The sequence below is a fragment of the Strix aluco genome, chromosome 4, assembly GCF_031877795.1.
Source record: "Strix aluco isolate bStrAlu1 chromosome 4, bStrAlu1.hap1, whole genome shotgun sequence".
In the NCBI taxonomy this organism is placed as follows: domain Eukaryota; kingdom Metazoa; phylum Chordata; class Aves; order Strigiformes; family Strigidae; genus Strix; species Strix aluco.
This window is the reverse complement of record NC_133934.1, coordinates 95,812,131-95,956,309: the sequence shown is the minus strand read 5'-3', so window position 1 is coordinate 95,956,309 and position 144,179 is coordinate 95,812,131.

Here is a 144,179-nt window from a genome sequence, read left to right as displayed (position 1 = left end):
CCTTCCAAGATGATGAACCTTCACAGTGACAGTTTTCTAATCCTGCAGATGATTTGATGTGCTAAGATTCACTGTCACAAAAGCTTTAGTCCACTTTCAAGACTGAAAAAAATAAGTGCCTATATTATTAAAAAGGGGAATTAAGATATGTCTGCATTACATAAAGCAGTGTCATGTTTGAGATATCCAGATTATCTCCAAGCACCCTGCACAGTGTACTGCTAGCTCCTGCCCACAAAGCATGGCAACTTTGTGATCATACAGACTCTGATTCTTGGTCTAGTGGATTCTATCTAGGCCAGGGAATCTCAGAGCAGTAGTATATTGTGTCATGATGAAATCTGCTTTTTAGTGCCCTTGTAAAACTGCTTTTTTGTTTAAAAAAATTTGTTCTCTCACCAGTAATTTAATGATGAATGAATCTGCAAAAAGGTAATGTAAGCTGATTTTGACAAGGTACTTCAGAATTTATAAAAAACAATGAGGACAGTGCAAGGCAAGGATATGCCATTTATGAAGGGGATCAGGAACTAAATGAGTGAGCTTTAAAAGCTCCTCTATGCAAGGAGAAGAATACTGCTGTATTAAAAGAGCTTAGCTTGGAGTAAGTAGAACTGCATTTCCAAAAAAGCAGTAGCTGCATCTGTGACCTAGAAGCCTAATTATTTTGGGAGTAGAATATTTTTTGATGTTTTCAGTTTATTGTCAATAGCTTTGTGATCTCAACTCTGCTGCTAAATGTTAGATATACATCTTGCACACAAAACCCCCGAGACTGGCATTCTCGTAGGCACTTTTAGTGAAGTGACTTTGTATTGAAGTCCACTTCTGAGGCTTGTGAGAGTTGCTAGTTATAATCTTTTTTGTGTAGATCTCAAAAGCTAATCTACATCCAGGGCTATACACACAATATCAGAGGCTGGCTACAGTAATTACGGTGGGAGCATACAAATAAAAAACAGAAAAAAGGGGCAGTTTCCAAAGACTAGCATCAAACAGAAATATTTCTCTTCTCTGGGAACAGGTTGCTATGCAGCAACACATCCTCTGAGTCATCAATAGAAGAAAGCACACTGTCTTCTGCCTTGTCTACTAAAAAGATTATTCCTCAATGATTTCTCTTTTTAAGTATCTAAAATTAGGATCCATCTTATTTAACATAGATAGCCCTCTTGGGAACAAGGAAAGTTTATTCATTAATGGTGTGCTTTCTGAAAAATTGATTTCATTGTCACAATCAGTGAGAGCCTGATGAAAGAACTGTTTGTACTGGAGCTAACTTTTAATCTCTGTAGAAGTCTGTAAAAGCAAAGTCCCTGAACCATCATGAACTCTTGGCAGTTGTATGTTCTTTTGAAAGAGCTGAACACGATGAACTTAGCCTCATGGTTCAGTTTGCTAATATTTGCATAAGAAATGAAAAATGAATCTACATCTGAATATAGTGAGTGCCTTTCTGAGAAATTAAGAAGAACATACTGGGAGGAAAAAGAAACTCATGGTTGAGTTTTCTGCTTTAGATTGGTGTAATGGAAAATGTTATTCCCCAGTTACCTTCTTGACTCCTATTTATTACACAATGTCCTCCTGCTTTCCAGTTCAGCTCATGCAGGCTTTCGTGTTTCTGCTGAACAATTTCTTAGATACCATAGGCCAAAAAATTAGATCTGCTTTTTTTAACATTTAGCCAAGTTTAGACCAGACACTCAGCTGGATAAAACCACAAACTCTCAGAAGAATCAGTATCCCAGAAATTGCACTTCCCCTGTCTACCTACTGATTAGTAAACCGCCACAACATCTTTAGCCATGTGCATCTCCTTTTCTTTATTTTTCTAGCAATGAAACACCAGAAATCCATATCACCAGGTTTTGTTCCTGAACAGTGGAATTCTCATAAACACTGGGTTGCTAATGTTTGCTCAACAATCTTTTCTCAAGTTACATTATTCCTTGATAAAACTAAATCACTTTTTCCAGGACAGTTGAAGGCATTCAATACTTCTGAGGACTGTATTCAGTAGGAATCATGGGGAGAAGGGCTTCAGGATCTGGCTGAACACTACACAATGCCTGTGTCACTTACATGTTTCAGATTACGAGCTGATACACATGTTCCTTTCTGAGATTTCAAAAAGACCTAAACGTTATCATTGTATGACTTAGTTTGACTTTTATTTCTTAATCTAGTTGTTGTCATAATAAATATTCTGTACACTAAAGAGAGGAAAGGTGTGAACACATGGAATTTCTTGGGGCAGAGCAGATTAAAGGGAATTTAAAAGAAACTGACGTCTTCCCCGAAGGACTGTTTGCATGCTTATTTTAAAACCTGGAATACCAGCACTGGCATTAATTAGAAATCATGCATGCCAACAACATAAATAGGATATCTATTTCTAAACAGGCTCAGGGAGACAATTACCCTGAATTTGTGACTCCTCTGTATGTGTATGTGTACATGTATGTTTGTGGGCATTCACACAGATGGGTTTTTTTTGGAATTGCTTGAATCTTATTTTGTTGTTTCTTGTGGAATATCTATCACTAGTACAGTTGACTGAATTTTTGAAGCAATGGGAAGACATATAATATCCGAAAAGGTTGCTATTAAAATAAAATTGGGAAGAATTAATGGATCTATATATTTTGACTACAGAAAGCGGGAATCATATAGTAACAGTATTGCTTAGTTCTCTTCTCACTGATGTTAACCTGGTGACTTTGGAAAGGCAGAGACGAGATAATTTTTCCTCAGGTAGGAAGAGGGTCATCCAGCTCCCTTTCGTTCCCTTTGTCTGCCTGTCTGCCTCTTGTTCATCTCTCATTGTTCTCTCTCCCTTTGAGAAAAACTTACTTTTTTGCAGTGACCAAGGAAGCTGTTATCTACAACAGTTCAAGTGTCAGATCTATCCTTTCTAGTTTTGACAAGTATTGAGAATGCAATTTCAACTGACATGAAATCAAACTAGTTGTGTACTGTACCTTGAAAATCAGAACCCTGAAGGTATTTTTTCCCTCTAGCTTCTCTGCTATGATAGTAGCAATAGTAGCAGATAGAATAAAAAGAGTAAAAATCAGTAAAAGATAGCAGCAATATTACCAAATTACTGAAAAATTACCCAGCATACAGGCATATCTACTATGCTACAGCCAACATTTAAATAAAAAAAACAAACTACAAAAGCTGCCAACAAAATTTCTGACTAAAATAGAAGTAAAATCTCTTGCATATTTTATCAAATGCATCTATTCTAAAAAACAATAATTACACAGGTTAGGGTAGGAATAGCTCTGAGAATTGTAGTAAAATATTGGCTTCTCAGAAGTCAATGGGAAAATCCTGAACTTCAGTGGGAGCAGAATTTCTGACAGAAGTTATGAGGGTTCATATAGGTGAATTACCTTACTGCTATATTTTTTCAGAGATAAATCTACATTCATTTTTCTAGTATGCTGGAGAACTCAGAAGCAGTTTCCTTGTTGACTCAGACTGTTGGATGTTGAAGTTGTCTAAGGCAAAACCACTCCTAGCTCAGGCTAAAAAAATTTTTCTTTGCAGCTCAGATTGTTATCAAAGAAATATAGGAATCTTGCTTCTTATGCAAATGTTTCTCACAGGTTTGAGACTGCCCCTACAAGAAATATTAAGGGGGCTCAGCTACAAAGGGGATGGATTTTACTCTTTGCTTCTGCATCAGTGACACAATGAGGCTAGGAAGTAGTGCAATACAAGTCATAAAAGCTAATGAGAAGACAGTAGTACAGTTGGCAAGGTGTTTGCTTGCAAAGAAATGTAATAACATCCTCCACAATTTGCAATCTCCAGTTCCTCACCTTAATGAAACACCTTCTGTATGGATGGACAATTTGCCTTTTATGGAAAAACACTTCATAATGACTTTGTTACTAGCCATAATAAAAACAGATAGCTGGCTCCATAAAGACTGGCCTCCATAAAGATGAAGATTTCCTCTGCTGTAGGAATCCAGAGAGCCAAGGCTTAATTAGAAGGGACAGGCCTGGGCACACCTTTTGAAGCTTGTTTCTTTCCTATTCCAAACAGCATCTTCCCTTATCTAATTGGCTACAGGCATATTTATGAAGAAGACATCCCCAAGTTTCAAGAGATACATGCCTTGTCAGCCACAGTGAGACAATAGATGCTTACTGCTGCACCAGAGCAACAGAGAGAAAGATTTCAGTCTAGATGGTTAGCTGCCCATCCACTCTGCATTCTGTACAAAATCAGACCCACAAAGCCTGTTCTGTCTAAGGTTTTACACTGCCAACATTTTCCATGGAAGTAGAGGCTTCACTTCTATCAATTTCAGGTTGAACAGGAAGAAAAAAATGTTTGGAAATAGAACACAGACCTTTTACTTTGTCTGTTTTCTCATTCCTTGGAAGACACTTCTAGTAGTGCAAGTTGCTAAGGACCTGTAAGAGAAAAAGCACTTTTAAGTGAGGGAAAAAAAAGATGCTGTGACCAGTATTTCTCATATAGATAAATAGTGCATGCTGAATTACCTATTAATGGAATCTGGTGCACCACCATTATATAAGCTTTGACTGTTAGGTTGAAAGAAAGGAAAAAAGAAAAAAAAAACATTTTTTTTTTTTACTTTAGAGTTGAAACCATGACATTAATATTCTATTTCAGTGTCACTGGCACAAGTTGTGGAGGACCATAGTGTGCATTTTGGAAACATGTTTTTTATTTTTAGTTTTACCATAGGTGAAAAGAACTAGGAATAGATGTTTACTGCATATATATTTTACAGCTGACATTAAACAGAGTGGTTTAAATTTCACCTGCAAAATACATTAATGCATTCAACTGCTTGTGAAAGCTCCACCTATGTCTATGCAAGCACATCATGTTTTAGGAAGCTCCTTCATAAATTAGCTCTTTAATGACCTCAGTATACCTGGAAGCTAGCAGGAAGGGGGAAGTACAGTAAATAACCTCGTCCTGATCAAATGAATCGATCAATTAACATTAAACAATGTTGAAAGTATGATACTTGTCAGTATATAGTACTGGGATGCTGTTTTCAGCAAGCAGAGACTTACTTTTTCACTGTTATTGTAGAGGACAAGTTTGAGGGCAGGATGTGGGGTCTCAGTGCCTAGCACACTCTTTCTGATATCCTAAAAGGAATAGGATTAATAGAAATACCCAAGGGCATGGTAGCAGAACCCACAAGTATTTCAGCCCTAGCTAACCTCTGTTACTCATGAAGAGTAGAAATTTTACGTGTTGTACTTCTGAAATGCATCTAGAGAACACTGATGGTCATTACTGAACTGACTGATATCAGTTCTGCAGTATACTCACCACCTTTTGTAGTCATTCCTTTTCTTGTTTATGTTTAATGCCTTCAAATTACTGGAAAAGTAATGCACTGAGCAAGCAGCAAGACACAACACATAGCACTCTGTCCCTCTGTCCTTAACATAAACACAGAGTTATATCTTTCTGATTACACAGGAAACTCGAGGGAGAGCCAGCTCTCTTCATCTCATATGAATGAAACTTTCATTAAGGCCGATAAAATGGTGAACCCACTTGAAAGAAACTAGAGCCCCTAACCTGAGAAACAAACACTTCTGTCTTTCACTGTTAGTAGACCTATGAGGATATTGGCCTATGAGCTCATGAAAGAAGAACTCTGAAAACAGGTCAACAGACTCACAGTCTTTCCTGTTTCCTGCTTCAGAGCTCTCCTACTGGGGCTAACTATTGCCCCTCACTGATTTCCTGACTTGCCATAACCGAACTCCCCTGCTCACTCTCCCTGTCATACAAGCTGATGAAGAAGGTCTCCCCCTGGAGTTCTCCTTTATTTGGCTCTCCACTTCTTTGCCAAACTAAACTTTCTTACAGGCTCCCCCAATTTCTCCTACTACTCACAGGGTTTAGTGAAGCCATGAATGCTTGGCTGAGCAACCACTAACTTGACCCAAATCACATTAATATGTTGACTTGATAAATTAATGACAAGTGTACTATTCACCATCTCTTTGCCTGTTTTTCTCTTTCAAAAGGCTGCCAAAGAGTTGTCATTAGGTAATGGCAGAGATGTTGATTTCTTCATCATCAACAATCCATGCATCTTAACTTTTCTTTTTAGTAAAGTAAAACAGTAAGATCATTAAGTTGTTAAAGGTTGTCTTCAAAATGCTTCTAGTCAACATAAGACAATTTCAAGCATGTAATGAAAATTTGGTATCCACTGTAAAAAGATTTCCTCACACAGTCTAATTTCTAGTTAAAAAAGTCCCTGCACAACTGACCCCAGGATTGCTATACACAACAGGGAAGCCAGGTAGTGTATATAGTGTGTTCTCTAGGTGGGTTTAGTTTGTCAAGAAAGTATAAGAATGTTGTGCTATAAGTCTCTCATATCTTCTGTGTTTTGAAAGAGAATTTCTGATTTCTGGTTATTACTGGAGTATCTTTGACTTACTCTATATTCATTGTGTTTCTCTATAGTGTGGCTTTCTCCTCAGGGATATTTGACTTAGATCTGTAATATGAAACAATTACACTTCATCAACTTTTAATAAGAAAATTGTCAATTTTCCTTCCTCTGGAACCTTATGCTAGAGAATAAGGTCATGTGGTTATGTGGAGAAGAGAAGAAAAAAGGGTAGGCAGTTACTGTCAGGAAGATAAAACTACCTGTCTCGCTCCACAGTTGTCTCATTGATACATATTTAGTTAAACCCTGTGCTCAGCTTGCATTTAGCTTTGACATCTGCTTCTTCTGTTTAGACCAGAAGCATGGCTTGTGTGCCTAGTCTTTCTAGCTATATCAGTTTCTCCAATAAAAAATACTAGCACTACCTACAAATCTTGTCTTGGACTATAATGGTTACACCAATAGTGCCTGCAAATACAAGAACCTGTCAGAAATTACTGTTACATCTCCTACACACAGCGTATCAAAACAAAAACATCAAAAATATACTGTTATGATGAAAAAATAACTCATGATTTCACACAATCATATGTTGCATCTCCAGTTATAATGAAAATTACGAAGTAATCTATCAACTTCATTCCAGAAAGAAGGTCACATGGATGAGTCATGTCCAAAAATGTATCACTACAACACTGACAGAAATAGGTGCACAGCTATGTCATCACCACACATCTGAGACATACTGACTTTTCTAATTCGGTGTCAATCATTGACACAAACCCACTGCTTTAAGTGTATCTCATCTATGAGACATGACAGTATATAAAAAGCAGTTTCTTAGTCAGCAGAACAGTCCTCTTCTGCATTCAGTATCTGAGCTGCTTAGTTCCCAGACAGAAATATTATCTGACTACACTTAGTTTCTATTAGTACAGCAGAGTTAATGCAGAGATAACTAAATTAAATGAAAGTTCCTTTCTTGTTGGTCCATGTCTGTGTTTAAGGCACAATTACTAAAACCAGTGGGATGACAGAGCAGTCACCTCAAGTGTTTTATATTTGTCACTATTAGCACTGGTATTGATCCACAGAAAAGAGACCTTAAGTTGGATTTTCAAGGCATAAAAGTACTCTTGGGCTAAGGTTAATTTAGCCCAACTGATCTAAAGATTCAGGAAAGAATATGAACAATGACATCTTTGAGTAGAACCACGTTACTATTAAAAATATGTTGTCTCTGAAAAAGTTCAGTGTCTTCATTTACTATTTCAAAAGATTAAAAGGCAGGGTTAAAATCCACAGAGTGCCTAAAGTGGAGTTTCTATAGAACTGAGGCACTGAACCTAAGAGTGAAATTGTCAAAAACTCTGCCCAGCCCCAAAGGCTCCATGGACTACAGACATCCAGATTTTTGCTAGTCAAGGACTGTAGGCTGCTCAGCTTTGTTGTGTGCCTGGAACATAAGACATTAGGACAAAGCTTAATACCTGTTGACAATTCTCAGATTTTTGTATGTAAATGAGGAAAATCACTTGTATGAAAATATAAATCAGTACCATCATGATTTTTAAAACACCATAGCTGATGAAGAGGTGTCAGGGAGAGGAAGAAGCTGAATCCAGTTCCGCAGACATCGCTGGAGGCCACTGTAAGTTGAGAGCACATGATCAAGGGCATATCTATATGGGTGGATGTGGATATCCACAGATGGTGAGAGATGAATCGGGTCCAGGTATGAACCCACTAAAATGGGTTAGTACTCTATTGAGATATGCCTGCAAGCATCTTAATCCAGGAGATTGTTTCAGACTGTAAGTACCATTTTGACATGAGTGTTTCCATGACATGTAGTCACTTATATATCATTAAAAGGAAGAAGGCCAACCAAGGGGGCATTGCAGAGGGTCTCTGCTACAGACCTGCCAGTGCATGGGAGGAATTGTGTAAAGTCTCTTATAAAGAACTGGAAGGACCCTTATGATGGTAGGCCCTGGTTCCCATAGGGAAACCTATCCATCATGACATATGTTGGAAAGGCAACATTAGGGAAACACAAGCAATCTGGGAGATATTTGGAGTGCATCAAGGAAAATTTTGTGGTGGAGATGTTGGACTAACTAGCTAGGGGGACCCATTGTTGACAAATAAGGAAGAGTAGATATGAAGGTTTATGGCTGCATTGGCTGCAGTGACAATTACATGGTACAGCTTAAGAAAATGAGGACAGCAAGTAGCAGAATAATGACCTTACACTCCAAGATATCTGATTTCAGATTATTTATGGTTTCCTGAAGAGCAAAAGGGCCTAGAAGAGTTGGCTGGCTTTCAAAGACAACTTCCTGAAAGCACAAGAGCAGTCCATGCCATTGTGCAAGAAACCAGGCATGTTAGGAGTGAATAAATACTCAGCTGAATGGGGAACCCTTGACTGAGATCTATTTTGGGTACGTGCAAAGTGGATGATTCTAGCAAGGCTTTATATACAGTCAGCATCCCATAGTTCCCCTTTAGAGAGGTATAGATTAGATGTGTAAACTACAAAGTGGATGGAAACCTGGTCAGACCACTGGGCATCATGGATGGCAAGCTGAAGAGGAGGCAGCAGCAGACCAACAGCATCCTGGACTATATTAGCAAGAATGTGTAATATTCAGGAAAAGTGACTATTCCCCTCTATTTGGCACTTCAGAAATTGTGTTTGGAGTGCTATGTCCAGTTGCAATCTTCCTTGTACATACTAGAGTAAATCCAGTGGAAGATCACCAAGATGATCAAGGGATCTAGCAAGTAAAGAGAGAAGGGATCAAAGGGGAATGTAAGGGGAATGTCTTCAACTTGCAGGGGAATGGAAGGGGTTATAGAGAAGATGGAAGCAATTTTTTCTCAGAGGTGTACACAGTGGAAAAATGAGATGCAATGAACACAAATTGCAGCACAGGAAATTCTGTATAGATACAAGGAAAAAAAGTCTTCACAGTGAAGGTGATAACCCACTGAAACAGGTTGCTCAGAGAGGTTGCGGAATCTCCATCCTTGGACACATTCAAAGTTTGACTGTATATGACACTGGACAATCTGCCCTAACAAGTTTTGAGTTGCTTTGATATGCAGGTTGGACTAGTGGACCTTCAGAGGGAAATTTTAATGTAAATTGCTATATGATTCAATGAGTTAAGATATATTCTTCTCTTCAGCATCTCCTATCGAGTGTTATAAGCTGCTTCCACTTAAGTTGCTGGCTCCTGTGACTCCCGTTTGGAGGATGTGATATAGCTCTTACAAAGCAATGTAGACCTCTACGTTTTATAATATCAGGTCTCTTTGGAATCAGACCTCTAAGTTTTAGAATATTGAAGGTCTCTGAGAAACTATACAGAATGTAACATAGCCCCTGGTATCCCAAACCAAAATAATTAAATCCATCCTATTGTATTATAGCCTGGGTACATGAATTCACAACACAAGGGTTGTGGAATCACACCCTGTACTATGATTTAATTGCTAGCACCAACACTGAGACTGATCTGTGTGTTTGTGGCCATACACCCTATGGTAACCAGAGCATGGAGATTTATAGCAGCCACAGTGATGAAAATGGGAAGAAAGAGAACACCTTTCAGATTAAAAACACACAACTTGAGGGTGGTTTCTGTTAATTAAGAAATTGTTGTGGTTGTATCTGTGGTTTATCTTCTGTTTTTTTGGTTACAGAATTTACTTTCTACAAAGTCTTGGCAACCAAAATCAAGCCTGCAGTTATCTTTAAATATTAAATATAACACATGAAAACAGATTCTGGAAGTTTTAGTCATCCTGAGTAGAGTCTAGATAGAGAAACTACAATCAAAGGCATGCCTTGAGGAGTAAGGTACAGCTCAGTTTGAGCCAGAGTGGCAAAATGTGCCTCATAAAGACCTACTCAGTGAAAGAAGTTAAAATCTTGGCTAATGAACTTCACAGTATGTGAGTCAATTAATTGTTGGCTATAGCAGATCATATTTTGGGGAACATAAGCAGTTTCTTTGTGTTTTGATCCAGGACTGTTATGTTTCACCAAAATACCTATGTTTTAAAGTCAGTCTCCCCCACTTCTTTTCTGCATCTTTAGATTACAAGATAGCAGGAAGTACCTAAAGAAAAACATTACCTATCAAGATTTTACAAAATCAAAAAGAAAAGAGTCTTGGATTTTTAAAAGTATTTTGTGCTTTTTAGTTATTGAGTTTCCTGGAAATATGAGTGAGTTTACCTTTTGTGAGAATGCTTAACATACAAACCAGAATACTCTAGCAAGTTACTTTTAAAAATATTTTTTTTTTGCCTGCGCACATTAACCACTACTCTGAGTAGACTGCTGGCTGGGTGCCATTCAGACATGTAAGGGCACTGAGACTGTGAAATAAATAATCCTAATAATTTTATCAGGCATTTTATGTTGCAGCATGTTTGAAAACACTGAAGGAAAGCAGATTAATGGGTCTTTTTATCTAGCTGTTTTTAAAATAATTGCAGCGTAAGCCAAGTAAAATGAAGGTTCCCTCTTAGAAATCTATGTTAGCTCAACCATTTATCCATTGCTGTTCTTAACAAGATCAACAGTGAGTCATAGCTATTTTTCCCCTTCAAAATTGGCATTGGTATCCATGTACAACACTTGTACACAACTGGAGGTATCAGGGTCAGTTTTAAATTCTTGGTTGGATTTCTCTGTGGTGCTTTATAGTCAGACCAATAAGAATAATGGTATTTGAATCCATAATAAGCAAAATTTAGCAGTATATCACACTGGTTTTGCCAACTGAATGTGAATGTAACTGCAAATTGAATGTGCATCTTCATATACAACTGGTCCATTACATATTAATACAGGACAGAAGACTTTGTCACAAGAATATTGAACATTGACTGCTGTTTAAACTACTGCACCTGCATTGCTTTGTAAACTGTTCCAAGGGGTGGACCAGAAACTGAACTGAATGTCTGTGTACAATACTTGCCTTGCTCAAGGTAGGCCATGCTTATGTTCCAGAGAGAATGTAGAAAAACCCCAAACTCACACAAAATTACAGCCCTGTCAAATCAAGGCTTCCAGTTATCCCATCAGCCTTTGCAAAGATAAGCCTAAGCAGAAGAGCTAAGGATGGCTGTGCCCTGCAGAATACTTGGAGTCCATTCTAAATTCTGGCATTACCTAAATTTTAGGCAATCCAAGCTGAGGCTAAAGGCAGAATGGTGTCCCAGACACCAGGTTATAGACATACCAAGCATCCTGAAATTTATGGTGTCACTATGGGGTAGACACAGCTTGTGAAGTTTGAATATGACCCAAAGTATAGGGGAGAAAACTACCAATTTAAATGTCAAAAATATATTGAAACATCATGGAAGATAATAAAGACAACTTGGCCCTTCATTTTTCTTTTATTTTTGCTCTCTTCATTCTTATGATTTAGAGATTTTTTTTAAGCTTTTCCTTCACTTGACAGTATAACTTTGTTTAAGCTCATACAGCTATTTACTTTGCTTAGTAAATCAGAAGTAACTTAACGGAATAAGTCTACTCTCATTTAATTTTGCTTGACGGTAATGACTTCATGACAAACTCAATAGGTACAGAGCAGAGAAAGCTATATCAAGATGATGCCTAGTCATTTGTTACTGATTTAAATTGCACAATGTATCAGAATTTGCATCCAGACAAAATAAACTTCCATTTTGTTTTGGTAGCTTGCTATATTCACTTTCACTGATGCAAAAGAATCTGTAAGCCCACAACATCACAGAATTGTTCAGGTTGGGAGGGACCTCAGAGAGGTTTCTAGGGCAGCCTCCTGCTCAAAGCAGAATCAAAACTGGATTCAAATTAGGTTGCTCAGTTCCACAGCCTTTCTAGTTTACCAGTTCAACAAAAAGTTATCCCCATGGAGACAATTTTTCTTTATATCTAGTTGGAATCTCCCTGTTTCAATTTATGATAATTATTTCTCATTCTCCCACTGTGCACCTCAGCCTTGCTCTGTCTGCACAGTAACCTCCTTGTATGTATTGGAAGGCTGCAATTAAAAGCTGTCTTATATGCAGGCTGAACCAGGCCAGTTCCCTTAGCCTCTCCTGAGTGCGTGAATGTTCCAACCTCCAGCCATCTTGGTGGCTCTCTTCTGAACTTGCTGCAGTTTATCATAGAATCATAGAATGGTTTGGGTTGGAAGGGACCTTCAAGATCATCCAGTTCCAACCCCCCCTGCCACAGGCCAGGACATCTTCTACTAAACCAGGTTGCTCAAAGCCCTGTTCAAACTGGCCTTGAACACTGCCAGGGAGGGGCCAGCCACAGCTTCTCTGGGCAACCTGTTCCAGTGCCTCACCACCCTCACGGTAAAGAATTTCTTCCTTATATCTAATCTGAATCTGCCCTCTTTCAATTTAAAACTGTTACCTCTTGTCCTATCCCTACACTCCCTGATCAAGAGCCCCTCCCCAGCTTTCCTGTAGCCCCTTTTAAGGACTGGAAGGCCGCTATAAGGTCTCCCCAGAGCCTTCTCTTCTCCAGGTTGAACAACCCCAACTCTCTCAACCTGTCCTCACAGGGGAGGTGCTCCAGCCCACCGATCATCTTCATGACCTCCTCTGGACCTGCTCGAGCATGTCCATGTCCTTCCTATGTTGTGGGCCCCAGAACTGGACACAGTACTGCAGGTGGGGTCTCATGAGAGCAGACTAGAGGGGAAGGATCACCACCCTCGACCTGCTGGCCACACTTCTCTTGATGCAGCCCAGTATACGGTTGTCTTTCTGGGCTGTGAGCACACATTGCTGGCTCATAATCAGTTTTCCACCCACTAATACCCCTAAATCCTTCTCCGCAGGGCTGCTCTCAATCCACTCTTTGCCCAGTTTGTATCTGTGCTTGGGATTGCCTTGACCCATGTGCAGGATCTTGTATTTGGCCTTGTTGAACTTCATGAGGTTTGCATGAGCCCACCTCTCAAGCCTTTCAAGGTCCCTCTGGATGGCACATCCCTTCCTTCTAATGTGTTGACTGCACCACACAGCTTGGTGTCATCAACAAACTTGCTGAGGGTGTACTCAGTCCCACTGTCCATGTCACCCACAAAGATGTTAAACAGCGACGGTCCCAACACCAACCCCCGAGGAACACCACTTGTCATTGCTCTCCACTTGGACATTGAGCCATTGACCACAGATCTTTGAGTGCCATCATCCAGCCAATTCCTTATCCACCGAGTGGTCCATGCATCAAATCCATGTTTCTCCAATTTAGAGACAAGGATGTCATGTGGGACAGTGTCAAAAACTTTGCACAAATCCAGGTAGATGACATCAGTTGCTCTTCCCTTATCCACCAATGCTGTAACTCCATTGTAGAAGGCCACCAAATTTGTCTGGCATGATTTGCCATTTATCAATGTCTTTCTTGTATTGGATGCCCATAAATGGATGCATTGTGCAGATGTGAGCTAATGAGCATTGACTAAAGGAGCATAATCAATTCCTAGGCTATGTTCCTATTGATACACGTCATTATGCAGCTAGCCTTCAGCCAATAAATAAGATAAACCTCTTGCTCACAAAGGCTAAATCTGGGTAAGATACTTATGTGCACAGTTATATCATGTACAACAAATCTTGCTTGTGCATATACCTCTTCCCTGGCTAACCAGAAGGAGTCAAAACTTTCAGCGTGATACTAAATTAACTTTTTTTTTTCCTTTGGTAAGAGTAAATTAAACCTTTTCAATATTATATTCTAAGAAGTAGCACCAATGTAACAAAATTGGCTATGTTTTAAAGCATTTTCTATTTTTTGCTAATTAAAGCCTTAGTTTTCCAGACATGCTACAATATAAGTCATTAATACAGGAGAGACATGGACTCTACTTTGCCTGGCAAGTCTCAGAGCATAAAACTCCTTAACTGTATTTTACACCTACAGTCTTCAAGCCTTGGCAGACAGTTTACAATGAGGAGATCTGAAACTAGGTAAAATTTCTGGCATTAGACTAGAGTGTAGTGTTTAAAGCTCAGATCCACCGGCAAGCTGAAACATGGTTTAAGAAGGATAACTTTGTTGTTTTTTCTCACAATGTCCCATAGAGTGCATGCCAACACATATAGAGCCAAATTCTGCTGTCAGCTATACCAAAGTAAATCCAGAAGTACTTCAATGAAGTTCATTGAATTACACTATATTCATGTTTATGTTCATGTGAAAAATGCCCCTTAATTTCTAAGACAAGCTGGTCACAAGGTGTTATAAACACACAGCCTTTCAAAGCCTAGAGATTTATCAAAAAGGTAGGTCTTGCAGACTGCTGCAAGAGTTCCTGGGTCAGGGCCTAGACTGTAGATTATCAAGTTACCATCTGTGAGGTAAGACAGAACAATTATTCCCGTTCAGAAACTTAGCCGATCTTGGCTGTAGCATGATGCATCACAGTTTAAGCCTTTCTCATGTAGGGTCTGACATGTGAAGGGTTGGCTGAGAGCATTCACAGAGACAGATACCAACAGCTAGGGAACCAAATTTAGTGTGCACTAACTTTTTATGTCACAGTGACTTTATTGTGCCTTTGAGTCCTGAATCGTCTCCTTTGGAGGTAGATTGTTTCAACTAAGAGTGCTGTATTTCTATCTCTAGATCTCCAATGAGAAGGTCTGTAACCACTGAGCTATAAAGCTTGCAGGTATATCACTGTGTAGATATACTAACTGTAAAAAGGTGAGGTAGAAGGGATGCTGTTAAATTAAGCACCCGGAGAAGGAAATAACCCCATGTTTTAGGAAGGATGAAGGGCATTTGACTCACTTGAGCATTGCTGGCTTCCCTGTGTGGATTTGTTCTTCTCCCTGACCAGATTTGGCCCAGCAGTACTCAGACAAGTTTCATGCTGTTTCACACTCGCTGCTCATGTCCCCACATGAGCCCCTGTGCTGATTTATCAGCACCCCTAGAATTACTGAGGGGTCCTTGCTCTCTTGACCTACTACTTTCCATTCCTCCCTACCCATGAGGAGGTTGTGCCACACTAATCCCCCCCACCTCAAGATGTCCCACTGTCCTTATCCCACTATTGACCATCATATGCACAGTGTACACAGAAGTCAGGCCACTTGTAACAGCGTGTCTCTTTTGAACGTGTTTTAGACAATACACTCTCATGATGATTGTCACAAAAGTCTCAGACCAGCAAAAGAGGGCAGCTAGGGAATCACAGAGAGATGAGAAGACTGTGTGGTGCCAGGAAGAAGCACATTGCCGCACCATCCTTGTCAGAGACACTTTGCACTGAATCCACTTTGTCCCAGATAATATTCACTGACTTGCAACAACCCAGGTGGCAAACACTGGAATCTTTTGCCCAAGGGCATCCAAGCCTACGCTGCCTGGATAGCGTGCTTGTTACCAGACAGTAGGCTGGCCTGGGCTGGGATAAGTGAGGACTCTCCAAAAACACTAATGAACTTGTGCTTGTAGGCAGCCAAGAATGAAGAATCCACAATCCAGCCACTGACCAGGCTGGGGAGTTTTGTGTCCTAGCCTCAGTGCCTGATACTTCATCTGCAGCTGATACTCAATATCCATTTGCATCAGCAGATCAGTGAGCAAGAACCAGAGCCCAGGGCTTTCTCGTAGGTGAGCAGCCTAACCAGTAGCCTACAGAAATACTCTCCTCTTAGTGCTTTCTTTCTCTCTATTTACACTGCTCCCTACACAATAGGAATATCTCAACAAAAGGGGCAGAGCTCACTATTTGATTCACTACCCTGTCCAGGTGACATTCTCCTGGATCTTTCAGTTCAGATGGAGTCCCAGAAATACAAGCAATATAATATACTACTTGCAGCTGTATCGCACCAAGCTGCTTTCTCAGCACATTTTATCGATAGATTTGTCAGTAACAACAAGGAAGATTTTTTAATAGACTGCTGCAGGAGGGGACGTTGTTGATAACTTCTCATTTGAACCAAGGTCTTAAACTGGCCTGGAGAATTTAACAAGAAGCAGACCTAGTGAACCTGCCTTACTTTCAAGGACAGCAGAAGCTGCACGCATGGCTGCTTGCATTAAAGGACACATGTCTCTGAACTCTGGTCCAAGACAAGTCCAGCTCAGACAATTGCCATTTATTAACCTATGTCTGCAGTTAGACAGCCAAGCTCATCTAAAGCACTCTTGCAATCAAAACACCTCCTAGATGGGTGGTGCAGCTTCTTCATCTCCCTGTTCTGGCTCCATCAGGTAAGGACCTCTTTGTAGGCACAATGTCCTGCCCTATTCCTTGTGCCAGCTCTGATTTATTAGTGAGCCAGTTCAGCTCATAAAATCAGTTGAAAAATGCTCATTCTTCTGCTGGATAAACTCATCTGTGTCACTTCAGAAGCTGAATTAGCTTTTCACTGGGGATCCAGTGAAAGGCAGAGCTGGCAGAAGCGAGAAGGTGTCCTGTGTGGCTGGGCACAGAGGAAGAAGCAGTGGAGCAAAAGGAATAGGGAATTCGGTGCTTTGGAATAACCACAGCATTTGGGGAAATGCTGCATTCAACTGGGTGTTTAAATTGAGAGTTTTTACATAAATAAAATAGTGCATTGCGATGTTTTTGAATGAAAGTTATAATGTAATGGAAAGTTATAATCAATCATCAACAAGAAAGTCAGGCCAGAATCAGCAACAAAGATGTTATGGGAAGATTTAATGCAATAACTTCAGTGATTTAGGGATTCATATAAAAGAAAGACCTAATTAAAGTGAGTTTGTACATAACCCATACCTCCAGCCTTCCTTCAGCTTACCCCCATGGGAGACAAAAATAAAGAAAACCCCCCAACTTGTTCAAGATGAAACAAAATAACCTCTTAACAACTGCACAGTTACATGCATTTGTGTTGGCTGTCTGGAAGTAACCCTATGAATTAGATAAGGGCACATTTACACTGTAAAAGCCTCTATTCAGTGCAAAAGAATGTAATAGTGAGATTCTGTCTGAAGCCAAAAAGCTAATGTGTAAAGCTTTTTGAATCTGAAGAGTCCTGTGTTACAAATAGGATCTCCAAAATGCAGCTGACAAGTGTCTTAAATTCTTGAGGTATCCAAAAGATCATACTATGCAGCAGCAGTGTTACAGCATCAATAAGAGCCTGTGCTGAACTGGAAAACCATCAGGTTGATTCAGCACTCATGTCATTATATCTTAGATGTGCTATCTCCTGGAGAAGAGAAAACCTTTTGAGGTAAATCAACTGGGGTTTGTCTCAAATAACCTTTTTCTTTTTTTTTACCTCCTTGTTAAATCTGCTAGAAACCTGAGCTCAGTGTGCTACTGAAGCTACAAAAGGTCTTGCAGAATTGAGTAAAGATTTAGGATTATACTTTAGGCATGGCTGCCACATAAAACTCTGCTGAAGATAGTCACAAACCTACAACAGTCCAATAAAATTCTTGCAAAACGAAAGGACTGCAAGTGGCTAGTGTTTCATTTTCAGGCATTTGTCCCTGAGTGACAGTTTGGGGATTTGCTAAGCAACGTTTGGCATACTTACCCATTCTCTCATTCTCTGTGTGGCCGCTGGCCATATGCAGTGCATAGCTCTGCCCGGCAGTCCTCAGGCAGGGCCCCTGTCCCACACCGCACTGCGGCTCACCCCTGCCACACTGCCACAATATTTGAGACATACATTAACTCTTCCAGCCTGTCACACCATCCCAGGTGATTGGTTATATTATAGACTAGCATTTGAAGCCAGCACCCTTTCTGTTTTCTTCTGTTCTGCTTTGAGGATTGCCCTGTACTAACCTGCAAAGCTGTGTTACTGCTGTCCTTCAGTCCTCAATTCTTGACTAACATGAAGCCTATGAAAAACTTGACAACTTTTAAGGTGCCAACACTAAGGACTACAAATCGATAAGACTGACTGTGTGAGATTTACTTACCCAATCTGTCATTTTAGGCATTGCGTGCTTTCTGTTGCTGCTCCAGAGGATGCCAGAGTCCCCCTAAGTCCTATGTCAGCCCTGTGCAGTTATCTTGGGTGGTGGAAGGCATCCTAAATGACACTGAACACCTTCATTTAGGCAACTGAATCCCTCCTATATTTTCTTGTTTCATTGTATTGCCTTCACTGCCTTTATGCAGCATTGTAATGTATTACATTTGGGAGGGCATGAAATACAGCAACAACTATCCATGAGCACTAAAAGTCCTGTACAAAAATGCACACAAAAAGGATGTGATGAAAACTGCTAATTAAAGCCAGGTGCTCCAACAAGAGCATGAGTAGTGACTAGGATATGAAAACTGTGGGCAAGTGGAATACTCACCTCTCCACAGACAAGCAAGGTGTTGCAAGAGAGCCCTGGGGTTTTGTGGCTGTAATTGACTGCCCTTCTGTTGATAGTATGTTTCTTCAATAAAATTGAGGCACAGTCTTCACAGCTGTTTCCTGCCTCTAGTATATCACTAGGAGTGTACCACAGGTCACACTAGTAGAGTATTATATGAATGTTCATTAGGAATTTATTTCCAGACTGTGCTCATTTTGTGTGCCTCCTAATCATGATCATTTTTGCCCAGTAGAATAACATACGTTTTTTATTGGCAGGTAAAACAAGCAGAGTAACTGTATTTGAACAAGTGTTTACAGAAAATAGCCTCTAAATTTTTAAATGTGTATTCAGAATTAAGACTGGATTTTTAAGAGTTAAAATAATTCCTCCACAATTTAGTCAGAAACTACACAAACTTCACCCTTCCCAGCAAAGAAATTGAAAATCCACACTAATAGCAGTGCACTTAAATTTGCAGGTTTTCCACCTATTTTATAATCAAACACTCTTTGAAGCCTAATTGTCATATGTTTGATGTAGGCATTGATTTTGTTGAAACTATGTACAGCCAGTGCAAATAGTCCAATAATCCTGAGCTTTTATTTGGCTCCATAATCATTTTAAGGGCTTTTTCCACATTTATTGCTGGCCACATCATACCTCCACAGAAGTTGATTTGTGCTTTTTTTGTGTTGGTTTTGTTCTTGATTTACAGGCAAGCTCTTTAATTGAACTCCTAAGAAAACAGTGTGCATTCAGAACCTTTGCGAATAGAAGATGTATTTGAGAAGATGATAAAATAATCTGCACTGTGGAACGCAGCCGCTCAGTGGCTGGTGTGTAGAGAACTTTAATACAAATAATGAAAGTAATCAGAATATTTGCAACTCTCTGTTACATATTTGTATAATTAGAGAATCAGGACTATTACAGGATGTCTTACAGTGTCACATAGAACAAGTCTCTTTCACTTCCTTCCTCTCTAAGTACTCAGGTTTTTGCCTCACTACTGTTTCATTCATCTCACAGATTTATTTCATCTTTCCTTACCAGAACATATTAATGGAGTTTTCCTGAAGGTCAGCCAAAGAGACAGACTGTGGCACAGGTTTCCAACGTGCTGTAGGAAAGTGAAAAAGGGACATGTGTGAAAACAGCGCAATACCTTTCCTGTATTCTCCAAGTTGCACTACAAACTAGATGACGAGCAGAATGCTTAGTGCTTTTTAATGGAAAATATAACACATTATAAAGAAAACAATTCTGAGTAATAACAATATTTTTAAAGGAATATGAATTACATCAAAAGGATGCCATAGGAAAAAAAAAAATCACTGAATTAAAACTTCACTGTTCACAATGAGCCATTTTTCTGTGAACAGTTACTTGTTTGCATATAGACCTGAATTGTGCATTGGTAGGTACAATTCATACCTTTTTACACTTTGCATTTTGCTATTTTTCACTATTAATCCCAGATGAGCCTCACCAGGCATGGAATGGTTTGTAGGATTAGGGATGTAATAGTCTGCAGGAAAATGCTGAAGGAAATTTTGGGTGACTAGCAATTTTTACATAATCAAAGTTGTTGCTTGGTTTTGAGGGTTTTTATGCTCACAGGGCAATTTTACTTATAAATGGACGCAAGCATTTAGATTCAATATTAACCGTGTAGTAAGGTTTGTGTCAGCCTTTTGTAGCTACTCTCCAAATCTCAGCCTTTTCACCAAACACAAATGCATAGAGCAAAATTTAAAAAACCACTAGTGTTTTCTATTGTCTTTTCCCCATAATCTTCCTTGACAAAGAAAATGGCATCTTGAGATAGTGTATTCTCCTGTAGCTCTTACACATCAAGACTGCCCTATGAGTTAAGACATGATCAACAAGTATCCACCCATGTGAGGACACCAAACACATGCAAAATCTCAGTGTCTTATGCATGGTGTTGTTACCATATGTACGACATCCCAAAGTCCTCAGTCACAACAGCTGATGCTCTTAATTTAAGAACACAATAAAGCTTCCATATGTAGGAATAGACGTCAATAGCCAAGCATGAATATAATAACAACACATATTAGAAATAACAATATGCATAATGGAAGTCAGGCTTTTTACTGCCTTTTTTGCAGGTGCAAACCAGAAGCCCAGGAATGTGGAAACCTGTTGCCAAGGACCAGCCAGAGGACTGGTAGCTGAGCTGGGAACAGGCTCGAGACCTGTGCTCTGCCACCAGTGTCATGATGGCTCTGTTGCATGCAGCTTTGCCTTCACGGTAGAGAAATTGGTGAGATTTAGCAGGCTCCTCAGTCCCTCCCTCCTTTGATGAATACTATTAAAACAGCAACAGAGACTGATTATCTTTTGAACAGCAACCACGAGACATAACTGGAGAGGAGTGTATGGCAAAACTGTTGAAACATTCCTGAACTTTGAAGGTCAGATGTAAATTCAAACTGTGGTCAAAGCCATATCTGCTTAGCAAAAACTCTTGAAAGGAACAGGTTTTCTGTTTGAAGAACCTATTTTTGGTTCCCTGTGACAGCTACCACTGACCTTCTCAAATAATCTTGTATCAATTTAAAGCATGTGTGGTCTCATTCCAAGGAAACTGTGGCAAATGTGGTGAGCTACCTAGGAAGAGTATGATCTAGAAAAGGTCACAAAAGACATGCAAATCTGACAACTGTTAACTGGATTATTCCTCTTTAGTGTGTATATTTCTTCACAAGATAAATGACTCTTTAAAAGTATGGAAGACCAGTTATCCATCAGTACAACTGAGGAGGTGTTAGATTTACGGTACTTTTTTTTTTAGACACATAGCTAGCAAGGCTGATAAATCACTTCTATGTAGGTGAAACACACTGACATTATAAAATTGTGACACAATCAGCATGTATTCTGTCCAAGCTACACTTACTTTTTAATTACTTCTGCTAGAATCCCAGTGATATAAAAAATTTACAAGTAAAACCAGAAAAATATGCCTATTAATCCCATCACCTCCTGTCTTCATTGGACAGCATTTTCAGCATTTTTTCAAATGAAATAAGCAAATGAAGATGCTATACTGATGGCTTTTTGAAGATCTGAGAAAAAAATGACAGGGCTATATTCTCTATGAGTGATTTTCCTCTGGTCATTTTGGTATGGAATGAATTACTTAAATCCAAATGGAATTTATTTTGGAATAAATTCCTCCAAAAGCACTTATACTATATGTTTGTTTGTCATAGAGTTTACAAATGAATGGGGAGAAAGGGAAGTAGTGGAAAGTTAGTCCAATATAAAAACCAGTGTAAATATTCACAAGCATTATACATAACACACATAAATTAGGTTAAGATAACATAATTCATGTTATGAAATTATATTTAAAAATAATTTAAAATCTGCTTATACAATTTTAACTTGATCCCATATAGTAAGATTCAGATTTTACTTACAAGATCACACAATTTTTCCCTCCCATATCTTTGGCCTGTAGAAGAATCCTGCTTTCTTTTTGCAGGAGCAGAGGTGGATCAAAGTGTCACAGGTGAAGGCATCTCATATTGCAGAGCCCACTGCATCATTTTTCATCAACAAGAAGATGCACAGGAGAAGAAGCCAGAAGTGCTGAGATTAGCAAAAGGAAGTCCCGTGACTAAGGGAGTTACGTGTTCCCCAGGAGAACAGGTTTCTACCCCTGCCTCTGCCAAAGGATTGCTGAGTAATGTTTATATACAAGCACTAAGGATCAGACGAGATTTAGATGTTACTGCTGACACTGAAAAGACTGTGAGTTAGGCATGTGGCTTCAGGAGAGAAAATCTAAGTTAGGTCCCCATTTTTCCCACAGTCCCTGTAGAATGGGGAGCCTGGGGCAGCTGGGGGCAGGTGTCACGACACCAGACATGCAGAATGGAAATAAATCATTAGGAAACACTGAGTAGAGGGGTCAGTCTGCACTCCTTTCCTTTCTGGATGAGGTGGCTCCCTGAGACCAGGATTCATAGCCCAGAACCTTATTTGAGTGCTTGACTTGTCCCACTCAGCAGTCATTTAATCTGCAGGGTGGTGTTCATATTCTCGAAAATGTTATGATGACTAGGACACTTCCCAAAAACCAGAAGCTATACTTCTGAGGCTTTTCTCAGCATAGCACATCTTGAATTTATATAATAATTTCTCAGGAGAGAAAAAAAGTGTACCATTAGATAATAAAACAAATAGAGATTTATAACCAATACATACCTGTCTTGTCAACCCCATCAATGACATTTCTTCCCCTGTGACTCAGTTCTGACCTTCATTTGATTTGTCCTCTTTTTGTCCCACTTTCTTTGCCTTACCCTGGTGTCTTTGCCAAGTCAGTTCCAGGTTCCAGGACCCATCTCAGTCCATTCCTGCATTTCATCCAATAATTCATAGGTCCAGACTTCTTGGGCAGCTACTACCCAAGCATCAGTTTCCTGCTAAAACATTAGAAGCCACTGCTTGCAATGTGTCCCTTAAGCTCCTTTATTTGTTCCCTTCCAGGTTAGCTGTCTCTTTGGCTGTTGTAACATACATCTTCTTTCTCCACGTTGTCTGTGCCTAACTGAGAGGGGACATGAGACACAAAAAAGAGATATGCTCTGAGTTCTCATGGCCAAATATTTTCTCATAAGAATTTGGAAACATTCTGGACATTTTTTTGGTAACATTTTTAAACTATTTAATTTCCAGCAGCCTGGAATTCCCTTTTCTGTGGCTTTGAAGCATTTTTTTCAGCTTCTTCATGTATATTTTGGATTTGGGGGATTTGGGAGGAGAAGGGTGTGTTAGCATCTTCCCAGAACAAGTATTTTAATCATTGCGAGCATACAAGCAAATGGGAGCCAGAAACAAATAGAAAATAAATGCTACAATTCATGCTGTAATTTTTCTGAAATAGCTATGTCACAGTGAAGAAATTCCATGCATTCTGACCCACTAAGTGTGTGTTTCTGTGCCTATGATTTTCAATAGTAGTTATTGTCAAGCAACCATACAGTCAACCTCTAAATGAAGCACATAGTGACAGATTTCAGGGAAATGAATACCTGAGAAAATCTATGTAGTCAGGCATCAGTAATTCTAGAGCATCAGTGGCCGACATTGTCTACTTCACTGTCATGAATACGGAACAAGATAATGCATGTAGAACACAAAATAATATTTATTTATCATAGTCATTTCCAAAATTAATGGATCATATGTTGTGTTGTCATGTTTTCACAACTCAATGCTCATGGCAGACAGCCCATCCTCCCACAAAATGACCAAGCTGTAAGAAAAGGAGAAGGTCAGGAAGGACAGTACATCTTTGTCTCAGAGTAGCAAACCACACTGCAGTAATTTCAAGGAACAAACACAGGCAATCCTCTGCTATCTCACTTGCCTCAACTGCTTCTAAGTTAGGCTGAGGGAAGAAGACTACAAGATGGGACCTGCCCAGTATTGAACAGTATTTCTAGTAGCATGTTTTCCTTATCCTTTCATCCTTGGTTGACCTGAAAACATACTGCAATAAAGTTTTGCTTCTGGGCGTTCATCTCAAATTGAGTTTCTACCATTACTTTATACATTGCACATTATATTACAGGAAATGTAAAATATTTCTGCAGTGTAATCTTTTAAGTGTTCTCAAAAGGAAAATAGTTCAATGGATATTTGTTTAACATCTGGCACATTTGATCTTTCTGAGAAATCATCATGTGAAACAATATAATAGACAACCTTTCTATTTTGTATCTTTCACCGATTACCTGCTACTGAGCACTCTTCGAAACAGAACATTGCAATGAGGGATCAAATGATATTTTATATGTATAGAATTGGATTATTTAGTTAATGTAATTCTGTTATTCACATACAAAAAGTGGATTGTTCTGTAATTCATAGATGGAAACAATGGTAAAGAAATCTCAGTTAACTGAGATAAAATAGATTTACAGTACAAAGCTGGTGTGAAAACCATTCAATTGTGCCAGCACTGAATAACTTTTATAAACACTGAAAATGCAGCTAACCATCTAAAGGAAGAAAATGAACTATTCAACAATATAAATAGTTCAGGAAAAAGATTTCTAACAGATCTTCAGATTGATGGCCTTCTTAAGGGAGGTATGTGCATTGGCACTGTGCCAAAGAGATGTTAGATGTATTACATAACATGAAAATAATTATCACACATACACAAAAAGAAAAATTAACTCCTGTCCTTGAAAAATGAGGTTTCTTCTTGTATAGCTATATACCTGCTCCAGAAAAGCAGTCAGATGTCAAGCTATACACAAGAATTCAAATAATTAACTTTATGGTTATGGTTATTCTAAGATCTGCTATTTTTACTACAGGGCTTAGAAAGCACAGTCATATATCTCCTACATTCTGTGGCTGGTTATACATGAGAACAATGAAAAATCCATTAAATTTCAAGATCTTGGGGCTGCAGTAGCTAGAGTGTCATCGATTAACATTTCAGGGAAATTCTCAGTTTGGAAGGCAAAACAGGAATAATAAATATGTAAGCACATATATCTATACAAAAGCTGCAGTCTGAGTCTTATATATACAGTCTTGAGTTACAGTTTGATCTTAAGGTCTGAAATTAGGTTTGCACACAGATGTGCAAATATGTATGGATGTCTGTTCTCTGCTTAAGCAATATAAATTCTTGCATAAAACTTGGCTCCTAATCACTATTTATCTGCCTTATGTTGCATCATCTCTCTGAAGAGGAAGAGAGAAAGAAATTAATAATTTAAAAAATGTATTCACACCCTCTTGGTGAACTGGTGCTGTATGTGTTCCTTAGTGCCAGTTATACTGGTAACTTCTCTAAACTGCATTGGGAAAAAAGACAACAATTAGACTTTAAGGCACACCTCTGCAAGTCATATGGTTTTAGCATAATTTCAGAGGCTTTAAAAAAAAAGATAAAAATAACAGCTCAGATATTTCTGGCAATATATTATTAGAAAAAAAAACTTTTGCATTGTGGTCCCAGTAAGAGATCTCTGTTATAATTCTTGAACTTTATTATACCATGTGGGCCTGCAGTGTCTGTCAAATGATGGCCAGGCACTCCAGCAGACTTAATGATTTAGTGGACCCTCCCCATTCAGTGTTTAATCTCCCAGTGCACACCTCCAGGACAGTAGGTCCTGATGATATTTAAACTGAGACTTTTGGTCTGAAAATAGCAGTTCTACCTGACAAAAAAGAAATCCTCCCTCCTAATTGAAACAGTAAGATCTGTGTTAAGTGACAGCTTGTCTTATGTGGCAGTTTCTCCTTGAATATCTTGCTGGTCCCTCCCAGAAAACATAGAAATATTCTGGCAAAGGAATGGGACTAAAAAGAGAATTCTTTTGCCCTGAGTTTCTGTACAGCTTGACAGGGAAGATACAGAGATAACTTTAGGACACTGAAGGTTAGTATTTCCTCTGGCATTATTGGTTTGACAAACGAAGAGAAAACAAACACCACAACCATAGGAACAGAATGGCAGGATCATTGCAAATCCAGAAGTAGACAACACTAATAAACAACAGAAGGTAAGCTTTCAGTGGTATCCAAAGCAGCATCCGACTGAGGATCTGGATCAAAACTTTCTCTGGAGATTTATGTAGGACAAAGAGCTTTTCTGTTCTTTCTCTGGGCATCTGATGCTAAATCCAGATGGCCGACTCCTGGTATTGGACACAATGTCTGCCCACTCATTTGTTGTGCAAATATTTTCCCTCAGCCAAAAGTAAGCCAATTTTGGTATTATTGAACACAGATTGAGGGAGTGAGCAGACACATTACTTGTTCACTCATTCACTTATTCATCTAAGTTAAGAAAACAAACACATCAAATTTTCCTCTGTCTAATCAATAGACAGGCAAAATAGTTTTACATAAGATAAAATCTATGCCCATATTATATAGAACACTTATTTTAAAGGCTTTCTGGTTTTGTTTCTTTGGGGTTTTGGTGATGGGTTTTTTTCCCCCAAATAATGGTTGCTGCACTGTCTGTACTCTGTATAAAATGATTATGTGGACTTATTCTTATCAGAAACCCATAAAAACAACTTTCCTTTATTTAAGAATATAATAGCTGTTTCATCAGGTTTCATTCTACTTTAACTGAATTTATTGTAAAATAATTGTAAGAATGTGTACTTTTTTAACTTGCCACAAGTTGTAATGGGAAGAACAAAGATTGTCCCTATCTCAGAGCTGCTTAGCCCATACGTGACAGCAACTATCTAATCCTACGTACCACAGATTCATGGTTAAAAACCAGAAAAGATTAAAGCTTTCACTATTCAGAGCCAGAACATGTAGGGAAGTGATCCTTATTAGGAAGAAAAGGTCTCCCATGGTTTCAGGTAGAGGTGGGGGGAATATTCCCTGCCTCATTGTCCTCCTTATTTTGCCTGACTGTGTTTTTTATGATCTCTGTTCCTTTTGCCTCCTCTTTTGCTGTAGTTTTCAAGTCCTCCTTCCATCATTTTTTTTTTCCTGCCTCCATCCCTGTTATCCACTCTCTGTCTTGAATATTTGACTCACACAATTATGGATATCTGAATAGAGTTAGATTTGAAGTACCTACCCAGAATAGAACTCCAGCACATCATTGTGTCACTTTAGCAGTCATGGTATGCATTTAAAATTTAAGATTTAAGAGCAGTGACAGTTGGTCACAATCCAGTGTTTCAGTGTGGACAGTTGGTCACATAATCTGCCAATGATATATGTGTGTGTACTCTCTCTGACTTCTCTGATGAGTTTAAATCCAGAGGATGGACCTGAAGCTTTCAAGTTAATTAATGGAAAAGTATTAAATAGTGCAGAAGTCTGTCCCCAGCTGTGGCCAAAGCAGAAGGTGTGTAGGGAAAAGATGTGACCCTGCCATTTTGAGATGCATTTCCCTTGCACTCTCCAAACAACCAGAGCAAATGAAGCAGGAGTGAACCCTCTGGCACTCCTCCTCATATTCTGGACTGGTTGTTCATGGATTTATCCAATCCCTGTTGAACCAGCAGATGGTCTCTGAATCCACAACTGTTTGTGGCAGCAGTGGCCAGCAGTTTACTACCTATGGTGTAAACAAATATTTTTGTCCATTTATCTATTTTAAACCAGTCTCCTACTGGTTCCTTTGAGAGGCCTCTGGTTCATACATAGCAGTGACCAACACTGTCACATCTTCACTGTTTTCATAATTCTGTGAAACTTTTTCAGCTGACTCTCTCAGCTATCTCCTCTCCAAACTGAAGAGTCCCAGACATTGTAGTCTCTCCTCACTTGATCTGTTATTAAACACTGGGCAATGAGAAAACCTGATGGCAAACTTGAGTGGCAAAGACATCAGTGTGCCTGAAAGGTCCTGGGAAAGGAAACGGTTTTGAAAAATCCCCAGTTATTTCCCTGAAATGAGCTTCTTTTCCAGGCCTGCTGAGCAAGGAGTACTTGGTCACTGACAGTTCAAAACCAGTCTTTCTTTCTTGCCTTTATATGACACTTTAAGAGCTTTCTGATTCTTTAGATTTTTCATTCCTCTTTCTAACATGCGATGTCAGGGTCCAGAGGACATCACTATGCCTTTCTTGCCCTGACTTGGAGCCCTGGGGCTGCCCCCACCCAGCCCACAGCCCAGGACCCCATTCCATGCCCCTGGGGCCATCAGTCTCTACTCCAGTGACACACCCAGCAGTGCTGAGCTGCCCTGCCCAGCCATGGGTCCCACCGATCTGGACTCTGACCCACCTCATCACCATGGATCCACCGGGTGATCACTGGCCCCAATTCTGACCCTGACCTCCCACTTGACTTCCTGGTTTCCAGACTTCGCTGCACACTCGCCTGATGCCCCAGGCTCAGAGCTGAAGCTGGCTGCCACCTCTGGGTCTGCCCTGCTCCCTCGTTGGGCTGGTGGCACTGGGACAGGCCCTGCCCCGCTGGGTCCCTGCCCAGCTGCCCATGGTATTGAGCTCAGATGCTGGCCCTCCAGCCTTCAGGGAGCAGCCAACCCCTGCTGCACCCTGATGTGAAAGGTAGAGAAGTCTGTAATTAGCTTCGCAAGGCATGAAAAAGCATACAAAGCACAGAAATGATCTTTAATCTGCTTTTGTGCTGCTGCACATGACAATCAATCTGGAGGCAAAAAGATACAAACAAAAGGGATGGGAAATGCCAGAGAGAAGGAGGATGGGTGAGAAATGCCATACTCCTTCTTGTCTGCTGGGCTTCAGAAATACTTTAAATTGTATGTACCAAATGGAGATAAATACTGACATTTCAAACTCGTTCCTTTACAGAATTTTTTATAGAGATGCTTTCAACTTTTTACGCTGTATATTCTAACATTTTTAATGAGGCTGGAAAAAAGAATAATTAATAGGGAACAAAAATCCCCTGTTATTGTTTAATATCTACAGGATGGATAGAAGTGTTTTTTAAAACAGACAATAACAGACACAAAGATAACTGGCAATTGAGCTAAAACTCTCTCAGAATCCTATGCCATCCTCAGCTATAGGACTAAGTCAGGATGTCCAGCACATTCAGAAAAGAATACTGTTCAAAAAAATACTAAATTTTTGTGTGCTTTACTGTCTCCAAGATGTTAGTCTTGTACGTCTGTAACTAAAGCCATCATTATAGGTTGTTACTGGGCCGTTGTAATCAAAGGAAATATGAAGACTTGAAAATTAATCCCAAATGAATGGATCCATTCATTTGAAAAAAAAATCCAAATCAAACATCCCAGATGTTTGAATCCCAAATATTTCCTGAGATACATGGTTGTTGGAAGCACTTGGAAGTTTTAATTAAATTTTGTTTACAGAATGAACCCTGATTCTTAGAACTGCTGGCTACCGTCAACAAACTACCTGCACTGATGAGGCAAAAGCAGAAAGTTAGAGAAATCATCTGGACTCAGTTTTTAATATTGCTGTGGAGAGTGTGGATTTGCCAAATAACCATATTTGGGAATGCTGTCTAAAAAGGCTAAGAATGTTGATAAAGTTATGGGAATATTAGGTCAAAGCTAAACAGAGGAAAGAATATACATTGGCACATGTACCAAGAACTGCATCGGATGACCAACTCAGGAAAGCACTGCTGTATCAGTTACAGCCACTTCATATTCTTCAATGCTTTTCTTTACAAATGTAAGGGCTTAAAATTATATGGGGGCTTTTTTGTGGGTTTGGGGTTTTTTCTGGCAGAAGGCTTTATTTCTAAAATATCCACCTGATGTCAGATAAAGTTAACAGAAGTAATCTGTGAAAAAAATACCCAATCACAACAATTCAATGGAAATTTCTTAAAGAAGTGGCTGGCATCCACTCCCATGGTTCTCTCCATTCTATCTTCCTCCTCACCAGCTCTGTTGTGGGCTGTCTGGGCAAGCACGGCAGGACCCCAGCCCCCTTTGAGGGCTGCCAGTAAGCTGGGCTTGTCGTGGTCTCCGCAGAAAGAGATATTGCAACCAAAGCCACTAGTGAGGCTCCTGAAGGGTTCACACACTTCAAATAATAGAGCTCCTTACTAAGATGATTCACATACTGCTTATATTAAAAGCACTGAGTGTTTGATTAGAAATTAAGACAGCCGTGAGTCTTGAGTGGGTCTCTAGGGTCAGTCTTATCAGTACAACCAAGCAGTTTCAGCCCTTTGTAGGGCCAGTGGGAGCCACATCTCTGCTCAGACTCCATAGCCTCCATGCTCAGACTCCACTTTGCCCATTATCAAGTCTTTTCTTGTCAAACAGCTCAACTGAAGGAGTCTCCATGGCTCTCCTACTTTGCCTCCCTCCAGAGTATGACACTCCCCTGCCCCTACACAGGCTTTTCTTCCCTCTTCTGTTCTGTGGAGGCAAGGAAGTCCTCTGCTTGCTGTGTGTCAACCCAGTGGTAACACTGACCAGTCACACTGCCAGCATATCCAACCATACTGTGAACTGGATCAATTCTGTTCACATTTTACAGGAAATTAGTGTAATAGTTAGATCCAAGAAGGAGAAAATATATTTTTTTGACCAGGGTAAAACATTCATATCTGCAGGACCAGACACCTCATCTTTACAATTTCTTCCCTTCAAAAGATTACAAATGTACAAGTTAAGATGACAAGGTTAAAAAAAAAAAAAAAAAAAAAAAAAAAATTCAGCAGGACTGAAACTAAATATTTTGGAACAATTTGCTTAACACACAGAAAATCTCAAATTCATTCCTTTATCCTTATATGGAAGGTAATAAAATATTGAAAATTTAGGATTGCCTATGGTACTGCCGTTCAATGTTTTATACAGGTCTAACTGGCTACAACACCATGCATCAAGCAGGCTGTCAGGAGGCTTGTTTACTTTTTGGTATGCCACCGGTTTGCCAAAGTACAGGAGTTTCTTCTGTGACTGATTAGGTGTATCTTTGGCTAACTTTGCTTTCCTTACCAAGTAAATGTAAGTACCAGCAACATCAAACCTACAGCATGTTTTCACTTTTCCAACTTCTTTGAAATGTTCATTTTGTGGCTAGGCCCTATCAAATACTCTGTAAGCATCAGAAGACAAAGATGGGAGTCATCACAACAAGAAAGAACAATGCAAGCAATATGCCATTGTGGGAACCAGATGACTTTTCTGGGCCCTTGACACTAAAAGCTGCAGCTGTCATCTCCATTGCTGGCCCATTTGTTTCATACCAGTCCTTGGAAAGTGAGTCATGACTTGCTTCCTCTGGTCCTGATGCTTCCACCGGTCAGAGAGATGTTGCTCACTGCCTAGTGACCATGTTTATACATGTGATAGCTAGTCATGCTTGTCACAGAGGAATTTTCTGACATGAATCCTAAGACAATGCTTGAAAATAGTATGCACTTCAGAGCCACAGTTCTCTGGCATTGCTTTCATGTCCTAGTTTTGGAGCGATGGTTAATTAGGCCACCCTATCTTACTGGAAATTTTCAATCTTCCCCATTACTTGACTCTATTTCAGTAGCAAAATCAGAAACCACATCAAGAGACTTAATTCTTCCTTTTCTAAACAAAATCAGGCTGCCAATGACTTAAAAATCTTGGAGAGGCATAGTGGTCCAATGCTGGTTCTTTCCTTCTTGAGATGCTAAACTCTGTAAACGCACAGTATTGCGAGAACACAATATGCTTCAAGTTTAAGCATGAACAGGTTTTCAGTTCAACCAATACTTCTTCAGAATACCAGGATCACTGAAATAATATTTTAACAGTTGTCTACAATCACATGCTGATTCAGACAGTGTTCCAGCTCAATTTGCTATTGACCAAGCAGATACATTTCACAGAATCATACAACAGTTTAAGTTGGAAGGGACCTATAAAGGTCATCTAGTCCAACTCCCCTGCAATGAGCTGGGACATCTTCAACTAGATCAGGTTTCTCAGAGCTCCCCCCAACCTGACCTTGAATGTTTCAAGGGATGGGGCATCTGCCACCTCTCTAGGCAACAATTATCACAAAAAATTTCTTCCTTATATCTAATCTGAATTTGCCCTCTTTTTGTTTAAAACCATTATCACTTGTCCTATTGCTACAGGTCTTACTAAAAAGCCTGTCCTCATCTTTCTTATAAAGCCCCCTTTAAGTACTGGAAGGCCGCTAGAAGGTCTCCCCAAAGCCTTCTCTCCTCCAGGCTGAACAACCCCAACTCTCTCAGCCTTTCCTTATAGGAGAGGTGCTCCATCCCTCTGATCATTTTTGTGGCCCTCCTCTGGACTTGTTCCAACAGATCCATGGGCTGAGGGCTCCAGAGCTGGACACAGTACTCCAGATGGGGTCTCATGATAAGGTTGGCTTTCTGGGATGCAAACACACATTGCTGGCTCATGTCCAGCTTTTCATCCACCAGTACCCACAAGTTCTTCTCCACAGGGTTGTTTTCATTCCCTTCATCCCCCAGCCTGTATTGATACTGGGGGTTTCCCCAACCCAGGTGAAAAACCTTCTCCTTCAGACACATCCTTGGTCACTGACCATAGATCACGCTGGCCAACTGCATAAAACAGAGAAGGAGAGAGCTGTCACACTCTGGTGTAAATAAAGTGTGTACAGTAGATAGATGAGTTTCAAGAAGAATGCAGCAGATTTGATAAGGCTGGCATTCCCACATCATCTTGGTTAAGAATTTTAGCACTTGTAATCTGAAACAGTGAAATTATTTCCTCTGCAGAAAGCTACTAGGACCTGCAGAACCAGTATCACTTTACAAATCTGCCAACAAATGGCTTATTAAACCGAAGAAGTTGACTGACCTCCTAGGAAAACATGGATTTTGTACAGCAGCATGACCTTTAGTCAGGCAGGTATTTTATATATATTATTTTCATTTATAATTACCTGAAATCATATCTTTATATGGTTGTCTGTGATTTCAGTAAGAACCCTGATATTTGAAAATATTCTGATGTGTAAGAAACAGGATGCATATACAGCACAACTGGGTTTTGGAATGGGTGCCTGTTAAAACACCATTTTATTGATGTGTTCTGCAGAAAACCTCCAGTTCCAAGGTGAACACATCCTGTGTTGGTAGCCAACATCCCTGAAATACATCATAGTTTGCAAGTAAGAACTTCTCAGAACTTCTCACATCCTCTAAGTCTGCAGAGTGGGAAAACTTTGCTCCCTAACAGAACTTATTTCCATGACTAAAATGAACAAAAAGCTCTAGAAAAGAGAAAACACAATATGTATTTGTTGAACAATGCTAAGTAATACATTTTGAGCAAAATCACAACACAGCCTTGGAGGATAATTTTGCAAAACACATACGCTCTTCTAACTCAGTGAATTTTTTTTTTCAGAATTAAGTAGTGCTGTTGACAAAAATTTTTGCTGACATCTTCCACTAAGCCACCATATGACTAGGAACAGTTAAGTATGACTAAGATTTTCCAGTGTAGCTCTCTTATCATAAGTCAGGTAATACGTCTCCTCACAATTAAACAAAAAAGGAGCAGGGAGTGTAGAAAGCTTTGTTTTTGTCATGATAGAGCAAGGACCTAACTGATACCCAGGTAGCAGGCAGCAATCACTCTGCTCCCAGTTGACAATGCTGTGTGTTACATAAGACACAGCTTCAGATACAAATTTCAAAGACTTTGAAACAAGTTCTGATCATATTTAGAAACTAGTCAATAACACATACTTTAGATAGCCAGTAAAGAGTGAATCCGGGCATTAACGCACAGAGATGTTTTTAAAACTCAGTCATCCTGATGGTTTAAAATGCTTCACTCTATTATAGATAAAGGTTTACATATTTAGTATTTAGTGTTGAAAATTATGATGTCTAAATTTATGGTATTATTATCAACCACATTTATAATGTATTGTCTCACACGCAGTACCGCAGTTAGATTGGACAATTATAGTATTTACAGAATTACAGTTTTTCCCCTGTATTTCAGCCTAAATTAAACACCAGAAACTTTTGTTTTTCCAGAAGAGGTGGTTGTCTGTTAGAAACTATTAGTTTTATGCTCTTTGAAGTTACACTGCCATTATTTCTTTTATACCACATAGCATATTTTTAATTTCTACCAGTGAAAATGAAAGAAAACTCAGATCTTCTGTTTCTCTCTATACATTCAATAAAATGTTCTGCCACTGCCTCAGATCTCTATCTGGAAGTTAATGATCTCATTACACTTTCTACAGGAATGTTGGAATAACCTCGATGTCTTGATTTTAATTACTTTTTAAAAACTCCATTGAAATTAAAACATCTCCAGGGCAGTTTGGCTGCTGCTGAGTTCAGGTTGAAGATTAGATATACTTCTCTACAGTCAGAACTACATAAAAACCCCCAAGTTTCCTGTTGCTGTTGTTTGCATCACTTTAAAAATTACACCCAGATTAAATACACATGTTCTGAAGAGTTTAACAGGTATATCTTTCATACAGTAGCTTCACAGACAGTCATATGTGGCAAGTACTGATTTTCAGGAATGCTTTGTAAGTTTTAATAGTCAGTGTGTGTGCCATTCAATACGCTTCATTTTGCAAGTATAATGCAAACTTCAAAGTCCTGTCCCTCTGACAAAGGACTAAGACATAGTTTGATAGTGAGTTCCTAACATATGTATCCAAAACAAAAAGACCTAGCTGAATATCTGGTCTGGTGGGTGGATAATTTCCATAGGCTCCTTGTGGGCTTACATTGGGTCCACAGTGAAAAGAAGGTTCTGGAATAAAAATGGCTATTCCTTCAAAATACTTTTTGCAAAGTGAAATCAACTATGTCATTTTTAGGGACTCCTTATGTGAGAATAAGAGGAATGAGAGAACAATTAACGTTAAAAAAACCCAAAACCTTTCTATCATTTACAAAGAGAATTTGGTAATAGACTCAGTAAACTGGAAACCTAGAAAACATGTTAGAAAATAGGTTTGTTTTAAGCTAAGGCTGCTTAAAGTAGATATTTAACTGTGGATCAAGGTCTTGATGCTCTACTGCTCCAGAGTATAGGTCTTCTCAGTACTATTCATTTATTTTATTGCTACTCCAGAAGTAAAGTCAGATGGCTTAAGCAGTTTTAGAAGGCACTTGGAATACATTTCAATTTATAAGAACTTTAACAATCTGCAAGTTCTAAGTAATCCTTTAAATTGTCTTCTATGAACTGCAGGAACTTGAGAGTCAGGAACATACAGAGAATACACAGAATGACAGAGGTAGTACTTCCAGGAGTTATCTGGAAAGTGAATAAAGGGAAAGAGTTTGATATACCTTACTCTTCTGGGGATGATGATATTTAACATGATAATTAAAAGTAATGCTCTTATTTACAAAATAAGAGCCATACCTGAAATGTCAGTCTATTGTTCTCTGCTGAATTTGGAATTCCACCTAACAAGTCTTGGGCAGTGAAGGAGAATAATCTCCACTCCTCATATCTGACACAAATCAAGTTGTTAAAAAAAATTTCCCTTCACATGGTCTTAGAGCAGTTCTATAGTTTGCTGAGCTTTTGAGGAATGAGTTTGCACATGACCCCAGGACTACAAGCTTAAGCAGAGTGCAATTACTTGGACAGGGAATTTGTCTATGAGCTAAGGTTACTGTTTATTGACCCCATCACCAGATGTAATAATTTCATTTTGTTGTCCAACTGAAATGGATCCCTTCTCTTAATGCACTTACTGTTTCAGAGACTTATCCTTCATATTCTTAACTTTTCACAGAAGGATTCCAATACAATTTAGAAAATAATTTTCTTCACTTTTGCTTCTTCAGCAGGCATTTTTCAGGTGAGACAACTGAAGGACAAGAGAAGTCTAAGGACACATTAGTAGATTGTTGGCAAGGAACGGAATGGAAGCCAAGAACCTAACCTGTGATTTAACAAGGAGAAGAGCATCCAATGAGGTATACTCATCTATATAGTTTTATGAATTTACTTGTTATTTTGGAGAGGCTTGTTAGTATATACATTGAAACTAATAATGAAATTATGTCAGAACTCTTGTACTCTACCCCCAATTTAATTTTTCATTCATGGGTATCATATAGTAAATTTCTTAATGACTAGGGGGTTTTATTCTCTTCTAGGAATGACTGAACACAACTTAGAAAAATGAGAAGTATCTGATGAGAACTGTATAAAAGCACAAACAGCTCCTTTCCAGGGATATGGATTCCGAACAGTTTTATAAATTCATTTGTTCACTTTTTATTTTTCAAATAGAATAATCTTCTCCCCTTCCCACTCCCATATATAGCAGAGAACAGAAATTTTTCCATTTCCATGAGAAAAGATTTTCTTGTAGGTCCCTATGTTCTCATCAAAAAGGTTAGCAAAATACCAAAATTTAACAAAAGCAAAGAAAAAGAATACCTCAGTTATCCTGAAAACAAGTCCAAACCTCCTACTCAGAAAGCACCTCTGCCAAATTACAGCACAAAATGGTCCCATGGGGAGAATCTTGAAAAGCAAAATTGGAGCTTTAGGTTACACAGAAAAAAAGAGTAAGAGAAAACTTTTACATGATAATTTGAAAAAAAAAAAAAAGTAGCTTGCAACAGAAAGTGCATAAATCATAGCAAGTTATTCTTGTTCTAAAGCTCTTTACTATCATCTGGTTTAAAAAAGCTTTGTTTAAAAATGGACTTTGATTAATAACTCAGATCTGAATGCATCCAAAATCTAATTCACATCCAGTGTGAAAATGTATAAATTTTATGTCATAATGCAAAATAAATTTTTTTAAAAAGTGAATTTATCAAAATTACTAACCTGTCCCTAAGCTACCTATATCATCACAAAAGATTCTAGGTAGAACTTAACTATATCTTTAGAGCACTTTGCATTTGTGAACTCTTCTCAGTGAATGAAACAGATGTGATTTTCTACTATAGTGTCCAGAGGAAAAAGTACTAGATCAAATTTGCAGAAAATTTGTCAAGGAAACTCCGAATACATGAAGACTGATTACAATATAAACTCTCAGATTTCCACAGGCAAGAACTTTTCTTTGTGTCCAAGCCTCAGGAGTTATCAACTTTGGTAATTCCTTATAATTAATATCTCATTCTGCCCACAGATAATACCCAGACTTTTCTAATTGATTACTACCATAATTAAACTCAGAGCAGTTATTCCCAGCTTGTACTTAATTTCAAGTCTGTTCCTTCTGTTGTGGACCAGAAGTGAGGCTTGTGCACTCTTAGTGTTTCTGGTTTCTTTACAGTATGAATGGATCTTGTAAATTACATTACCTTTCTCTGCAAACCTTGTCACACTCATATCCATATATGATGGATACAACATTCCTTTAAGGATTCTTTTCTACAGTTTTGCTATATGTAGCCCCATGGTTATCAGTTTGTGATTGTGGACTATTCCTGAAAGTCTTCAAAGATGAAGTAAAAAAAGAGGAAGTCTATTTGAGGCTTAAATTCTTTTTGCATTGTCTGTGTTTCCACTGCAAATCATCTCAGGAGGTGCAAATCATAAAAATGCTGAACACTTAGGGTTAGCTAACGCTAGGCCATTGCCAGCTGCAATGGGCTCACTGGTACACTCATGACAACTAGCCCCTACAAATGAAAGCTCCACGTCACAACAAGTTATCCCCCAGACTGCATAAGAATTTTGTGCACATTCACACACATACACAAATACAAACGGAGAAAGGCTATAGCAAGTAATAAGGAAGGTCAAAGGCACAAACACAAGAGCTGTGACTCTCTTTGGGCACCTTCAGGAATTTGTTGATGTTGGGTACAGATCTGTGAGTGAGGCACAGAAGAGACGAGGCAAGACAGGGATTCTTCAAGCAAAATCCAATGTGATAACATTGTTACCCAAAAATACAATTGAGCATGTCTCAGAGCCTGTCTTTGCATGGGTTTTGGATATACTCTTGCTATGAACTTCACTTCTTTTCAGTATTGCCAGCAGTTCAAAGAATTTCAGTTTTATTTTGGAACGTAACAAGTTCCATTCTTGCATTTACTGAAGTTGGCTAAAGCGACCCATTAATACCTAAAGCATTATTATGTTATTTTAGCAAAAGTATTACTCCGAAGCCACTGAGGAGCACAGCCTGCTGGTATGTACACCGTGTGCCCAAGCAAGGTCTGTCTGCTCCTGAGGACAGGCTAGTTTGAATTCCACAATTTTTATACATTGTAGTCTTTAATCATGGACAAATTAAAGCCAGAATTTATACTCTCTTTCCTGAAGTGGTCAGTTATGAAACAGAATTATTTTTTAAAAAAAAAAAAAAAACAAAAAATAAAGATAGTCATTATTATATTCTTTAGAAAAGTTTTAGAGGATACTATATTATCAAATTTTGTCATATTTTCATGACAGCTCTCATTTTTTCTGCTCCTTTGTGCAGAAGTGCAGCACAGAAGACTGCTGAAACTCTGTGTATGTGTCTCCTTGCTTTTGCCTAGATGAGGAAGCAGTGTTCTGGATTTGGCCTAAATTAGCTTCTTCTGCATGGTAACATGTCAGGTTTTATGCTAATTCTTTAACTGTTAAATTAAAGAGCAAAACAGTTTGTACCTGGAAGTGTCAGCAAGACTTGCAAGATGCTGGTTGCTTAAACTCAACCTGAATTCATGTTCCCTGTGGATGCTGGCTGCTTGAGACAGGTGATACAGGAGTCATTTTAACAAGGCCTCAAGGTGTTCTCTTCTGCTTCCTCTTGTCTTCACCAGAAGGCATAGCTGGAGCCTGCAGGAAGTGCTGGGCTTCATCTGTACTGCAAGAGGCAGTTCTATGGAGCATATGCACTTGGTGGACCTTCCATTTACCTGGGAAAAATCTTCCCGCTTACAACCAAGTCAGCCCCAACATCACTCTAGCAAGGAGGTACTGTACATGAACAACAATTTTGGCCTCTGAGCTACCCTGAGAGTTGCTGTCCATCACAGTGTAGATGCTTGCCTAATGATCATCAGTGAGTGATTCAGTCTTATATCTCATCTAGAAGATAGCTATGAGAGTCTGATGATCCCTATTTTTATTCATTCACACATTGCTTTTGTTGACTTTGACTCTCCCTGACATGTTAAAACATTCAGATGAACATTGACCAGACTTAGGTCCTCTAGACATTACTTTCCCAAGGGGGGACTTTGAAAGAGTTATTGATAAGATTTTATAGCTATGTTAGGCTCAATTCTCAGTAAACTTAATAAAAGGGGACTTAATACCAAAGAAAATCAGGTTAACTAGCTCTGCTGTATGACACCTCAGATGTGTAAAAATTACAGTGATGGATAATATGGATGAAAGTAGCATCTGAAAATGATAATGCAGATGCTTCAAAAGTGTCTTGCTTTCTTTTTATCATCCAACAAGGGTATAACGGACACACAACAGACATGGTATATACTCCAAAGCAAAAGGCTTTTGGCGTGAATTCTCTGTAACTGTAATGAAGTTACAGACATTTTAAGTATCACTTTAAGTACCACAGATGTGATGTAGAATACTTGAGAAGAACAAAACAAAATGGTGTTCTAATAACTAAACTAAGCACTTAAAAATAAATACAAAAGCACAAAACTACTTTCTCTGTGGTATTTGGTCCCTGAGAGGTTGCAAACAGGCTGGTTTTGTTTTTATTTTCTGGTCTGCAGATTGTACTCTAAAAAAAGAATTGGTCTCAGAGTCCAAGAGCAAGTCATCTGCAAAGTTAATTTTAATGATGGAATGCAGATTGTTGTTCAATCAGTTTTTGTATATGTTCTGCTTATCTTCACAAAGTTAAACATCTCTGGAATGTCAGGATTAAAATATTTAGAAAGTTATTTCTAGCCATCACTGCCTACTGATGTGACTGCTTTGTTTTAGTTAAACTTCCATTTGCTAATGAAATCAGAAGTTTCTAAAATGAACATCATGTACATCAAATGTGCTGGAGTAGTAATTTGAGCATTCTCATGTTTAAGGAAGTCCTGTGAAAAATATAAAGTTTTCTATTACTCAGACTACTCTTTTAGTTTTCCTGTGTTGTAAGTCTCAAATTTTATTTATCAGCTATGCTTTTATATCACGACTATAATTTTATTGTGTTGAACACTGTTTCTATTGGAAAACGGGCAGGTTTAATTATTTCACACATCTTTTATTCACTCACCACATGCTCTAGGGACATAACTATCATTATAAAGCACACCTTTCATAAATGAAAAATAGCTACACAATAACAAATTGATTCCCCATCCCTTAAAATGTACTTCTTTCCTCTTCCTCTCACCCCTCAAAACTCAGAAACTGATGAGTTTTGCAGAAGACTCCCCTCCTTTAACAAAATTGATATAATAGCTCCTTTTTGTCAATGGCAACAGTGTGCATGGCTGGATGAAAGGAGTGGTGTCTGTCAGTCTCTATTTTCCTCACCAGCTCTTCTAGGTGTACTGCAACACTTTATCAAATGAGAAAATCCTGAAATCTCTTCAACTGATGATGGATTTCTAATGTTATTGAAACAGACAGACTGTCACACACATGGTTACCAACCCTTTTCTTTCTCTTCTGAGAATGTTCACTGTTTAAGCCAGCAACGATCAGGATCAACAGAGAAGAAAGGAAACACCCTGTCCTGTTCTGTCCCCTCCTGTTTACCCACTAAATGCAGCTCTAATAGACTTGATGCTACATTTCCAACACATTTCTCTTTCATTTTCCACTCAGAATATTGACAGTTTTTCTAACTATGCTCACAGCCCATAGATGTCTCTCCAGGTATACAGGAATGTGTACACCCACATAGTTCACTGGTATTCCTCCAAGAAAACACTGGTCTGAATATCTTACACTTTGAAATCTGCACAAGTATGCTCACAAAAGTATGCATATCTCTCCAATCAATGCAGTTGTGCTCAACTGAAGGTGCCCTAAAGGTCTTTTACAAGTTATTTCTGACTGAGTGGGGCAACCACGAAGAACAAAATCAGTTCTGAGCTTTGATCTGGTAACTCAATCCCCACAGGTGGTCAGAAGGACTGATATGCAATTGTTTTTGAACTAAGTTAGATACAGGAATGCCCTATGCCTCACTGAGGATATCAGTAAACCTCAGGATAAAAATATAAAAGTTTGCCTTTACCTGCAAGCAAACAAAAAACCTATCATATACAATAAAGATATTACATATAGTGCATAGGAGAAGGTGGCAAAGGAACAGCTTTGCTGAGCCTGAGCAGAAGCACACAGAATTCACTGCCATTATTTAATACAATCTAGCCATGAAAGTAATTAAAAAGGTAGGGTCTCATAAACCACTTTATCACTGATTGAGGTAGGATTCAAATAACACAACCTTGAAAGATTTTAAGAAGGGAAACTAGGAGTATCTCAGAATTGCTTTTACTAGTTGGATTCACTCTGGGAGTTTTGAATGACAAAGAAACTTTCCCTTTAAATACTCCTCAGTTCAGGAATAATCTATCTTTGTTATCTGTTTTAGCTATTCATAGTGCCCCCATTAACATAGAATCTCATTAGTCCCATGGCACTACTATAACATAAGATTTTATTAATAACCCATTCAACAGATTTGGCATTGGGCACAGAGGCATTCTGGTCAGAATTTTCAAAGTCATTTAGATACCCATCTGAAATCAGTGATGTGTAAATACATTTGAGGATCTGAGAAAAGCACTGCCCGAGATCACTGCAGGGGTTACAGAGCGCTGGAATTAGGATTTCCCAAATGCAAGTTGGTGCCTAAGAAATGGATCTTCTTTATTATTATCACAATAATACTTGAAGGCAGCCCATTAGTTTCTGTGAAAGTAGTTTTATGTTGATTTTGGTCAAGCTCTAAATGAATAGATGACAATTGCACTTCTGAGTATATGAACCAGTTACTGTGCATCAGCAGGTTTCCAGCAATCATCCAGCTGTGTTTCTTAGCCTCAGGTAAATACCAGGCAATTACAGGTAACTCACCTCCACAGCAAAGGAAGCGTAAGCTACTTCAAATTTAACCTAGAATAAGTCTTCACAAGGAAAACCTTTTTGTTAAGTAGCTGACTACCTACAAATTCACAACCTAACTTACAGCTTTGCAACACATCCATATGGTCAGACTGTAACTGTAGGTCCCACAGACTTAGGGAGCCTGATGAGGGAAACAAACTTTGAGCTTTGGGTAATAGCTTACATTTATCAGGAACCTCTTAAGCACGTACCAGCCCTGTTTTGCAATGCTAGCATATGCATTGTCCTGCTCTGTGGAGATTCACTTTGTCCTATCAAGTTAGGAGTAAAGGCTTAAGTCCACAGAGGTGTGAGGTGCCAAACTCTCTGGGGGTATTAGTCCCTGGAGAGGAGTCAAGCAGCTAAATACTCTTTTGTCAATCTAGACCTGAGCTACCAAATGGAGTCATTGTGGTCTACCCCCTAGCTTAAATAAACACCAACTGAAACTTGTCACATATGGCACCTAATTTTGTCAAAGTCGGCCTCAAAAGTACTCAGCCTCCACTTTATCAAAAAGGCTTTTGCCAGAAACAGCAGGTTAGAAACTGGAAGAAAATGAATCAGAGTATCGGGATAGAAGTAGTGTTTTTTTCACAGTGCATTAATAATTGCCATTTTCAGAGCAGCTGGAACATTACCAAGGATAAAAGACCAACACAAAGACTGCTACAGAGAGACCTTCTTTCATAACCCTAGCAGGAGCAAGCATCTGAAGGAGAGGTTGGATGCATTTACTGGATGTACTTTAGCAAGTTTAAATACAGAAACAGTGAAAGAACTTTTATAACAATTTATATGAGCTCAACAGTGATTGCATTTTAACAGCTGCTCCTGGTCCTCTGGGCCACTGCACTCTAATGGAGTCAGTTTTTCTGCTGAAAGAAATTATTAAATTGTTCACATAGAGTCCATGAAAAAGGTGTCAGTATGAGCAGCTGGAAATTTAGGATCTAACAACTTCAGCATTGGGGAAAAAAATCATCACTGGTTTATGTTCCCCTGCGGAGATCAAAAATGAAAAGTTAAATTGTGGCAGAATCCAGGCATTTTCTACAACCAGCACATTTAACTTTAATAAATTGGAATGAATATCTAGTCTCATTGTTTTCCATGTAAACTCAACCCGATGGTACGTGATATTTGTACCATTTTTAGGGACACAGATCACTAACGATTCATAGTGACCTATATTCAGCATAGCATTATATTGCTCTCTAAAGTTTGTACATTAGTCACTAATGAAATACAGCTACTACTTTGGGAAGATGGAGAGACTATGCTACATTTTGGAGGGCTGTGTGAAGCAGGAAAGGGACCCAAATTCTTGTTTTAACTGAAATCCCTAGAGACATTTAAGTGATAATGGACTACATTGCAGTACAGCTCAGTTTTGTAGGTTAATACTTGTGCTGTAGCAAACAGTACCTTGGTGCCTTTGTTAATCACTCGGGTCTCTCTCACTTTCTTATCTTACACAAAAGGCCTGGGACAGCACACAGCCTGCCAAGAGCACACTGAGATGATGGATTTGCCCATAGAATTTGCCATGTAGGAAATTACTTTGTCACTACTTAGAGTCCTTGCACTTTCTTTAGCAAAATCTTAGACAGTAATGATCCAGGAGTGTGTCAAGTTTTGAATGCTGTTTACTTAAAAGCAGCTATGAAACACTCTGCCCATCACCTGACTTATGCCTGACACCCATAATGTTGTAATCATTGCTCTGTATGTATGATATTCCAGCCTGGATAAAATGGAAAAAGTGCAGCTCTGGAGCAGATAGTGACAAATTTTCAACAAGTAGTTCTTGCCACTCACTCTAGAAACTGCTGGATGCTGAGCAGTTTGGGAAATGTGGTCACTGCCTTAGGTGTCTGCAAGGGAATTTCTGGTGTTCTGAGAAATCTGGCCTTTATTTTGTTTTATATCCTGAAGCACTAGAAAATGATCCAGAAGATATCTCTATGCCAGGCTGCTACAAATGGTGGGTCTTCACTTCCAGATGGGTATCAGTGCTGCTTTAGTGCTGCTTTGGGGTCTTTGTAAATCAAGTGGTCTCGTAGATACCTGGTGACCCAGTCTTTTCTTTCAAAGGCTTGAAGGTCTTTGTAAAAGAAAATTTAGCATCACAGTTTCACTATCAGAGATGGCAGATCATAAGATAGAGAACCAAATTGCAAAATACTTTTTTAAAGTTTGGTGGTGTGTTCTTGTTTTGCACATACAGGTTATTTCCAGAGAATGAATACCGTATGAGTTATCCAGTCAGACCGAAGGAATCATTTCATTTGTCTTAAGACTGTTTCAAAATTACTGTTATGTTTCATAACACCTTTTATCATTTTAGGTTATCAGTAATCACAAGAAATTGCAGCTATATTTTACTTTAAAATGCTGCTGGTGACTACATTAGAAATGCAAATCTTAGTCATTCAATCATCAGCTGATTTATTAGTATAAGGAAAGAAAATTTTTCTTCTGCTAGGATGCAGAATGAAAAGCTTAATCTTTGGTTCAATATATAAATTGAAGTTCAAATACAAAAGGCAGTGGAAATTTAAGAACTTGAATTTAAACTCTAGAAATTTTCCTTCCAGAACATACTTAATCAGTTATGATCCTTAGTGACTTTGTAAGCTGTTCTGATTCATTGAAATTACAGATGAAAATGTGTATTTGCTTATCTATCTTCCTTCATTACATAATTCTTCATTGAAAGCAATTATCACAGTTTTAAATTAATCATTGATGAAGTTTCCAACACTTGCAGAATTTGAGGAAAGAGACTATCTGTAGGCAGGAGTTACTTAAAGCCACAGAATAAACACAAAGTCATTCTAAAACTTTTATGATAGGTAATCATATTTATAGAACTAGATAATACAGTGTCTGTGCTTTGTTGACAAAACTTGTATTTAGTCTCAGCCATAACCAAAGTGGCAAATTCTGAAAGATTGTATAAACATATGTGATGAAAACAAAAGATAGAATAATCTGAAATATGTGCTCATCAAAGGTAGAATAGGACAGACAATACAGAGCCTTTCTTTGAAATTTTCTTCACAAAGTAGACCATATCTCTTTAGATTTCAGTATAGTATTTGATAGAAGTACACTTATTAGTTCAGATGGAAAACTGTAATTAATTCTCTAGACTTTAGGTTCAGATTTAATACTTCAGATTTCAGTAAAGCATTTCATGCAATTACACATTTAACCATAAAGTTTCTAAGCTAAGTGAACAATGGCTGTGTTTAAAAGGGGGGGAAATGGACAGCACAAGGGAGGTTCCTAAAGCAGTTCCTTAAGGACTGTTTGAGTACAGTGTTTCATCTGTGATGTTGGCAAAAGTCTGGCACAAGGTCATGAGCCACTATAAATGCAGAGGAGGTTGGGTACAGGAAGAATGGATGACCTCTGGGACTAGAATAATAGAAATGGTATAAAATCAACAGCAAAAAATGGAAGGTCCTGTATACAATCACAAAAGGCAATTATTCTATAAAATAAGAAATCACCAGCTGTTAAAGACCTAAAGACACAGTGCGTTATTCAGTAACAGAATGAGTAAGACTGCTAGTGTAATGCAAACTGGAGAAGACAGATCAATCCTAGTGTTATCTGGGAAAATGTTTCCAGAGCAGAAAGAAATGTATCTGAGTTGGAATCGTGCACACAGTTCTGTCATCTTCCCTCAGGAAAAATATATTTTAACTACAAAAGGAAAAGAGAGAACAAATGGGATGATCGGAGGTTGAAGAGTATATCCTATGAGTACAGCTGATAAGAACAGACACTGAATGAGGAATAATTACATGGGGCTTGGTTCCACTAAGTCCTAATGAACACATACGCATGCCATGAGACGCTTCAGAAAATATTTTCTGTTTTCCTGCAAGTACAAAAATCTCTACAGAAAGGTAAAGAGCTGCAAACTCTGCTCTCATTGACACAAGGGTGATAAAATATGTGGAAACCCATAAAAAACTGTTATAGCTTTGATCTTCATATGGGTTAGTACCATGTATGAAAAGATATGAGGAGATATATTTATTCTGATATTTAAAAATGGTGTTCAGTAACCACACAAAGCTATGAAAAACATTCATTTATTAGTTCAATTTTGATCTAATTTTCTGCTGAGCAAGACATCTCCCACAAAAGGCTCTAAGACATCACACCAAATTAATTGTTTTCAGTTCTTAAGAAAAGCCTTTCCACAGAACATTACTTTTAGCAGCACTAGAACTTGCATGTCTATTGACAACTAACTAGTGAGAAACCATCACCATGCTGGAATCATGTTTTCTCTAAATTACTAGTTGCTTTTCTCCATGACTAGGTATTGTGCAGCTAAATGCCAAGCCAGTGTCTGTGTGAAGACTGGAAGAAGGTACTAGTGACTTCAGTGACCAATAGAGCAGACTTCTATGACGCTGTGGGAAAAAGAATGCTGTTCCAATATGTGCTTAAAAAAAAGGAAAAAAAAAAAAAAAAAGAAAATAAAGTAGAAAGCTTGTTAACTCATTAAAAAGTGAGAGTTATTCATTGATTTACGATGGCTAATTAAAGACTAGGTCATACTAACTGATATCATGATTTATTAGCTTTTGAACAGGCAGGCTGTTAAGAAAGTCTTTGAAATAAGAGGGTTGGGCCTTTTAGAAGTGGGAAAGAGCTGATTCAAGGGCTCCATGAGGAAAGGTGGGCTGTTGACTTTATTTATCTTTCTGATATCTTTTTACTCTGTGTGTATTTATTCTGCCTTTTTTCCTATGCTTTGCAAGACTATGGAAAGTATGCTTAACCAACTCATAACATGTAAGTTTAATAAAGAAATCACAAAGTAAACACACAAAAGTATTTCAGAGTCTGCACTTGTAAGAAACTAAATTGCATACTTTGGAGACTGCCATTTTAGTACTAATTTCATTGGCAAATGTAGCCTGATGAGACACAACAAAAAGACAAGAGCCAGAAGAAGGCTTGAAATACTCACAATGATAGTTTCCTGCTGTTGCAGAACACACAAACAGCTGTTTTTATGTAAGTATTGCACTGTTTACTTTTCTCTCTATAAATTTTTTGGTTGCAGAAAGGATATATAATCTGAAGAGAAAACAAACATGAAATCTGCATCAAAAAGATGCTAAAATCTCCTTCTGCTCCCTGTGTCCATCTGTGGTTCTGGTTCTTCTTTTCTGATGCATATTATCAAAGACTTGATGGTTGCCTGTTTCTGTCCAACCATAGAACATTTAAAAGATTTGCTAGCAATTTTTTTCCTTGGGTTGAACAATTTTACAATCCAGTTTGGATTTTCTTTTATTAATGGAAAGTGACAGTAACACAGAATCATTGTGACTGTGATGTATATGGAAAGAGAAAATTTTACAATTCCTTCAACTCCTGGAATATTGCATATACTCTCTGAGTATCAAATTACCAAAGAACTTTGATTCGTCTTTGAAATCAATAGTAAAGCAAACAGCAATTGCATACAAAGATGATGAGGTTGTTAATATGTAGCATACTAGGCTGCAAGAATATTATCTTTCAAGAAGGCAGGAAGATGAGTTTCTTTAATGAAAATACAACATCTTGTAAGTCAAACATAAAATAGCAGTGTAGAGAAGCTGTTTATTTTATCTGGGAAAGGCAAAATTTTGGAAGACCATGCCTTAAGACAAATGAAATCTGTAACAACATAAGTCATACTTGGTCATGACTTCTGACAATTTTTTGTATTGTTTTAGAAAGTATTTTTATTTGAAAATTCATTCAAAACCACCAAGTAATACCAACATACTATAAAAACTACATAGTGTTCTTATCCAAAGTAGTTCTCTATTATAATTAATTTTGCAACATCGCAAATCCCAAAATAAGATTTCATTATCACTTCAAACTGAATGTTGAGTACATTCATATATAATGTATAATATACTTGCCATATCTATAAATAATATTTCATATATTAACAAATAAAAAGCATAGATTAATTATATACTGTATATTAAAATTATTTTTAACATTTTTTAAACAACAAAGAACTTCAAGAAATCATAAAATATTTTTGATTGACAAATAGCTTTCAAAATTAATGTGTAGAGGTTTTTAATTAATGTCTAAAAGAAAGGAAATCTATTTTCATGCTATTTTGAGGAATCTTCTGACTATGAAAGCAATGTAGCTTCATCAGCAAGAGAAGGATTTAAGGATTACGCAGAAGCACAGGGTAACTCTGGCATGAATCCTAGACACATGTGGATTCCTTGAATCACAGTGTACTCAGTAAAGATCTGGTGTCAGTCCTGGATCAGCCTCGAGTCTGAAGACTTCTCCCTTTTCAGGAAACTTGAAGAGGTTCAGACAATTCTAGCTAATAGATAAAAGCAGACTTCAGAAATGGTCTCTGCCGTCTGGCCCTTATCACCCCTTACATGATACCCTGTTGACTACTGCAAGAAAGATTTTTCTTATGGAAATTTTTTTGAGGATATGGTACATGTCTAAAACTGTGGTGAATGAATCAAAAAGAAAAAAAAAAAAAAGATTGTCTAGAAACATATTTCAAGACTTTATATGTAGAAGCTATAACTAGTATTAAAGTACTTCACAGCAAACACCTCTGGATATCACTGATATAAAGAAATAGGACAAGTCTCACTTCTCCCTGAAAACAAAACAAATCAAGAAAAAGACTTGAAAGAATGTTTCTTTTTTTTTTTTCTAGATAGAGACAGTGTATCCAAGTTACAAAAATTAAACATGAAAAGTCAGAAGGCCTAGAAGTGATTCCTTCTGATTCTTCAATGATCTAACAGGTGAGACATTTGTTCAAAAATCTCCGGGGAAACAAAGCTTGTCTGTAACCATATTCCAAAATTTTAAAAATTCTAGCACTATGTTTTAAACTAAAGTATTTACTGGAAGCATAGTTTAAATGAAAAATACAGCCATAGAAGTCACACAAGTCACTAATGTTTTCATATTCTATAATTTATAGATACTAAAATTATAAATAAGAATAACTACTCTTAGAAAGATTGGGCTTTTAATTTTTATTTACTGTTAGGAGTGCTTGGTGGTTTTAATCTGTCCTTTGTAAATACATAAATTAGTCAGTAATACTTTCCCTTCCATATTTGCACAAATGAGTGCATATTACCACCAAGTGTTTCTAAATTCACTGCACCTTCTGAATGAGTGAATGAACAAAGTAATTCTGATAATATTTAACATTTAGATATTCATTTATATCTCTATAATTTTTTATAAATATTGAATCTTTCATCTACATGAAGAAACAGTCTTTCATCAGCTAGCCTTCCATTAGAAAGTCACCTACATTTTTATAAGGTTTCTAGTCCCAAATTAGAACTACATAACTGTCTGCCTAACAACCTAATTACCTTATCATATCAACTTATTTGGAACTGTATCCCACAAGTGCTGAATGCTTCACTGATGTAACATCTCACACTGAAAGTCTTTAATACATGCTTGGCAACTGAAGGATTTTCTTGGCTCTTCATCTGTCATGTAAAACTGAATGAAAGGTGGTAAGCAGTGGTCTGCAGTTCCCCATAAGAGCAGATCATTGTTAGCTTAAATAGAAGTCAAAGTTGTAAAAACTGTAGACTTAATAATTTCCATAGTAGTATTTGAGTAGTATCTGTTGCTGTAGCTGTAACCGGTACCATAGCCATACCTGAGATTACCTGAGCTTTTTTCAATAATCCTCTATGGTCCAATGAATTTAACATGCATTTTTGAGTTTTCTCCATTTTTGGTCACTTCACCATAAGACATTAAATAATGGTATTCAGTAGGACTATCCATAAATAGTGTTACAATGTGAAAGAGAAATGGATATCACAAGTGGAGACTGATCGTACTGATTTTACAGATACACTATAAGACCATACTAAGAATATTATCTGATATCCAGAAAAAAAGCCAAGTATCAATTATTTAGAATTTAAAAGTTTATAATCTACTAGCTCTTGGGAAATTTTGCCAGCTAAACTCTTCTTTGAAAACTACTTTAAGAAATATGAAAACTTTTATTAATTTGAGAATTATTTGCGTATACAGATGTGGGAACATCTCTCCAGCTTCACATGTCAATCCAGCCCATGATTTCATACTACTTTTTCCAACTCAGGCAAGCCAGGAATGACCATATTAGGAAAAGGCAGCCTATGCCTGTAGACAGTCTGAATCTGTCTTTACAACTAATGGAAGCATCATTCCAGAAGACTGTTTGTGCAGAGAGACAGTGTAATACTACCTCCAATAATTGCTGTTCTACCATTTTTCTGTTCACATTCTGGGACTGATCACCAGGGCATGAGCTGTTCTTGGCTATGTGATCCCATACCGTTGCATACTGACACATGCCAGTTCAGATTTACACAAGGAAATCTTTGTGGTTAGAACCTGAACTTCTGTGGATTAACCTACCACTATATTTAAATCACTGAAAATCAAAACCCTGCTCCTCATGCCTGTGGGAAGAGAATAACATACATCTTGATTTAGTTGCCTTTGTAATAACTACAGTTCCTTGCAGACTTACAAAGACAAACAGTCACCTAATAATCTTGCAGATTAAAAGCAGAGGCCTATGCTAATGAGCAGGGAGAACCAAATTCTACTTGCATTCTTAACTATGTCTCATTTAATGATTTCAGAATACGACTCAAGGTGTGATTCATCTCACCTAATTTAACCATCTGTAAGTCAGGCATCTATTTTACAATAGTCAACTAGATTACCTCTAAAGTAAATAGAGAAAATGAAAAGGATCTTCTAAGATAGTATCTAAAATAGGTATGGTAAGTGCTGTCTAGATGTGCTTCTCTCGACTAGTGAGTGGGATTAGTTGGCTCAATGAGTCAGATACCCTTTATTCTATCTTTACTAGTCTACTTTGGGTCTAGGACTTCTCAACAGTCAGCAGAGGAAGATAAGCATCTTCAGCATATGACTTTTTCTTCAAAACTGATTTTGGAATAGGATAAATCACTTCCGAAGTTGCCTCTGTATCTCCATTGACTAAAAGAACCAGCCTGGAAAAAACTCCCATCAAAAGTAACTCAAGCTACCTAAGATAAATGTCACCTGTCGACACAGCTGTTGGAAGTGGTTAAAGCAAACAACTGCAAATTGGGTTTCAGCTAAATTTTAGTTTTCAGTCTGATCAGTATTAGGAGTACATCGAGGAGGTATTATCAATTTAGAAGCCAAATGAATATGGACTATCCCATCTGTTTAAGTAAGATCGACATAAGCAACTCTTTAAAATGACTGCTAGCATGTTATTATTAGTCCAAATTGAATGTCTGGGTAAAATATTCAGAATTTGCATTGTAATTACTTCATTGGTAGGTTTTATGCCTCCACTAGTTCTATCAGAATAATCAAACTCCTTCTGCTGTTTTGATTTATTTTTTTATGGAACTACAATTCTGTGACAACAGCAGTAAATCAGACAATACCCAGGCTGAATTGCAGCAGCGCAATGATTTTACTTTACCTTATAGTTCAGTGACTTACTAAGACACATTTTGTGTATCCAAACAACTGTTCTCCTTCAAAGACCCTCAGTCTTTGATTTTGGCATGAACACTGAAGTTTACACAGATGAGCAAGCTGAACAAACACACGGTGTGAGCAAAGCTCATTTTGCTAAGAATAGGGGTTAAGGGGGCACACACTGCCGCTACACTACATACTTGTCTTTCAAGAGAAGGGACAATTTGTTCATGAACATAATAAAATGAAGCCATTAAAACAAATGCAAATTTTATAGAGGAAAATTTCACATAGACACTGTTCCTTCCAACAACTTTGTTCATCTGATCATTCTCATTTGGCTTTTCATTTGTATGTTTTAAAGAAGTTTTTATTGTTGCATAATGACAGCTATGTGAAGAATGGTCACACATACCTAGGCAATGAAAAACTGAAAGGAAAGATGCAGATCATTTACCAAATACCTAGACTGTGAGTCAATATATTTTTGGATGCCTCAAGTTTTACCAGTGTGTGATGGAAATTATGAAAATTGAGGACAGCAAGGCTACTGCTGGTAAATTATGGCTTAGAATTAAACCAAATAATTCAAACCTTAAATCAGTAAAATAGCAAAGAAAGAGACAGTCATGTACAAAGCCTGAAGGGAAAAAAAAAAAAAAAAAAAAAGAGGATTTGAAAAGGAGGTTGTTCACATCAGTGGGATTAATAAACCCCACGATCTATAATCTTAGCTTGTCAGAAGTTGTCTGAAAGTCTATTTAGTGACCAAAAAGACCTAATTCATTCACCATTTTTATCACTTGACGTGTTATGCTGTGTTTCACAGCTGGAGAGTAAACATGCCAAAAGTTGACATTCTAGCTCTGAAAATATTTAAGTCTCAGACATATTTTTTGAGCAAATTGCAAATTTGGCTTCTCCATTTAAGAAGATACCAAAGGGCATGTGGCTCGGCCAGTCTCCAAACTGGCTGTGATACCTAGGAGGAGTTTACCTCAAACTGATTCTTTCATACGGTCAGCAGGCAATCCGAGAACAGTAGTAATATTTTTGGAAATCCTGGTTTTGATCCACCACAGAAAAAAAAAAGGTAATGAGTTTAGCAGTGGTAAATCAAATGCTGCTGGAAAGATATCCACAAACCAATTCAGTGTGGAAATATTTTCTTGTTGGCTTAAACTCTTTAACTTTTATTGAAAAGAGAAAAATATATGACCATTCTTTATACCATAAAAGGAAAAACTACAAATTCAACGAATTTTGGCCTCAAAGCATATCAGTTATTCTTTACAATGTAACATGATAAATGACTCCTTTGATTAAAGAGTGGTTTTTCTGAAATAGTTACTAATTATCACAGCTTAGGCTACACTTTACAGCAGAAAGAGGTCTAATTCCCACAACAATTCATGTGAGGGCTCAGCTGCATGGTTCTAATTGCATATCTTCTCTCCAAAATACCGACAGTTAAAAAGTAAGCAAAAGAATGTTTAACCTCTGTTTCAAAATTTTCTATGGCCTGGTAAAAATTTGTTATATATCTACTTCAACCATCGGGGAAAAAAAAAAAAAAAAAAAAAAAAAGCCTATGTAAATTTTAAAAATAATTAAAAAGAATAATGTAGCTGAAAGATGCAGAATCATTGAATCTGGTGAATGAAATCCTCTGAAATGTCTGAATTCAAATCATCTGAAGGAAGCGGTCAAGAGGAAAACAAAAGTCTCAAAGACTGGGCCAGAAATTTCTACTAAGGAATGGAAGAGGACATTGTCAACATGCAGAGTCTGTACTATCAACTTTTTGATGTGACTGATTACTTAATATTATCAGTGAATATCTATTAGCAAGTGTATATGAAGATTTTTTGCATATTTTCAGCATTTTTTAGTTTTACTCTTTCCAAATCTGAGAGGCCGCAGAAGTTCAAGCAGAGAACAACTGCTCAAATTCTCCACGACCCTTTATTTATTCAGTCCAACTGTGCCTAAGCCAATATAAGAACAAAACATCTGCCAGTTCTGGAGAACAAGAGGTGTGTTCATGGTAATGAGCCGGGACAAACAATGCCAGGACACAACTGGATTTCCAAAAGAATCTGTTCTCTGTAGCTCAGGCTACAGCAGATTGTGACAGCATCAGCAGGTTCTTAAAATGCCAGAAAGAATTAGTAAGAACAATACCAATACCTGAATATTATCCCTTGCATTCCTTGTTACCACCCACTGTAATGCAGATTTACAAACTAGTGGTGATTTTAAACCCAAAGCTATCACCCAGACTCTAGTTGTAGTGTTGGGTTTTTTCTTATTTCAGCTAGTGTTCTTTTTTGGCATTTCATACACAATTCCTTCATAGGAATTTTAAGAGCAGATGATGTGAAAATATTATCATTCAAATAAAGATTCTAAGTGAATTTGTCCAAAATACCTTCATCTGCGGTCCTGGAATGGAAGAAAGATCTTCAATTTATCACTCAAAAAAGCTATAAGAGCACTAGAGTTACTGATAAAACTAGACATTTGACAAATGTATTTTAAATACCATATGCTAAATATAGATAACCCTAATTCCAAAAGTGTTTCATATCCATTGTCTTCTTCAAGCTTTCCCCAGAAGATGGTATTCAAGGCCTGTTTTGACAATGATTTTCAGATTCAGGAACTTGCCTGACAGGAAGCATAATGAAGCTTTTAACTCATTTCAGAAAAGAAGACTTGTAAATATTATATAGTAATGATTTTCAATGCAGAGTGGTGTTTGTCAGATTCAATCTAGTAGACTTTTTCACTTGCCTTGTGATTTACACGCACTTGTAGTATTTTTTTACATTGACTCTAGTCTTTTTTCTGACCTACTAGAATAACTCAACAGAAAGTAGAAATGCCATAAACAATTATAATTTTATTATTTCCCCATTTTAATTAGTCTTATACACTGATATTTTGTGGGTTTCCTCCTCTCACCAAGTTTTAACTTCTCCCTTACACACAGTAATATAAGTGATACCAGCAAGTGACAGATACATGCACTGCAATACATTGATTACAAAGTGTTACTAACATTTTTCAAATCATTAATTTTCTAAGATTCTGCCCAGACTCATATATTTACTGGGAAAGAATAAAAAGAAGAGAATGAGTGAATGAGTGAACAAAGAAAAGAAAGAATGATAGTTGCAAATAGAAGACATCTGAGCTGAATTTTTTTAGGGTAATTAGAGAATTTGATAGCTGTGAGAAACAGGTCACATCAGTATTACCTACAGGTGGCTTACTGTAGTGTATTTACACTATCAGCACTTCTCTAATATTACTGTAGATTTTCTGGGAAGAAAAACAATAAATTAAAGAATCCTACATTAGACAAAAGAAACAGAATACAATAAACTTGTCAAATCAATCCCCTGTTCTCTTCATCTCATATCCTGAAGGTAACTATTATCTATCTCTTTTCTAAATCAGCATGCCACCTGGAGCCCCAAGCAGACCAAAAAAATGCATTCTGTGTTCTGTTGTAGAGGCACTATTCACATTCCTATAAAGTAATCTCAGCATTTTTGTTTTAAAGCCCCTTAGACCAGTTGACTGAATACGCTGATTGTTGATAAAAATAACAGTCTACAAGTTTTTGAAAAATGCCACTAATTTTTCTTTATTTTTTATGTGGTTATATAGTTATTATATGTAAATAATTTCATTTGGTTTTAGTTAATAGAGATTTTGGCAAGATCAGTGGGTTTAGGTCCATTCAAAGTTTAACAAATGGATTTTTAATTGGGTATTTCTGATTGTTCTCCCCCGTATGCTCTATTCACTTAGAGGAGATTGAGCTTTTATTAACCTTTTTTTTTTTACTTTTTTATTTTTTTACAGTAAGCTAACAACTGCTTTCCTTTGCAGTTTTTTTAGGAAATACATTCAATAGTATATTTCAACTGCAGTACTAATCCATAATTTCACATTTAGTTCAATATGAGATTAGATATCTTCTTACAGGAACTGTTCCAAACAGTCATGTAACAAAATAAGTATTTGTCAGTCATAGTGTGAATATAATCTAAAAATGCAACAAAACATTCTTAAAAGTTAATTAGTCTACTGTATCATACACTGATAACATTATTTGCTTTACTTCTTAATTAATTTTGGTCATACTATAAATTCACTAAGCATACTGCAAAATAACTTGAATGGCAATATGAAACAAAAAAGTGCAATCAGCTGTTGTTTAATATGCAAGCCCAACAGCCACTACAAATACCTGCTAGAGGCATGTTACAGTCATAGGGATTAAAAGGTGGTTTCAGCAATGGAATTTTGCAATTTAAAGTTAGGCATGGCAGCAAGTTTCTGGTCATACACGTACCTTTCAAAAATCAATTGTGAATAGAGTAGTGAGCCCAGGATCCTATGCGTCCCATCCTTATGGCAGGACAGCCTGAATAATGTCTGCGGTGGGTGTCCCTGCATTTTCCTGCAGGTACATTCTGGTCACGGCTGACCTGTTCTTGTCAGTTTCCTCTTTGCCCTCGGTATGGTCCTGAGAGCTACCTCCAGTGACCACTGTAGGTATGGCTTCAGTGCCTGAACCTGGAGTGCCAGTAGCATGTTGGGTGCCGTGCCTGCATTCTGCCCAGTGCAAAAGTCCTCCACTGACCAAAGAGTGGCTCATCATCAGTAAGGAACAGGAAAGGCAAGAAGGATTTGCCCAAACCTACAGAAAGGTGCCTTCAACTGCTTGAGATCCACATCTGCAATTCTATCCTGAGAGTATCTCCCTACAATCTTTCTTCAACATTACTCATTCATCTAATGAAAGATATCACATGGCCCCACAAACCTGTCCTTCCAATAAATACTCACTGACAAAAACACCCGAAAGAACAAAGTCAGCTCAGTGCTCCCAGGGGAGAACTCCCATTAGATTGTGGAGTCTTATTCCCCTCTCACTTGTCCTCTCTACCATCCCACATACCTCTCTGGACCTGCTCTTTGACCTTTCCTTCATGTCCTTATCTCCAACTTTATACACTTATTATTCATTAAATATTCCTCTTTCTTAATATTTATTTCTAGAAATGTAAGATATGGGTCCAGACTAATAAGTGAGCTGAAACTAGGTCTGCTATTGAAGGCTGAGTACCATAATCATCATCATAGAATGGTATGGGTTGGAAGGGACCTCAAAGATCATCTAGTTCCAACCCTCCCTTAGCTGTTAGACAGATGAGACTTTTATATCATTGCTACACTAACATCCACTAAAAGCGGTAACTACTGATGCCATTTACAAAGTATCAGATAATTTCCCTGAGTGTTAAGCATGCCCAGGGGATTTGGACACACAAGAGTTTCAGTGGGCACTCCACAGGGTCTGTTTGGACTTGGGCACCCAGTATTAGGCAGGATACAATTTTGCATTCTTAGTGGCTCAGAATAAAATGGTTGTCCAGGACAGTTATAGAAATGAGGAGTCATGTACAGAGTCACTCACAATATTGCATGGGCAGAACAATTCAGTGCTACATAACACTTCTTGCAGAATTATTTGATTTCATAGCTAGTCAAAATGACATTGGAAAGCTTTGTACCAGTCAAGTGGAACAGATACTCTAAAATGGTCCACTCACTAATCGGCTCAGCATCTATATTCTAGCCATCTATGAATGTCTATCTTCATCTCTTAATCTCTAGCCCTTTCATTTGAACATTTCAGGTTTACAGAATTGCACTAATAACACCAGGCATTTGTTATGTATGTTTGCTAGGGGGGGAAAAAAAAAAAAAAAAAAAAAGACAAAGGATTTGCTGGTAAAAGAATGTGAGGTGAATGCTATTGGGAGCTGATTCAACTGAACTTCAGAGAAGAGAAAACACTGCACCTCATTACAAAAGGCATTGCCTAGTACAAATAGACATAAGAATTTCAATGGCATGTCAAAGGAATATTAGAATCAGAAGGACCTTAAATCAGTGCTTGAATGGCAATTTTTTACTTGCATAGTTCAGATGTTTCTCCTGGCAACATTTCCTTAATGTCATTATCACTTACTAAAATTCGATACCATCTACAACCTGAGCCTGAATTCCTGACACACAGCACCAGAGAGGTAAATATTATGCCAGATTAAAGAGTAGCATGTTTTGACAATTATGAAGACAAATGTTTCTCTCTTGCAATGAGGAAGTCTCAGAAAATATGTAAATACTTAGGCAGTTAAATTGTGTGCAACTTATTCACAAGGGAAAGAACTTAAATACACAGCCCTAAGCTATTGCAATGTCTTTGATTATGTATAGCTCTGTCAAACAAAACAAAAGACATTCATCTGCTTCTAAGAAATTTCATACTCATTTCTGACCTGAAGTCATATAACTTCAGGGTCTCTGATCCTCTCTGATCTCTAGCTCAGTGCATGTGAGTAAGTAGCTGCACAGGAGACCTCACATGTTTCTTGAAGTAACAAAGAGACAATACTGAGTCAGGATTCAATCCATTGCTAGTGAAACCTGTGTTCCTGTTGGTGTAAAACTTCTGCTAGAGTTCAACTGTTGCCCTAAATTCCCATCCACAGACTATGCTAGTGGACAGAACAGCCTGGTGTTACTAACTCCAGTATAAAGGTACTTGAAATTTGCTTTCTGCTAATTACAATCTGTTAATCTAAAGTCTCATCACAATTTTAACTGGTTACGTGCATTTTTTCTTTCTTCAACTAAACTTTTTCCCTAAATTCTCCACTAAATTCTACCATATATCTGTGGTGGGTATAGTCAGTCATTTTTGCATACATGGATAAAGGAAGTGGAAGAGGTCCCTTTTAAAAACTTTAAAAAGCTTTTAAAAAACTAAAAACAAAGGGAATAATATGGTAACTCCTTAGAACATGTATATTACTGTTTTTTCATGTTCATAGGTACATGCTACTGTAACATCATTTGGTATTAAGAAGAGCAAACTGAAATGTAAATAGCTACATGTCAGCTTGCCATCTTTTTTTCTTGTGATTTTTTTTGGAAAGTAAAGAAAAACTATGAAATACTAATTCACACTTCACATCAACTTGGCTAGGGATCAAGTAAGTGTTCAGCCACAATTTGCACTAGTTTTCATTTTGTTTGTTGAATTCTTTCTTATTTTTTTCTTTCATTGTTCAGTAGAAGAACTATTAAATTTATGATGATTTTTCTTCCCTCAGGTGAATTCAAAGAATATAAAAGCAGTAAAGCTAAAATATTATACAAGAACGTGTAAAGGTAAGGCTAGTTGATACAAAGACAACAGATGACTTCATGAAGAGAGTATAAAGCAGAGAATCAGATAAGGAAAATATGAAGTAAAGGGAATTTAGAAGAAATATATTACATTATTCTTAATTATTTTTTTGCTAGGCATGGCTGTTAAAATTTTACAATGCAGCCTTAATTGTCTGTACAGGGTTGCTGTACTGGGTCAGAACAAAAGCCATCTTAGTGTGTTCTGGTAGCAACTAGTGGTAGTAAATGTTAGGTAGTGGTCAAACCTGACAGTTCAAAAGAGGCCAGACTGCCACAGCTCCATGCCCCAGGTCCAACCAATAATGAGGCTGAGCTCGTCTTCCCAATGGGCACACACATACAACAAATACACAGGTATACACACAGCTGACAGAAACACTCAGAACTCACACAAGAACAAACAGCACGGTGGCCACATCTAGCGTCCCTCCCTGGCTGATCGGGATGAAGGTCCATTAGTAGCAAATATACACATATGTACAACCTAGATCCCTCCAGCAGCTGAGCTCAGACACCAGGACTGCCCAGTATCTGGCCCCTGGATCTTTGCTTTTTCCCACTGCTGGTACCTGGACATCTGAGCCTCTGAGGCTGCAACCCCACTCCAAGTGCTGGTTTAGACCCCTCACTCACACACACACGCGAACTCTTCACACACATACACACGCACACATACAAACAGGTCTCCCTGTTGACCTCCAGACCCCGTAGTCTCTTCAGCACTTGGCTTGATCCCCTGATATTTTCAGTAGCCAATTCCTCCAGTAACTGCACTCACAGAAACATACACACGTACCCCTGACTCCCAAACCACTTCACTTACTCACTGACTAGTTCGGCTTGATATTCACTAGTGATCACAGGCTGACATAAGCCCTCACTCCAGCTTCTGGCACCCCAGATGTATGGGCACCAATGACCCACAGTCCTCACTGCAGCTGCTGCACTTAGACCTCCATACACACACGTAGAACAGAGAATAGAGCCACTCACCCACAAAAAGAGTCAGGAATGGAATTTAACAAGAAGATGGAACAGACTGCACTGATAAGGTACAGGACATGGCCAGACAAGTGTACTGACCAAATGCCAGTTTATAGATGACTTTTATCCCCTTTTTTCTCTAGTCTTCCACACTTGTTCCTTCCCAAAACACCTTGAATTCTCCCTTTCCCCACCTTTGGTATCTACCCTAAGCACCTCATAATAAGTTTCGTACAATCCCAAAATGGTCTTCCCCTGCATCCCACAATGACTCCCATACGCGTGGGCTAACCCCACCTCAGTCTGAAAGGAGACCTGGAGAGCCTCTCCCACAGACTCACAGATGGGGACCACATGGTCCTTGGGGCTGGGGCTCCCCTGCGGCAGCCTGGGGACAGGTTGGGGCAGGAGTTCCTTTCTCTGAGCAGGTTATCGGGGTTTCTGCACCTGCTGTTGTGCCTCTCTGCTCTTCCGCGTTCATGGAGAAGAGCCTGTAATCACATTACCTAACAGTAAATAGGATGAGTTTAGAGTGATCCTTCCTCATGTCCACCCTTGCAATTTAAAGAAACCACTGATATAGGCTTTACCTGAAACAAAGGTTACTTTCAAGTCATATTGTTCAACTACTATCTATACTCCTTTTCTCTGTGAAGCCACTTCTTGTTTTCCTCTGTATAATACCCTGAGCAAATGTATTCCACTATCTAATTATGTATTGTGTGGCACAGTACTTAGTTTGTTTTAAACAAGCTGTCCACACACTTCATTGGGTACCCCTTAGTCATCAGGCTCAGTGAAGAGTGAAAGGTCATTCTTTATTCTCTCTCATTCATTGACTTGTATCATACTTCTGTCTGTTTTTTTTTTTAATACTGACAGTCCTTGCCTACTCAGCATTTCCTTCTGCAAAAGCTGTTCCATTCCTTGGTAAACTCTTTCTGTTGTTTTTCTTATGTTGTTAATTCTATTATATCCTCGTGTGTCTTAAGCTGGTTGCATTTAGTATTTAAAATCTAGGTGAACCATGAATCTGCATATAAATACAATGTTTCTGTTTTCTTTTATTTCCTCTCAAAAGTCTTACGTATCTCTCTAAACACTGATGAACATGGGACTGGTGATTACAGAAAAGAGCCCATAATATCTCAGAGAATACAAGTTCTCCTGAATGATTTGTATCTCCAGAATGTAGTCGCTATTTACTAAAATCAATGTGACCAAAACAGGGAGTGAGGGAGGAGTAGATATTTTTTCAGCAATCTATATTCAACAGAATTCTATAACCTGGAAGAAAAATACAAAATGCTTGCAATTAATGTAAGTTGCATTCTTGAGCCTGTACCTATGTGTAAGTTCTGGTTTACTTACAGGTATAATTTAAGGAGCACTCTGACAGTCCAGCCATTTCAGAGTCACCCCAGATTTAAGTTTTGGTTATAACATCTGTATTTCTGTACCAGATTCTTCTTCGGTGTCATTCAGTAATGTGACTACTTTCTGGCTGGTACTGATTGCTCATAGATGCTTTGTGACTTACAAGGTTCACAAATTCAAGCTGCTACCTACCTCCATTCCAGTATCATCAATATATTCCCCAGGCCTGTCAGATCACTTAGGAAGAAAGAAATGTGTAGTGTTCCACCTAGCTCCAGGTTCTCACCATAAAATGTTTTGTACAACATGGCAATATGTCAAACGTTGTTTTGATAAACACTTCATATTTTGCATGTCTGTCAGTACTAGTTCTATCAGTTCCTGCCATCATCCTTCCACATGTATAAGGCCCAAAATGTAGTGTTGGGGGATTTTTTTGCAGGGAAAAGCCAAGACTGGCAACAGGGAGCAATGGCTTCGTTGTCAAACCTTCTTTAGAGTCTGGCTCTTCAGTTCAGTCTTCTAAGCCACTTTTTCAGTAGTTCAGACTGAACACTCATTAACTGTTTAGAACAGTTGACACAGCCTGATGGATAAAGTATTACTTCTCTCCACCATCTAACATCTTTTTTCGAATACACATTTATTCTCCTGTCCAAGCCATCAAGCTGAGTGAGAGGGGCACAGATAGTGTGAAAGGAATGTTCTAGGAAGCAATGTCTTTGGTATAGATTCTGTTCACCCATTTGGCACTTTCCCAAACAGCATCCTCAGAGGTATTTTCATATTTCCTCTGTGTACCATGCACACCTAGAGACAAAGGAAAGCTTCTTGCCACTGAAATGGCAGAGAAGACCTTTTGACATCTTCACTATCTGTGGGATCAGTCACCAGAAGAAGTTATTACTCTAATTACTGAAGTATTTATCAAGAATTTCCCCAGTGCTGAAAGTCCTGCAAGAAACTCAATGCTTACTGGTCTCCATTTAGAAGTTATCATTTCCAGTTACTATCATACATTGGTTTTAAATATCATATTAAGTCTCTTTTTATATCCATCACATATTCATTGGCTTGTTACTTATGCAATGAGCATATCATATTTCTCACAGGAAACAGGGAGAGGAAATGCTTGTCATCACCGAAAAGAAAATATAGCACGGCTTTATCCTTGCTCTCTCACTGTTGTTACCAGTACCATAATAACATTATCTTCAGTATCTCCTTATTGCTTTCATAGATTACCTGTCATTGAAAGTATGACTCGTTTGTTAATAACAGAAGCCATAACAGCAAACAAAAGTATACGAATTATACAGTATTTTTAGAGATGTGACAGAAATTAACATCAAGTTTTTCAGATTCTTTAAAGAAAAGAGTTCATGAGACACATACCTGATTTCTACATGGCTTTAGTATCATAAATGTTATCAGAAATTAGAAAATATTAAGATCTTACAAGTGGGATTTCCTCTAATATGTTTGAGGGTTAAACCCAAATCTATACTTCTCAGTTTTAGTTAAAGGTAGCATAGCATTGCTTTCTCCATTTGGTCCAGTGAAGGTCAGACTCAACACTTTGACAGTCATGTTCAACTATTAAGTGTCTGAGGGTCTAAGAAGATCACAAGCTACAAGGATAAACTAGACTATGACCTAGCTTGTAAATCACAGATGTAGGACACTGGTTAACAGACAATTAAAAATTGCCTGTCAATATAATCTCATATAACTTAACCCATGAAAGGAATAAAGGAACATTTCCTTATTTTTGGTCAGGAGTTGGCAGTCGTTGCAGAGCCACTGACACCCTGCAATTTCATACCACTCAAAGTTACACAAGCTTGGGGGTTAGAAAAGCTGTCCACGGACAAATTAGGAAGTCCCATTCCCTTCCTTCATTTATCACTGTTCCTTCTCTTTTCCTTCTTCATTTCTCAGGGAAGATCCTTATGGATCTTTTGCTCTGTTATTTATAAAAAATATTCACTGAATAGATTCAACTCATCCAGCATAAAACTACCCACCTTTTCTCTTCTCCAGGTAACCTCTGAAATTACTAAACTGAGTCAGTTCCTGAAGGGGTATCATGGACATTGACTCAGAATTGGTTCAAGTGTGAGGATTTTCCCCTACAGAATCATCAACATCATATTTTTGATGGATTTTAGAGGTTTTTATCCCAGTATTAGTGAGGTTGTATAATTAACAACATAGTATGACTCTCAATTAATTCTAATCTGCTGCTGATGGGAAAGGGTAGCTACTAAATCTTTTCCTGCCTAGCAAACTTTATCAATTTCTAACAGCTTCTGTCAAAAGGTTTGAGCTTTTGTTTTCAGCTGACTCATTTTTAGGGAGGGTCAAACACCCATTCATCATATTCGAGGGAGAGGAGTATGACTGGAATGACTACCTTGGCACAGCAGTGAGCAGACTCAAACAGAGCTCCAGAGGGACAACACACCTCTCCAGGCTGCTGACAGTGCTGGGGGTGGAGGCTGGGGCAGGCAAGAAGTCCTTGCTTGCAGGAGGCATGCCCTGGCTGAGGAAATGTGTCACCAAGTCAAGGAACTGTGCGGGTAGCTGTGCAGATTGTGCATCACCAAGGAACTTCAAAAAGAGATTGACAGGATCTTCACAAAGACCCTGCAGAAGTAAGGGGTTTACATCCTAATTAGGATGTTACAGTCTGGATAAATGGATAACTAGATAGGTTAAAAACTGGATAACTGGGCTCAATGGGTAGTAGTTACTGGCCCACGTAGAAGTGGCTTACTGCAAGAGGTCTATCCTGGGACCTGTACTGTTTAGCATCTTTATCAACAGGCTGCAGGTGAAGGAGTGTACTTTCATCAAGTTTGCAAGCGACATCAAATTGGGGAGAAAAAACCCTTGAGGGTAGGGATACCATTCAGAGAAATGTTAGCAGGTTGGAGGAATGGACTGATAGGTACTTTATGAAATTCAACAAGGATAAATGCAGGGTCCTGCACATGGGAAGGAAAACCCCTAGCACCCGTGAAGTCTGGGAATCAAGTGACTTGTAAGCAGCTCTGCTGAAAATGACCTGGGGTCCTGGTGAATGGGCAGAGGCACGGTGTACATGAGCCAGCAGTGTGGTCTGGCAGCAAAGGTGGCCAAAAGCACCCAGGGCTGTATTCACAGGGGCAGAGCCAGGGGAGTGAGGAAAGGGATTACCCCTTTTAATTAACACTTGTTAGACCACATGTAGATCCCATGTCCTGTTCTGGACTCCCACAGTACAGGAAAGAAATTTATAAAATGCAGCAAATTCAGCAGAGAGACACCAAGATGGTTGAGGGCTGGAGCACCTGACGTATGAGGGGAGCTGAGGGAACTGAACTTGTTCAGCCTGGAGAACAGATAGCTTTGGGCACCCAACAGCAGCCTTGCCAGTACCTACAGGGAGATTATTAAGAAATTGGAGCCAGGCTACTTAGTATTGCACAAGGCAGAGAACAAGAGCATGGACATTGAGTTGAAAGAAGAAGAGGTTCAGACTGGATATAAGGAGACATCATGAGAGCAGTCAAGCAGAGGAACACCTTGTCCAAAGAGGTTGTGTCATCTCCAGCTTTGGAGGTTTTCAACACCCAGTTGGATAAAGCCCTGAGTAACCTGTTTTGACCCATAGCTGACCCTGTCAGTGCAGGAGGTTGGACTAGAGATCTCCTGAGATCAGTTCCAATAGGAATTATCCTATGATCCTGAATTAGCAGTCATCTGTGTGGATCAAGCAAGAAAAGAAAGGTAGGTTGTTCATCACGAGCAATGCAATGTTCTTTCCAATAGCACAGCAAGTGTCACTTATTGTTCCAACAACAAATAAACTGCATGCCAGACTGAATTTTCAGAGGAGAGGATATTACACATATTGCCTAGGTTTTCTTAGTGTAGCTGGTTTTAGAAAGGAAATAATCTGCCTCATTTTTCTTTGTGCTCTAGTCCCATAAGCCACATACCTCTTTAAAAATTGTCTTAATTTTAAGTGCTGGAGTTATACATCTGAGGTCAAAGGGTCTGCCTTTGTGCTTAACATAAGCATGGTCCTGAGTTTTAGCTGAACTTGAAAGATTGTCTAGGCAGTCAGTTCAAGACAGGTGTGTTTTCCTTATCTCTGGTTTTGAAGTAAACCAAAGAAGAACAAGGAGATTTTTCTTGTAATTTAAGTGTGTTCCAGCAATCCATAACCTGAAAAATTAGTGTCACAGGCAGCCCCTTGTTTTGATTGATCCACGATTTCAGAAGAGTTTATGCTTTTAGGTCACATTGCTTGAATTGGTTTGCACAAGAGGGTTTTAAAGATTAGGTCATAGTAAATATAAATGAGCAACATTACAAAAAAAAAAAAAACAAATCCCACCACACTAAATCTGCTCAAATGTGGCAAATAAAATGAGTCAACCTTTGCAATCTTCAGAGCTTACATTAAGTTCTAACTCTGGCACCCCAAAGAGAAAAATACCTAACAATCAAGTTCCTAAATATTGCATATGACGTAGAGAGAGGATTTAGAAGTCTCAAACTTTAAACAACGCTGTGATAGATATGCTCAAAGACACTCCAAGATTTTAAAAAACATTGCCACATCTGTGGTCTATCTCCATTTCCCAAATGCTCCAGAAGTGACAGATACAGTTAATCAGAACTGACCATTAAATAGATCTTACTGATTACATTGGATTTAAAATATTCACTGTTAAAAACTAGACAGGTTATCTTTTCCAAAATGTATGGGAAGTAAATGTGAAAATATAAAATTTATGTGATGTTGGGTCAGAAGAGAATGCTATGGGTTACAATCACACATCTGTCAAAGGAGATGATTCTGGTTTTGGTTCAGAATTATTTTATATAAATAATATTTTTCTTGGACTGGTTTGAAAGCTTACCTCTAAGTACTGTGACTTTATTATGTTTATTACTTGCTTCACTTTCCTAGGAAGCCGAAGGGGAAAAAAACATCTATCAAAGAGAACGATTTCCAAATCAGGCTTTCTACATCCAGGCAAGCTGCATCAAAATAACAGGCCTTGCAGGCTTGGCATCCAGAGAGTGATCTGAGCTTTAAAAGTGTTTGGCAGACATGATCTTTAGTGCCTGTCAGCAGGAGATCAGTGGACAGATAACCTCAAATGAGTAGCTGATTAGCCCATCCTTCAGAAGCCATCCCATAAAATTGCCAGCCTTGCCAATTATCACATCTTTTTTTTTCTCTTTGTATGAAGAAGTTGAGGAGGTACAGCCATGAACCTAAAATCTAGATGTGTTTGTTCAGTCAGATTTCCTTCTGGCCTAATCATGGAAAGATTCTTTTGATTCACTAAGAACTTGCTCGAGCACATTTGATCCCTCTTCAGTGAGTGTATTGCATCACCTTAGATACTGCTGGACAGAACTGCATGGTTATGTCTAACTCCACAGACTTTATAAATTACTATATCCACTACATGTACATTCCTTCAATTAGCTAATTTTATTGCAGGGTGTATTGCAAAACTATTGGGAAGACAGAGAAATGACTGAGACATCACGAGCATAGTGAGAATCATCTCACTTTAGCTGATAAAGAAAAAGCCTTTGATCTTCAGACCTGCCTGAAATGAGAGTGTGAGTTGGAGAAAACTGGCTAAAGATCAATCCAAACAAAATGGAAGAGAGACTAATAGGTGGAAAGCATCTACCCTTAAATAACAATTAGAGCTGACTGAAATTTGTGAGATGTATCTAAAGGCTATGCTGGAATGATGAATTTTATTGTGATTTGCCCATCCTTGTCTAATAGCAAATTTCTTCTGTTCCTTCTGGCAAAGGTTGGTTGAAGTGTCTTTTATCATCTGTAGCTGGTAGCCATTTTCTCTATAGTTGTTCCCATTTCTTGGGCCTCTCTCTCATAGGGAAAATTATTCTTGCATACTTTTGGTTTCATTAGCAACAGCGTTGCCTTTGAGACCTGATGGTTCTGCCTCTGCAAGTGAAGGGTTTCCTTTGTAGAGCTGTCAGCTCCAGACAAACCTCCAGCACCTTTAATTACATCCTAGAAAATAGAATTTTTAAAGACATATTTTCACTTTGAATCACTGAAGCTTCATAAGCAGAATGTTGTTTTCTCCTGTTTTTTTGATATGATGTATAGTAAATGTGTTGGTTATTGAAAACTAAATAGTACATCTTTATTTTACCCCCATTATAGTTGTAACACATACATAATTATTTGTAAACTGCAGCGATGGAAAATTATCTTATTAAATGCATACTAGACTAATTGCCACTAATAAAAGCCTTGAAATTTTCCTCCAAATACATAAAATGCATACAGGAGGTTCCAATAAAACTGACTGAAAATTTGACATTTCTTATTTTATGCTACAGATGTCAGGACATACATATCTCTGGCTAAAAAAGAATTCAAATAATGATAAAAAAGCCTCCCATGACATTTAAGCATCTTCCTCCCATAAGTCCACAGGCTGCAGACCAGTCTCTAGGCCAAGTTCTGAAATTCTCAGTCATTTCTTCAGCAAAGATACAATGCATTCCTTCTGCTTTTGCATTCCCAACTGAAAAAGGAGTCAATTTCAACACATCATAACCATGGATGAATTGAAAAAGAATTTCAGAAAAAAAAAAAAAAAGACATCTGACTAGCTGTGAGCAAATGCCAAGAGGCACAGGAAACCTTAGAACATATCACATTCAAATGGATGTTCAAAGCAGCTAATTCGAATATCATTAACTGGCCAAGATTTTGACATTCTTTGCCTCAATTCAAAGTACTGCTTGTAGTGTACAACTTCTGTCAAATAGAGATTTTAATATGGAATGTCAGTAATCTCTGTTTCAGCTAGAAAAATTAAGCTCTTCACAGAAAAAAAGCTCTCATTCTGAAGATTTTAGCAGACCATTATCTATGGCAAGCTGTTGTGGAATTATGAATCTGTCCCCTATCTGAGGGACAAGTACTAGGTTACCATTTCAGCTCTGCTTAAGAGCGTAAGTGAGGCCTGAGGTCCTGTGTTATTTTTTCACATAAAGAAAATCTCCCCTTAAAGATAAAGAGAGTTTGATAGTAGAGATTTATAAGCATTACCATGTATATGGCTCTTTGTGGAAAGACTAGGATGCCCATTAACTTTGAAGCTTTCTGTCCATCACTACAGTAGAAAACATATGAATCTGGTCATGTTTCATTTATGAGAAAATGCATCTGACAATTTTAGATAAATCATCTTCTAGCCCAGATATAGCTCTTGTTTTATCTCTCAAAGTAAAAATTATTTCAGGTGCTAAATGTTAATCCCATTTTTTAACTTTGTTTTTGTTTCTAAGTAGTTTGTCACATTACCTGACTGGAAATTTTTGAGGTGGTTTAATGGCTGTTAGAATGAACCATGGGATTAATGTGAAGTCTGTACATTCTTTGATAAAGATATCACAGTGTGTTATGGTCCAACAGATTTCAAGACTCATTTACTTGGTTTTGTGTCACTTGCAAAATTTCAGACAGTTTTGCCATCAAAACAAAAGGAAAAGTTACTGATTCTTGTCATCTGTATAGAAGTAGTAAAGTTTGCAATTTTCAGTTGACAAAATTATTACAGACTGGATTTCTATACTCTGCAACACTGGCTTTTATCTGCATCTTATGAAGAATCTAACATTCACAATATAATCCTTCAAGAAGTCCTACATAATTTTAGACAACTTGTGTCTCAAATAAACTTAAGTGAGATCAAAACATTAATATAACCTTACTATGTGATGCTTACGTACTTCTTTTTCTCTAACAGAAGTGAGAAAATGAAATCCTGAGAAAATGAATATATTCTTTTTCTGTTAGTTTTTTCTTCCCAATTTTTCTCTTTTATCACAGATATACAAATGAATTAAAAGCTAACAATGGAGTCAAATAGGAAAACATTTTACTCTGTTATTCACAGTAAGGTCTAGCATTCTGAAGGCATTTTGAAATGTTCTGTATGAATAGGCATAGGAAATTTAATCTGAAAATATGTCCACTTATGTTTCCTTAAACTTCACTGTCTACAGAGTCCTTGGCACAAGAACTTATCCTGTAAAGAGCTGGAATTGTGGGTGCTGTCTTTCAACCAAATATTAATTTATACAATTATTATGGAACAAAGAATAACAAGAAAATAACCAATTCTACTGTATTTCAACTAAAGTTTGGGTGTGGCTTTGTCTACAGTTATGCACAGTTATGGAAATTTTGAGCTAGTTTTTTTCTACCTGGGTAGAATAACAGTAAAACTGATGAAAACAAGGCATAGTCTTCAGCACTCATTATACACATTTGCCTGAGCATTTACTTGGGTGACTAGAGCCTGTGCCGTCATGTTATTCATTGTTATTGTTACTTTTATCCAAGCTGACTCAAAGATCATATTGCCCTGGTCAGTGGACAAAGTCTTGGACAGGCTGACATTATGGGACATAGTAAGAGGACCCTGCTCTCCTTGCACCCTTTGGGAAGAACACAAGTGCTGAACCTATGTTATTCTGTTGAATGCCATGACTGCTTTTTATTAGCATCTACAGAGACAAAATCATCCCACCAAAAAAATGTAAAGGCTTGGTTTATGGTTAATTCATCCTCCGCTTCCTCTTCAGTATGTATACCTGCATACCACACCTTTTCACTACAAACACACTGGGCAATCTCAGAATAACGGCCTTTCTTGGTTGTAAGACTTCCAGTGATGATTATTGAACTGTATAGCAGCAGGCTGTTGCCACAATTACATCCTAATGAACTACCACATTGCAACATCCATACACACAATGGTATGTTCCTATGCTTGTATCCTTGCTTTACTGTTCCCATCCTAAATCTATTTGTAAAATGTCTCATTTAACATCTGCTAGGTATGCAGTGAGAAAAAAAATACTTTTTTTAAATCACCTTGTGTTCCACAAGATGCTGATCCTGTAGCAAACAAGATTGATAACAGCATTGAAACAGTCAATTTTAGGAATTTTTTTCAGAATACTGTTCAGATGTTGATTTCAATTTTGTAATCAGAAACATTGCTCTGGAAACCAAATTCAATGATCTAGTTTCATATTATCAGGATACAAAAGTATGTGATTAGTGTAGCTGACATAAATAAATCATATCTTCTCATGTTTCTGGAGAATATTTCCAATCAACTGTTTCACAATGGACTTAAAAGATTATCCAAATAGATTACCTGGCAGATAATTGTGGCTAGGTAATCAATTCAAGAAAACTGAAAACCATTTTCAAGTTATTTGTAAATACAAAAATAGAAGAAAAAAAAGTTCATCAACCCTTTAAATGATTGTGTAATAGTAATTCCTTTGATGAATAGGGAAAGGGAAAGAGAAAAAGATGCCACCTGAATTTCTACTTAGTTATATGTCTTCACCTATGCAGTTAATTAGATTTTGCAACACAGGATTTGATAATCCCTTAAAATCTATTTTGTTTTGAGATTAAATCACATCCTAGTTTGCCACAAACATGTCACCACACCTTCAAAACCAAAGAAAAAGCTCTAAGGAATCTCAAAAAGTCAATAGCATAATTTTACTATGAAAATACATCAAAATACATAGTAACATAACTCCAGAAGAAAAAAAATGAGTCTGCCATGGTTTCTTGCCCAGGACTATTCTGTAAAACCTCTTGTTTTCCCATCTACCACATAAACTTTTCATAAAGAAAAGATCACAACAGTTTGCTCACCTGAACTTCTCTTCCAGTCTTTGTTACCTACGGAGCAATCAGGAACAAAACAGGATAATGGAACTATGAATTTCCATCACACTTTCCAACTGGCAAGTATGTCCTAATCCTGACCTAAAGAGACCACCGACAGGGTGACAATTTAGTCACCAGTGTTAACTGAATTTTATCATCTTCTGCATACAGTATGACAGCAATCAAACAAGAGAAAGTATCTTCTTACATGAGCATGTTCCTTTAGAGAGGAGTATGAAACTTCCACTCAAGAGGATAATAACATAAAGCATGAAATGGCTTGTTGGCAAGAGACTAGATAATTGTTTTAAGGACAAAAACAAAAAAAGATAAGAAAAAATACTCTAATAATCATATCTCCTTTTAAGGATCTCATTGAATATTTGAAGGCTTTTTACAAGAGAAACACAACAGGTTTTGCAAAAACTGTTGCTTTTGAGAAAAACTTTTAAAAGCTTTGGCAGAAAAGTACATTTTGTCATATATGCTTTACACTTTCTTGTTTTACCCATGAAGAAAATGTTAAAACATAGAGATAATGTAGAAATTGCAAGATAACAGAACTAGAACAACAACAACACCACCCAAAATAAATGTGCAAAGTATTCAGTGTGCTTGAAATATTCTCACTTAAAAAAATAGCTTAACCAGCAGATTCTTCTGGATTTGATTTGTCACCTCTAGAATGAAATCTCTTTATCATATTACTAGTCAACTGAGCCATAAAATTCCTTAAACAGCTTATTAAAAAAAAAAGAAACAACAATCAAAAAACCCCTTCACAAAATCTCACATAGTGTCTGTCAGTTTCCTTCCTAAAGACAGAAGGCATATGTGAGATGGATTATAAATGGGATACACTCTGTCTAATCCTGCTATGTACTTTGATGGACAAGGATAGTTCTCCATGTGCATTTGTTTGTCATGAAGACACAGCAGTTCCTATGAGGCACCAGCAAGCGGGACATTTCCATGCTAACGCAATGATCAACTATTATTAGGACTAATTCTGTGTCTGGTGGTACTCCTCAGAGGGGTTAACTCACTGTAAGGAGAGAGATCAGAGTTAGGTGGAGGAAGGGTGAAGTTTCCAAGTCTGACCTTGAAATTGTTTTTCATGAAAAATAAAGTGACAATTAGTGTATTTTGTAAACTAAGTATCTTTCCTCTCGCTTTCCCCAAATTTGTCCTAGGAACAAAACCAGGTATCACAAATTTTCTGGACACAGAATGGTTAATTAGAGCATTGATGTAATTTCTCATTTCATGTTACATTAGGGTTTACAGATCATAGGATCAAAGGATAATTGAGATTGGAAAGGATCTCGGGAAGTTGCTGGTCCAACCTCCTGCACTAAGCAGAGTCAGCCACAGGTCGCTGGTTGGCTCAGCCTTGGCCAGCAGCTCTATCGGACACAGGGGAAGCTTCTAGCAGCTTCTCACAGAAGCCACCCCTGTAGTCTACCCACTACCAAAATCTTGACATGCAAACCCAATACAACCAGGTTACTCAGGCCTTTGTTCACTCAGGTTTCAGAAACCTCCAAGGCTGAAGACAACTCAAGAGCTCTTTTCTTAATAACTTCCTTGTAGGTACTTGCAGGCTGCTGTTAGGTCTCCCAAAAGCTGTACCTTCTCCAGGCTGAATAGGCCTAGTTCCCTCAGCTCTTGGTGACTCTCTGCTGAACTTGCTGTAGTTTATCCACCTTTTCTGCACTGGGGTGGGCGGTGGGGGCTGTCCAGAACTGGATTCAGGATCTAGATATGGTCTAACATGTGCTCTGAATAGAGGGGTTACCCACTTGCCTTACTCTCCCATCTCCCCTCCTGTGAATACAGCTGCTGATGCTGTTGGCCATTTCTGCTGTCAGGGCACGCTGTTGTCTCAAGTGCACTGGTAAGACCCTGAGGTCCTTACAGAAAAGTGAGCCTCTTTTCCTTATAGTCAGATTGCCTGTCTGCAATAGATCTGTCCTTCACTCTATCATATGAATGAACCTTTCACTTTTATTGAGCTTCCAGAGTCAAAATAGTAACAGATATGTTATCTAAATGGTAGTCCATCATCAAAGATGCTGTCATCTAAAATTTTCTGACAGAGTCTTTATCACCAGTGATGATATAGTAAAGGTGTAAAAGCTAACTTTTTTGAATAGTTCATCTGAGCTAGTTTAACTCCCACAGTGTCCTAGAGTTTAGCAGGCTGAGGTCACTGTTTAACTGAGTTAATCTCAAAGGATGAAACAATGTACCTTTGTGTCCTCTTCAGAACAGGAATTTTTTCAGAGCAAAACAGTATTTTCGAAAGCCTCAGAAGGAAAGGTGGGAATGCTAGTGTACAGGAGGTAAAGTGAGAAGTTACATCGTTATCTGGATGACTGACCCCACTACTTACAATCTTTTGCAAAATGGATGCTCTTTAAATTGTAAAACAATAATAATAAGATACACTCAGATGCATATTGAACAATATTTAACTGCAAAATAAAATAAATTATTCAAAGAAAATGTTGGGTCTTGAACTGCATCCTTCGTCTTCTATTTCCACCTAATAGTCTGTAATGGCCTTTACTACTGTTGATAGAGACACTATGTCTTTTATGCCATGAAGGCAAGATTTGCCATTAAATGGAAAGAGAACCTGATCCTTCAGAAACAAGGCGTATCTATAGTAACCCAAATATTTTATGACTTATTTATACAGCTCCAGAACTAGGATCTAGGCATTCGTAAGAAGCTTTAAGTCAGATATGGCAGATTAATTCAATGATGGTACTCACAACTATGTAGAAAATGATTGAGAAGTCCCCCTCCATAGTCTAATGGGAAATAACTTGTACAAAGAAGCACCTATTTTAAGAAGCATAATATATGTTTGTCACTATTTGAATTGTTGACTGGAACTGGGTTTTGCACACTTCATAGGACGTACTGTTCTTTCTTCCTCAAGTTGTTTTGACATGAAAATATGATCATCTCCCAAAATAAGGAAGAAGTTTGGTGCCAAGGAATGCTAAAGCAATTTTGGGGTCGGGGGGTGGGGGGGAAATGGTGATAAATATTCATTAAAGGATTTTCATTTCAAAACGATAGTTTTACCATCCTAACTTGTAGGGTAAATAAATGATCTTGCCTTTTCCTGAATTTTCCACAATTAAGATTTGGTAAAAGGTTCCAATAGGTTTAATTTACATGCACATGCAATATAAAGTCTCTGAATCCTGACATTTTAAAATTCTGTCTGGCAAGCCTCCTGCAATTTGAGATTAAATTGTCAACAGCTAACTGTGGCAGCTCTTGCTGCTTTAAGCATTGACATGAAAATCCAAGGAATGTATCTTCTGTCAGAAAAGGATCTTATCCTTTAATAATTGTTCATCATTATGGTATTTTTCTGCCACTGACTTTGGCATATTCTTTTTTATAAATACTTAGACTCCTGGTAGATAGTTTCAATGTATGACTCATTTAAAACAATGACTCTCCATTAATAAAATTACATTCAGATTCAACCTCTATTAAATGTCTGCAAACAAAGCATTAAACCTCCAGGCAATGAATAAAATTGGGGTGGTAATAGAAATTGCCTTGAACTCTGCAATTTCACAACTGGAGTCTCAGCTGAAGGAAAACAGGTTAGGATTATATCACACTACATCAGCTGTGACTAACTAGTAGGCACAGTTTTGTCTAAAGTTGAGGTGAATGGGTAACTGGTTTAGATAAAATAATGTCCAAGCTGACTTTTTGTTGAGTGTTAAACTTTAAAAGTCTTCAAGCATCTTTTCTACCTCAGTGATGTCTAACTTTTATTGAAGATACCATGAGGAAAGGACATTATTATGAAATTTTCTAAAATCATTAATCAATCTTTTAGTCAGTTCTACAAATCACACTCTCTCAAATTCAAATCTTTTATTTGGATTTATGAATACTTTCTTGAAGAAAATTTCTAATTTATTTTATGTCATATTCAGACTTACTTTAAATTAGAGATTTGTGAAAAACTCACAATGTAGTGGTTATCCTGTACTAACTCTAATTCATATTTTACTAATATTGTTTACTGAAATATGCTAATGAAAAGTTGTTTCCTAATCTGACTTCTTATTCTTCTTCTTTCCACATAGTATAAGATGCCAGTAGTTTTCCATAAAAACTGATGCATTTAGTGGAAATGTCAGGACATGCGAGCTCTTCAGCCTTTCTTAGTCTTACTCCTTTGTCAACCTTTCCTCTCTTAAAGAAAAAATGCATGTTCAACATTGTAACGCAATCTGCCTTGCTGCTGCTTATTCAATGAAACCCTCAGAACTCCTAAGAGAAAAACTGCAAGGAAGAAATTTAGCCAACCTATTATCTTTCTTGAAATTTTGGAAGGCAGACTGCCATGATTTCTGCATCTCTGTTCACAGAGCAAAACAATAGAGATGTTGCTGCTCACGTAAATTAGTGGCAAACTGGCAGCTGGACAACAAAGACAAGAGATAACATGCATTTCTAATGCACTTCAGAAAAAAATCACTTCCAGAGTGGAAAAACACTTCAATCATCTGATTTCATGTGTCTTAACTTTGTATTTTTAATACTACAATATACCAATATTGATATTAGCTAAAGGAGAAGCAAACACACTGTTTATAGAATACTGCTTATGCACTATATTACAATGGTCTAAAAAAACCTAGTATTTTAGCCTAATTTCCTGAAGAAATCAGACTTACTTCATCCCACTGCCCTAATAACTTCTCTAAGATGATTTCAACCAAAACGGACAGGAGGTAAAGACACTGTAAAGAAACTGCATTTCTACAAGCTTCACAAAGGTAGGCCAGTAGATGGAGAAAACAGATCTTATTAATGCATTATTGAAGAACTTTCCATTTATATCAAGGAATTCAGATGTCACAAATAGTTCTGCTGCTCATGTAACAACTTTCTGATGTTTTATCATCAGACTTCAGCAAAGTGACACAGGAACGTTAAATATCTCATTGTTTAAATATACAAATGTTAATTAAGTTCTCTTATATATTAAGTTTAGAAATTCAGTGTAGTATTTTATGTGTGTGGTGTGACAAGTGTCTGATGTTGAATGAGGATGTTGACTGGCATTCATAATATCTTAATATATTACATAATTTATGAATCAATCAATAAAGCTAGGGAAACAGCTACCCTTTAAATAAATCCCCTTGTAGAAATATGTATCATCTTTATCTATTGAGAAAGAGGAATTAATCAAAATAAACAATAATGAAGAGGAGTGATGTGTTACCTTCTATGAAATCATGCACTTCCAGGAATGCAGTGTTGTTTCTGTAGAACATCACGATCTGTACTTACAACGTACCGTAGAACGGCAGGGAACATACAGCTTCAGGGGCTAGCCGGTCATAACTATCATGTTAGGGTGCTGCAGAGATCCTTCTGATGCATACACATGGTAAACAATGAAATTCTATGTTCAGAGGATTTAAATTAATATTAACAGCATGGATATTGCAGTACTGAACCACACACAAGAAGAAAGTGAATTTTAGGCAGAGCAGATTCTACTCTCACCTGAGGTAGTTATCATAAGCCAGTATTCAATCACTTCATCTGTAATGGAGATCATCAATTAACTGTAATGTGTTCCTATCAGAAGAGACATTTCTAGTTAAAACCAAAACCAATTAGTGATAGACAGCCTGAGCTCAAGGGATAATTGGTATTCAGATGTTTGCAGGCCATCACCAGAGAGTAAAAGGGCAATAATAAAGATGAACTAAAAGAACTTAAATAACCTTCCTTACTCCTTTCAAAGAAACACAAAGAATCCAGTTCCCTGAAATTTCTGATAGATAAATTATGTATTAATAATTACAGGAGGAAAGTAATAACCAGAAAGAAATTCAAGGCCCCAGAATGAAAGATATTTAAGTGGCTTGTCCCAGTGTGAGCTACTCTTACAGGATGAAACTCTTCTCAAACATTTTTTCTGAGTCATACAGTAAATATTTCATCTGAGACAGAATTTACCAAAATATGGGATTATATGGAAAGTATGTGAAATATACACAAGGCAAGGCCACTAAAACATCAACCTCTTGTCTCAACAGGATTTTCCAACCTGGCCTTGATATAGTATCCTATGATTCCATAAGTGGAGTGGATCCAAAGGAGCTTCAAAAGCTGAGCTTCTGATTCAATCAAAAGAGTAATAGACCAACAAAAGAATAATGAAAAAGTAGGTCAGAATGGATCTCAAGGTGTTATTAGTCCTTTCCCCTGCCAAATGTCAAAGAAGTTTCATCCAGATTTGAAGAACTAGCTTTGGGTTTTGAAAACAGAGATTGAATGCATCTTGTGGAGACAAAAGTTCCTGAATCTACCCAGAGAAAAAACTCTGTATCCTTTTCTGTAGAATACTTGATCAACTCTAAAACACCGTTGTCGCCAACTACCAGTTTATAAAGCAAGCTGAGAACACTGCTGAATATTATATTTTAGGGTGAATGAGAATAACATGCACTATCCTAACTAATACAGAATTTAGAGAACTATCAATCATCAATCATAATCATAATTCTTATTAAAACTGCCAAAATATGGCTGGTATCCACAAGCCACTGGGAGGTTTCCTTGTTCATTGTCTCTTGGAAAATTGCACGCTCTCTGTATACACTTCTAAATGTCCTGTATGACATGAAATCCTGTGGGACCCTGTACATTGTTACTGACTAGTACTGTCATTAATATACCAGCAGTATTTATACCATGGTACTGTTTGTATTTATACTACTACATACACAGGTTTATCTATTTATACCGTTGTGCATCTTGTAAAATGCTCTGGCTGTACAAGTTTTGTTAGGTGTTATTTCATGCCCTCCTGACTTTAAGAGACAATTATCAGAATGTGAGAGAAGCTTCATGGCTACAGCACCCCTAGTGATGAAACTGCGGGATTACACTGAAATGAAAAATATGACGAATTATTGACTTATTTAATTTCAGTTCCTTTTAGCAAGAATAGGTCAGAAAAATGCCATTGTGTTCTATGTGTGCAGGAACAAAAAATATTTCTATGTATAAGCTTGAAGAGAAAAATAAGTGTTGTTCTGTGTCTGTTTCAGTGTTTAGTACAATTAGAAGTTGAATCAAAATTTGGCTCAGAGGAAAAAAAAAAGCAACCTCTTCAGTGCAGACTTTCTTTCCATTTACACTAGGTGCAACACTAATACAAACATGGGAACAATAGAAAGAATTTAGAAATTGTATTTTTCCCCCTCAGAGAAGAAAAACCAGTGCACACAAACAATGAGAATGAGGAGAAAAGAAGCATTTGGAAATTCCTCAGTGTAGTAACAGCATTGTGCTGACATAACCTATGGGAATCCACTCATGTAATAGTCATATTTTCTAAATATTTATTAACATGATAAAGCTCTTCAAACAAGTACTGCAGTCTGCTAATAAAACTGGTTTATAACCCTGTGGCACTCTGCACTGTGCTGTGATATGGTAGAAAATATGTAAAGTTTAATAATGTAATTCATTAAACCCTATACAAAATGCTAAATTTTCATACTTTGCAAGTAACAAATCATTTAAAGCCATAGCTTTCCATTCCTAATTTTTATAGATACTGTTATCCCAAGGGTAACAGTAGTGTCATACAATATATTTTACAGGAACCGATAGGTCTCCTGACATACACAGAGACCTATGCTGTTTCTAGTCATTGTGTTAATGTCTGACCTTACAGTCTACACAAAAATTAAATGAAGGATAAAACAAAAAAAAAAAAAAGGAAATTAAAAAAAAAGAGACCAGTGGTGTTCAATTGCATACAGACATGGAGACAAAAGAGCTATAAATTGAATCTGACAAAATCAACATAGAAGAGAATGACAGATCTGCACATGCTTACGTGTCAGACATGCCTCTCCTTTAGTCCGGCATTACTCCACTGCGCAAAGGCATTTCCAAGAGCATTTCACCTGGATTTGAGCCCGCTTCTGTTAGGTGCTTACAGGGGAGTCAGGAATTAGACCTAAATAGCCTAAATTTTGTTCAATACCACATATTTTCTTTTGCTCAACAGTGATTTTAACTACAGCTGTGGAACAGGGAAATAAGCTATAATTTTTGTTTGCAGTTCTACAGACTTCTGTCCTTTTTTTGTCCCTGTATTTCTTGTGTATAATTCTTGTTGTGATCTGATCTGGAAACTTTTTTTTTTTCCCCCAAGATGAGGCTTGAGATAACTTTAAGGAAACAAAATAGAAGAAAACACGGTGTGCACATCCCTTTACATCTTCCCAGATGGAGAAATCATGGCTTTTGGAGAGTAGACAGCATAAGTTCATACTGCTAGATCTAAAGGAAAAAGCATCTCTTACTGTACCCTTTCCTTGGTGACAGCTTAAGAAGGTGACTGGGCAAATAAGACAAAAACAGGTAAGTGTAAAAATGAAAAATAATTCCTCTCAAGTGACATGCTAAGCAAGCATTTACATGATCATAGTCAGTGGTTTATGTCAGCACATTTTATCTGTGCAAGTTTTCTACTATTAAAGATTTTAACTGATAGGGCGTTATCTGATCATACCTAAAACAAACGGGACTATTGATTTTTGGAAGAGGAGACCAAGCCTATACATTTTCAAACTATGAAACATCCAAAACCTTTTCTATTTTATACTCTGAGCAGTTTTACAAATAAACAGAACGCTGTTCTAGAACCTTACAAGGTTTAAATAACAGGTAGCAGGTTTAAATAGTTACATTTTATTTCCATTCTACTAAAGTAGAACTAATTAGTGCTCTAATTGATGGCTGATACTTGTTTCTGATGAAAAGCAATCTACTTTGTCTTTTAACGGAACTTTCTTATTTATTTATAGTATTACTGAGGTATCATTGCTATCATAAGTAGCTTTTATTTCACCCTTACAGTGATTTTCCAACAGTCATTTCCAGTTTATTCAAATTTTAAAAAAACACCAGCCAAGTGACCTATGGCCTGCTGTCAACTACAAATGCTTTTATTTAACTTGGCTGTAGAATCTGTGCATGAAAAAAAGCTTTCTCCACTGTTTTAACTGTGTGCATTGTAGTCTAGCAAACCAGCCCTGGGAAGTAGGGCTTGTAGGTTTGCTCCCCACAATCTAGCAAACGGCTGGTCACACAAATTTACAATAGCTTCGAAGGGCCTGGTTTTTTGGATCTGCTGTTTAATAGAATTGCCAGGAATTATGCTAGAAGTCTTGGAAAATTACAAGTCTTGCAAACTCAAGCTTGGATCCATCCTCCCTACTCATTATCCCAGGTGCCCAGAAAATGCAGAAGAGGTGTACACCTTGCCACTTTCATGTCACGATATGCACATAATGCTAGTTAGAGGTGTCTCACAACTGTGGTAGGTTACTTCTAATTAAGATGGAAACATTTTGGGAAGTTAATTATTTTGCAGTAATACGACTGAGATAAATAATATTAATAATTAATAATTAACAATTAATAATATGCAGTAAGCTCCTTTTGCTTCTGTTTATCTTATCACCTACATGAAATCCTGTTATAAAAGTGGTATCCAGAAGATACACCCATGCAATGACTGTTGCCTAGACTTTTACATTCAGATTAACTGAAAATGACATCCATAAATACCAAACGACTGTGCTTTAAAGAAATTAATTTTTGTGTGAAGAAAAATTATGTCCTGCTTCTGTTTTGTCATGATGAGACGGTATTGAATTCTCTGTCCACTAATAACTAAAATTCCTAGGGAGAGTTCATGAAGAGACAGCATCAATTCACTTTTATCGTATTCCTTTCCTTCCCTTCCCCATATGCCCCAATTTAAGCTCAAAATGTCCATGGGCAGATTGCATAATAGGATGTAGAAAGGCGAGAACTGTAACTATTCATCTAGCAAAAAAACCCACCAAACAACCCAACCCACTGAAGCTACATAAGAAAAACTGAGAAACTGTATATGTTTGATTGTTTTACAGAATCGCAGAATGGTTGAGGTTAGAAGGGACCTTTGGGTGTCATCTGGTCCAACCTTCCTCCTCAAGCAAAGCCACCTAGAGCCAGTTGTCCAGGACTGCTTTTGACTAACTCCAAGGAGGGAAAGTTGACAACCTGCCTAGGCAACCTGTGCCAGTGTTCAGTCACCTACACAGTGAAAAGGTGTTTCCTGACACCTCCTGTGTTTCAGTGTGCGCTCATTGCCTTCTGTCTTGTCACTGGGCACCACTGAGAAGAGCCTGGCTCTGTCCTCTTTGCATTGATAAGATCTCCCCTGAGCCTTCTCTTCTCCAGGCTGAACAGTCCCAGCTCTCTCAGCCTTACCTCATAGAAGAGATACTCCAGTCCTGTAATCATCTTCGTGGCCCTTTGTTGGACTCCCTCCAGTATATCCATATTTCCCTTGAATTGGAGGGCCTAGAACTGGACACAGCACTCCAGGTGTGGCCTCACCAGTGCTGAGGCCACACCTGGAGTACTAATCTCCTGGAGTACTTGATCTAAAATTGTTTTATATTTATCTACATTTCATAATACTCTGTGTCCATGAAAATTGGACAGTTATAGGATTTTGAACTAGACAAATAATTTTCATTTCCTCCTGTAATTAGTCAGCAACTTCTCTGTATTCTTTTTTCTTCTCTAGAAACTTTTTAGATTGAATTTTATATCAACAACTTGTTGAGCTCTTGACTAATGAGAAATTATATAACAGGATTTAATCCTACAAGTGAAAGAAGAAAAATCCTTCAAAGCCACAAATATAACAATCCACCACTGCCTTTTCAATAGTAGGATTTGAGCCACAGATTTTAGTTTTTTCTCCTTCAATATAGAGAAATGTTATTCACCTATAAATCCCATCTGCAAAGTGATTAAGACTGTAAAGCTTGTACAAAAGATTCAAAGTTAGTCATTCAGTGGTACACAAAAAACTTATGGAAGTTTTGAATGCAGACTACAGAGAATTGTGATTGATTTGATTTTATCTGTAAGCATATTTGCCACTCCTGAAAAAAAAGAAGCCAACTCTAAAATTTAAAACCACTTATGAATAATACAAAAGTTCTTCAGATTTTGAGGAGGTTTATATCTTTAAAATACATCCTTCATAAAGACTATTTAAAAGTCTGTGCCCTAATTTCCCCCTTACCACTCTTATTATCTCTGGAAAAACATGCTGATTGACTCACCTGGAATATGCACCATTTATTATGCACTGTATAAAGGTTTAAATGACATAACGCACTTCAAAACAGTTTAGAAAGCTTTATTTTCCGCTTTGGCAATCACACCTATAATTAAATCTTGTGGGGTCTGATTTAACCTCTCATATTCAAAGGCAAATGCATCAGAGAATAAAATACACATCACAACTGGCAAAAGTGCACATCAAGGATAATAGGATTATTTTAATTATGTTCATAATGATTCCTCATAAACCTCCCAATATTACTACTAAAAATATGTACCATAATGAAGCAACAATCTGTTTTCATCTGAAAGAAAAACTGCTGTGGTCTACGCAAAAGCAGGCTGCATTGCATATTTATTATTGGTCATTCACAAGAAAAGCAACTAGGTCTTTACCTCCAGTTGATCAGTTTGGGGGTATTTGAGGGTTTTGTTAATTTAAAATTACCCTTTCTAAAAATCTTATTTCTCTGATTAATAGATAACTGTATATTACTCCACAGAACATGTATTAGAATACACATAGTTTCTTTAATCTTCTCTAGTTTTCGGCCTGAACTTGCTCCCATTGAATTTAATATGATTTACCTAAAGAATTCTTCCTCCCAGTTACCTAAATTGTCATTTTCACAACTCCCTGAATTTAGTTCAATTGTCTTCCTGCACCATTTAAATTGCAATCTCCATTTATAAGCAGGGCTTGCAAATAAGGTGCTTTTTTCTTTTCTTTAATTTTTAGACCCCTGCAAATCTTCCAGGGCTGATAAGACTTCCGTGGACCAAATATAAACCTAGCAGCAATAGGCTTCTTTTTTTTTTTAATTGACTTCTATAGGCTGTAAGTCAAGAATAGTTCATGAGCCACAGGCTGAAAACTCCTGGTCTAAATTCCTAATGGAGTGGAAGTCTGAGCCAGTTCTCAGATACCAACTTGCCCAACGGGTAAGCGTGTTCTCACATCCGGATGCAGCCTGAACTTGTTAGAGGGGTCTCATGTGCCCAGGTTCTCACTTGCATCACTCTTGTGGGTCAGGCAAAGATTCCTGGGTATACCAAAGGCTATTACAGCCTGGTTTACCAGCAAATATAGTGAACTCAGCTCTTCCAAAGCTTAGTTGATCACAAGCAAATAGCCAACAATACAGATGTTTGAAAAGTGCAATGCAATGGACTCAGAGAGTATAAGCCCACTTGCTGGCCCCTCATTCCTCGCATGGGGTCAGGTTACATCTCTGTCTGTGCACGTGCATTCTGGATTTGTTGTGGTGAGGGATGTTTTAGCAGATTGCAAGCTCTGTGTTAAAGTGTTATCTATAACAATATCTGCAGTTAAAAGGCTTCCTCCCACAGAATGTTTGTGTTACACACTTCCTCACATGCACTCTGAATTTTTTCTTCCAAAGGATTACCTTTTATTAATCTCATTCTTTACTTCAATATTTTTAAGTCCTTCAAATCTGAGGAAAAAAATCAATTGCAGCCATTACTTTAAAAGAGCAATTAACAATTACAGTAAGAAAAAACAAGTGAGCTGGGAATATTATCTGTATACTGCCATTATAGCATAACTCTTCTTTACCTTGCTCTCTTGTTAGATAGACAGACAGATAGACAGACAAGTTCTTAAATAAGGTTAAAATAAACTGTCCATAGTCCCATCATTGTTGAAATTAGAGAAACATTGTCAAGCAACATTAGCCTCACTTTCTATTTTCCAGTTACTGATTCTTGGAGTAATCTACACTCTCCCACTTCTTAATATAGATAGTTCTTTTAAAATATGTACCACCAATTGCCACATTTCCTTTGAAGCTTTAATTAGAACCTTATTCAAAGTATTGCTAACAAATATTTACCACTTTAAAATCCCTTTCTTCATATATATTTAACATTTCTGATGCTACACTTGTACATTTACTTCTGTGCTTAAATATTTATAAAATTAGACACCAAAAGTACAGATTATTCCAAATTTAACTTAAACACAAGACAAACCAGCTTGCCAAGGGAACACCCACAGTTCAGTTTCAGTGATGGAAAGAGCCTGTTCCTGTATCTGCAGGTCTTCAATTCTCATTACCCTTTTTGCAGTTAAAAATATTGCAAACTAGGAGACAATGAACTGAATTACTTTCTGCTGTTTTTTTAATCATTTTTCTAGCAAAATGTAAGGGTGCAGGCAGAGATGCTGTGGTGGATTGGAGAACTACAAAAAATTGATATTTTAGTTGCTTCCCCCCACTCCTTGCCACCATATGACAATGACATAGGATTTACAACTGTGTCGCGGATGAAAGTATTGACACGGTAATATTTAGTAAGAAATCTAGGTTTATTAATAACTAACAGCAATTTATTATTATAAAATAATAATAGAAATACTAAAAGAAAGAAAAGCGACTTATTCAGATTCTAAAATGACAAGATTCACACTAACTTACTTAACGGTACCTATATATATATATACACATGCATGCACATAACAAAATGGACAAACATACAGAAACAAAGGTGTTTGGATTCAGTAGAATGAACACAGAACGGACATACACACACAGAAACAAGGGTACGTACCCCCCCACACACACACACAGAGTAAAGAGAAGCTAGCTCAAAGAAAATTTCCCTCTCGAGTTTAGAGCAAATACTCACAATGCCTTGGCATTCCTCAATGGGCAATAATTGAGACTCGAGCGGGGGACTTCGCCCTGGCCTTCTGTCTGGAGCAGACGACACCTTAAGGGTTTGGTACCTGAGAGGCGTCCCAGCTCAGGGGAGGTGCTGGTCACAGGCCCACTGCGATCCAGGAGAGCTCAAAGGGTCTTCCTGGTGGTCGCCATTTATAGGGTCCAAGATAATTGACTTTTGTCAAATACCTTCTGGTGCCTTCCAGCAGTTACAAAAGAATTTGATTAATGTGCGACTCTGTTATTGTTCCCATTTGACCACATCCCAGGCACAGGTGTGCCAGGCCCTTAGGAGTTGATGGGCCATTTTAACCATTTCCGAGCAATCGGGAGGGGCAGGAGCCAGGCTCGTTAACATTGTCAGTCCTTATCTCCACAGACTGGTGTATAGCTCGGGGGATGTGGGTGGAATCGCACCTAGCACCAAGCAGCTCAACAAAGAGGGGCGGGGGGTGGGGGTAAGAATTGCACCACCACAAACTGGTGGAAGAAATAAGAATCCTCTGGCCTCCCCACGTATTAGTTTCTTCCAGTGTGGCATATGAAGTGTACCCAAACACATCACACCTATAGCCAACCTGACACCAACGATGCACAAGAATTAGATTTGTCGTCCAGTCACTGACCAAGTACCACATACAGGGACAACATTAGCTTTCTCCAGCTTCTCCTTCCAACATGTTTCCATTGGGTTACACAGGTCTCACTTCCAAAAGGAACTTGAAAAAGTAATTCAGACTTCAGAACTTAACCTATCTTCAGCCTTTCTGCTGAGGCCACCAAGAACTGTAGCCATTAAAGAATGTGTTTTATCAGATGAAGACAGGGACCAAGGATAAGAGGTGAACCACCCCTTGTCTTCATTCCTAACTGAAATGGAATAATTTTTTTTTGTTGCACACATTCAGGTATTAAGCTTGAATGACACAAATTGGACCTAATGGACTATCCTTAGGTGACTCCATGACACACATCCAGGCTGAGGTCTGGGTTTTTTTGCAGCTAGAGTTCCCAGAGAGATCAGTCTTCCACAGTACACTCACATGCTGTGGGTGTGACATAACTTTGAAAGCTATAAATATTTCCTTCTGGATTGACCATTTGACCAGGTATTTTTCACCAATATAAGCCTAAATACACTCTGGTGTTCTCATGTTGCTTATCAGTAGCTAATTAAACAGTTAAACACCGGTAAAGATGCTTTTTACTGTCAAATTCTGTTGTTGAGTTCTGCAGCACTGGCAACGCCACTTAGCAACAGCAGATGTCTCCTATGGAATTTGCTCTTGTGTGCTCTTTGCCAAATCCCAGCTTTATTGACCTTCAGAATGCAACATAAATCAGCACATATTGTTTTGTTTTCATTTTTAGCTATTTGGGAGGTTTTGTATTTCATCCCAAAGCATCTGCAGCAGAGCTCCATGATGGCTATTGATGTTACTGCTATATTATTTTTAAGCTAATTTGGTGTTTCTCAGCAGGAGCTGTCAAAATAGTATCTGATATAAAAGTAGCGAAACAAATAAGTAAATCTGATTTTTGCTAGTGAGAAAACACCAAGCTCTTGACACAAGTTTAGAAGACATCCTTTGAAGGTGACACAGGTTTCTAAATGTGATCTGTGTAAAACTATTTCCTGACAAAATAGCAAAAATTTAGGGGTCAGCTGGACCACAGTACAGTGTCTAGCAGCTAACCTCTAAAACGATAATTATGAATTTTTCTACTAGAAGTTTGACCACTGTGAAGGCATGAACAAACACTTGCCAAAATTTCCCTTCCTCCCCAGAATTCACAGAAATTATGGTAAGCAGCCTTGCAACTACATATGGATAAGAAAAAATTTTGTTTATGTGTAGTTTTGCCAGTAGTCTATCATCAGCTCTTCATCCTGTACTAGTGTAGTATTTGAGTGAATCCAGCCCAGAGCTGGATTAATTTATTATAGGAAGATCTTTTGAATTAAACTTCTTTTGGCCACAGAAGAACAGAGACTTTTGTTAGAGCAGAGATACTCATTTGGTAATATAAAGTTCTTGCTTGTTCTTCTTCTGTGCTCCCTTGTAGAGACACAAAGAATATTCAAATTATCTCATTGCTATTCTCAGAAATTTAATAATCTAGCCTCACTGGTGAGCTTGCTCTGTAGTATTCAACAGCCAAGAGCTGTTGATATACAGAATAAAATAAAATGGCAAAACCACAGTGGAATCCTTTCTAATCTAAGAACCATTGCTGTGGTCAGTAACAAGCCACAGTTTCTAACACATCTCAGTGCTCTTCATCTAGACACACCAGAGAGTCAATAATATATCAGTTTAAATTCCACCACAAAATACAGTTTGGGGGTCTCACTTGAGAGCCTTATATGTCCTAATTAAAAAAAATAAAACAAACTATTGCACTCTTGTAATTCGAGACAAGCGTCCACTTGGGGTAAACACAAGATGGGTGGACGCTTCAAGCAAAAAGTGCAGTGTTCTCTTTACAACAGAAGAGGCATTTCCAACATGAGTGATCTTATCTTAAAGGCACCCTTGTATTTCTTTCATTTGGACCTTATGGTGACCAGCCCTGGTCCACATTGCAGGAAATGTCTTAATCTGGTCATTCATCACACGAACAGGGGAAGGCTGAATCACTCAACCGTGTAACACTGCAACACAGAAACACAATGGCAGATTATGCTTTGTTCTCAATGCAGAATTCAGGCTGAAGATATTCAGTCTTTCAACAAAACCCAGACACAGAGCTTAAAACAATCTCAATCTTATGTCATTGTAAGACTGCGCTGAATTGAACACATGAAGCAAAACTCATAAATGTGGCTTTTTATTTGAGACTTTGCCTGGCAACCCATAATATTATTTCATGTCTCTGATTTTGCACTGGAAACTCAGGTAAGGAAGTGGCCTTTAAGGGAAAAACTTCTATAAGGTTCATTGTTAGCTAGATATGAAGAAACTTTTTTCTATACCAGCACTAGTAGGCTGTAGTATGAAGTGAATACGGTTTGCAGGTTTTGGAAACACAGACCACACTCATTCCCTCTGCCAGGGTGCAGAATTTTTTAAGTCTTTAAGAGGTTCTCAGGAAATGTTCATCCCAGTTCCACAACCCATAAAAACAGAAGAGGACATCAGCCATAGGGAACTTGTTATATTGGGCTACTGGTATATTCTGAGCTGCAGAGCTGATCTCTAGAAGGAAGGAAAGATGAGTTCTTAGATGACTTGCCTGTGAGCTTAGAATCAGGGCTGGATAAGTTTCAGGAAAGAACTGAGGTGAAGATTTCTCATAATTTCAACCATTTTTGGTTGAGATTTTATCTGATCTGAACATGGAAAACAACTAAGAATAACTTCACTATCCCATTAATTCTCATTCCCCAAAAAGTTTTTCTTCACTAATTTTAGAAAATAAAATTATTTAAATTAATTTGTCTGCTTTATTTGAGTAATGCTGAAATTTAAGGAAATCACTAGCTCTATCAAAACAGAAAAGTTATATTGTCTGAGTAAAGCTTGCTATATAAAAAGACAGATTCCTTACACTGCAAATACACATGCTTCAGTAATCATGTAAGGAGAAACAGTATAGTGTTCTCTCTCCCTCAAAGAGACTTGAAAACTAGGTAGGGCTTATTTTGATCTATGTCAGGTACAGCAGGGCAAAATAATGTTGCCATACATACTACAGAAACCTACACCACACTGATGCTTTCAAGTTTGAGCTTCAAACTGAAGTTAATTTCAATTGTTCATTTAAGAAGCATTTCTCTATTGACTTTTAAAAAGATGCACTAATGGAACTTGAAAATAAAAATGGCACATAACATGAAAAGATTTTAAACAAACAAATTGTACTGTATATTCTATGGTAGAAGAAATGTAAACTTGAGAAGTTTACTCCTGAGAAGAGGCTCTCTATTAATTATTCAAAAAAGAAGGGTAAGCAATACTAATTATACCTCTACATTTTTGTACAAATATACTTTTTCTTCATTTTTAACTGCTAAAAAGCAAACTTGTATGCAACATTTCAGTTAGTTACAGAAATGTTTCTAGTTACTTTAGTGCAAAGTAAAAGCAAATCATAATGCCTTTAAACTGAAAACCTTATCAGAGGCTATATCACACCTGTGGGATGCTGTGTGCTCTTTACTGTATTCTGGCCTTCCAGACTTAAAATGCAAAATCAAATTCTTCATAGCCTACAGGGAGTGAGATTTTCAAATATGTGTAAGCCATTTGAAGATTTACAGTCAATAAAATTCATATGACATAACCTGTACATGCATGGCTGTAAGCAAGCATGTTTATGACCATGCAAGTTGGCCCAGACAAACAGAAGTCAGATTCAGCCCAGAAGCCAGGTAGGTACATTAGCATTACACTGCATTTGACCTAATATATCCTGTCAGCACAGGCAAAGAGCCTTGGCCCACAACAGCCCAACATGATGCATGTCTGTTCAGCCACAGCATAGGCAGAGAAAGAAACTATCTGCATACATCTGTGTCAACACATACAATCGGCACTTCTGAAAACAGCTAAGGCTTACACAGCTCCCACTTATCTTTCAAAATGCATTCTCATGTGGTGCTTAAGTGCCTTGCCAGGCTCCTGTATGCCCTTTGTCCAGCAATGAAGTTATTCTGTAGGGATGAACTTACTCTGAGCTCTCCCCAGACCTGCCATCAGTAGGGAAGGAGGTTGGTGGCAGCTATAGGGTAGACTGTGGACAATCCAGCATTAGAGTCACCCAGACTGTTCCAAGTTTGGGGTTACACAAGGTTTCCATGTATCCAAAAGAATCTTCAGTAGGTTGTTATTGTAACAACAACAATAATAATTTGCAAAAAGAATGTTGGTAATTTAGGCATTTATCATAATTCATAAAAATGAAAAAAACCCGCCACCATATGGATAATTCAGTAAAGGGATGTTTTTCTCACACAACATTTGTCAAGAGACAGATATAGGACCATGAAACATCAATTGCATTAGAGAGCAACATTCATCTCTGAATGGCTACTAAAAGGCTTATACACCACACAGCAGTAAATGAAACCTTAGTAGAGGACTTCTAACTTTTCCTGTCCTGCTTAAGAATTGCCAGCCCTATGTTTAAAAAACATTCAGCCATAAACAAATCACTCCTTTCTGTTAAGTCAATCTCCACTCAAGATCTAAGATGAAGGCACAAAATGGTTCAGTCTAAATTGTTCTAGCATAAGGTGCTAAATAGGGAAGTATGAACGTTCTCGGTTGTGATTTCGTGGCCCTGCACAGATAACATTCTATTAAGCAGACCAGTTTCTCAGTTTATGGTTATTGTTCTGAGATAATATGATATGACAAGTCCAGATGTTTGAAACTGTTGCAAGCAATTCACAGAATGTGAGCAATAAATTATGATAAAGGACATATTTAATTTAATTTATAGTGGATTTGGCACTGTCAGAAGTATGGAATTTCTAGCTGAGAATAATACAGAAACCATTACATGCTCTGGGGAACTTTGGAAGTGAACTAGTACAAGGCAGAGGACATTGTTGTAAAGCTGGAATTCTTTCTATCTGTTAATCAACAATTTCTGTATTGCATTGCTATCATGTTGTATTACTCTAGATTTGCCTAGTCTTGAAATAATTAGCAGAAAAATTCTTTATGAAAAATTCACCAGTATTGTGTAGACCCAAGCTCTTTCCAACCCACTTTGAATTTCAGAAACCCATGTAGCATGAATCTTTGAGAGCATGGCGTAGACACAAGACCAAAGACATTATATGTCTAAACCCCACTTTTCTAAATAATATCTTGTGCATCTATTTCATATTCAGCCACCTTTTATGTCAAGTTAATCCATGAAGACCATCCATCCATGTAAACATTGACCTAAGTATATTTTATATACCCGTGCACTGTGGGACCAGAAAACAACAATTTAAGTTTCTTTGTTATTAAGGCTGTAGAGCTGTAAAAGTGAGCTGCTTACATTTTCTCCTGATTAAGGGGAATTTTCAGTGCCACTGCTATGACATGTAACTATTCCTATATATACACCTATGTATATGTCTGTCCCGAGGTTTGTCAGAACTAATGGTTTATTGAAACACCTGAGCCACATGCATGCCAGGAGACATGAGAAAGGAGTTCTGTTTTTACGGTGGTGATCTTGCCAGCAATCATACTCAGGATCTGCACTATTTTAGCCTTTTCATTCCCAACAGATGAAAGGCTTAGTTCTATCATACAGCTGGGATGGTTAGCAGCACTGTTTTACAGACTTGTTTATATTATTCTTCCATCTGGAGGAATGGGTATTATAATAGAGTGAGACCAGACCTGTTCCATTACCTTCAGAACTGAAAAAAAATCTCATCAGACCACATCTCCCTGCCCTCCTCTCCTTCCTCTATGTATGAAATGGTGTTTCCTCCTATAATTTGCCCTTCTCATTCACTAGTTAAAAAATACAAGATAGACAATGAGTTGCAGAATCGCAAATCCAGTTTATTATTCTGCACAGCTTCTTAGCTGCAAACAGTCTGCTGACATTTTTAAAGGACTGCTATGTAAGGCCTTAATGCAGATCATTCAGAAGAGCCCTGAATCAACCTGGCTGAGAATCAAACTGTTCTGTTTTCTTCAGGGATGAGAAAGCCAGGCACCATCACAGGCCTCTGCCTTCCCTCAGTTCCTTCAGTACCTTGTAAAGGTTCTGGACATCAAGGACTGTTTTAGTAATAAAGTACTCTTTGGTATTTGGAGTTACCCAGAGGATGCATTCTGTATCAACACTTTCTTTGTAAACCAGCACAAATATTCAATTCATTGGTGGCATTCATTCCCTAGCCACTATCAAAAGAGCCTAGCTTGAGTTTAGTTTCTACTCCAAAATCTGAATCATTACGTTAAAATATTGCTTAAAAATGGAGACTAACTCTCTGAAATACTCTCCCAGTTTGACAGTGAATCCTTAGTATTTCTCACCGAGGCAGTTGTGCAATATAACTTGTGGGGAAAACATTATACAGACCTGATTTCTCTAGCTTAATTCTGAGAATTGATATGACAATAAAGAAGTTGTTCCAAGCTCAAGATATATCATATCTGCAGCTCCATTAGACAATTTCCCTTTTAAAGGGAATATTTCCCTCTTAAAAGGGAATATTGGAATCTATGCTTACAAATGCCTGGTGTTTCTTTTTTTAAATCATCCAGATTTTCAAAGATAATTAATTATTCATGCTTCAGAGACTAGACTTAAGTATGCTGCACTAATTTTCATTAGGTCCATGCAATGTGACCACATTGATTTTGTCTAGACATCCTTCAAGCTGTTACTTCTGTATTCAGGATTATTGTTTTGTCTCCTTTTAAAAATACCTATATCATAAATTTTTAAACAACACACAATGCCTGAAAATGGAAACAGAGAAATGATTCACCAGCTTTTCAGTATCAACTACAGTTTGCGCTCCTGCCCCGTAAATGAGCATTCCTTTTTCTTTCTCTTATAATGAATTTCTAGAACTTTGTTACATCTATTGCTGTTCCTTATCTTTACTTTCTGTTGAAATAGTTTACTATTGTACTGTTATGACAGCTGCTTTCGTTAGATGACAGACTTTCTTCACTCCCTGTCAGTTTACCTTCCCAAAGACCTTTATGTATCAGCTTGTCATGTTTTCTGAAGCATGATTTCTCAAGTATTTTTTTTCAGATAGGGGTTTTCTTATGACTTCCTTATTTTGCAATAATAAACTATTTTACTGTATAATCACTTCCACTCAGACATTCATCAGTCCATTACTAAAGGAGCAATCCCCCTAATTGGCATTAACATCACCTGCAGTCCTATGGAGCCCATGAGGTGCATCATTAAACTCTATAAGACTATTCAATAGGGAAGAATAAAGTACCTTGTATCATCCTGAAGGTGCAGAAACAGTATCAACTTAAAGTGCAATATATTTCTATGAGCAGTTCGTATATCACATTCTTCTTACCAAACTGTGAAACTTGGTATTCCTCAGAAATTCACTGTGTTAAACACAATGAACAAGATGCTCAATCTCCCCTCTGATATCCCTTGACTTATACCTCAATGCAATTTCATGAGAAGTTTTCCTTCTCTTCTCATCCTTCCTACTGTTTATGAACAGTATGGATGAAAAGGGAATTTAAAAAATAAGAACTCTACAGCCACCAAAGCACTAATTTTTACAGAAAAGTATGACTAGGAACTCAGTCTCTGCTTCAGTTCCACAGCAAGGCTGACTATTTTATCACCTTGCTATCTGTAGGGAATGGCATATACTAGTCATCAGAGAAAATCGGAAGTTATAGCCAAGTCCAAATGGCCATATTTCCACACACATGGCTTACTAGTTCTGTCATATCAAGAGCTACCATTTCCTCTTTTAGCAGGGAAAAGCCACCTTCTGACTGACAGTTCAAGGATCATAACTTCACCAGCAAGATTCTCCTACTCTTTCCTCTCTCTTAGCCGCTCTCCCCCTGCGTACCTCACATTACCTTTAGCAGCACTTCTGAGACAGTCTGAGCAAAGCTGTGAAAATAACACAACATCCCACTCACTGCCTCCATTTTGCCCTAGGCTACAGGTTTCTTCATATCTCTTTTCTGACTGGCAAGCTAATTCCAACTGCAGAGGTAACTATGCCCTTGATTAACCCTTTGTGGGCTAATTAGATGGAGTATATGCATTGATGTGGGCATGTAAATAGATACCTACCTGTCTCAATATGTGTATACATAAAGAAAGGAGACTTATGCACCTTTTGTATTGCATAACTCCCCCTTGAATGGCAAAGTATTCTGCATTCTGAAATCAGCTATACCACACAGTATTCACTGATGATAATTGTTTAGAAGAAGCTTTGTTTTACTGTCCTCTGCCGTTTGTACAGTTATGCAGGGATGAGTTTTTCATTCTGCTTTGTGAGGCTGTTCCTTTTGCAAAGCTCTGTAAAAGTGTTGTCACTCTGGCACTTTAACATCGTAATGTTGTATCTGCTACTCTATTCTACTACTTCAGCATGAAACATATCAAAATTTGATAGTTCAGACAAGAAATAGAGAATGTAATGGAAGCAAACAAAACACCACCACTCTTTAAATGTTGCTAAATTGACACTATTTGTTATGGACTGAATTGTTGCTGACAGGCTACTGTTAAATCAGTTTCTCTGTACTTCCCTGAAATCGCAGTCTCTGTGACTGTAGAAGTTTCCCTAGAGTGTAGACATGTTTCCTAGCTTCTTTGTTTGAATTCAATATTCAATATTCATAACTCTTGTGATTTTTTGATTTGTCTCGCAGCTCAGAAATGTAAGATGTAATCACCTACACTTCCAACTTTCCTCCTTTGGGATGGAAAATGGATGGAATTCACCCAGTTCAGAACATACTTTTCTTCTTCCAGACATGCATGTCATTACACAGCTTCATTAGGACTCTTTTAGACTTAAATAAACTTCTAGTTTCAAACCTTTTGACTAGTATCCTTGACAAGCACCCTTTCAGGTACCAATGACTGCCAGAGGAAACCCTGAGCAGGCTAAAGATAACTATTGAGCTTTGGAGACAAAGCTGAGGGGGACAAAGGCTCACATAGTGTTATCTTTAGTCTTTCCGGTCAAGGGTAAAAGCACAGGAAGAAGCAGATGCATTCAGCTGCCAATGAATGCACAGCTACACAGTTTATGTCACCAGCAAAGATATGTCTTCTTTTATCACAGATCTTTTCTTGATGCAGCCCAGGGCACGGTTGGTTTTCTGGGCTGTGAGAGCACATTGCTGACTCTCAGTCAGTTTTCTGACCACTAGCACCCCTAAGTCCTTCTCCGCAGGGCTGCTCTCAATCCACTCTTTGCCCAGCCTGTATCTGTGCTTGGGATTGCCTTGACCCATGTGCAGGACCTTGCACTTGGCCTGGTTGAACTTCATGAGGTTTGCATAGGCCCACCTCTCAAGCTTTTCAAGGTCCCTCTGGATGGCACATCCCTTCCTTCTAATGTGTTGGCTGCAACACACAGCTTGGTGTCATCAGCAAACTTGCTGAGGGTGCACTCAGTCCCACTGTCCATGTCACCCACAAAGATGTTAAACAGCGCTGGTCCCAACACCAACCCCTGAGGAACACCACTCGTCACTGCTCTCCACTCAGACATCGAGCCATTGACCACAACTCTTTGAGTGCAACCATCCAGCCAATTCCTTATCCACCAAGCAGTCCATCCATCAAACCCATGTCTCTCCAAATTAGAGACAAGGATGTCATGTGGGACAGTGTCAAATGCTTTGCACAAGTCCAGGTAGATGATATCAGTTGCTCTTCCCTTATCCACCAATGCTGTAACCCCATTGTAGAAAACCTCTAAATTCGTCAGGTCTGATTTGCTCTCCACAAAGCCATGTTGGCTGTCACAAATCATCTCCTGATTTTCCATGTGTCCTAGCACAGTTTCCAGGAGGATCCTCTCCATGAGAGACACAGAGGTGAGACTGACTGGCCTGTAGTTACCTGGGTCTTCTTTTTTTCCCTTTTTAAAAATGGGGCTATGTGGCTATGTTTCCCCTTTTCCAGTCAGCAGGAACTTCACTGGACTGCCATGAATTCTCAAATGTGATGAATAGTGGCTCCTTCAGGATAGTTCCCCTCAGGACCCACAGATGCATCTCATCAGGTCCCACAAACTTGTACACCTTCAGGTTCCTTAGATGGTCTTGAACATGATCTTCTACAGTGGGTAGTTCTTCATTCTCCCAGTCCCTGCCTTTGCCTTCTACTCCTTGGGTGGTGTGGTTGGAGCACTTGCCGATGAAGACTGAGGTAAAAAAGTTGTTGAGTATCTCAGTCTTCTCCATATCCTGAGTAACCAGGTCTCCTGTTTCCTTCCAGAGAGGGCAGACATTTTCCCTAGTCTTCCTTTATCATTGATGTACCTATAGAAGTGGTTTTTTTGTTGACCTTGACATTCCTGGCCAGATTTAATTCTGTCAGGGCTTTGGCCTTCCTAACCCGATCCCTGGCTGTTCGGACAGTTTCTCTGTATTCCTCCCAGGCTACCTGTCCTTGCTTCCACCCTCTGTAGGCTTCCTTTTTCTGTTTGATCTTGTCCATGAGCTCCTTGTTCATCCATGCAGGCCTCCTGGTGTTCTTACCTGACTTCTTCTTTGTTGAGATGCATCATTCCTGAGCTTGGAGGAGGTGATCCTTGAACACCAACCAGCTTTCTTGGGCCCTTCTTCCCTCCAGGGCTTTATCCCATGCTACTCTGCCCAAGCAGATCCCTGAAGATGCCAAAGTCTGCTCTTCTGAAGTCCAGGGTAGTACTGTGCACCCTCCACACTGCCCTAAGGATCTTGAACTCCACCATTTCATGGTCACTGCAGTCAAGGCTGTCATTGAGCACAGCACCTCTCCTCGTTGGCTCCTCTATCACTTGCAGAAGGAAGTTACCATCAGTGCATTCCAGGAACCTCATGTATTGTTTACGCCCTGCTGTGTTGTCCCTCCAACAGATATCATCGTCATAGATGGTTCCACCCATACAGTCATCTACTGGGAGAGCAACAGCATTTTCCTGATGACATTCATGGCAATTTCACAACATAAATACTAGAGGGAACAAGCAAGTGATACTCTAGTTGTCCTGTTGCTCAAAACAGCAAAGAACTGTTGGCAAACGCAGTGACAAAGTGGAGACTGAGAGGAATCTAAATGCAACTTATGGCTGCTTGAAGGGAGTTACAAAGCTGGTGGAGATGATCTTTTTGCTAGTCGCAGCTGGTAAATCTCAGGAAAACAGGTACAAACTGTGATTTAGGAGGTTCAGAGTGGATAGTAGAAAGAACGTTTTCACCAGGAATTTAATACATCACCAGAACAATTAACCAGAAGTGATGAAATCCTCTGTCTTAGAGGTTTTGAAGACAAGTAGATAAAGCCATAGCTGATCTGATTGCTTTGGCAATAGTCCTGCTCCAGTAGCATGCTGGAGTAGAGACCTCCAGTGGTTCTTGCTAAACAACATTTCTGTGATTCTGTAACTGTATGAATCTTGCAAAACTTCGCAGATTTCTTCTGGAATCGTTATTTTAAAGTTTTTTTTCCTTTGTCATTCAGACCAAAACAGGTCATTAACCATATCTGATCATTCAGTTTCTCAGTCAAGGGAATGAGAACTGATGAACTAATTTCTGCTAAATTAATACGTCATCATTGTTTGCTTGGGTAAGAATGGAAATTTTTGTATCCTATTATTTTTTCTAGATTTTTCAGAAAGTAGTTACATCATAACAAATTGAATTACTCTATTAACATATTTTCCATGTACCAAACCCAAACATTTTGCTACTGGGCTATACCAAGTCTAGTTACATTAATGAGCGATGCAAAGAGGGTATTTCATTTTGCTGTTCCATTATAATAGAGACTGTTTCTGCGCAGATGTGTTGGACAGTGCTTTTCCCTAGGGAAGCCGGGGTAATTTTTACACTAGGCAAAATCAGAAATGTGTTTAGAAAATAAGACAGGATAAATATATGTGGACTAGATTGTGCATAAAGGACAAGTCTGGAGCCTTTTTTCTGGCTTTACTTTACATCAAGGACATAATACTGCAGAACAATCCTCATTAATAATCTTAAGAAAGCCAAGGAGATGACATTCACAGTAACCCAGTAGTATTGCCCTGAAAAGAATGTCATCTCACAGATGCATTTCCAAAATATAATTATGTGTATATGTAACCTCATGCTACTGCTAGAGACCATGGACCTATTTTTTGAAGCAGAGACATTCATGAGGTTGAAGTGACAGCCCTTCAGGCAATTTGGCTCTGAAAGAGTATGCTAAAGTTTGCCTAGGACAAACTGTAGAAAGTATAAGTGGTGTATATTCTGTAATGGAAGCAGCAGCTTTGAGAAAGTCTCTGGTTTATCTGGTGGCTTAACTAACTGACGCTTCTGGTGTGGTATGTCCACTATGCAGGAAATTCCAGCTCACTGAGGCTGATACCAATGTTGTTATTGCATCAGATGTGTAAAAGGAGCAACTGTTTATATGTTGTTTTCCATAAAAGAAAACTGGCTACATATCGAATAGCAGCATGGACAGATTGTTCAAAAATTAAGGAAATAGAGAAGGGGTGCATTTTCTTGAAAGATGAACATAAGTACTGATTTAGAATCATCACTGAAGGGGGTCTCAAATTTACAAAGTTTGTGGAAAAATCAGGAAAGCACTGGAAAGTGGATAAATCTGGCCCTTTAAATTACTTTCAGCAGGAAACTCCAATCTTATTAATTGAATTATAAAGCACACACTTCACCTGAAAAATAAACAAGAAACACCGAAAATTAAATAACTGAAAGCTGCTTCCACATTTAAAGTTTATTATTCTCCTGCATTCCAAATATCTTCTGCATCACAACCTGGGATCAACATTTAGACAACAAAATCTTGTAAGTAATTTTCTTCCTTAACCTCCACTTCACAAGAAAATTGACAGAACTCTGTGATGTGTAGAGGATCACTATCAAACAGTGAAGCTGCAGAAATTATTCATATGGACAAATTTATTACAGAGGACTATGATTTTTCTTGCATGTATTAATTAGTCTCCACCTTCCTGACACCAAACGTGCAATTCCTATCAAAGCTGATAACGGCAGATGTTCAGGCTCTTTAAAACTCAGATTGTCTTATCTTAGATGTTTCTGTTTACCTTCACTATAGTAATTAAGGGCTAGATCCTCAAAGATATTCAGGCACCAACATGAAACTGATGGAACGTCAGTGTCTAAATATTTTTGCAGATTTTATTCTAAAAGTAAGCCCACGTGTTCCAAGAACATCTGTGCTTCCAGCAGTCATTTGAGTCCCCACTTTCAGCCTACCAGCACTAATAGGTCATTCAAACATTCCCAGGAGGGAAAAACACAAAGAATTCACTTTTTGGAGGCCAGTACATCCCAATGTTTTAATACTGCATTATTAGTAAGAGAATAGATTTCAGAACTTGGAAATTCCCTCAGGAAATCATGATATGTTCACCTTAACTTTGGATTGAAATGGGTCTTGTCATTCATTAATACTTGCTGTCATATTTAATTTGAGCTTACCCCACCAACACAACTTACTGGCTTTGAAATGAGTGGATGTGAGTACACCTAATTTATGTTGGTAAATGAGTTCCACCTAACTGATTGCTGCTTCTACATAAGGGCCTCTAGATTGGTGTGTAGAATGCTGCAGGGACATCATTGCATGAACATGTGTTGCATTGACTTGTGTTAATAAGCAGGCAAAAGTTTCCTTTGCATCTCCCAGTAAGTCTATTTGCACGATAGCCCCTCCTCAGAATTTATTGCACTCTACTTGATAGTTCCACCTTCTTAACCATGCTACTCTAGTCTCTCTCATTCATTCACTGGTTCCACCACAGCAAAGCACTTAGACAAGTAGGTTTTTCTCCTTTTCAGGTTCTCTTTGCACAATTTACATGTCTGTCCAGGACAGCTGAAGATATTGAAGTTACAAATTAAAAGGTAAGATACTGTGGTTGGTTTGACCTTGGCTGGATGTCAGGTGCCCACCAAAGCAACTCTATCACTTCCCCTCCTCAGCTAGACAGGGGAATTAAAAATACAACAAAAGGCTTGTGGGTCAAGATACGGACAGGGAGAATCACCCACCAATTACCATCATGGTCAAAACAGACTCAACTGGGAAATTAATTTAATTTATTACCAGTCAAATCAAAGTAGGGTAATAAATAAAATCAAATCTGAAAAAAGCATCCCCTCACCCCTCCCTCCTCAGATTCAATTTCACCCACAATTTTTCTACCTTCTCCCCCTGAGCAGTGCAGGGGGAAGGGGAGTGAGGGTTGCGGTCACTTCATCACATGCCACTTCTTCTTCCTCTCTTCCCCTACTCCAGCATGGGGTCCCTCCCACAGGAGACAGTCCTCCACAAACTTCTCCAATGTGAAACCTTCCCACAGGCTGTAGTTATTCACAAACTGCCCCAGCGTGGGTCCCCCACGGAGTCACAAGTCCTGCCAGCAAACCTGCTCCAGTGTGGACTCCTCTCTCCACAGGTCCTGCCAGAAGCCTGCTCCAGCGTGGGCTTCCCACAGGGTCACAGCCTCCTTCAGGCATCCACCTGCTCCGACATGGGGTCCTCCACAGGCTGCAGGTGGATATCTGCTCCACCGTTAGCCTCCATGGGCTGCAGCAGGGACACAGCCTGCCTCACCAGGGTCTTCACCATGGTCTTCACCACAGCCTGCAGGGGAACCTTTGCTCTAGCGCCTGCAGCACCTCCTCCCCCTCCTTCTTCACTGACCTTGGTGTCTGCAGAGTTGTTTCTCTCACATATTCTCACTCCTCTCTCTGGCTGAAATTGCTGTTGCACAGGTTTTCTTTCCCCTTCTTAGATATGTTATCACAGAGGCACTACCACTGTTGCTGATGGGCTTGGCCTTGGTTAGATGTGGGTACATCTTGGAGTCGGCTGACATTGGCTCTATCAGACATAGGGGAAGTTTCTAGCAGCTTCTCACAGAAGCCACCCCCGTAGCTCCACCACCACCAAAACCTTGCCACACAAACCCAATACGTGTATACCCTGTGCCAATTGTGTGACTGGGCCAAATTCTGCAATTCTGATTTGGACAGGTGTCAACAGCAAATTTGCCTCCATGGGCTGCTGAATTTTACTTACAATAAACTCAAGGTTTCTTTAATTTACAAATAAAGGTATCTACTTTTTTAAGGTGATGACATTTCGCTTGGCCCATGGAGGGCATTCTTACAGCCATAAGCCCTGTATGTTTGCCAGTCAGATGGCTCAAATAATCTCTCAGAATTGTATTCAGCTTATATTATTTTGAGGCAAGTACTTTTGGAAAAGCTGAGAAGACCTAACTGAATACAGCTTTCTTAAATACCTCTCACGCTCCATCTGCACACTTTCTCATCTCTTGAACCAGGTTAGTAAATATCACAGAGGAAATTCTTTGTTGATGACAAAGGTGCAGTAGCTTTCCCACTTCCGACACCTCCCCCATCATCCCTTATAGGCTGATTTTTACATCAGACCTAATACATTAATTTAGTCTCCCTTTAGCTCTAACCTCACAGTCTCATTTTTGGGAAAAATTTCAGCAGCTACAGCTGCCACATTTTTGTACATTTGGTTTTAAGCATCCAAGTAGATTAATATTTCCTGGAACTTCTCTTAAGTGTCAGAACTTCTTAAATATTTGTGTAGTAAAAAGCGCTATCATTCATTACTACAAAAGGTTTTGTTATCTGCCAAAGAATTCAGAACTTGGTGCAAGCTGGGAAAAATTTATGCAAAGACAGGAAATGATTAATAAAATATCACTGAGAATAATTAAAATATATTTCCAATATTCAGAAAAAATATTTGATCATTCTTATATTTTGGGGGTTTTATAAATCATAAACTTCCCCATCCAGAAGATGACCTTTAAGTAGTCTTTTTTGGATGGGTACAATCACAGACAAGAATTTCATAACAGATAAGTATATTACACTGAGTTTTCACTAATCATTGTTCTAAGTCAATGAGATAAATAGGATGATGTAACAATTTTCCTTAATTGGGCAACCACAGTAATGTATGTATTACTTTTACGATATGAAAGTATTTAATCAACAGTTAGATCCTATTAGATACAATTGTTATCACAAGAAATCTTATCTCAATACTTGGTGTCATCACATGCAATGTCAAAAAGTATCAGCCACAGAAAATATAGAAGTAGTATATATTATTGTTAACTCCAATTGCGTGACTCAGACTAAAATTTTGGGGAAAAAAAAGTTAATTTGATAGATTTTATTTATATTTTAGTATTTTTGCCCTCTCGTAAGACCACCAGGACTAGAATATCACTGAATGAAATTTGGGATTGTCCCATGTGCAGCACATTTTGATATGGCACTGCATCTAATATCTGTAACAAAGATGAGAAATTAGGTGGAGTACATTCTAGGACAAAATACTGAGTTTAAACTAAAAGAAAATCTGCAGGCCAGAACCACATTCCTAGTTGCTAGGTCATATCCTTATCAAGATGAAAACATGATTGGTTTTCAGGTGACAATTTCTTATGAAAACCAGAACCTGCTCCAAACCTAGAATTTACTAAACAAATCCAGTGATGGCAATGAAGATAATTAAACCTTAGTTCAGTTTCTTTCATAACTATCAGTAGTAAATGAAAACCTCAAAAACCTGAGGCAAGCCTTTAAAGAAGTCACTGCTTTGAGCTTAGCAGAGAAGAGACAAGGTCTTATACTTTGGGAGGAAGCCTCCAGAGCTCCTTTCAACAAGAGAGGCAGCAGGAAGTTAAGATCCCCTCAGGTCTGCTGGTGTTATCAGACCACTCAGTGGTGCACATTCTGTCACTTTTGTCCACGTTCACTGTCCACCTGTTGAATAGTATCCACATCAAAGAGGGAATGAAACAGTCACCTCTCCTTACCTCGCTATCCCACTCCCACTGCCCAGCACGCTCACCTTTTCTTCTTTCCTACAGAAGCCCATCTGCCCTTTTCTCCCCTGCTTCCACTTTACTCCTATTCACTTTTCCCCTTAAAGCATTCTGCTCCCAAGTTTACTTTTGGCCATAGAAGATTTTGGAAAAATCTACATCAAGATTTGAGACCCAGTTCCTTCCAGATGCATGGAATACTGATCTCCTATTACGCAGAACAGGGATCTGCTGAAATATGGCCCCAATTCCCTCCCAGCCCATGCATAGGATTTCATTTCCACAGGAATCAAGTGTAGGCACAGGGGGAAGGACTGGTGGACACATTGATCTGGCCTTAACATACGGCTGGAAAATGGGATAGGTCGGCACTCCTAGATCGAAGAACTGAAAAGTATTCTCATAACTATACATCTACACATTACTTAGAACACATTTATGAGGATGAACAAGCACAAAGCAAACTCAATCTACATACTACCCATCGAGCCTACTACATGCTATCTTCTACATACTTCTACCTGTAGAAGAACATTACTGGTGAAGGCACAAATAAATCTGTAATGCCTGCTTAGTTGTTCTATCTTCAGCTGAGAATGCTTTTCGGTTTTGAAGTTTTCCAAACTGTCCACTAAAAATAAGATTGCAATCAAAGTGATCCACAGTGTTCAACAACCTGTCTTTGTCCTGCCTCTTGGCTTGCATTCAAAAGTCAAGAGTCGAAAAGACTCCCTCTCATTACATTTTTCATCTATTTCATTTGCACCTAGAAATGGGAAGCAAAACAACATACACAAGACAAGTCCATGCTAAGAGAAAAGCTCACTGAGATTCCAGGTAAGTTCTGCTGTGTTCTTATTTTCTCTCTTGGTTTGTCATCACTAGCTGAAACAGATGAAAATGAGCAAGCACGAATAATAAGTTTCTGGAATATGGAAAGTACAAAAACAAAGAGCAATTTTTACTATCTTCTAGTGACTCACACTTTGCAAATAATATTGTTTTACCTCAATTGCCATATTACTTACAGAATTTATGATAGAAAAAACTCAAAACAAAACATCACACATTTGATGCCTATTTCCAGTAACACTAAGCGTTAATCATAACATTACCATGTGTCTCATGATAATGCATTTTGGCTTGGACTAGGACATAACTTCAGTTAGAGACATACAAAATGATGAAAATAAATCATGGGAACAGTAGACAAACTGCTGCCAACCTACCTCACGTGTACTCTGAAATAGATCTGTGATAAAATAACAGATACTACAGTAAACAGAAGGAGATATATCTACTACCTGCTATAAAAAAAAAAAAAAAAGGCATTCAAGCCTAAAAGTGTAAAGCAACAACGTACTTCTTAGAACTTCCCTCCCAAGGAAAATTTGGCATGAGGAATAAAAAAGCATTCCTATAAAGGGCTGGGTTTTAACACCAGACCTTGAAACACATGACACCATTTCCACAAATTCAATGTTATCACACCAGTAAAACCCCGGTTTAAAGGATGACACACACATGGCATGAGAATGTTCATAACCTAGGGGACATAGTCAGCTATATACTGACTTGCCATGCCAAGCAGGAATGCTTAAAAAGTTGCTTTATTTTTACCTTGTGTCTTGTATGACAAACTCTGATTTATATTGGCCTCCTGAAAACAAGTGCAGGGAATAAACTCAGGGGCAATTATCAAAATTTCTTTGCATCTGGATGTCCTGAAAAATGGTCTAAGAACCTACACCAAAACTCTTAATTGAAATCAAGCATTTTCAGTTAATTCTGTTTTGTGGCTAAATAAAAACACTGACAACAGAAGACAAACACAAGCAGTCTCCAACAGAGACACTGCTGACTTCTCACTGTGAAAATCTAGACTCCATAGCTGCATTAATTCTTGCAAGTATATGTGCATGTAAACACACACACAGACAGAACTCTGAAAAAGCTGGAGGACAACAACATATTAAATCTGTCATCACGAGCCATGCTAGTTCATTCCTAACCCATTCATGATTAACAGAAGAAAAACAAACAAACCAAATCCTAGCTTGATTACACAACCAGCATTTCAGCCAGAGCTCTATACTAAGGTGGCTTTAAAGGTCAGGCACATAAACTACATTTTCAGAGGATGATCCTATATAAGGATATTATTTTTGAAAAGATTAATTCACCTTACAAGTTGCTAGTTTTCCATGAAATACACAACTAGTATCTTGGAAATAAACATATGAGTTCATCTCCTTTTACATGATTACTTTTGAACCTTTCTCAAGAAGAAAAGCTCAATTTTAGAAACATTTGTTAGCTTTAACTCAGTGGTGACAGAATAAGAGCACGTTCATGTTAAGGCAGTTAAATTTTCTGGCTTTCCTAGGTCACAGACCAGAACATCTAAACTGGAAGTCCAGTCTAAAAAACATGAATCTATGAAATCTATGGGGGAAAATCAGGAGATGAGAAGTGGTCCTAATACTAGCATCTGATGCTCAAAAAAAAAAAAAAAACATGGACCACAGCTGAGGAAAACAGCTCAGTCCCATTTCACATTATGGCAGGTCTTCAGGGGAAAAAAGAAAACTGAAGGGTTATTCTGGCTGAGTTAAGAAGGAGATTCAAATAGATCATAATAGAAGCAATCTGAGATGAGGACATCTTATGAAATAATTTACTATAGCCCAATTCAAATATTAAATTCAGTCTAAAGTTACAGACTCTGGTGAATCCTGGTGTCTACAATGTCTGCATGCTGTGTTAATATTGAGACTGTACATGAAACATAAGAATTCTGAGTTCTCTAACTTAATGGATAAATTCTCAGACCTCTCAAGTAGCATCTTGTAGGGGGTTCATTTTGACAGATTGGAGTCTAAATTTTATTGTTTTATTGTTACTGTTGAGGTTTGTAATAATTTTGCTTTATACTTGCATAGCAGTGGGGAATTATGGATCCACAGAAATAACTGATAACAATTTGAGAAGGTTTACAGAGTTAGATATAAGTCCCAATGTAGATCTAAATTTAGATGTTCCTCAAAATGAGAGTTGCTACTGTTAATTCTTGCGAAACAAATGTTAACTGAGTTTCATTGTCCCCTTTATGCCTTACTAACTTCCATAATGTCTAAGTGTTGCAATACAAAAAATATTTTCAAACTTTGTCACATAGGAATTCACACTAAGGAAAAGAAGGGTCTTACGACAACTTGTCACCAAGGACTCTTCTCTCATCCTGGGAATTTTGAAGAAAAAAAATTCTCTGGAGAACTTGTGAAATTAAAACACATAGAAACAAAAATGTATTGGAAATTGCCTTACATAATGTTATTTTAAAGACTGACAAGTCCTATATTTGGTATGGTAGAATCTTCACTGGAAAACGTTAGAAATGGGTAAACAATCCCACCCACAACTTTTCCTGCTTTTCTGCTTTGTGGAGGTGCTGGTGAAGAATAGCTGCATCAGCACACAGAACTAAAAGTCAGGGTATCAAATTCTGCACGTGGTTTTATCACATATAGCTCTGTAAAACCTGCTACAAATTACAAATTCTTCTGGGATTTCTTGCCTGTAAAGAGGGGTCTATAATATCTTACTCGCAAAGAGTGATAAGTTTCACCACAATTAGATTCAAATTACAGAGTCAATGGCACCGTAAAGTAATAATGCCCTACTATTCCTTTTAATAAGTGAGTAGAAAATTGGGATCACACCACTAGAGGACAATCTGGTGATTATACATGTAACTGCTAGCCTTGCAATGTGTGAGGGATGCATGTGCATATCAACACATCTGTAAAAGTTCAGCAGGTTGGATCCTTCTTTCTTGTCAACATTTTTGAACATGATTCTTGCTGAATGCAATCTGCTCTGTCTGGAATGGAAAAGCTAACTGCTCCTGGGAAATAAATTCAAGATTAAAATCTTTGTCATCACCTCTGCCAAAAAGAGAGATGGAGCTTCTTCTGGGCAGAACTTCCTGAAGAGCACTGCAGATATTGTTCAGTGGTGCTCTGCCTCTGTCCTCTTCAGGAAGTGCCTGACAGAGTTATTTCACCAACATAAGAGAGACTCCAAACATTAAAATTCTGACTCTTTTATCAAATCACTGTTTCAGTCTGAATAACATCTGTCTGTATCCTTGTTAAGTTGAAATTAATTTATTTTACCTGGAGGTGCACAGTGCAAGATTGGGAGGAAGTGTTGATTTAACACATTTTCTCCTGCATCATCTCTGATAAAAATTCTGTATATTTAGAGGGTACCAGGACATGCAAAACTTTCTAATTTTGTATTCTCAAGAAGACTTAATTCTCTATTATTAGAATACTATAATTAGACTATAATTAGAATTATTACAATTGTAGCCCTTTATCATTGACCAGAACACCATTTCTCTTTTGATTTCTTTAAAAGACATTGTAGAGCTTTTCTGGAAGATTCCTCACTCAGGGCAGGGCTTCTATATAGTCACATCCAGCTTGGCTCTTCTCTCTTTTAAATGCAGCCTCTTCCTACTGTTATTTAAATGTTGGATGTAACTAGGCAAAGGGAAGATTCTTGCTCATTGGCCCTGTTCATTGATTTTTTTCCTCACAGTTTCTCAATGAATTGTTCAGGAAAAGAATAGAACTTCCTTTGAAATGCTGAAGAGAATTGTAGAAATAGATTCTTAACAGTACTTTTGTACTGTAACATAGAATCAGTAACATGGTAAATTGCAACATCAGTGGTTATTCAAAACTAAGTTCATCAGAATTCTTTTCCCCCATAAAAACCACTGCAATCAAAAAGCATTTTCATCACTTTCTCTCTACCATCTCCCTTCCTTAGCTTAAAATGTTGTTCCCTTTGAGCACAGTCCCTAACTTCTTCATTTTCGGGTCTGTAAAATGCAGATAAAAACAGTTGCTTACATGGTAAAATGTTCTGATACCAATGGATAAAAGACAACTATGGACTCACTATTACTATGAACTTTACTGCCTGGCTCATTGCATCCTCCCTTCTTCATCCCACGAACATTCCTCGCAAAAGTTTTAACTAACATTTAAAATAAACTTAATGGCTTTGTTAACAGACATATTCCATCTGACAGGATTTATCCTGATTGAATTTATGTACTAGCCAATGCACTTAAACCTCCTGTTCTGAGTACAGTCTGTGAGCCTACAATGCCTCATTGTTTGGCAGCTCATAGGTGATAATGAAATTGGCATTCAGTTCCTACTCCTGAATGGTTTCCATGAGACTTTGAAAAAGTTGTTTGCTACTCCTGGTATTATATAACCATCTTAGTTTCAGCATGCATAAAGGCATGTTCTTGTCAAATACCTTATCTCCAGGATTGTATTAATAACTAAACATGAGTCATGCTGGGCATCAGACATGTTTGCGTTTATACATGATATAGAATTAAGACTTATTCTAAAAACCAAGGTTAAATCTGTTAGCTAAATGCATTGTCAACACATTATCCTATGACTTGGGCAGCCTTTCATTTACTATGCAAGTGACCCCGATGCACTTCTGTCTATATAAAAGGTAACATTACAATGGATACTGAAGAGAGGATCACAAGCAGATTACATTACCTGATAAAAATCTTGTCTTGTCCAGCTAAGCTTTAAATTAAGATTTTAAAACTGCATTATCAGTGCTTAATAAGCCAGGCTGCAAAGCACTGAGCTTTCTGACCCCAGTCCAGCAAAATACTGAATCACATGCTTAACCTTAAGGACACAAGTAGTCCCATAGATTTCAGTGGAATTAATGCCTACCTCTATCAGTAGCAGCGTACAGCACTTTGCAAATTCAATCACCGAAGGAAGTTCATAAGCACTGAGCAAGGGATACAATGAGTTTGAGTGGATATCTACCATAAGAATAACAAGTAACTACAACATCGTACTCTCTATTTGAGATGGGAGTAGTTTGAAGTAACAGATATTTTTTATATGCAGCTTAGTCAGAACTGGAATATTCTATTACAGAAAAAGAAAGGAGTCTTGTCCCAGTAAGCCAAAATAAGGGAAACAAATGTTCTGACAAACAACTTAAAATATAGATGCATACTTCACTGAAAAATGTCAGAGATAATCACAAATTTATGCTGTCCCTGTCAATTTAACAGGTGGAAGCTGCGTGTGTGGTCCCAGTGCACTGAACAGCAACTTTTGCAATGTTCTAGACAATCACACATTGATATTTTATTGGGTTTTTTTAGTTACATTTATAAGCTGGAAGTATTAAGAGATGCAAAGCAGCTCCTATGAATATATTCACCCACACACAAAAATCTTTGCCAGATTTTCTACAGGTGATGAAATAAATTAAACCTTCAGCAACTTACTTTCATCTATTATGTTTGATACAATATCTTACCAGGAAAAAGGAATATAATGAGCCTCTTCTAATCAATAAATATCTGGAACAGTGAACAGTTCGTCTATCATCAGGCTTTCTCAAAATAACCTATTCTTACATAGTCTTTTGTAGTTTCTTGTTTTATTTTAATATGAAATTATTAAATGAATCCCATGTATAAAGTCATGCCCTTTGGTGCTTAAAACAGGATTTTAAGACTTTAGGACCAATAGTGCATCTCAGAATATCTCAGGCAGACATCCACCTCATGTCTGAAGTGCCTGAAAACACTAGCACATCCCTTCTTGGCTCAAAATGTAGTTACATGACTGTAGTCATGTCACTGGCATTCCTGAAATATTGTGGCCTGGGTAAGGGACATTACTCCCACCTGAGGTCTGTAGAAAACCAGTGAGTAGACCACCTGGCACCTAAATCCAATAGTTGAACTAAAGGCACGCTGAATGACAGGATTAGGCTCCTTGCAGATACACAGTCATGGAGGCGACTGACAGCACTCTTTTAACTAGCTGGATGAGAAAGAATTCACATGGGATGTGGAAGATTTGGGATCAAATCACTCACATCTGAATTCATTGTCTCGACTCTGAATTCATGTCTGAATTCAGTCTCAGACTCATGTCTGGATCAAGGACTCCTAACTGTCAGGCTTCCTTTCAGGAATCACTCAGGCCAAGTCTCTTTCAGCCTCCTCTGCTAAAGCTCTTATAATCTGTGAAGTAAAATAATTAGATTGTAGTCAGGATGGGGAGCAGAACTTGGGTCACTTCTCTTGCAGACAAGTCTCTAACTGGGCTGAGAAGCCATTGCCCTCCTACGCTCAATGAACATTTTAAGTATCGAATAAAATTAACATCTTCAACAGCCCACACTGTGTGTATGGTGTGGTGTGTGTTGGGCAGCAGGTGCCCAACTGACCACATGCCATGCCAAGACAAGGGATGCCTCTGAGGGGCTGCACTGCACAGGCAACCTACACAAGGCCAGGGTACTAAATAAAAGAGCAGCAGCAGAAAGACAGTAAGAAGCTCAGACCAAAATCTGCACACAAAATGCCAGCCTCCTGCACCACTCCTCAGCTCTGGAGGAATTTGTACAGACCAAGTGTAACCCTCAATGAAAATGAGAGGAGTTGGGACTAGGAAGTGGGAAGGATAGGTGTTTGGTTGAAGCTGAGCCTGGAGAAGGCGGGGGGGGGGGGGGGGGGGGGAGGTGTTTCCTTGTTTAATTATGTTCTTTTCTTTTTAATACATGAAAGTATTAAATATTACTTACCAGAAGTTTCTATTGATGGGCAATAAATTAAGTACAAATTCTCCAAGTCTGTTTTGTCCATAGTGTCCACCTGAGCAAAAAAACTCAATTCCTCCACAATTGTAGGTCCAGTCCCAACCTATCTTCGTGGAGCACCATCTCATGAAAAGTGACGACCAAATTAACCATCATTAACACAGAGGCAATGATGCACTCATTCCTGTCCATATTTGTGAGTTGAGAAGACCCAACACACCCCCTTAACAGAGATGTATAAGACACATAGGCTCACCGTGGTGTTCCACTCAGGGTTTCCACACCATTGTCAACAGAAGGATAAAATGTTGTGTGCTGTCAGAAACATCCGTGAAACAGGCAGGACCACAATATCTGAACTTGTTTATCTCATGGATTCATGCATCTATATCCCACCTTCTCTTCCAGAAAAAAACCCTAATGCTGAGTGACTTCAGCTTTTCTTGGACTATAAAACAGATCAAGCTTCTTGATGAGATTATTTAATTATTATGTTCTCAGCCAGTTTTAACCTTTATTGGGACCTTTATTTTTTCTATAAAACAGAAGTCTGTTACATTTATTAAGTTCGCTACTGACAATCACGGCCTGGTTTGTTTTATACTGCAGTCAGTATCTTTTTTAAAAAAACTTAGTATATCAAAATAAAAAATTAATTCAGACAAATAGCTTTTTACATTGATAGGAAACCTTAAAGTCATTGACGCCAAACAGTGCCCACCCCTGAGGTTTTGGCTCCGGAAAGTGACTAACTCCTTTTATGCAAATAAACAAACATCTATCTGTTCTTGCATCTATACCTCAATAAAATCTGCAAGCAGCACAGTTTAAAAGCTCCTGTGAAATACAGCATGAAGTTGTGAAAAGCAACATACTATTCCACTTCTTGCAGTAATTTCAACTGCAGACTTTAGAAGCCCAGCTGTATTATAATAAACAAACCAGCTGAAATCTCTAGTACCAAAACCATGCAAGTCTGATCTGACTGTGCAGACAGTAGGCAGGCACACAGCCCATCTTAACGCATATTAAAAATTTTTGGCACTCTAATGCAAACAATCTCCAATGGAAAAATATCAGTATGAGCAACCGTCTAAGTCTTGCTTGAGATTCCTTTCTTTGCCCCATGATCAGTCTTCCCTGCTTCTTGTGCTGAAATGCATAGTTATTTATGTAGGTCTGAGACAAGGAAGAAAACAAAACTCTCTCCCACTGAGACTATTTTCAAGCAGCCTTTCAGAAGTTTAATGCAAACACTGTACCAGCTCCCTTTGAACAACAATACTCATGATGTGCAGCTATACACATGTTTTTGTATATCTTTGATGACTTCTAAGGAACAATCGCATCAAACTTTGTTGGTAGCTACATGTTCAGTATTAGAATTTCAGCTGTCATTTTAATGAATGAAATGGCCAGGCAGTCAAAACTTAACTTTGCTGAGAGAAAATAGAGAGAATAACAGTCCTCAGAAGAAAATATTCTTTTGTATAGAAATTCTGTTTCATTTAGGGGATGATTTTAGCAATGTATCTTCTTAAAAATCCACAGCTCTGAGTGGCTCTGAGAACTGTAATAATGCCAGAAATGTTTTTACATTTAAAGTTGAATTATGGACCTTATTTCTATCTTCTTATGCCAGACAAAACTTTTGGTAGTCAGTGGGAGTGCTGTACATCTAAAGTCACCTCTGCAAATAACACACAACCAATTAAAGATATATTGCCAAGTAGATTTGAAAGAGCATTTAAAACATTTATCTAATTGGAAATTAAAGAAAATTTTAGCTATCTAAAATACAGTTTCTATAAATAGCAGTATGTTTCAAAAAACAGTGTTAGCATCTTCAGTGTTGAAAATTATAGCCTATCTCTTTATGGCAATAATTAGTTGGCAATTCTAGTTCACTCAAAATAGTATTTTTGCTGGTTATGTGGCAAACACTGCACAGAAGGCTCTGTTTCAGAAGTCACTATTCCAGGTTTTTCAATCACATCCATTTATCTGATGATTAAGCTGCCACCCTATCAAGACTCCTCTTTCCTTTCCTTCTCTTCAAACTCACTTAAAGCAATTTATCAAGTTATAAAACCAGTATAATTTTATTCCTTAAATTTTTTATTCTCTGATTTTACATGACTAATCCAGCTCACCCTGCTTTCCACAGGCAGGTGGATCAGATGACGTGTTGTGGCCCTGTCCAGACTAAATTATTCTATGATTCAATAATTTTGTCTTCCCTGGATGAAAATCTGGATCAGAGACAAGATTCACCAAAATATTCTGCATGTGTTCACAGTACATTTCTGTATAATTTATCATTATATCATATAACATAGTAGACATTAAGTTTTGAAAACTAAACACTCATTTATTGCTGCAGTAAATGCAGATGACAAGTGTGTTGTAGATAGCACTGGAGAGTACTCTTCTATTGATTTTGCTTGTGTATAACACTTTTCACCATTAATTAAATCACATACTCTATCAAGTATTTACTTTTTCCATGGCAATTCCTGGAAATATCATATTTACATGAGATATATATAATATATAACCTATAAATAAAGAACCTTTTATATAGTCTCAGATGTCTGAAACTGACTCTTTCCTAGAAGTTATTTGGGGACAGAACTTATCTGTAAAAGAATATAACAAACATTCCTATCTTGTAGCTTTCTGACATCAAGTCATGAGGATTTAAAACATATAACGTGTATACAGTTACAATGAAATAAACTTGGCAACTTTTAACCATGTTTGCTTTTTATCTTGACTTATGCACTTTTCTTGTCACTTCTTCAAAACTCCATCTAGTGAAATATAACCTATTTCTTCTACAATAGGCAAGTTACCATCGTCACGAAGAATATTTAAAGTGAGGAAGAGAGAATGACATAATATTGCAGGAATAGTTTCATGTTGACAGAGAGTAGTGCGGGCTCAAACACAGAACACTGACTTGACTACTTAAAGATGCTTCATAAATAAAACATTTCCCTAAGAAACATTTAATGTTGCAACACCCAGAAAGTCCCAGAACTCCCAGGAAATCTGTTGCTAACGCCACACAATGACTAAGGTTTCTAAAAATGGCCTCAAAAGAATGAAGGTCAAAAGGAACAGAAAGACACTACTATGTGGTTTGCCTTTCCTCATTAATCAGTATAGCTATAGAGATCCTTGGCAGATACATGCCCTGTTCCTTATATCTCACCATATCAGGACAAGTTATAGCTACATCACTTTCTCACGGCCTTCCAATATCCTGTCCAACTTGTAATCCTTGCACTATATGACCTCTCAGGAAATCTCCATTCTACTCACCAAATACACTCATTCTCGCTCCCTCTTCTACATTTTTCCTGGTTCTTCTGCCAGGAAACCAATGCTTTTCCATGACCCAGCAGCTGGATTTAGAGGGAGATCAGTTCAAATCTAGCACTGTTTATAAGGACAAATAATGACCTTTATACATTCAAAAACAACATCTTGTAGCCTCTTAACCTTCTCCCAAAATTCTAAATTGCATTTCTCCTCAGCGAGGCCAACTTAACAAAACATGACCAAGTCATGTCAATGATATTATAAGCCAAGAACATGACAAGAATTTTGAAAAAATTAGAACTGCAATGACATTTTCAAAATGCTTAAATGTTTATTTTAATCTGGTTACTGAACAAATTTCCCAGAGAAGTCTAAGACTAAAGTGACATGAGGTATACAAGGCATTGGAAGTTTGCTTTTTCTGATGACATTGGGGGTTGTCTGAAAATTCTTGTCATTTGACGAGCCTTGCAGTGCGAGTTTCTCAAAGAAAGGACTGAAAGCAGTCATGGGAGGAAGAATAGGCCTGAGGTTAAAGCAGTGTAAGAGGTCTAAGAAGAAATAGCATCACTGTTGCAATTTAGCAGACTTATAAGGATGACGTTTTTACAGATCATCCATCTTTCCAATCTGCAGACTGAGGAAAACAATAAATCGTACATATCACTTCAGGTTTTGACCCCTGTGATGATTTTGTATCACAGTTATGTCAAGTACAAAGAGTTTACAGTCTCAGTTGAGACCTCTAGGACTTAGTGAAAAACACACATGGAACACACACAGCACACACAAGGAAAAAGTACTATTAACTGCCCAAGTGAAAATTAAATCATCATACTGTGGTAATCATTTAATGAATGAAATTACTAAGACAAACTCCTTTATGTCCTATTAGGATTGGTCAACGTTTGAATTTGAATTTCCTGAAATTAACGTTCCCCATACTTTTTTAATTCTTCCATAATTAGGCAAATTTTAACTATTTTGGCTGAAATTTTGGATGCTTGCTTCAGGATGATTAAATTATTACCTTCTGAGAGATTGTGATGTCTGCAAAAATTCATCTGAATAAGGCCAGTCTAACCTCTGAAAACAGTAATTCTCTGATGCTGAAGAAAGGATTGTAATAATATAACAAAACCTTTGCTGAGGGTTCAGTCTGTACTGGACATGCTCAGCCCCCATGGAGCATTTAACTTTTACCTGAATTACTGCACAGGCCAGTATACTCTGTTTCAAGTTTTAATTAATTTGCTGTATTTCCCACGCTTGCAGTCAGTTATCAGTGGGAGGGGGGGCGGTGAGGACAAGCAAACCAAAGGCAACAAAATTTTCATAATACACTACTTAAATCCTGCCAATCCTAAAGCCAATTAGATTTCATATCCCTTCTTCCTCCTAGGTTTAAATGTATTTTCCTGTTCTTTAACAGTCTTCTCTAGGATGAGATGGATTGTGCCAAATTTCAGGAGTGCCAAGATTTCTCTTTCTGCAGGATACTGTGGGTGCAGGGGTGGAGATGGTGATATAGTGTCAAAATTCAAATTTATAACAGAGTTGTGGTACAACTTCAGTTACTGAGCAATTACTGTCATTCCTTAGTAACCCACTTTCCTCCTCATGCTATGCCATTAACATTCTGGAATATTAATTAGTGGCTTTGAGGACATCTCCAGCACCTCAACTATGTAAGGATTCCTCAAAATTTGGAAAGAAGAAACTTGAACCTTGTAAGATCCTGGGACCAGCTGCAGAAATAGATCTGTTTTGATTCAACCACATCTGCAAATAAAGGTATTTATTATTTGCACTCAAAACGTCTACGGTGTTACCAAAGACTTCAGCAAAATGTGTATTTATCCCTCAGGGGAAGGAAGTTAGAGAGGTGTCCTCTCTTGTAAGAGACCATAACATTCTCCACTTCACTGTGTGATCTTCAGGACAAGTCTCAGATGAAGTAAGGATAGAAAATCACAAACTCAGATACTCCACTCTAAGGATATGCTCCTAAGAATATCCCTCAGGCAGGCAGAGAGCTGCAGCACGGAAAGGGAGGGATGGAAGATCTCTGTAAATGATCCTTTGTGCCAACACTGGAAGAGCAATTCCTATGGCTGCTTACCCTTCCGGGCCTTAGTGGGCTCATGCCCTTTCAAGGGTAGCGTATTGGACATGCATTTTTCTTCCTAAATAAAAGGCTTGGTATGCTCCTGAGAACTGCACAGAGATGCCTCTTCAAGCAGTTATTGATGGTGCATGAGTTTGTGACACCTTCAGAGACCAGAATTACTCTAAGGCAGTTATTTAGTAGCTGCCGTCTCCCACAAGTTGATGAGGTCCAGATACTATATCTCCACTAGTTCTGCTATTCATCCAAAAATCTGAGTTCTGCCTTTGGTACGTCTGCCAGAGGTTCTTACCATTCAGTCCCAGACTGGGATCAGGCATTTGACTTCCTCCCCTTATTTTTGATGCATATGAAAGACTAGCATCTGATTTAAGTTTTAGGTTTTTCTTAATTTATTTCTTTTCATGTGACTGAAAGATTACCTGCTAAATGAACCAGAACAATGAAAGTATAAGAAAAAGGTCTTACCTGCTGTTGCATGGAGGTACTACTTAGCACCACAGTGACACACTTTTAGGGTAATGAATGAATGAGCTGTGATGTGATAAACAAGTCATTAAGAATGTTAGGACAAAAACATTAAGGATAAATTCTGCTTTTGGTCTCTCTGACTATGATTTTGAAAAAAAAAATTATACAAACATTGTAAATATTTTTATTTGTTTTTTACTCTGAGAAGTATCTTAAACAGTAAGGGACAAATACCTAAACTATTGCCAGTTACTTTATTAAAAGAAACTACTCTTTCGAAAAAGATATCTTAATTTTCTGAATTACAGGACTGGCTTATCACTATCTCCCAGTGTTTTCCAGTTGTATGCACAATGGTATACATGGATTCTAGAGCAGACAGAGTGGTTTACACTACACTATAATGAGCTGGAGCCAAGTCCATGTAGTCTATTTTTTTTTTCTTTTTAAATCCTTTTGGTGTCTTATCTACCATGCTTACATCTATGCTCTATGATAAACTCTACGTTGCTAATGTTACTTTTGATCTTCCATTCAGCCTAGGGGGCTTAAAATGAAATCAAAGTTGGGATACAGGAAAAGCATGTGTAATGGCACTATATAATATAGATACTATTTACCTATTTTTGAATCATTTAAGTAACAAAGATAGGACTGCTTTTTCTTTCCAATCTTTAATTAAAAATAATTTAACAGCTCATTTTCTATAACCTGGAAGAATAAATTCAACCAGGAACTAAATCTGTACACTCACTTTAAGTCTGAAGTAACCTTTTCAGATTAATAATGAACTGAATTTACAATTTACAATTTTAGCGATATTTATATGTATGATGAAGATGACTTCCACACTTTCTGGAAATTTAATTTGGTGAAATATGAAAATTATTTCACTCTAGCATAAACTCAGCTGCTGAGTTACATATTAGATAGTCTTCTGACAGGCTTAACCACTTTGATTTCATGACAGTTACATAAAGCAATCTGTTTTGCTATAGCATTGTAAATCTAAGTTCTCTTCACAGAAATTCATGGGAACACAGCATGAATATTAAAAAAGTACAGTATACAATTAAAATTCTGCAGAATTAAAACATATTAACTTGGTTTAAAAAACAGTCACAATCTAGGACAAATTATTAATTGTAGTAACCTTCAGCACCTGTATAACAAGAAAAGGCTGGACAACGTACACTGATTTTAAGTATAAAAAGGAAGAACGATTTCTCATCAGGAAGCCACAGAGGAGAGATTGGTGGCTAAGTCAATCTATAAAAAAGCACAGCTGAAATCATCTCCAGGTGAGAAGATAAGTTTGAATCTGGCTGGAAATGAAAGGAATAAGAATTTTGAGCTCTTCTACATACTACCGAACACTTCCATAGCAGTGATAAAACTGGGGTTATCTCACAGCGAACTGCTCTTGATTCAGTAAAACATGTACAGACACGCTTTATTTTTAGCATGGACTTAAACCACTCTGTTTCAGCACTTATATATACCCTTATCAGACTGAAAGACAGTGTTCTGCTGAATACCAACTCCGGTCCCTATTGAGACTGAATTTTAAATTACATGAAGAACATATACTCCTGCTACAAATTAAGTTTACCCCTCCTCACCTCCTATATCTTACGTTTTAAAAATCTGTTAAAAATGAAAGCTTTCATTGATGAGCTACCAGGGTGCATCAAGAGTTTGGAAAGAACTACTTTCTTAACCACTGATTTGACTCAAATTCTGGCAGGAGGACACACCATCATATTTTTCAACCACGCTTCCTCTTTTTTTTTTTCGCTAAAGTATTTGAAATAAAAATTTTCCTGAGCACAGAAAAAACTGAAACACAGGTTATAAAGGAAGAAGATGATCCAGCTAAAGAATCTTTTGGGTATTTCAGATTACAACTAGGTGCTAAGCATAAGAACAAGGTATACAGCTTTCTAAAATGAAGAATTGTAGGGAAGCTGCCTCAAGGGGCAAGAGCAAACATTTACCTACTTACAGAATTAGATCATACACCAGAGGTTGAAAAGAGTTAGAGGAAGATTGGGATTCTCTGTACAATGTTCTGCATCATCAACAGAATTATTTACTAAGGAACAGATCCACAAAGGGGATTTAGCATTGTTGTCACAACACTTACCTTTCCACCACCTCAGGGAATTGATAGCTGTGAACAAGGCAATTCAGTTCCTGTTTCAAGATGTCACAGAGTTAAGCAACTAAAAAGGAGTTCCACAAAAGTAGTTCATCATTTGGAAGGCTCTTAAATTAACAAGGAAATGTTTCCTTCTCCAGAATAGAGGCTTTTTTTTTTTTTTTTGAAAGGAGAATGAGATCCACAGTTTTTCAAAATTTCTCTTGGAATTCCAAGGTTTTTTTCTTGGAATTATAATGTACATTAACAGTTTCTCACAAACCACAGCTTGAAGAGGCAGCAGAGTAGCACAGGAGATTTATTTTAAATGTTTGCACTTTCGGTGTCAAAATTTGGCTTTCCTACAGAACACGATGCATAAATTGCAAAGTTACAGTGATTCTCACAGCCCTGAATGAATTGGCCTGTTTTTAAGGAGAAAGACTGTAAACTGAGCACACTCAAAACAACAGGGCAGTGGAAAAGATGGGTCCAATTATCGCCTTTTCACAGTCACTTTAAAAGCAGAACTGTACCTAAAGCCCATGAGAACTGAGAAAACCAATGCTGCAGATAACTTGTCTGAATGTTTGTAAGGGAAAGGTACTGTAAATTAAAGAGTCTTCAGTAAGCGTGCACTAGAAAAGGTTCTTTTTAATGTTTTTCTAATCAATTAATTACTGTCAATTACTTTTCACAGCAGGCTGATTCTGGATCAGGAACAAGAATGTAACTCTCAGTCACAATCAGTCTCCTTCATCAGTACATCAGACATAATTTTAAAAATACGTAACCCTCAGATACCTGATTAAAAGTGTTTTAGTTGTAACCCTCTCAAATTAAGACTTTAAGGATTATGGCTGACAGGACATGGAATTACATTGAGAAATATTCAAAGACTCTCACTTCTCCTTCTGCATAGTCTGTGCAACTTCTACTGTGTATAGTGAATCATTCCACTAGGAGTTTGGAAAGCTGCAGAAAAAAAAAATTATCACTAAACAAGCTAAAGGCTGCAACTGTGCTATCTTTAAGATGAGACACTGTGCATAACTAGCTTGAGTGGCTAGAGTAATTATGTCCTGCCACTCAACTACATATTTCCTGCAGCACTTCCTTCTATCACAGTCAATGGAATTTGGCAGAGATCAAAATCAGGTCACCTTCAGCTATGCCAAGCCTGGACAGCTTGAGGAAGGAGGGACAAATTAACAAAGGAAACTCAAAGAAATCACATATGTCTCTCCCTAATCAGAAAAACAAACATCATCTTCACTTTCATAATTTCTTCACAGACTAAGAGTACAATGATTCAGTAAATGACACATCAGGTAGAATGAAACTTTGGAATATGTGTCAGCACACTAGGGAGAAAGGAGACTGTGCGGACACCTGGACACATATGCTTTGACAGCATTTTCTCTTCAGTACTTCATCCTTATCGTCTCTGCTAATGTCAGCATATACAAGCAGCACTTTCATGGTGAGCTGTATTGGGCCAGCACTTTGTAATGGATAGATGCCTGAAAATATACAGAATCCAGCTGTAATCCTACAAAAAACGTTCTATCTTTCAATTGAAGAGGTTAATCCTTATGTCTGTGTTCCGACCCCCAACTCTTGCAACTTACTGCGTCCTCCTTGTAGCCTGGAAGCAGAATGAATAACTTTTAAACTAAACAGATTTTCATCAGACTACCCAAAAATATGAGCCAGTCTTTCTAGAAATTCTTTTGAGCATTTCATGATCCCAGTTACCCAAAATTTAAGGCCCTGTAACTAGACATTATTTACGGCAGGTATTGTCGCTACCTGGAGATTTGCATATTGCACAATGAAAGGGATACAATCGAATCGTGAAGCAAGCATGATCCAACACTGCTGTTTAAGGCATTTTATTTGAAGTTAAAAAGAAAATTGTGCTGTAATCCTTTGGCATGGAAATCAGTCATCCCACAGTCCCTATCTCCTCCCACCCTTTAAGCAGCTGTTCCTACAGCCTCTGCTATGGTCACTCATTTCATGGGGTAGGAAAGGTGAATTTAGAGTAAATAGTTCTTTTCCATGGGGAAACACTGAAAGGATAAGTAACTGGTAGCTTACAACGAGGACAAAAAAGAGTAAATGTGATAGTTTTATAAAAGATACACTTCTACACAAGATTAATAAGCATACCATGATCTTAAATTACTCCCACATATAATTTATGTATCCCACAGCATTGCCACTTGCAACATCATGTAAGGCTCTGTATACAGAAATGGTATGCTTAGCGTCATTTCAGTGAAAGATGAGAGAAATACAAAACAACGCTGAGTATTATTCAGTTTAAAAACCATCATCGTTTTCATGGATTCCCTAAAATACATGAAGTTACTGATAATTCCACTGGTTTCTGACAGCTATCTAACATAAAGAAATGACCTTAGAAATTAAGTACTACAAAATTGATGGCTTTTCCAGATATCTTTACTCTTGCCTACATATCTGATCAAATAAAGACACAAAAATAATAAGATCAGAGAATAAGAGAGATGGTAAATGTAAAGAGTTATTCATATCCAGATTCCCCCACTTAGCTGCTTACACAGAATAGAAAACTATGGCAGCATTTCAGACACCAGGCTGGTTTGGAAAGGGCTTAAATGGTGACTGAATATTTAACTTAATCTCTCATTTTTTGGATTGTATTAATATCTAAATAGATACAACATACAGACTGCAGATTTCAGCATCAGAAAGTATTACCAGCTAGAGCTTTTGTTCATGACCTAAATGATGTCAACTTCCCCCTTTTTCCTGATAATGAAGTGGAAAACAAATCGTGTTATATCTGAACACACAATGTAGATTGTTTCAGATACCAAACTGCCTTTGAACTGAGAGTCAAAACAATTGGTGCTCATTTCAGCAGGGCAACCAATGCTCCTTTTACCAAGCCAGGTCAACATTTCCTTGAAGTTTTCAAACAATAAGAAATGTTTTGCACTTCGGTGTGTAAATTTAAAAGGAGACAAGGTTTCATCCATTCATACTACACACTGGTTTATTCCTATTTTCAGTCATCCAGGTCCCTCCATCACGCAAAACATGACACAATAATAAACAACAGTGATTGAAATAAACTGTGGAGGTGGGATGAGTTTGTGCTGTTGAATTTGTTTGTTTAATGAGCTGAGGTCTAACGAAGAAGTACATTAGAAATGAGTCACTATAGAAGTGAGCAGTTCAGTTTCTGTGATTCATTCCAAAAGAAGCTGGATGCCTGTATATGCCAAGGCCTCCTTTGAGAAAATAATGTATTTTGTGATTTATGTTGCTTCTCTATGTAAGTATTGGGCAATAGTTTAATCTCAAGCAGATCAGTTTTCCAGACTTTAATTTATTAATAAAAAAACATTAATAGGCAAAAAAAAATGCAATTCAGAAAGCTGTCCACCACAGCACTTAACTTGAAACAGGAATGTAAGATTATCAAGTATTCACATGATTTGAGCAATACTGCTTCTTTTAAAGTGTATGTGAGTTATGGCAGTTAGAAGCATCTGTTTACTCAAATAATGTTTGGTAACCTTAGCAATAGTTTATTTATTGAATGCCCCACAGGTCAAACCCTCAAGCTTGTCAAACTGAGGGTAGATTCTTAAACAGGAGAGAGCTCAATAGAGAAAAATTGATCTATATTGTTGGGTCTTGAATGGTGCTATGTATGTTTGATAATAACGAACTTCAGTTTCTAAAATGCTGTTAATCTGGGAGATTTCAGCAGCACTTAACAAAAACACAAAACAAAACAAAACGCCCTTGGAAACAAAATTAATTAGTCTGGTTGCCTAACTGATTGATCTAGGAAATTCTTGCCAAACATTCATGTCTTACTGTTTCTTCCAAATTTTAAGAGTTTTTAATCTTTTAAAAATTACTCTATAAAATGACAAAGCACAGCATTAGGCTGGATACCTCATCAACAGAAGTGTGTTTTAGGAACCACTAAATTTAAAACTGTTGCATGGCACTTTGCCCTTGACCCGTATCACTCAAAGCCAAGCATGCATACATGACAGAGGCCTGGCAGTAAAAGAAACACTGAGTAACATCTCAAAGGCAGCTGTCAGGATGCATGATTGATAAAAGCAGGACACCTGAAACTGCCTTCTCTTTTGAGACACCTCTTAAAGTCCTCGCACACTGGCAATTCCTGACATTTTGGTGTCTTTTATCCACATGCTGTGGGAAATAAAAATAACAGCTTATTGATTTGGTCTGCTTTCCTGATCAGGGAATTGTTCTCCCTTTCCCTACAGTTAACTGACTTCTGATTTCTTTTAGATCTTTGAAGTTTTCTTCTCTTTATAATAACAGATTCGGAACCTTCTATGGTTTGAAAAATAGCAGTGCAAATGAGGCATTTCTATTTTATTTAAAACTCTGACATCAGATAATGACAGCTTGCAGAAAGGCTGTCATCTGCATGGGTGCCTGTGGCAGCAGCACCTGATGGCAGCAGCGCTGTTCTGCCACCAGCTCCAGGCTCTGGTGAGCAGAGGGGCAGCACAGGCTGGTGTGGGGAGGGCAGAGGAGGGGAAAGAGCAGGGGCAAGGGCCCTGGAGAATGGGTGAGCATGAGGTGCTCCAGCCCCTCCTGCCCAAACTGCCCATCTCTCCTGACAGCTGACATGATTCCTCCATTCAGGACTTGTGAGGTAAAGGAGCAGAAATGGTACTGGCGGGATGGCTGGCTTAACATACAGACAGCAAAGCAGGCTGCAGTAAATATCTCTACCATGATGGGAAAAGCCAGGCCATTAACACCACCATGCTCCTCACAGACCTGTATTCCCTGCACAAGCACTAGAAGGGCACTTCTCGGCACAGTGGAGGCTGCTACAGAGGAGACGAACTGAGGAGGTGAGACCTGCACAGAGGCATGACTTCCAGCTCCAGCTTCTCCCACAGCAGTAGTTCCTCCACTACAACCTGTTCTAGCAGCCATGAGAGACAGGAGGCGTTTCTTTCACTCTCCTTCCCTGCAAGATCCAGAAGCCCAGTTGAACTATACTGCCCAAGGGCTCATGGAAAGGCAGAGAGAAAATTGAAAGCTCTCTCATTTATCAAGGTTATTTTTAAGACCGTTTTATTGTGACGTACTTCTGCATTTCTGCTAAGAATCTACTCAAATTTGGCCAAAATAAAAATCCATATTTCATGTTTCCTGAGTGGGAACGCATAGCTCAGCAGATACACTCTCAGCTACAGTGCTCTCCTCTCAGTGCTCTGGACACCTTCACCCCTTGTGGGACCTGACATTGCAGAGGTAGACAGCTGCTGAATGCCATCTGAATGCAAACTGGCAAAAAAGTCAACATTAAAATTGAGTGAGAAACCCAGGGTAAGAATTTGGAAGCGAGATTAAACTGAGCTGGGTGGTTCAAAGGGAGGCAATACGTAACCAGAACAAATCAGATTGTAGTGGCCAGGCAAGGACTGGGACCAGAACAGAGACTTGAGGTTGCATGAGAGATCTACAAGACAACAGTGAGAACAAGACTGAAATGAAGAAACTGGAAAGCAGAGACTGGGACTGGATAAGGAGTCAGACTAGAGGAGAGACACAGCAATGTAACAAAATCAGACAGAAAGAGATGAGCAGCAGAGTTAGAGCTAGCAAAAACTGGACAGAAAAGCAAGCATCTTCCTAAGGAAGCTCCTGTACAAGATGTTGACAGGAACCCTGGCCTCTGAATACCACTGTTTCTCTGATTTCTGAACATACTCATCAGCAAAAAGCCTGTAAACAGCATAGGTATCAAGATGATAGCATGTGGCGTTTCTGTATTTCCACTCTGCTTTAGAACTAACCTGCTTTCACCCATCCCTGTCAGATGAGGACTATGTCCACCTGTAGGAGAAATGAAAGCACGTGCCATGTTCTCAAACACTGTGCCCAAAATGAGCAGAAACTTAATGCTTCTACATTTCAATTTCCTTTCTCTAATACTACCCTCCTCCCCTCTTAATGAGATATTGTGAAAAACAATGAGGCATTCATACACAAGTCCAATCATGGTTAGACTTGATGATCATAGAATCATAGAATGGTTTGGGTTGGAAGGCACCTTCAAAAATCATCCAGTCCCAACCCCCCTGCCATGGGCAGGGACACCTTCCACTAGCCCAGGTTGCTCAAAGCCCCGTCCAACCTGGCCTTGAACCCTTCCAGGGAGGGGGCAGCCACAGCTTCTCTGGGCAGCCTGTTCCAGTGCCTCACCACCCTCGCAGTGAAGAATTTCTTCCTAATATCTAATCTATCTCTTTCAGTTTAAAACCATTACCCCTCATCCTGTCACTATCTTAAAGGTCTTTTCCAACCTAAGTGATCCTACGATTCCAGAACTACAGTTGTGGACATCAGAAGTTGCATCTGAAAGCAACCACTCAGTATACAGAACAGGATTTCAATAGCGTACACTAAAATAACATCAGGCCAGCCATTCAACCGCAAAGTAATAGCAAAATTAAAAATAATCTTAAATGAAGGCCACTTCAGTTTTACTGTGAATGAGACAGAAAGCTCTGGAAAAAACAGCCTGTTTCCGCATGATTAAAAATAAGGTACATATGCCCACAAGTGTCATACGACTCCTTTAACATCAGATATCCTGCATATCTGTATGTGTTTTGACTTAGATGGATAAGTGACTGTGAGAGTCCATAATGAGCACCACAAAGCTAAAATGTTAATCTTTCAAGGCCTTGTGAATAGCAACTTATATTACTTTTACATTTTCCAGGAAAAAAAAACAAAACCAAAAACAAAACAAAACTTATAAACAAAAAGACCAAATGCTTGAAAGCATCAAGAAAATACACAATGCTGAAAAGGTTATGCTTCCAAGCAGATACTAACAATGCATTTATAATATTTGTAGGAACCAAATGACATCTATTTGCTAGAAATTAAGTAACCCTTAACCACAGGCGCTTTAAGCTGGACATTCAAACAATCTGCGCATCATAATGATCTGCGGAGAGGAAAAAGTAATCCTGAAGACAAGGATTTATTTACCAAAGAAAAATATTAACTATTACTGAATAATAAAAATATCTATAAGCCAGGAGTTATTTTTAGCTGAAAAAATTCATTCTAAGGAAGTGCAACCAGATGTGCGTCAAGAATGATAAATGGAATGGGGTTTTATGTGCACCATAAATGTGAATCAAGGATTGTAACATGATGTGATAACAAGGGAAGAACAAATGACTATGTTTAGAGGTACCAGTAAACCCAGTACTGTTAGCTGTACATTAAACTTCAAAGTATTCTAAGGTCATCAACCTTAAAAAGACAAAGTAAGTATTTCAGCATTTTCAGTAGATGAAAAAGTAATATCTATTAAAGAAATTCTTGTTCCTAATATAAACATCACTCCTGCAATGTAACGTACTTTATTAAGAATGTAGTGGTCCAGACATATCTGTATAGCATCCTATAATGTTTATATAATATATAATATTGTTTTTAAATTGACCTGCATTTTTATTCATAGTGCATTTGTTTAAACACTTCAGCTCTAAAATGTCACATTCAAACACAAAGCTTTTGACTACATCAGAATTAAATACACATTCCATAATTCTTGTAACAAAAGCATGGTATGAACTTTCATTATAGGGATAGTCCTAGGAGGACTGTTATAAATAACCATTTACAGATGAAGGAGTTGAGGCACACTCCTGCAAGACACCCATCTACTGATGTAGACCTCACTGCACCCTCAGGCTGATGTCCTGTTCCAGCCTTGGCCCATCCCTGTGCCCAGGGGAGTGCCTGATGCCCAGGGCTAGAGCTGCCCCTGCTGTCCCACTCCTGGCTGGGGCAGTGGGACGGCAGTGAGACGGCCGTGGGACGGCCGTGGCTTCTGGGCCCTGCTGCTGCCACAGGGATGCACTGGGGCTCCCACCTCCCCAGCCCATGGCAGGAGCAGCACCCTAAGACCTACCATATAACCACTAGTTCCTTTCTATTTTGTTTTTCTGGGGGACCCTGTGAACTCCCCCAATACCAAATAAATGCAAAATGACAAGCAAAGCAGATTTTTTTTTTTTCAGTGAAAGTCAATTTTGGTTCTAAACAAAAAGAAATATCCTTTTAGAGATGCTTTGTAGAAGTTGCCATTTCAGACCTCAGCCTCCCTTTCTCCTTTATGGCCCTGTTTGCTCTGCTTCCATGATGCAAGCAACATAAGAGTCTCTTTCCCATGTATGAACACCAACTCACCATGAGAAACAATGACTACAGTCCATCACGAGGGATACAGTTTCACAGGCAATTCTGGCCCAACAGAGAAAATGGGCAGATGAATCCTTAGACTTTAATGAGAATTGTCCCATCTGATGTAAATATTGTATTTCTAAATGAATAATGACCAAGTGGTGATCATGTAATCTGAATTCTGGGATGGCTTTTCAACTCCTTCAAGTATTTAAAGAATTTAAAACCCTTTTCTTCTAGTCTTGAAATAATTCAGGCTTAGTATGTAAATCCAGAGCAGGAATAACTGTTCTAGTTAGCTAGTGTGAAGATGCACCACATCTCCAAGGACAGTGAAAGCTCCAGGAGACAGAACAACAAAAACTTTTAAAAGCAAGTGAAAATAATCAACTGAAGAAAGCAAGAAGTTGTCTACAGCAACCTAAGATCACCTAAGGACTGCTGCAGCTGTTTTTCCTTCCCACGTACAGAAGTTTTAGCTAACAAACAGGTACACTGGAAAAGAGTTTTGAAAGCATGAAAGTTGCAGAGCAGTTTGTGGTAACCTAATGACTACAAAGAAGACAGTTTGCAGGGAACAGCTGAATTTCCAGGTTCCTGAAAGTCAGAAATTTGTGTAGGACCTGTTGGATGCTTTTCAGAACTTAAACCTTGGTTACCTGTAATAATTGTGTCTATGTGCTTTCTTCTAAAATCAGAGGACTCACTAGCCTTTTGTTCACCCTGAGAAGATTCCTTCAGTGACTAAAAGATTTGCACTTTTGCAACTGAAACGTAAAGCAGGGCCTTTGACTTATTACAAAAATGTAGCTGTTTTTCAAATGTTAGGTGACTGTATTTGCATGCTGAAAGGTTCAGAGCAAAAACATGTTAAAGTCATATTTACTGTTATAGCAAACATACCTACTTACTGATAATAAATAGAAAATTGTAACAATAATACCACCTCAGTTATTGATAATGATAATTAAACAATGATAATCCCCCACCCACATTTTGCATCTCACTTTTTCCAGATTCCTATGTTTTATTTTTGTGTTTTTGTCATAGGAGACAGTTTAGGGGACTTTTTCCCTTCTGTATCTCAGCGTCGAAAAATAAGAGTGAATGGAAGAGTGGAAAAATGCTGAAATTGCTGATGGCTTCTGTGGTGAAATGGTGTTTGCATTTCTAGAAATTCCAACGTCACCTTAAAGAACTGCAACTCTTCAGCCAAGCCTTCCCTCAAAAGTGCACCAAAATAGGCCATGCATTTTTAAAAATATAAAGGGATCACCATATGCCTTTCAAAATACTGAATGAATCTGATAGGAGAGATGCGAGAAAAAGGAAACTGATCTCTGCAGGTTTTTTTAATGCAAAACAATTTTTCTTTTTTCTTATTTCAGGAAACATCTGCAAGGATGGTTAGATTTTAATTTTTTTTGGTGGAAAGAGGGACTATCTAAAACAAAACATTTTTTCAGGAAAAGATACTTTGCCTTTCCTATGAAAATTAGTCTTTTTTCCTTGGAATGCTTTTTATCTTTTTTTTCTTGCCAAATATTATACAGAAACTAATTCAAAGAAGTTTGACTTGCATTTCAGGTTACAAACAATAAATACATAGAATTTCCAGATATAGACACTGAGGTACCTGCAAAGTTCTGGTAATGCAAACTTTTGGCAGATGATGATGGATGATACATTAACTTCTTTTAGTACTGCTAAATTGACTTGGTCAATCTTCAGCACCTTTGCCAATGTCTTTGTACACAATCTTGGAAGACGTGTTGTTTCAGAGGCATTATCACAGCTTTTACAGTAACCATGGTTCGTCTCTAATTATTCTACACTACTTCCCTCTATGCAAATACAGCCTCTTTCCATTAAACAATTGCTACTATTAGAATGAACTGATGACAGGAGTAATGTTACCCTCTACATTATTAGCCTCTGTTTTTTTCTTGTGAAGAGATTATTTCCATTTATTTTCATTGTCTATGAACAGCAGCTACACAGTATCAAACATTTCCTTGGCTTTTAAGAGCATCTCCCTCCTGGAGAACCAGAGTAAATTCTATTTATAGGTAGATTGATTTTTAGAGATAGCTATAATAAGCAATCCCTAATACCTTGTACCATCAGTAAAGGAATCTTGGCCCTCTGTTACTTACTAATGGATGAAGTGAGAGATGAATAAAATCTTATCAGTTTCTTGCCACTGACTTAATGTACTTTTCTTTAATTCCTTGAATTCTACTTATTATTTGTGATACTCCAATGTTGTCCTTCAATTGTTTGTGTTGTCTATTTATATTTCTGCTATGTTTAAACTTTATTCACATTTTTACTTGTTTCATATTTTATCTCTTTCATTTTAATAATAGTACTGCAGCAAATTGATTCCTACTCTATTAGTAGTAAGAATCTCCATTTGTGTGTTCATAATATATTTGGTCTTAATTTCTCAGCAATCTCTTTAGGTTTTATTGCTTTCTTTTACTAAGTTTTTTCTTTTTAATCTTGAAAATGCTCTCAAAGCTCTACTTGAAATCTGCTCTGTAGAATACATGAAAACACAGCAGCAAACTTTATAAAAGAGGTCTGTCTCTTGAGTCTGTTCCAATTGTACATCCTTTCCACTTCGGATCAAATCTAGATGGATTAAACTTCCAAGAGTTTTTTCACATTCTACTTGTCATATGTCATCTTTCAAAGAACCATAAAGCAGTTAAGTCTCTGACAACAGGTTTCACCTACAAAACGTGAATTTGCTTCTGAAGGCAGCTGTATGGGATTGCAGCAGCTTAAGCCTATTTGCTCAGTTTGTAAATTTGTTGTCCTGGGTACTGACAGGTGTCATCAGAGCAAAGATACTTTTTTTTGTAGTGATATACAAGAAAGTCTTTCACTTCTACATACAGATTCTCAAATCTGCTTTGGAGAGAAGCAGTTTAAATAACTTTAAGTTTCTACACCAGAAGTGAAAATACTTACTTTACTAAGATTCCAAAGCCTTCAAAATATAAGGAGGTCTTGATCTAAGCTGATCTTCAGTGAAAATGAAGGAAATATGCCTAGAAATATCAAGGGCCAAGAAACATTAGCATCATCTTTTTTTGTGTAGGAACTAAATCTTGCTCAAGTTGCTACCCAACTCAGAATTTTGAACGGTGAATGGCATTGGTCCGCTGTGTGGCTTAATTAGAAAGACATGCAAAATACCACTAGTGACTTCCTGGAGGAAGAGAGCTATAAAAGCTGTGTAAATCAAATTAAATAGAAGTAAGAGCCAAGTGTTAGCAAGTCTGCACGGATGGCCTAAAATCACAGCCACGGTTTCTGCAGAGCAGGAAAAATTTGTTCCAGAAGCCACACTTGCATTTCCTTAGTTCCAAACAGATCGAAGAGCTGGGCAATCCCGAGTATGCAATAACCTGAGTGCCACTTTGCTTCACGCAGCGTTCATATTGAATTATTTGCTTCTACTGTATGTTACACACATGTCTGTTTCCCTCTATCACCTAGTGAGAAAAATAGATAATTAGAGAGGTAAGATAACGATACAGTCTGGTTCTCCACAGCAGTATCACGTTTCTTTGAGCACAGCAGCTGTATAAAGAAGGAACTGGCAAAGAAGTTGACACAGCTACATTTTTTGCAAGTTAGCAAGAGTGGAGCATCCCCAAAGCCCTAGATGGGTAGATTCTTACTCAAACTTAAAAGTATGAGAAATAAAAACCTCTCTTTTGTTTCCAAGTTTTACACATTCTCCACAAAAAAATACAAGCAGACATGATTCTGTTAAAAAAAAAAAGTCACAAAACCTTACCAAAACTCAGGTTGGACCTTTTAATTATATCAAAAATGGGTTAAATCTCAGCTACTTTCAAATTTTGCACGTGATTGCTTTTTTCATGTCTGATATCAAACAACAAACCAAAGACCTTCTTAAGCAATCTTATTCTTTATGCAAAACACCATTATAGTTAATTGAAGAAGTCATCTGAGTATTTTACCAGAGAACAAACTGCCCTGATCTCCTCCCCTTATCAACAGCTTTCTGGTTTGAAAGCCCAAGAATTTTCCTGAAACAGTTGAGGATTTGCTTGGACTCGTAAGTGAAAAAACAAATGACACTTGTCCAGTGCTGTCCTGATATAATTGTGGTTGGATTTTTACTTTTGCAATCTGGTTGCACTTAGTATTATTCTTCCTATTTCCAAATTTAGTTTTATGGAAATAATCTATTTCCAATAAGATCATTCACTGAAGCCCCACCAAGAATCCTGCAGGATGGAACTTTCAGTGTTGTTTAAACTAGAGCCATCTTGTGTATTATTCATTTCAAAAACCACAGCTTTTCATCGTGCACAAGAAGTTGGAAAAACATGTTGAAAAAGCATTCTGCAAATCAAGTTTACTGACAATTCAAAATTTCTGTTAGCCAAAGTTTTTTGAGTCTTTTCTAGATATGCTGATAATGTTACAGGAATTTAACATGTGGCTGCTGGCTATGACAATGTATATTTAAAGTGTATGTTTTGAAATTCTACAGCCTGTGAAGACAGCTACATATTGTTGTATGTTTAGCAGATCCACAGGTGTGCTAGTACTAGGTATAGGACAAATCAAAAAGCCATATAACAAACTGCACTTAGCACATGGCTTTGACCACTTTGTCTGCCTTCTGCCAACAAATCCATTTTCTCTCAGACTACTTCTAACATTCCAGTCCTCTGAGCAATTCTAAACAACCATTGTTTTCCAAACATCAGCATGCCACAAAAATGCTTTCTACTTTCCCCTAAATACAAAATTTCTCTCAGAAAATAACCCTGGCCTGATGTTGACAATGAGCAATATTTAGTCTTGCAGATCTAGAGATCTATGATGCCACTTTGTGATAGCAGAAACAGGAAGTTTAGATTATGGGGAAAAAAAAGTTTTTAAAAATATCATCATTTCTTTGATATCTTATAGAAAAGCTTTTTTTGTGGTTTTTAATTTTAGTTAACTCATTTATCAATCAGGTTTATGTTTTGCTTCTACGGGTCCTTAGGCTTGGACATCCATCTCCAGAATACAAATAGTCTAAGGAGTATTTGGTTGGTGGTTTGTTGGTTTGGTTTTTTTAAATAATGAATGCTCTAGTGTCTTGTCAAAGATGAAACTGGAGAATTTTCCAAGAGCCCTTGATTTTACTTAAGTTCTCGCTAATTAGGTATAGTGAAGGCATGCCTATTCTGACTCAAATTTTCATTGCTCTGAAATGTTATTCCTTTCAGCAAAGCACAGTGTTTTCTTTATTTTGATACTTTTCATTTTGTAAAAAATATACTTTGTAATTTTATATTTTGCTTTGTATAGTATTAATATTCTTTATAACCTCCAGAAGCCTTACTTCCTATTCATACTCAGAGTCCTTTAGACCACTAGAGTGATACAAAGACAGTAAGACCCTGGTTTTCCAATTGAGAATAAAACTGAGTTTTCTAATAGAGTTCAGTTCCATTACAAAATGATGGCAATGCCTTCAAATGAAAACAAATTCTCTTTGGTTTCAGTGGGGCTATTTTTCATCCAGGAGTTGCAGCCCATTAGAAAACAAACCCTATTAACAATGGTTTAAATGACAAGCCTTTTCCATAACCTGAATTAACAGAGGATGTGGCAACTACTCAAGAGGTTTTGTCTACTGAACTATTTAAGTGGTTCCTTGCTTAATACCCTGTGGTTCTAAGCCTAGTTCTAACTTAACTCTGTCTTGTTGAAAACACTACTGTCATCTAATTCAGGTACATACAGAGAAACATACACAGTAAATGTATTTATCTAACTGCAGAATAAAATTGATGTATAGTTCATCACAATTCTTTGAAATCTGTAATTCAGGAATAAATATGGGAATTCAGTGTAGAAAAGAGATGTCATAATTAGGAAATTCACATCTGCCAGTTTTATTACACCTGTAAATGTAAAATTGTAGACTATGGCAAAAAGAAAGAAGAACTAGGGTAAATTAATATATTTTAAAGCATTTTTAAAAGACCTGGATGCTGAAAGAGCTCTATGACACAACATCATGAGAAAAAGAGAAAGATTAAGGACCATGAGAAATAAACAAATAGGGTTTGCCAAGGAGGTATGGCACAAACTCAGGTAGAACAATTAGTGAGGGAGCAGCAAATACCTTGTAGGATCGCTACTCATATAATAACAGGGCTAGAACCACTAAAAAAAAATTAGGGAATCAGTTAGAGTCTTTTTGTTCCAGACTGACAAAAGCTTACTCAGATTTGGAGTCCTGGACAGAATGATAGCTCCACGTCAGGAATTTGGCAACAATAAATTTCCTAGGCAAAATAGCCTAAGGTAAAACAAAGTACTTCTAATTAAATATTTCACCCTGAAAAACACTCACAAAATGCAGCAATGTTAGACCTTCAGTCTGCTTAAACTAATGAAAATTGGCAAATAATAGTGTGAACATAGTAAGAATTATCAAATGTTATGGCCAGGCTAACATTTAATTCTTCCAAAGTGTCAAGAATAAAAAAAAAAAAAAAAAAAATCAACAATAGCACAAAGAGATAATTTTCTTTCAAAATATACCACCAATCCAAGTAAACATAGCAAAAGGGCCACGAAATGTGCACTGATGGGAGAATGACCTTCAGAAATGGTTAGTTCAGCAGAGTGTAGAGGCAGCACAGTGTGAGGATATTCATCGGTCCACAAAGAGGAAAAGTAGACTTAAAAATACTATAAAAATGTCATGAGACATACTACATAGGAGGTAGTGCAATAAGACAAGGAGGAAAATGAGCTAGGAGGAATGTGCTTAATACACAGAAACAATGAAAAATTTTCATTCACATTTCTTAAAGGTCACTCTGAAAAGCAAACTGAACATCAGTCAAATTCAAATACAAAAACATAAAAAACCCAAAATTATAAAAATAAATATTTAATACAGATTACAACCCATGGGACAGGTTGACTTCTCTAATTGTTGCAGAATAAGCACCAAGACCTCCAGTTTCAGGCCTCAATAAAGTATGGACTTCAGTTGACTTTAGAGAAGGCTCAAAGAGCCTGAATTTTCAAAGCTAAGGATTTATCCTCCCCACTAAAATTAGCAGGGGCAGGATGGGTCTAAGTCCTTCTTAATAAAATCCTGTCTTTTTCACATGGAGTGACTGGTTAAAAGGGGTGAAAGAATTACCACTCTGTAAATTAATTAGGTGTTTTAAATATTAAAAATGATAAAACAGATAGTCTAATAAAATTATTATTAAAGAGATAAGCCCTTCTGTGGTATTAGTGTATGAAAACAAACATGCATTTAAGAGCAAAATACCCTTAAGAGATTTAAAGAATATCAATACAAAATAATGGATTAGATCCTGAAGATCCTACTCAGTTTGTCCTGAAGGAAAACTTTGAACAAATTTAATTAGAAAATCTTTAAAATCCAACAGAGAGTTTAAGTAATAAGATTAAATCCTGGCACTAGTGTGAAGCAGTATTTTGACAAAGATTTTTGTTTCAGAACAAGATGGAGTCCAAAAAGCAGAAACAGAAAAGGCTCTCTATTTTAATAAAAGTTGCTTTTCATCATTTCCTATTTGCTCCTCTGTATTAAGGACATATACTTGCCTGCATTTTACAGATGAAAACCTGAGGCATATGGAGAAAAAAAAAAACCACAGTTGTTGAACACTATTTAGATATTTAAGAAGACTGGCATATAAAAAATATTGAAATCTGGCTCTACATGACTTTCTGTCAGTTGTTCGGGAACACTGCAAGCACAGGACCATGCTTGCTTCCATGGCCTCATCTCCGAGAAGAAAGGAGGAGCGAGACATAGTGACAGATAGAGATAAAAAGCAGATCTTAGACTTTAATTTTTTTGCAAGCAGGTGTAACATGGAACACCTGGAGTGCTTCTCTCCTGTTATACACATCAGTGGAGAAGGTATCCTGATGACTCCAGTGCTGGATTGTTAGATAGATAATCAGTAGAGTAGCCAAACCAAGGCATGAGTACTTGTGCTGCAAATAAGATCACACATTAATGCACTTGAAATCCACCTAATACTGATAAAACTTCTGGGAACATCCCTTTGTTCTTCAGCAAAACAAGTGGCTTTAATATTTCCACTGAATTTGTTTAGTAAGGTTTTCAACATTTTCTCATGTTCAACACTTTTTGGACATGAGCCAGCAACGCACCCTTGCAGCAAAGGCAGCCAACAGCCTCCTGGGCAGCATTAGGAACAGCATCTCCAGCAGGCTGAAGGAGGTGATCCTTCCCCTCTAATCAGCACTTGTGAGACCACTTTGGGAATGCTGAAGAGGGACACAGAACAAGTCCAAAGGGCTACAAAGATAATTAAGAAATAGGAGCATCCCTCATCCAGCAGTGGTTGAGAGTGCTGGGGCTGTTCATCCTGGAAAAAGAGAAGACTTAGGGGGGAATTTTATCAATCTGTACAAATACCTGACAGTGGGAGTAAAGATGACAGAGCTACAGTGAAAGGACTTGAAGCAATGGCCACAAACTGAAATCTCCATCCTTGAAGATTTTAAGAACTAAATGGACACAACCCTGAGCAACCTGCCCTAGCTGACGTTGAATTGAGCAGGAGGAGTTGGACTAGATGACTCTAAAAGGTCCTTTCCAAACTCAGCTGTTTTATGATTATTGATGGAAAACAGTGGCAGGGAGGCAGCCTGATCACTATGAATATATAAGTGCCTTGGCCAGTTTCTTCCCTGAAAATTATCATCCTACATGAAATTAGTATTTAATCTCTAATTTACATACCAAACCAGGTTAGTTAGTCCAAGTTTAAAGCACCACTGTGTTTGTGGAAGAGGGCTGTTCCCCTGTGAATGAGAACTGGGTGAAGGGGAAACCTAGATAAATGTTAATCTGGAAAGATGCATGTATTTCTTCCTTGCAAATATGACTCAATTTAACTACTGACATAAACTAGGTAAGAGAAGCCATACTGCAAAATTTCACTAGAGGTACACTGCATGATGGTATTACTGCTGACAAACTGTTCTAATGCGATCTTACAGCCTGACCAGCTAATACCCTTGTTCTCAAATGACCAGCCTATTCCTGTCAGATGCAGTGGTTGCACTGATGAGTGGTTGCATAAGGACAAAGCTAATACTAGAGGAAATCTTTGGGTCATAACCACAGTCAACTCCACAGTGAGAGCACCCCTGGGTAAAAAAAGCTTATACTGATGCTGAGGCTGTACTTTCATTATATGAGAGCTGGATGTAGTGTTTCTGTCTTAAGAACATTTCAGTCTTAAGAGGATTCCCACACCACAACCTGCAAAAATTGATGTAACTTTTTTGTGGGTCAGCCTTATAAACTGTTCAGAGAGCATACCCAGCTAAAGAAAACTGGCCAAAAACTATGTTAAGCTAATACTGGAGCCAAATCCTCTACATTCAACATGCTAGTTTTGGTCAGAAGCTAACAAAGTCACTACTGGTACACACTAAAAACTTTTCAGATATAAACAGGTATTATGCTCTTTAACATTAATGTTTTTGTGACACTGAAATTGTTGCCTAGTGCCCTAGGGTTTAATTATGCATTTCTACTTTCTTTTCTTTTTTTTTTTTCCATAATTAAAATACGGTCCCCCTTTTTTTAACTCCCTGCCGTGCATGGGTCCAATGGAAAAATTCAATAGAACTGAACAGAAAATAACAGAGTTTTGTAAATATTTGGTGGCACCTTATCAAATTTAGGAGTCATATCATTATAGAGTACTTATAAATAACTACTGAAGACATATGAAATACTTAATAATGGATATGTACAAATACAGACCTCACCAGCCTTTAGAATCACTTAAGCTCTTATTGCTGCAGCTGATTGTATGTGAACTACCTCCCAGTAGTCATAACCCCATTACCCCAAAATATCAAAAGTTCTGGAGCTCAAGATAGCAAGGGTATTAAAAGAAAAATAAAAAGGAGACCTTAAGTGAAAAGCAAAGCTCTACCTTTCAAGTCAAAGTTAATTCTGGCTGCCTAATGATACACTTGTGTACTTCTGAGCAACATGAATTGAGTAAAGTTGCCCCGATTCAATCATCCTTATCTCAGAATTACTTAGCTTTTGTTAGTTTCAGCCAGACTCCATAATGTTTTTTAAATTTTTAGAGTTTATTTTTGTTTAAAGAAAGAGCAAACTGACTTTTTTGTCTAATCAATATTGTCCTTAACTAAACGATTCTGCTGAAATAACAGTAGCTTTTGGGGATATATCCTGAAATTGGCCTTGTGCATAGCTTCTTACATTTGTCTTTTTACTGGAAGTGAGATAAAGGAAACAAAGATAAAAAAAATGTATGTATCAATTCCCAAGATGATTATGCAGGGCATTCTCTTACCTACTGCACAGAGCTGAAGCAAATGAGCCCAGCTCACCAGGAAGAGTTGCCAAGTGAAAAAAAGCTACACGCAGTTTTCTAAATTAAAAAAATAAAATAAAATAAAATAAAATCACAGCCGCATAACTAGTTTCAGTAATTTGCAGAACAACTAGGATGCTGTGGCCTGGTGTATTTGAAAGAACTTTTGTGGGTAGATTGCATAGATTTAATCTCAGATTTGATATGATTTGAAGGTTAAGATTATTGTTGGCTCTGAGAAAGACAATACCTCCTACTAAATACAATTACACATTCACAGGACTGCCCGCTTTTGCAGCATGAAGCCTTGACTTTTTCAATGCTGCTCTGAGTTGTAGCTTGTACTACATCAAAAGGGACAGGCTAATGAAAATTACAGGCCAGGGACAAGCTAATGAAGATCACATGGAAATATACTCCAAAGCAATGTACTGCAAGAATTGCATTAACACAGGTTTAGGAATTCTAAGTCCATGAAGGCTCACCTCCAGCCACATAGGGTTTTTATGTATGGCATGCTCAAATTTTAACCCTGCAAATTCATGGACCCTTCTTATGAAGAGATTTAGGATAGACTATATCTTTCTGTTTTTATCAAAAACTCATTATTTAATGAAAATAAACTTGGAATACTTGGGATGGAATATCAGAGAACTATCTCATGGAAAGACTATGTAGTTATGTAAGGGCAAAATAAACTTCGACATAACAGTTTCACAGACATCAAACCACTTGCACTCAATTTAAAAGAAGAAATAACTCATTCATTTTCCCCTTCAAAATCATCAACATTAGATGATGGAGGCTCTGAACTCTGGAGTTCCCAAACTCTGACAAACTTAAAGCATGAGGAAGCAAAAAATGGTGATGGAGCCTTGGCTCTACTGACTGTACTAACTCAGAGATAGAGGACTCTGATGATACCACTAGCAACTTAAACATCTTCTTCTGTTACTCCACATTATCCATTCTTTACAGTGGTTTTAGAAAGCTTCACCCAAGAATAACTGTTGCCTAGCTGTCTACTTAAACAAATAGATTATTTTTTAAATTGGGTTAAATCTCCATTTTACCACAAAATTTCAGTTGTTTTCTGCAGTGCTAGCACTAGAGGGAAAAATCAGGACATACCTGTCTTGTTTAAGTAGCTTATACATGGATAAAGGTACCAAACTTTAGATTCCTATCTTAAGACTCAGTTTTGCATAATCCACTCAATTTAAAATCCTAGTTAACAATGAAAGTAGTAAAGAGAAAAGAACCAACACCCAAAGGATTCTCGTAAAAGAGACAAGCAAAAAGAACTACCATGAAGCAAAATGCAAGATGGATATACATAAATAAAGCACAAGGGTCCTTTTAACAATATAACCCATTCAAGAATTTTGCATTTTCTGAGCTATACCTATTTCTGTTCAATACAGTCAAAGATTCCTTTTACTTCAGTTAGAGTTGGATTAAGGCTCTTAATCAGGAGCTCAGATCCACATTAAAAATACCAGTGTGAGTTGGTTTTAAAAAAATATTTTTTATTGTGAAATGTTCCTTTGGACTTATAAAAGGAAAATGCTTTGCATTTTTCTCTTCTAAAAGAATAGGCCCCAGACATTTGGAAAGTGTCTGCTCTGAGTCACAGACACAGTAGTCTGCGAAGTACCCCTTTATGCAATCAAAGACACTCACTCTTCCAGTGTTATATGCACGTCAGTACATCAGATGCACTACTTTGGTTGTTCCACAGGCACTCTGCAATCAGACACAGTCTTGGCAAACTTTGCAAGTCATGTCTCAGCCTGACCCAACACTTCAGCCTCACAAAGTTGGAGCTTCTAAATGTTCCCATGTCACTGAACAAGGATCTCAGCACAGAGACTCACATCAAAGAATCCTTTGACTGCCGAGTTATAAGGAGACTCCCTTCTCCTGAGCAAGGGGTCCAGGGAGAGAGACAACATACTTGCTGTGTTAGCTTTAGAAGTCATACACTGTTTGCAGAAGGGGTTATCTTGTGTCCACACTCTCTGATCTAAGCTAATGTTTGTTTACAGAGACTGTAAAGCAGGAGAGCAGGAATGTTTCACAGTATTACTTGTGGTCTCCTCTATAAAGGGGTCTTTGAGACAACCTTTTGGGTTGTGGGGGGAAAAGTCACCTGTAACAGCCACATTAGGAGATTTCTATTTCCAGGAAAACATCTAACTCCTTTTGCAGGGTCTGAACGATCATTTGGATGTATACTTTGCTTTCAGTGCTTTCATAGAAAGAGGAAAATAAACCATGAAGAGTATTATAGCTGAGTTCAATCATTTTTACAGCTGGTGAGCCCAATATCCAAAATAAAATACTCCATTTACTGGTTCAGTGGCTCCCAACTAATTTTTTTGCTTGCTACTACCCACCATAGGTGGTGTCTAGATTTTTTCGGTCCATGTTTTCAAAAGAAAGTGATCCTCCAGAAGTCTTGAATAAGAAGATGGTGATACTTAATTCAAAGACTACTGGCATAAATGACTTCTTGACCACAAAAAATAGAACACTCTGCATTGGGATTTCCAGTTTCTACTTCCCTAAAATGTTTTAAATTACTCCTTCCAAAAGTTAAATTATATTTACCAGTAGCATGGATGCTGTTATGTTGATTCTTGTTAAATTCTAATGAACAAAGCAACTCCCAAAGGATAAGGCTTCTCAGGCTCCCTTGGAGAGAACCTTTGGACCACTCTGAATTGTATATAAAAATACATGTTGAGTTCCTCAGATACTTATTATTTTATTACTGTTAGCCACCCTGCTCAACACAGGAATTAGAAAAATCTGTTTAAAAAAAAAATTCAGTATCAATAGCAGCTAGTCAAGAATAGTAGAGCAGATCTCCATTATACTAACAGGTAACAAAAATATTTTTGGAGTGGGGAGAAAGAATTGTTGTGACTCTGGGCTACTTTCAGTTTTAGAGGTGTCTTCTGAGCATTCAGCAAATCTGTGATATGCACAGCCCACTCAGTTTGCCACCTGGAAAAGATAACAAGGAAATGTTGCTTGTCTTGATTTGTCAGTGATCCTTTTACCCTGAAGTGCATCCAGGAATACAGGTCCAGTCATGTACTGGGTGCATTAGGGAATGACTGAGCTCTCGTGTATATGGTTGCTTATCTTGCAACTGTATAAATCACACTTGACAGCCCTCAAAACCAAGGAAAGGCTACCATTTTTGCAGGCACGTGTGTTTGAATCAGGGCTTAGGGCTATCCTATTCATAAAATGTCAATCAACACCATTTTGTCCTGCAAATCTTTACATCTGATCACAGCGGTTTAATGTGCACACGCTATGCTTCTCATAGTATACTCTATTATTCAATCAGGCATGAACTTACAAAAAGGGCAGGGGGTCTCAATACCATTTTAGCAATAGTATTATTACCTGCTAACTGCTGTTTGGCTATCTGGAATTTTTCTATGTTAATTTCACTGGTTGGTTTATTAAATATTCTATATGCTTTTTTTTTATTATTTGCTTCATTTAGATTAAATTTATCTGTGAAATAAGAAAGAGTCAGGTTACAGTCTGTTGCATTTAAGGGTAATGAAACAAGGGCTCTTTACTTTTAGTTCTCCATGTCTGTAAACACTGGGAAAGCACCCTTGCTTATAAAAAAAATTATTGCTTGGAGAAAGTACTACTACCTGAACTGCCCTAATCCTATTGTACCATTTCCAGAAACAGGGGAACGGGGGGGGGGTTTAAGTGGTAAGGAAAGACTGCTTTAAATTTGATTTTACTTATAATAATTTTACAAAGAAGTTATGAAAACATTTCAAATAAAATCCCTCCAAAAATCATTATCAGGAGCTTCTCCAGTGTCCTTTTTCAAGGACTATACAGGCGCCATGCCTCATTTGGGTATAACATACTTGCAAGTCACTGAAAGGTTGAGAATACAGACACATCCAAGAACACTTAATACACTATGTGATCTCTTTATACTTGAAGCAATGTTTTTGTGACTGCTTCAACTCTGAGAACTGAAGACCGCTCAGAGCAGTGAGGTGTATGCCAGTATTTACAACAAACTGCTGACGCATATAGAAACTGCCATCTCTGAAGACAGAGGGCTGAAGAGCTCCTCAGCAACTCCATCTCTGAAGCTGCAGTCCCTGACTGCTATTGATCTCAGGGGCTCTGCAGGGCTGTACACATTCAGTTCATGGTTTTAATCAAAACTTGTCCACAGAGCTAAAATTAAACATGGTACTCAATGTTTCATCAGAACAGGATTACTTTAGATTCTAGTATTTTTGAAGAAGAGAGAGAGGGGACAACAAAAAAGTTAAGATTTTCCCTTGGCAGTGTGCTTCAATTTTAATTATGCTATTAATATTTTAACCCAGTTGTTTGGAAAGCCAGCTAGCATAACATGGAGTAAGTTTAGCAAAGTCAGTGGAACTGTACCAGTTTACACTAATAACTCCGAATTTCATTATCTGTGGAGAATTTTTTCATTTGTTCCCTGCTGTCAGTTGTAATTTAACATAATTTCTTGATATACATTCAGCTTCACACACATTCTTTTGTTTTGCAATTTATTTTTTTTCCACTATTGTCAGTGTTCAACTATATTTACATATTCCTCTGTCTCATCACTTCAGAGTCTGAATAGTTTCTGTGCTGGATGTCCTGGTAGTTCATGGTGTCCATGGCCTGAGTTTCAGCCTATGGGCTAGACTTCCCTTTACTGTAGCTTTTGACTTTATCAAAATACTCTCTACTCCTAATCTGGCAGTTACACCAGGGGCCCCATTACACCCCAAAGCTAAGGACCGCTTGGAGAAGAATTCTAGTTGAACTAAACTTCTTTTAAGGGATTGAGGAAAATACTCCTGTGTCCAATGTCAAGTGGAAGAATGCATAGAAACATTGGACATCAGGTTTCCACAAGATTCAAGCCATTCTACAACTAGCTGCAGCTGATTCTAGCAGTTCTTGCCACTCTGTTCCACATATGAATCACTTCCTTGGCATGAGTATGGACATCTAGATTACTTCACCTATTGGTTTTCTGGGTGAGAACCAACCTCTCCTGTACTAACCTATTACCCAAGGTTATTTTAACCTGCATCAGTTTGATGATCTGGCGCTCCACACATACGTACAAATTGCTAAGCAAGCATAGTGAAGAGGTAACACAGGCTGGGAACAGCTTAGGTTAAACTGTGACGCTGAATAGCTACAACTTGTGTCAGAGAGTTTGGGGAAGCAGGTGGGAATGACATTAGACATACACTCAACAACAAATTTCTTCATTGTTTTAAAGATTCTCAGAAAAAAAAAAAAAAACCACAAGTCCCATGTACACCTTAACCATTAACAGGTAATCCTGGTACAACTAAAATTCAGCAAACAATGAAAAAAAAAAAATAGGCAAATGCCTAAATTTGTGCTCTCCAGAAACAATTTATCATTCTTGAACCATGATTTACACACAAATTTGAGATCTGAAGTGGAAAGTTCATAGGATATTCTTAATTCTAGCATGCTTTGTGATGTCTGCCTTTCATCAACAGAACCCATGCCAGACTGAATGAAACATTCTTAAATGTTAATAATAAACTAACAAGCCCAGATAACTAGCGTCCTATCCATCAGGCGTTCCCTCCATTCAAATAGCGATCTTTAGGGAGATATTTAGCTCTCATTTTCTCAAATGCAGAGAGAAATCCTTTACAAAGCAATGTTGAAGACCGAGGTAACTCAGATAGTTCCAAAACCATAATTCACAAGGGAAATAAAAGTTATGTCCTCCTAAAGAGGAAAGCCATGTTTTCCATCTGTGGGAATAAAAATAAGCCCAATGTATCCTTTACAAAAGTAATTCCTGAAAAATCCTTGTACAGTATCACTAGACATTTAATCCTGACTTGGATATGTCCAGTTGGGTCACAGATACATTCACTTATTGGGGAAAAAACAGAATCATATTTAATATGATTCCAGGAAAAACATGTCTGATGCTGTTTCCATCACTGAAGATCAGTGATCTATATTTAGTTCATAGTTGCCTTCCATTTTTCCAGTATCCTACTCATTAAAGATTTAATGTCACTCTAAGTGCAGAAGGACTTACACTGGTAAGCAAGTATCATTTTACATGCAGTGTAACATTTCAAAAAGGTTATGCATTTTTTAACAGTTCTGGAACTTTTATCCTAACCTTTCACTTTTTTTTTTATGCAATAGTATTCTTGCCTTTTCTGAGTGAAGCAGCAAAGTCATTATATCCATTTCCATGACACATGAAGTATAAAGTAGTTCTGAGATGGGGGTTTCTAAGGCTTAAATAGTATGATAATTGAATCAAGTTTTTGCTGGGTCCACACACAGATTCTTAGCCAGGACTTTTCCCAGCATTACGTTTCCGTTCCTGCAAAGCTTTTAAGCATGAGACCTGAAGAGATGTATTGGCTCCAAAGAAATGTCTGTATGTCTAATGCTTTGCCCTTTTCTATCAATGCAATTTTTTAAAATAACCAAGTGTTATTCCCCATTTTCTTTCAATCTCACTTAGTTTCCATTTTTTGCTTGCTAAAATTTCTATAAGGCCTAGATCATGGCTCAGCAGTTTAAAAGTTTTCTGCTCATTTGACTCATAGCCTAGTAAGAACTGGTAAAGTACTCCAAATTCACTGTAATTGGTTTTCTACCGAAACACTAGGGCTTAGCATAAGCAAAACTTCAAATAAATTGTAAATACAATTTAAATATACTAGGAGACCAAGCAACACCTCTGGAATTCATCTTGAATTAATCCTGACAAGAAACAGGCAAAATATACAATGTTGATAGTGAGTTCAAGGGGATTTTATACAATTTCAGAAATATTTGTCCCTTACAATCACCTGAAAAAAATCTTGTACTGCATTTCTGTTGGATTTTTCTAAAACATTTCTTAAAGTCAGAAATACAAGTTGTAGATGAGCATCCCCCAAAGGTCATGCAAGAACCAAAGGTTCA